Raw genomic sequence first — 144,179 nt, 5'->3', positions numbered from 1 at the left:
ACAAAAGTACTGCTTCCTACTCCGGTCCCAGCACTGCCCCTCCTTAGTTCATCATATGGGCCGGGATCCGAGATGAAGCAACGGCCCAAGCAGCTGCCTGAAACGGGAGGCCGAGAGAGTGTCCCTCCGGGCCTGTACCCCACCCCAGGTGTTGATCCACATAACCTAGGGGGCGTGACCCCACTCTCCTCTCCAACGTTAGTGCCTTGGGCTTTGATTCAAAACTCTGTCCCAGGTTGCGGGGAACTCAGGCCGGTGGCTCAGCTCTTCCACGGCTGCCAGTCTGGGCCGCTATAAGTGACTCAGGGGGCCCAATGACTTGGCCCTCCATCAAGCGGTCTCAGTCCACACCGAGATCCGCCCTCAGCACTGTGAAGACTTTACTTCCAATTCGGTGCACCACCTACTCAGGCACTCCTCACCAGCGCCTCAGGTTGCACTCCGACACGATCACTGCGCATCTGAGAGTCGCCTCTTCTCTGGTGCTCACGACGATCCGGCGCTCTTCACCATTGCTCCGCTTGCACCTCAGGATGCACCTTATGCGATCAAGTCTCCCCTTTTCTCCCGGTGCATATGATGCCCAGGTGCTCTTCACCAACCCCCTGGCTGCACCACGACACGCACTCTGTTCGTCCGAGGCTCACCTCTTCTGGTGCACACGATGTCCAGGCGCTCCTCACCAATGCCCTGGCTGCACCACGCCATGCACCCATCGCGTCCGAGACCCACTTCTTCTGTTGGTGCCTACAAGGCCCAGGCGCTCTTCAACAACACCCGGGCTGCACCACAACACGCAACCAGCATGTCCGAGACCCACTTCTTCTGTTGGCGCACACAATGCCCTGACGCTCTTCACCAGCACCCTGGCACCTGGCAGCACCCTGACAAGCACTCAGCACTTCCGAGTCTCGCTTCTTCCTTTGGTGCACACGAGGCCCAGGTGCTCCTCACCAACACCCGGGCGGCACCACGACACGCACACAGCATGTCCAAGCCTCACCTCATCTCCATGTGCACACCACGACCAGGCCCTCCTGACCAACGCCTTGGCCTGCACTTTGATACGCACCCAGCGTGTCTGAGGCTTAGCTTACTCCTGCGTACCCACGATCACACGGCACAACTTCTGAGGGTCACAAGCTGCAAAAGCACGTGCACACCGTGTTGCTTGGGACTTCTCTGGAACTTTTATGATCCTGTATTTTCCAAACAGGGAGCCAGCTCACCGCAGGCCTTTGGGGGTTACAAGACACAGCACAAAGCACAGTCTTCTTCAAGCAGGGGGACCCAGCGCCTCCAAGCACAGTCCCAACAGCCTCTCCCTTAGTTAGAACAGCAAACTGCAGACCAGCCCCATGTCACAAAGCAAGGATTGGTCTGTCCACAGCCGTCTCTTCAGTTGCTCCTTCTTTAGCATAGGTTCCTCTTGACCACAGAATGGGTCCAAGCCTTTACAGTCTCAATCCATATATGTTTCATTCCCCCTGTCAGGGGTTTCCACTCTCTTAGATATACCCCTTAATGTCTTTGAAGTTCATATGTGCTCAAGGGTCCCTGACCCCTCCCTAAATAAGTTCTGGGTGTCTCCCTCCCATTGTCACCTCTTTTCCTTTGATACTGGGGGTCTGGCTCCTTAATCACTCAGGAGATGGGTCAATTGGTTTATAGCACCAGCCCAGGCCTTTTCACCTCCCAGGCATCTCCCCCCCTACTCTCCAGATGCTGGGCATCCTGGTGCCATCTCAACCTCTTCCTGGGTCAAGACCTCTCCAGTTCCTCTCACCTCTCAGATCCAGACAATGCACATTTCACATACACCCAGAAATGCTTATTTTCTAATGTTTTGAAAATCCATAACTCCGGTTATATGTATGCTGTTTAGTTTGTTTTGGTGACTAAATTTACCTAAAAATATACTCTATTTTTATAAATTGGTGTTGTATTTTTCTCAAGTATTGTCAATTACTTGTGAACCTTTATGGTACTGTAAAATACTTTACACACATGTTGTTCCAGTAACACCTGACTGCTGTTTGCCACACTACCAGGACTAAACTAAGGATTGTTGCTGTGAAGCCAGGGATCATCTTTGAGGCATTGTTATAATATTGCATGATAAGGGCATCCACTCATTCCACATATTATTCTGCTTTCCTATACTTTTTATTCCCTTCTTGTGTTTATCACTCAGAAGCAGTGGTGTAATATTCAGAGACGTTTTAATGCAGGGGCAAAGTGGGCTCTGGCCCAGGGCCCCAGCCTTTGAGGGGGCCCCCTGACAGAGTCAGCATTGTTCTCCAGAGTTTTGCCCTAATGACCTTGAATATTGCTGAAACAGATCATTTTAAATACTGTTTTCCTTTAACTTGTTTTTATCTTCCTGATGTGTGATAGTCTAGTACAGCCATTTTGCAGAGAAATGTCGAGTTTACGTTTCATGCAATATACATAAAAAAAGTTTCTTTTAGATCAAAACAAGGCCTAACATATGAAAATGGGGGGGCATCACAGAGATTATTTGCAGTAATATTGGTGAGCTGCCGCTGTGTTACAATATATTAGCCACCGCAGTCCCTGCAGTGGGTAGGGGGCATCCCCAAGGGGCCCACCCCGTCTGGCACTTTGCATGGGCAGCAAACCCCTAGCCTGAGAGCTCCTTACTGGGTCAGGAGCAGGGGGGTGTCCTGCATGTACTCTGCAGGGGAAAGGCCGTCGAGTTTCATTGTGCCACTGTACCGGAGTATTTCAGTCGCACCATATTTTGATTGGATGAGTTCCGTCCTTCCATTGCTCATGTCAAGAACATTGATTGTAGTGCATGAATAACTATTTTCTCTCCCTCTCTACTTGCAACTCCTCTATTGGTCCATCCACTGACCTCTGTTAATACAGTGAGTAGAGTCCATCTTTTAATTGTTTTGAAACAATTCCAAGATGGCCATCGGAGGACTTCTACCTAATGTGGTCAAGTGCTTTCTCTGCACCAGTCAGGGCCTTAGCTTGGTAACAAGTGGTGTGAACTAGAACAACTTATTAGAAAAGGTTTGGAACACCCTTACATGTTGAGCAACAATAATAAAGTATTGTTTTTAACCTTTTGGATATCGGTTTTTGAAAGCTAACTATTGTATCTCATATGTGTACAGCGAGTGACCATCCAGCGTGCTTCTCAGTAGGCTCATTCTTATGGGTCTGCATGAAAAAACAAAAGACTCTAGGACCATAACTGTTTCTGGTATTTATTGTTTTAACTCCCTAAAACGTTTTCAATTATATACTGTATTTTAGCCCATATTTAATCTGCCATCTGTGCATGTATACATTGAAACTCAGAACGAATTTGTTATCCTCTTTTTAAATGTCTTTTTTTTTTAGAAATGATGAACTGTTTTTGTAAGTTGTCCGTGGGAATAATTTATATTTAATGCTGTTTTATGATCTTACCTGATAATGATTGAATAAAGTTTTACTTACTGACCAGTGAAATTGGCTGCCTATCCGGAAGCGGATAGTGTTCAAGGCCTTGACCTTGGCCGATAAGGCTCTTCATGCTGTGGGAGCAAAGTATCTTCAAAGGAGACTTGCCTTTTATCACCCGGCTCGATCCCTAAGATCTGAATCACTGTTTCTTGCGGTGGTCCCGCGAGTAAAAAGGGCTCGTATTCGAGGCCGTTCCTTTAGGCTGCTAGCGCCACAGTTGAGTAATACTTTGCCTCTGGCATTACGTGGTGCCACTAATCTGCTTACCTTTAGGAAGGGCCTTAAAACTTGGCTTTTTGCCCTTTAGGCTGCCTATCCTGTTTCTTTGTTTCTGTTGATTTGCTTTTATATCATTGTGTTGTGTTACTCTGCTACAGGTTTCTAATAAAAGCGCCGGGACACTCTTTTTGAATAGCCGTGCGCTATAAAAGACAATATATAACATAACATAACATAACAAAAGCACGTGTACGATATATATGGTTGAAAAAACATTTACATAAACTGAATTTTGAAGTCTTTCCTCCGTGACAGCATTAAGACCCTCCCAAGTTGTGGTTAAACGTGTAAAATTGGGAATATATTCAAACGTTTGTTAAAATATAATTTATTAATTATAACAGCTCTGTGATAAAAGCAATTGGAATTATTACAAACGTGTTCTAGAAAAAAATATTTATGAGATATAGTAGAATTTGCTTGCACTATTTGCATTTTGATCTAGAAAGAGACCTATATATTGCTATAAAATGTAATCTTTTAATTTTCTCTCATCTTTTATTGCCCATTTCCTTCTTGAGGTACAGTTTCAATCATCCTCTTGAATCCGTGCAGCTATCCAACAATTCATTGAGTTTCACTCTTTCTTGCATTGTTTTTTAAAATCCATATGTTTTGCCACTTTTTTATGTAGTATAAAAGCAAGAGGTGATACGGATGTGAGCGTACTATGTTTGTATTCTATCTGTTGCTCTCACACTCATCCTCTTCCTAGACTCCCTTTGTTGAAGTGGACCTTTTGTAAAATTTAACATTACTCGGGAAGTCAGAAAAAAACTGAAGACCACAGGTCCAACTGCATAGCAACCTCAGGCACATGACTCATATATGTTCTCATAGCTCAACATTCTAAGCATTGCTGATACAGTGCTGCTATAGGCTTTACTGAGGCTTTTCCGGACTGCCGCAGTCATTGTATCAACTTTTAATGTGACTTTACTATATAAGTAACAATATAGTAGTCACCGCAACTGGCCTTTGCCTGCACCTCAGATTTCGAGGTTTCTTAATTATTGTTCAATTATGTTCATTAAGTGATTCACCAATCACTCTGACCTGCAGCTCACAGCTGTTTAATTCTATTTTCCAGCTCAAGGAGCTCCCGCTCTATTTCAGATGGAAGGTCCGTGTTGACTTGTTCATCAAAGTATTTCTTGATGTCTTCCACTTCCTCTTCCCAGAATTCCCTGGACAGGTGGAACAGCTCTGCCATGTTGACATCTCCCAGCCCTTTTAAGTTGAAGTCCGTGGCAGTGGGCACATAGCCGACGGCTGTGCGATCCGCGCACCCCTCGCCGTTGATCCTTCGGAACATCCACTCCAGAACACGGGAGTTCTCACCATAGCTGGGCCAGAGGAAGTTGCCTTGTGCATCTTTGCGGAACCAGTTGACATGGAAGATCTTGGGTAGTTTGGCGGCGGGGAAGTGCTCCATGCTCAGCCAGTGGGTGAGGTAGCGGCCGAAGTTGTAGCCGTAGAAAGGCCTCATGGCGAAAGGATCGTGCATGATGACTTTGCCTGAAATTGAATGAGTAAAGAATCACATGTAAATGACACAAGTTATTTTTAGGGGAGAGCACAGACTTATACACACTCATTTAAAAAAACTTTTTGTTAGTCAGGGTGAGTTTTTTCTAAAGACAGTTGAGTTTGGAAGTGATGGTGTCTAATTTTAGGTACTTTGTTTGAAGGTTTGTGTTTTGCTGTCAAGGGAGTGGCAGGGAGTCTTAATTGCAAGTACAGAAAAATATGGGGCATATTATGAAGCACATGCGATAATTATCGTAAATCACCTATAGCGCGATTTTCATTATCTCCGTCCATCGCTTGATTTTAGCACCGGGTTAGCGACGTATTATTAACGCCTTTCCCCAGGCGATGTGAAATCCAGCGATAGAGGGTGATAACATGCATTAGCGTGGGAAAAGCAGCGAAAAATGCCCTGCGAAAATGTAAACCTTGATAATAGGCTGGTGTGGACTTAGCCCTGAGATCCACCTCCCATGTTACAGATGACTAAGTCGGATTAATAGCAGGAGTTAAAATCCTTTCGACGAAGGAGCCTTAGCGCGACTTTGATCATCGATTTGCGGGTCTGGGGCATCCTTGTAAATATCGCAATGCAGTATTAGCAATGTTTACCCATGTTGTTCTGTGAGGAACGCCCACTTTGCATGCCATTAGCGATAATAATCGCTGACATGCAAAGTGGAGAAAAGATGGCTGCCAACTGAAGGAAACATGCGTTAGCGTGTCCTTGATAATAGAGCGATATTTAAATTGCCGCTTTTCGGCCGAAAACGGCCGCTAAAGCGGCGAAATTGGGCTTGACAATATGCCCCTATATTTTTCAAAAATGACTTTGTTTTGTTTGAACGCTGGTGTATATTCAACCAGACTGTGACAGAGAAGAACTTGCAAGACATTTAATAGCACAAAATAAAAATTTGACTCACCTTTGTGCTCTGCAGCAGCTGTGGACTCAGATCTCATGGCCGCCCCCACAAACACCCCATGCGCCCAGCTCAGAGCTTCATACACCAGAGGAACACCTGCAGACCAGAGGAAGAACCATGAGTCCCATATTCGATTGGAAAACCATGACAACTTCTACCAATTAGTTATGACTACAAAAAACACATTTTTTTAACCCTTCAACTGGGAATTTATTATGAAAGTTATACAAATCATGCCACAAATGCGGCTTATTGGTACAGGGCAAGGCTATTAAATCACTCTCCATATTCCCCCATTACGCCTACAAAATAGCTTCAGGACACCGTGATCAGTCGATATTCTTTAGGCGAAAAGATGTAGACCGCACTAAGAATCAGCCAAATTTTGGCAGATCCTTAACTCCTTAAGAGCGTCGAACATTCAGCGCCCAGTGCTGATCGTTCAAATAACGGGTGCTGGCCCTTCGGCCAACGGTCGTGCGCAGCACTGGCAAGGTAGTGCTCGTGACGACCGTTGGCCGACGGCAGCACTTAAAGGGTTAATGGCAGGGCCACTGGAATTGATTCTGCACCATTTTCACATAATTATTGATTTGTGTCATTTGCCACATAACTCATCTCCTGCTGTATGATTAGCAGATTGCTATAAAAAAAAGTTGTTTTTAGCTCAAACGGAACAAAAGTTACTAAAAATGCAGCGACACGTGTTGCTGCACTGCAGAAGGTACTTCACCTTTCAGTTGCATAGTGCTGTAGTTTGGTGTTACACTAGTACTAATTAGGTGAAACCTCTGTCCAGACAGTGTTAAAATGTGTAACAATGACAAAACAAAGAATTGCTACCATCACACAATGTGCCATATTATGTTGCATAATTTTCAGTTTCTAGCTCTATAATTTCTTGCAGCATAATTCCAGTGGCCCTACTTATAGGCTTTTTTCAAAATCAACTAAATTGCTTATTATTTCAGGCCCAGATGATGTTATTCCGTATCAATTCCCCAAACGTGCACACATTACCAGAGGTCAAAAGAGGCATTTTGGGGGAGGATCAAAGTCTACATTTTGTTATCCAGATTGGGGTTTATTGGGCGATGTTAAAAATCGCCATGTGACGAAGTCAAAAAGAAATGTGGTTTATTACTGGATACTTGAGATGAATGGTTGTGGGCATAGTAGTCAGACATCTATATTTTAGACTCAACCAGTGGGTCAATATAATAAAAGATCTCTTTCAAGCATCTTAAATAAAACGATGCCAGGATTTTACTTTGTGTGGAAAAAAGGTGAGGTTCAGTGTTAATTGACAGGCGGTACAGGTACAGAATGTTCACCGTCCTGCAAGAGTGATGGGGTGGACCAGTAACAGGGGAAAAAGGGCTTGGGAAAGTCAGACACCAGGAACTAATCATAGTGTAGAGGTAAAGACAGAAAATTATGCAGCACAGCGCTTATCATTCTGTTCCTACAGTCCATGGGATACCCCTGTTTATACTTGTAGGAGACAAGTCCGTTTTAGGCGCTTGTGCTACAGAAGCAATGTCTTTTATAAGCAGTATGTTGGCACCAGTGGTATACTACAAAATGATGGGACCCACTGCAAAATGTGTTGAGGGGCCACTATTATCCCATATCTCACACATATATATATTGCCCGTTGTTTTAACGGGGACCCTAAAGGTTTGCACCCCCGTCCCCTCCTGCGTGGCAGGAGCTGCAGAGACGCGTGTCTTGCACCTGGTTGATTATCTCCATTTTCAACGGTGGAAATGATTCCACCCTTCTATTTTACGATGCCAAGTTTTTGTGGGTAAACGGTTAAATAGTGACTACATACTTGTTACAAATTGTATGCAACTCTGCACAGAAAGAGGCTAGTTTTAACTTCTTCAAAAAATGATTAACAGTAGTTACCTTTAGGTCTGCGGCCTCCAAAAATGATGCCCTCGATGGGCACCCCTTCAGGGGATTCCCATGCCGGATCAATGATGGGACACTGGCTGGCGGGAGTGCAGAACCGGGAGTTGGGATGGGCACAAGGCTCATCTGGAGTGATGAAAAGGCAATGTGACATATGAGAACCAAAGATCAGGTCTACAAGCTAGCCCAAAAAGGGATCAAAAAGAGCTCTACTTTCAGAAGTGTCTGTGCGCTCCTTCTTACCACTGTCAGGTGTCCATTCCTTGTTCTTCCATGATGTCAGAGTCACCCCAGGTTCCAGGATATCGCCAATGCCCTCCCAGTAGATGCCACCATCACTGGTCTCCCCAACATTGGTGAAGATTGTGTTCGTCTCGATGGTCTTCATGGCATTTGGGTTTGTCTTGACTGATGTTCCAGGAGCAACACCAAAAAATCCATTCTCAGGATTAATAGCCCTGAGGTGACCTGCAACATAGTAACGTTATCTGTTAGAAAGAAACGAAAGACTTGCTCTCGCATAGTGCATCATATACAACCTTATTACGAACAACCTGGAATGGTGTGCCTTAGATGCTCCAGTTAATTACAGATTTTTGTGTATCTCTGGGCCCCAAATTATCATGACTTCAATTACTTGATTTGCTAATCCCGAGCCTTGAGACAGTGTTCCACACAGAGAGGACACTGGGGTTGCAGCATAGCCCCCCCTCCTGCCCCTCATCTTTCTTCAGCATGCAGGGGTAGCAAACGCTTCCCTGGCTCTTCCTCCCACTCCTTGCCCTTCTCCCACCTCCACCACCCACACCACAAGCCATAACAGGGTCCCTGCGTCCGTTTGCCGTCTGCTCCAAGCAGGTGGTGAACTGATGCAGACTTATGCCAATAAATTCCCTGGAATGGTAAAATGCACATGGAACCTGTATTATTCCCCATGCATTGGAAAGTAACTAGTAATCCCTATATTTTGCTGCAGAGAGACCAGCTGGAATTGGTGAATCCGTCTCACTATCCTGAACCAAAAGTAGGTCTCAAAGCTCTTGACGTATAACAGTAAAGCAGCCAAAATCCTTAGACATGAGCAAGTTACCTTTTTCATCAAACTTCATCCAGGCAATGTCATCTCCCACACACCCAATTTTCCACCCGGGCAGCGTTGGGTTCATCATGGCCATGTTGGTTTTCCCACATGCACTAGGGAAGGCGGCTGCAAAATACTTCTTCTCCCCCTCTGGATTTGTAATGCCCAATATCTGTGGAAGATAAACAGATGTTTGCTCACTGTGGAGTGCCCCATGTATTGTCACACCAACAAAAAAACACAAATTACTGCTCACTCTGCTCTAATGGAACAGACGCCTGGTTTCTCCTATCTACTTACTAGAAACAAGGTATCACAATTTTTTCCACGTATCCAAAGTGAGACTAAGGATGTTTGAGTCACTTCCAGCTGTTTGGAACCTTTTGGAGATGGTTCAAGAAGATTCCCTCTGTGATAATTGCTGCAGACATATTAGATGCATACATGTGAATGCTAAGTCCTGCAGATGATTTAGGGCATCTGGGGCAGTCAGAGGTTGCTGGGCAGTACCTGTAACGGGATATCCATCACCATTGTGACCGAGTAACCCATCTGCTGAGATCTAAATCAGGCCCTTAGTCTTGACTGATTGCAGAAGACAATAGAGGTTTTGAAATACAGATATTGCATGCCGTAAGTACCCAGAGTCAATTCTCCAAGATCCGCTTATGGATAGCTATTTAATAAAATACATAGTTTTTTTCATTGCATAAAGAAAATTACATAACGTTCTTTATGTACAAGAATAGCATCCGTTAAAGTTTAGATGCAAACCTAATCTTGGGGCCGATTAGGATCACGGACGGACCTGCGTCCGTCAGCGACCCCCGAGGAAGAGGGAACGTCCGTTGGGGTTGCAGCGTTCCCTCCAGTGCAATTAGGATGTGACCGCCACCCTGGCAGTCACATCCTCAATATTTAACATTGCAACGGGTGCTGCTTGGAGCAGCACCCGCCGTAAGGTTAAATATGCATGCTTTCCATTTGCATGCACAAGGCGGCAGGCACCGCGCGGTGCCTGTCGCTTTGCACACGCAAATGCAGGGGGGTACCATAGGTACCCCCCCAGGTGCAACCCCCACCCCCCCGTCACCCTGGGGGCCCGCAACGGGCCCCCAAAGAAAACACCGTATGCTTTTCCACGGCGGAGAAGCCGCCGCGGAAAGGCATTCGTTCTGCCCCATCCTAATATGGCTGGCGGTGTCTGTTAGACACCGCCTCCATATTAGCGCTTTTTCGCCACAGTCGTAAGGCGACCGCGGCGGAAAAGCGGCGGATGGCCTTCCTGACCCCCCAGCCATCCTAATCTGGTGGGGGGTCTTTGAAGGCTCCGCAGCAGTTGATGTTACGCCTTCATTGGTTACTTATTAGGTATGTGAATGGGCAGACCCAATCCCACCTGTTGCTATATTGTACAGCGTGCAGGTTGAATTGTGATTTTTTATGTAATGAATTCACAAATTAATAAATAAGTAAATATAATATCATATTTCTTCTATCATCCTCTGCAGATGGCAATCTTTATATCCTTATGTTTGTCTATCAGATCGCCTGATGCTCCATCAATATGTGCCCTCCAGTGTTCACTTCCTAAAAATGATTGTACTCTGGAATATCGAAACAACATTATCGTGATATACTAAAACTGCGGAAATAATTACAGAGGGACAACATATCGAAAGGTAAGTGAACAGAGGGAAGTACAGATTTAGAATAGTTAATTCCACATCTATGTACCTTGAAAATATATATATTGTCAAGGTATTTAGACGTGGAGTTCAGAATAGAAATTCTATGCTAACTCCACGTCTACGTACCTTGCAAATATTTGTCTATTGTCAAGGTAACCACGAGTGTTTCGGACTTGACGAGTCGCCGGTAGCAGACAAACAACCCGCGCCGCAAGTTGCCGGTTTGGATAGCGCCCACATATGCGAACACATCCCAGTGAGGGTCGCCCAACCAAGGATACGACAAGTATTTTTGGCGCCAGGACTGAGCTTCTTTTATCAACACCTCACAGTGATGTCCGTACAAGAACACTAAAAGTAACGGACGATGCCCTGTATGTGAGCTGTATTCATTACCTCTGGTGTCACCACTTGATTAATTGTGTGGAACGCCAACAACCACTAAATTGGAGTGGGACTGTGGCCAAATACTTTTAACGTCCATCCAGATGTAGGAGGACCGTGATCATCCCATTAAAAAGAAATTTGGGTTCACAGCTTTTTAACCACGGTACGAAGGTTGTGTCATACACGTCCTGAGAAAGACCCGCAGGTCGAGGTTCCCAGTCACCCCTGTACCCCAAGACGGGTCGAAACGTCGACGCTCTTTTCCAAAAAATAGGACCACTGTCTTTTCAAACATTATACATGCCAGTTGAGACTGTATAAATGCTTAAAATGAAACAAGCAATCAGTGGCCTTATTGCATAATTTGCTGAATTTTTGCAGCATTGTTTTTTCAACGTACCAAAACCCTATGTCACTTTTCTGTTGAGGCTTACACCCTTTCTCTCCAAACCACTTTTTTCTTTCTTTTTTCCGGCACCCCTTTAGAAGCACGTTGCTCTTCCTTTTACCGTTTGTTTTTGAATAATGTACAAATGTATATATGGATTTTCTAGCTGTGCTGGAGTAATTTATTAAAACTCCTTTTTTGAATAAATCAGTTTTTTCCAGGTGGTTGCTTTTTGGTTGAACGAATACTTTTGATTAAATCTACAAGAGGAGATTAATTCTAATACTCATCTAGTCATGAGAAATGATCAACTGTGAGCACATGATTCATTGAGCTAACAATCTATCTCGGGTTGGGCCATTGTTTTTGCTAATAATATTGTCAAGGTAAGTAGATGTGGAGTTGGGTATAGAAAATCTACACAAACTTACCTTTTGATATATTGTCCCTTGCTATTCTGTCTATGATATTAGTGTTCAACTATATTCTGTAGTCAATATTCAGGAACCACAACATATTAATTCCGGTTCTTTAACCGCTTGGGCGCGGCCGCAATTCTGCGCCCTTGCGGACGTTTTAAAGAGTGGGCGGGTTCATGACGGCCCCCAGCCGTCATCAGCACACGAGCACCTTGATGCATGACGGCTGGGGGCCGTCATCAGCATGGAAGGGGTTAAGGAGTAATGACATGCATATAGTCCTTCTGGACTTCACAATGCTTCATGGATGTTAAGAAAAAGGAGGAATACGGATTACAACAATTTCAGTCTGTTTATCCGCAGCCATCAGAGAGAGAGAACCAGTTTATTTTGGTATATTTGCTATGATTTGCAGTGCTGCAAATTCTCAGATAGCTGTGCTTCTTTTAATACACTCTCCATAAAGGTATTTCTAAACTACTGACAGATCGAACTTATTAAATATTTGGTGTAGCTGGGGCAGGGGGGGGGGGGCGGTCCACCTTGTGCAGCACTTTTTTGGGGGCGGCTCCTATTACAAACTCTGAAACTAACTTGGCGCAGTAATTGCCCACCTGCTAATGAATGAACACCAGGGTATCTCAAAATATGTGCTTCTTTTAATACACTCTCCATAAAGGTATTTCTAAACTACTGACGGATCAAACTTATTAAATATTTGGTGTAGCTGGGGCGGGGGGGGCGGTCCACCTTGTGCAGCACTTTTTTGGGGGCGGCGGGTGAGGTGAGCAATTTTGGCGAGTGCAAGATAAGTCGTTTTCTTTTTTTACATTTTATTTTCCCTCGCCGTCGACTGTCGACTCCCCCCCCCCCCTCGCGCTTACATGCACCGGCCATCACTGAGCAGCAAACTCAGGGACCGCCCCAGGCGGCAAAAGCTCTAGCTACTCTACTGGTGCAGCCTGTTGCCATAATGGTCTGTAAGCCTACAAAGTAGCATTATGTAGTTGTTCACTAAACGGTAAGTTTCTGTCGTGAGAGAGGTGCAACTGTGTTGGTAGCTGCACACAACTTTACTAGCAATGTAACAACGTGTTGGTCTCACCCTGTTCACTCCAATTAAATGTCTAATAGAATTTCACAAAAGTCCTCCCAGATTAGATTTGCATGTGTGACTGTTTGCACCAAGTTTACAAACTGCACTGCATCATCCTGCAGGTGTTTGACTGCATGACTTTCACCAGGTACAGTAAGCCACACATGTTGTGGGACAACAGAGCAGAGTTTGTGCACCTCAGAAGGAGGAAACAAGCACAATTACAGCTTCAGCTCCCATTACAAACTCTGAAACTAACTTGGCGCAGTAATTGCCCACCTGCTAATGAATGCACACCAGGGTATCTCAAAATATGTGTGAGCAATTATCACACCAAATTTACAGCGACTAAGCGTTAGAGCCGTTGCAGTTCACACGTTCACATTTCTCTGTCAGTTCTAATGTTACTTGATCTCCTGAAGAGAGTTGTACCAAAATATTCTGGGAGACCTAGTGACCTACATTTATATTGTGAATCCCAGAATATTGTTGTGATGGAGTTAACAATAGGAAATCTACTCTTAACTTGACAATATTTTCGTAGACGATATTATGGTCATGATATATCTGTAGGTCTATATTTGAGGAGCGATATGGTGCTATGCAACCTCTCTGAAGCATGTTTATCACCTGTACTGTGCTTATGCCTCTGAGGGATCTAATTGATTCCATGATATCCTCTTTAGGGCTCCTTTCCTCCATTGTGCACACATTTAGTTACATTCTCGTGCCATTCGCATAGAATTTGCGACTTAACCATGAACGACTGCGGATGCTGGCTCTCAACTGCGCTTTACTAAGCATGCACTTTACTACCATTGCAATAATACCATTGCAATAATACTTACATCTTGGAACTGTCACTATGTCTGCAATTGTATTCAACATGTCCACCTGATTTCGAAAGGGATCCCAGACTTCATCCAGGGCCACTGGAATTATGCAGCAGGGGAGGACCAAATTACGCTACAGCGTTGACTAAATTGTGTGGCAGGAAAACCAAATTGTGCCGGCCAGTGCAACACAATTTGTGATAGTATTAATTCATTATTTTGCTGTGTTTTTTGTAACTTTTAATGAATTTGAGCAAGAAACAACATTTGTTTTTGTTAAATTTTGCAGATTATGCTGCAAGTGAGGGATGATTTGGCAAATGCAGTAAATCCATAACTAAGCGGAAAACACCACAACCGCAGAATCACATGATTTCAGTGGCCCTGACTATCACATATTGCCTAAAAGCTAATGATAAAGCAAGACAATTGACATATGTTTTAGTATTTTGTGCCTAGAGTACACTGTATGACTTTCATGTAGATATAACCACATCCTACCAGCATGTGCTCAGCCAGCCATCCCTCCTCCTTGGCAATCCTGCTGGCGATCCTCAGCGCAAAGCACTTTTTCCCCAACAAGGAGTTCCCTCCGTAGCCGCTGCCGAAGGACACGATCTCTCTGCGTTCAGGTATGTGCGCGATGAGCGTCAGATTAGGGTTACAGGGCCAGTTGTTCACCATGGGATCTGCAGACATACAATAAGTGCAACATTAATATGAAATTTGAACCAGATGAAGAGAAAAAGGAAGAGAAACTTCCCTACAACCTGTTGTTAACCTACTTTGCAGCGGTAAGGGGCAGCCAACCCAATGGAGGCATTTCACAAACTCGCCGCCGCCCAGGGCTCGTAAGATGTCGGTGCCCATCCGGGTCATGATCCTCATGCTGGCCACGACGTACGGCGAGTCCGTCAGCTCAATCCCAATCTTGGACAGGGGCGACCCAATGTGACCCATGCTGAAAGGGATGACGTACATGGTGCGACCTACAAAATAACACAGGTTTCATGTTAAGGAAAGTTGCCATAGTGATGGCATTATGTACCACAGGTCACACAGACTAGACTGCCTATCTTCATTGTGAACACTCATCACCTGAAGGGGAGCCTTTTATAAACCGAAAAAATCTGGATGCATTTGAAAAAAAATGCATAAGCAATCACAATTGATCTCATCAATTACATACAGATTTCACTTAAAAGGTAATTGGTCTTGGTAAGAGATGGAAACTGTAAGAGATTTTTATGAATTTATATTTTTGTTGTACGTCATAAACAATGTGCCGAATGCATTTTCACACCCGATTTAACATGTATGCACTGCTATAGTGCTATTGCTTTGGAATTCATTTTCTATGATGTTTATCAGTATTTGTTTCTGATGTATGTTAAATAGGCCACATTATTAGGGGTACCATATTCTCCAAAATAGAAGTCAATCTCTGCCATTCATCCTGTCTTCTCTCCTACCCATCTTCTCTCCTTGCAAACTCTTCAGCACACAGTCAAGCTGAAATATAATGGTTTATTTCTATTGTTACTTGTCTGCTCTTGATTAACTTTTCGCTGTTCCTCCACAATTTGAAACATTCACAAAGTCTTTCCGTTAGTTTACTGTGCTCCATTCATTTACATAATGCCTTATTGTTCATGTATGTAGTTATGTTCTAGCATCTCCAGGCGACATTAGCACAGAGGGAGCTGAATAATGTATTCATGTGCTGGGTTAGTGCTTAGAAGGCAATGTGACTTTTAGTTTTCATGTGCTCTGATTTGCTGATGAAATGATACATTTATTCACACCACAGTGAGTTCATGGTCACTGTAATTTCATATGCGAAAATATTGTATAAAAACACCTTGATTTTGGGGATGATACAGAGCCTTCTTGAATGCTAGAATGGGATGCGCTCTGTTTTATTTCTTATTTGTTCTATTTGGGACTAAGAATAATTTCAGATTTTTGCATATTGTGTATAACTTCGCATTGGAGGGCTTTCATGGCATTGACTGTGTAACGCTTTATTTTGAATTTTGTGATAAAATCCTTTAACTTTTCATTTATCTCTAACTCAATTATTTGACTCAATCATTTATATAATTTTTTGTTTATCATTGTTTATGCTTTGTAAGGTGTCTTAACTAGTGGACACATTTTTCTATGGAACTAGGGACTAACACCATCTCCGATCCAGTTAAATGTGGGAACTCTGATTGAGGAAAGGTTTGGGGTGTCTGAAATGTTGCGCCTCCATTGTGCTGCCACAAATCAAAAGCAATGGTTTGCCACCATTCCTGTTTTCCGTATTTCATAGCAGACCAATTTTTTCTATTTATCAATTAGCAACTTCCAACATAGTGCACTGATGATCCATCTACCCATCTACCTTCCTGTTTAAGAAGAGGGTGTGTCATTGTCCTACAGTTAGCTGTAGAATATGTGTGCCAGCTGTCCGTTGGTTTACATGATTTACTGTCAACATCTTATCCACTCTACAAAACAACAGGCCAAACTCCTATTTATCTCTGTAAACATTGGTCTTTGGCAGATATATTAACCGATCCACTTCATGTAGTCAATGTTTGTCATAACATTAGCTTGGTTGATTTCTACACGAGGCATTATTTATTAGACCATTAACAAAATCTGCTATTTCCCTGTATTGAATAATTTGATTGGCACTTCCAACCAACATAGAGATTCTTATCCTACAATGGTCCCCACATATTTTCAATGTACCTAATAGGTAAATTATTAAACATTGCTATGCATGGTATCAACATATTTTCAACATGTTAAAGAATCTTGTGCATCAATTATTTTTGTTCCCTCATCTTTGTGGGCTTTCTAAATGATGTTGTATTTTAAGCCTTACCTTTCATGCATCCTGGAAACCGGGCCTTAAATGCCTTATCGAAGTCGTCCTCTGACATCCAGCGCCCCAGCTGACTGGTTCCAGTCTTGGAGATGGGCACAGTGTCCCTCTGCTCTTGAGTAACGATGACCGTCTTGCTCTCAATTCGGGCTACATCCCTGGGTCTGTGACTGCCAGAATGGCAGTCTCAGTGCTAAAGCCCGGCCGGAAGCCGGATTGCGATATGTCCAAGATGTTATTGACCTCCAAATAATCGCTCGGTTGTTGATTTATATGGGCTTCCAGTATTTTCCCTAACAGAGGGAGCAATGATAACGGTCTATAGTTATTCAGGACTGTGTGATCTGCCGTTAGTTTTTTTAGAATAGGGCGGACATGGGCTTCCTTCCACGCCATTGGGATAAAGCCGTTGGCAATAGAAGAGATAAAAATCTCCTGAATTGGAGGGGCACAACTCGTTGTTATCAGAGCCATGGTGTTTGGAGGGCATATATCCGTATTGGATCCTGATTTAGATGCTTAAAGATGGCGTATTACGTCTTCCAGTGAAATAGGGTCAAAAAATGATTAAGAAGATTCCTGGATGTTGGCACTGAAGCATCAGGACAGCCAATCAATTCATCGGGGGAAGCGCTCTTGTTGTGAAAATTCTCATATATTAGAGAGATTTTGTTCTGGAAGTAAGATGCTAATGCCTCACAGAGCTCCTGCGTGTCTACGGGTAGTTGTTTACATGCTTGAGGAGAAGCAAAACCCTTAACAATGTCGAACAGTGCCTTAGAAGAATTTCCTGCCTGTTCTATTTGCAGTTGAATGAATTCACATATAGCAACTTTGATATTGTGATGGTAATATGCTAAGGCCGCTTTATAGCTCAGTTTATCCCCCTCCTCTTTAGATTGTCTCCATGGTTTTACAAGAGGATTTTTCGATTTTTAAGGCCCCTGAATACCATGGAGCTGATTTCTGTTGGGGGCCTGGCTTCTTATTACATTCAGGAATAATCATTTCCAGAGTCTGCATCATGGCCAGATTAAAACTGGTCAATAGAGCGTCAGTATCCTGAGGCTTTAGATCATCGGCAGCCTTTTCAAGGGGCGAGAACTTTTCTTTAAATGCCTCCAGGGTAAGCTTCTGCCATGATCTACCTCTTTGTGATTTTAGCAGTATGGGCGACTGTCTATTGAGAGACTTAGTTTCCCAAGAGCGGGTGAAAGAGATCAAATAATGGTCTGTCCATGTCAAGGGGTGCGAGGAGAGGAACTGTAATTGTTCCATGTTTCAGAACTACAGGTTCAAAGTATGACCCGCCGTATGAGTAGGGCCACGTACATGTTGGAACAGTCCCATATCAGATAGGTCAGTGGTCAACTGAGAGACTTCCAGGTCATGTGAGGCTTCTCCATGATAATTGAAGTCACCCAATAGAATAAAGCTACTAGAAGCCAAAACCTGAGTAGCTATGAATTCTGTCAAATAATTGACGAAATTCAATTTTGGACCAGGTGGCCGATATAGAAGGGCACCGTCCCAAGTTTCAGTAGGTGACATGGAGACCCTAAAGATGCCCATTTCCACCTTGTCATTCCTGATCGTGGATATCCATTGAACCTTTAGGTCATCTTTAAAGACTATTGCGATCCCAACTCCTAATTTTCTCTCTCGGTCCAAGTGAATAAACTTATACTCCTCAGGGATCGCTATATTCATCACCGGGGCATTATGGGGAGTTAACCAAGTTTCTGTTAAGAAACATATGTCTGGGGAGTGAGTGGACAACATGTACCAAATTTGAATAGCATGCTTCACTAAAGATCGGACATTACATAAAATATAGCTAGGCCCGTTATGGGGTGTCCCACCGTGTGTATCAATACCTGCCTTCCTGATTCCACACTGGGCCTTGCAGGCATGGCAGCCTACAGGTCCTTCCAGTACAGTTGGTAATGTAGTGGGGCAGATGAGTGTCATATCTTGGTTATTCAAGGCCACCGTGCCAATCTCACGAAGAGTATCACTCGTGTAAGTTAACATACCTGTAAACTGAAGATTTTTGGTTGACTTGGCAGCATTTCCCACCTCCCGGCTCGGCCCGGCATGGACGGGCGCAGATGGGCTTGCCTTAGGCGCGTCCGCTGAACGACCGAGAAGGTGGCGCCATTTTATGCCCAATGTCAGGTGGTGCAAGAAGAGAGAGACTAGCCCGCTAACTACGTTTCCCCTAAGATGGCGCCTACTGTTAGTGCTGGGAAGATTTCCACCGTCTCTCCGCAGCTCCTAATTGGCTGTGGAGCGAAGTATGACAGGGAACAGGTAATACAATGAGCAGTGAAGTTAAAAATAAAACAACTAAGGAAATTAAAATCTCGTGTCTAGATTCCCAGCTTTCCGCCTCAGGAATCGTCTAGTGTGCACGCGATGAGTCTGGCTGTGCTTTTATGCCCAATGTCAGGTGGTGCAGGAAGAGAGAGACTAGCCCGCTAACTATGCTTCCCCTAAGATGGCGCCTACTGTTAGCGCTGGGAAGATTTCCACCGTCTCTCCGCAGCTCCTAATTGGCTGTGGAGCGAAGTATGACAAGTAACAGGTAATACAATGAGCAGTGAAGTTAAAAAAAAACTAAGGAAATTAAAATCTCGTGTCTAGATTCCCGGCTTTCCGCCTCAGGAATCGTCTAGTACCAACAAATAATTTTCCTGGACACGCGAATTTACATAAAAGAAAACCAAATCCAAACCACCTTGCACAGAAAAATAACTGCCACCAATGCAACATTGGAAGCCACCAGCTTTCATCAGCCTTCACGTATCTCCAGCATCCCATATGGAGAGTTCCTTCGCATTCGAAGAATCTGCAGCAAAGACACAGAATTGCAAAAACACAGCACAATTACAAAAACAAGATTTAAGAATCGTAAATACAACCCAGGAAATGTAGAAAAGTGCTGGACAAGAGCAAATGAAAAATCCCGAGAAGAATGTCTCAAGCGTTCAAGTAAAGATGAAAAAGAAAAACTTGAACCAATAAGATTGATTACTGATTACTCACAAAATAGTAAAGAAATAGCTCATATTTTAAGAAAAAATTGGAAAATCTTACATCTGGACGATACAGTGAGCAAAATAGTGGGTAAACACCCAGCGATAACCTATAGAAGGGCGAAAAACCTGAAAGACCACTTGATCCATAGCCACTGCAAGATAATGAAAAAGGAAGACAATTGGCTGAAAATAACAGGTTTCCACAAATGCCACGCATGTAAAATGTGCCAAATTGCAAAAAAAACAAAGGAAATCCAACTGCCAAACAACAAAAGATGGGAGATACGCCAATTGATCACATGTAAAATGCAATACACAATCTACGTGATTGAATGTCCCTGCCCACTGCTGTACGTGGGAAGTACAATATGCAAGCTTAAAAAACGCATAATGGAACACATGAGAGCAACAATTCACAAAGACAGAGTAAATGCTGTTGCGAAACATATGGGGCAGTATCACGATGGAGATTGGAAGCAATTGAAATTCTACGGAATTGAAACAATACCAAGGAATACTCGAGGAAACAGAGAGAAGCTTTTGCAGCAAAAAGAGTCCTGACACATTCTAAACCTGAGAGCTTTAAGTCCGCACGGCCTAAATCAATCAGATGAGTTATATATTCACTTATGAAATAACATCAAAAACGTTTGGAAAACTGGAGAAAAGCAACAAAAGAAAACAGATACAAAAAATTGAAGAAAAGAAAAAAAGAAAAAGATAAATTATCAAAAAATTAGGAAAACACTTGTATATATATACGAAAAAAACACACCCAAAAAAACAAAAAAAAAGAAAACAATTAAATAATTTATGATGGAGAAGAGAGACAAAAAAACACAAGTATGAAATGTTTCATCCTTGCAAATCCCCCTGGAGGGAACGTGATCGAACTCCAACAAGAACAAAAGAGGGAAAAAGAACTACATTGAAAACCCACTGAAGGGTATTCAAAATATCAATTAATTGGAAATTAAAAGATCGGACATAGTGTTAAACAACTGCCTCTCTACAGACATTTAAAAAAATGAAATATTTTAAAAAAACTTGAATGTAAAAAAAAATTATTGTATAAGGATTAGAAGTTTTGTTTTTGTATTTGTTTACTTTGGCAGTGTTTTTTTTTATAAAACTACAGCATCCATAATGCACTCTACCACCTAATATCAGGAAACAGGAAGTGATGTAATGCACATCTTTGAATGCTTTTAAACAATGACAAAAAAATTTATAGAGTTGATCGTGAGCAAGATGCCAGCAGCATCGAAACGCGTAGATCACTCGCTTTTATCCTGAAAAGATCCTGAATAAATAACTTGCTGTGGAAAGCTGAAAGGAGTGCGCCCCATTTCTTTCATAACAGAAGGAGTGTTTTGGAATATATATATATATGTGTGCGTGTGTGTGTGCATATATATATATATATGAGAAGCAGTTGCAGCCCATAAGTGGTGTCGGCGCTCTGTTATTAGCAAGGTGCGTATCTTCTACGACTGGGCTGGTCGTTAAAATATTGCTCAAGGTTCCCCCCAGGGAAATGAAAACGCACTCTCTCGTCGCGTTAAGTGTACAGCGGTTTATTCTTCAACCAAAACCCAACGCGTTTAGCTTCTTGCAAAGCTGGTTCACGGGAACAAGCTTTGCAAGAAGCGAAACGCGTTGGGTTTTGGTTGAAGAATAAACCACTGCACACTTAACGAAACGAGAGAGTGCGTTTTCATTTCCCTGGGGGGAACCTTGATATATATATATATATATATATATATATATATATATATATATATATATATATATATATATATATATATATTTTTTTTTTTTTTTCACACAATGTGGTCTTTATACAGGATCGCTCCACAGCCGATTTTTTGAACAAAGGACGCCGCACACAGCAACTTCTTTTCACTGATTTATTACAGTGCCCAGTCTAACACCAACACGTTTCAGCCTGACGGCCTTGCTCACGGTAAGTGTCACTACATTCTTGCAACTGTTTTATACTCCTTTTTTGATTTCTACTATTCCCATAGACTTCTGGGATATGTAGTCCATATTAACATACAAGAGTACACTTTTTGTTAGACATAGTTCGCAATTCATATTATGGGATATTCTTATTGCAGTGCATTTCATAAAGAACCCAGTGTGTATAAGGTCAGACATTTTGGCATGCATTTCAAAAACACTTTGTATATCGATGTTATTGGAAACATATACCTTTGTCATGTTTACAAAATTTCAAAACATTTTTTATATATACATATGTGTATATGAGAGCCACTCATTACACCTTTGTGTCCCTGTTGGTATCTCGCATTATGGTATAGTACCCATATCAAATTGCCTGTACCTAACATCAGCATGCCAATTGTCTTTTGTCTCTTATGAAGGCAGAAATTTTTTGGGGCCTCCTTATCTCTGCTTGTTACTCCAAATGCACATAGAGCTCCTCGTCGAAGTTCATGCCACCAGGTATTTTAGTTCTTAGTCTTATAATGTACTTTGATTCCAACTGTCGGAGTTTCTTTTTCCGATCTCCCATCCTTTCGTGTTCTTCCACGGAGTCTATTGCAAAATACGACATTTTTCTCCAGTCTCCTCCTTGGCAACTTAACAGGTGTTTCGCTGTGGCATAGGCCAAATCTTTATTTTTGACTGCCCTGATGTGTTCCAGGATCCGTTTTTTCAAGTTACAGATTGTACTTCCTATGTATAGTATTCCACAATTGCACTGGATGGCGTACACCACAAATTGCGTTGAGCATGTGATCTTTTTCCGGATTTCAATCAGTCTTCCCTCTGGATCTCTTATGTTTTTCTTATTTATGCCAATTTTGCATGCTTTGCAAACTTGGCATTTAGTAAAGCCGTTTTGTTGTTTCTCCAGCCAATTTGGATTTTTGCTCTTTTGTTGTTTTCTTTGGTTGAAGTGGCTTTGAACTATGGTGTCTTTTATTGATGGCACTTTCTTGAAAGTGATCTGGGGATTCGTCCCCATTAACTTAGCCATATCTGCGTCTTGTTTGAGGATAGGCCAGAATTTTTGTACTGCCTGACGTATCTTGTGAGACTCCTTACTATATGTTAGTATCAGTCTTGGAATCTGTTGAGTTTTTTCCACAGCATTTTGTTTCCTAACTCTGTTTATTAAAATTTCTGTGCGTGATATTCTCTCAATCTTATTTGTACATTTTTTTAGGACACGTTCTGAGTATCCTCTTCCTCTTAGTCTTTTTGTGCTTTCAATAATTTCCTTTTTCATATTCCTGTCCTCTGAGCAGTTTCGTTTCATCCTCACGAATTCCCCATATGGGATATTTTGTATCACTGATTGGGGATGAAAACTGAAAATATATATATATATATATATATATATATATATATATATATATATATATATATATATATATATATATATATATATATATATATATATATATATATATATATATATATATATATATAAACATATGTATACGAGATGTAGGTTTATGTAAAAATATGCCCACATGGGCAACATTATTAGTTGGAAACTTTTTATACTGTTGGACAATCAACTACTCAAAATCCCACTTGGGCATGATCCGGGTTTAGGTAAATCATATGCCCACAGGGGCAATATTACAACCGGTCAACCCAATATCTTTGGAAAAGGGCGGTAATAAGCACGATTGTAAGGAAATGTTATTATACGACAGTCGTTGTTGGTATTTTTGCATCAAAATGGGGTGCAAGGTTATCTTTCACGGTAGTTTGTATATTATGACGTTGTGATTATTGGGTTTCCAGGCAACAATGATTGAACCAATGACATAGAAGTTTCATCGTAACAACCAATCAAAAAGAAGGATTGTTACAGTGGTATGCTTCTAGATCATTTATAACTATAAGCGATAAATTTGAAACAATATGCACACTAATGACCATTATGAATTATATATGATTGTCCGCGCACTAATGACCATTATGAATTATATATGATTGTCCGCGCATGATAATGTAATTTTGTTTATAATTCACATTTAAATATGGGACTTAAATTGACATCAGGAGAATGTTGCTGCATTATAAGTACGTGTCTTTTCAACCTTCAGAACAATTTTTGGTTGTAATAAGTAATTATATTATTGAAACCAATTATCTGTCCTATTTATGAACATGTTACAAGATGTCTGCCACATTTCCGTGATGGAAACCACGTGCACTAGGGTGTTGGGTTTTAAAAATGGCTGTCAGCACCACGAGCGTGACCAAGCCGTAATGGCGAAACGCGTCGTGGAGATTTGTTCATCTGCCAAATAAATCCTTTAACTGAAACTCTGGGTGTCCTGTTTTCTTCGGAAATTTGAAGATTTGTGGAGCGAATAAGGAAGCCTGCTGGTGGCTACAACAGGACCGCCCGGGACAGCGTTACTCTTTTACCAGCACTGGTGGAGATATATATATATATATATATATATATATATATATATATATATATATATATATATATATATATATATATATATATATATATATATATTTCTAGGTAAACAAATAAAGCGATCACTCGGAGGTTGATTTTAATCCAGGTTACATGTTTCGCTTGCAAAACGAAACGCGTAACCTGGATTAAAATCACATATAGAACGTGATTAATAAAGGTTTATGTGACTCTTACATTAATGTGATAGGATAATTTAACATAAATGTGTCCCATTGTGAGGTTATTGAATTTGAATGTGTAAACTTATGTTTAAGCATTTGTAGGTGTAAAGAGGATTTATTTCAAGCAGGTGTATTTAGAATTATATCTTCATAATAATTTACAATTTATACAGGTATTAAAGAGCTCTATTTATTGTGTGTGTAGTGTAGAAATGTGCATATTCTATAACCCTGTGCACTACTAAAGTTGGCTAGAGTGGGCCTCGAGAAACAGTTTGGTCCATGCTCAAGTTTAGAGTTTAAAATGTAATTTGCATTTAACCTTCCGTGTAGAATGTATGTACTAGTATTTTTTTTCCCACTGTAGGTATGGAGAGAGACAGCCTCATTATTTAGCATAGGATGTTTTTTTTTCTTTAGACTGCAAGGAGAAGTGCAGTAACGAGCAAGGAGGCGAGTTCTCTTGGGGGAGGAGAGGAATGACCAAGGACGAGCGAAGTTGCAACTTATCGATGTGGGAAAGGTGGTCGAAGTATCCAGTTGTACTTGCACTATGGAAATTCAACAGCAAAGATCATGTGGGATTGTCTACTCTGATTGCAACTGATATTGTATAATGAATGAAGTGAGTTGCAGGAGAGTTATCTTAGATTTTCAGAGGGAGCAGACGTATGCTTCTACTTCTGTGGCTTTCTGCTATTTGACCCATGGTTGGAGCATATTCTACTGAAGAGTCCAACAGCTGACACCTTTCTGATTTTACCCTTATCGAATGCTTCTTAGCTTAGGGTTGCACTTTTACAGTATTGTAGGGAGAGGTAGCTTGTTCATGTTTACTTTGGATAATGTTCAGATGTAATGTAAAACTCAATTAGTTTTCCTGATCGTCTGTATCATCATCATAGAGTTATATGTCTGTTTTGCACCATATAGAGTAAATCTCTTTAGGAGATTTGTTTTTATCTTGGTCTTTCTGTTTTTTAAATGATTTTGTTCAGATTGGTCTACATTGATTTGTTTCTAAATGTATAATTAAACCCTATCAAACTCAGATTAAGTTGTTGTGTGGATTATTATGAGGCCACACGGAGGGCACTGAAATGAGATGTTAACAAGTAATGTTTTTCTCCATTTACGACTTGTGCTGCTCAAGCATTCTTACGAAGATATTGTTGAGTTATATCAAATAAAAGCGTTTTTCATCCATCCCAAAATAGTAAGTTTCTCTGTGATCATGTTCCTCTATAAAAACATACAAGTTTGTAGCAATCATGCATTCGGAAGTTATTAGTCAGGAAGCACTTAAGGCAGACGGAGATGTTACACATTACCGTCTAAAATAGGAAAAACTGCGCAATCAGATCGTGAAAAATCAATATTTTTTCATAGTTAAGAAGCTTGTGTTCCTAGAAACATAGGGTTGCCTCATGCTTATCTAAATCAGGATCACTTTCAAAGGTTTGTAAAAAACAAGTGATTTAATAAATAGTAGACCAATGATGAAAAACAATTGAAATTACAGAAAATACGTCTTAGAAAAATAGGATGTAATAAATGTACAATTGTTTTAAAATGTATTGAATTGGAAACAAATCGTTTTGAAATATATAGACACACATACATTTTAAAAATAAATATGGACTGTATATACACTGTACAGGTTTCAACTATATAGCATTTGCTTCTCTTTCTCTCATATAGCATTGCTTAATTATTTACAACAAAGAGGCTAACTTGATACAATGTGCAGAATTTACATCATTATTAAATGGTTTTGAAATCCAGGATTACTAATGAGATTCCAAATTTCTACAACAAGATGTAAACACCAAGGTTCCTTTGCACAGTTCATGTTTCCCTCTCTTACTTTCACAAATATAATGTTCGGAAATCCCTGAGTTGAAGCTCAGCCTTGATGGATTTGACTGAGGTTAGTAAAATCACAAGAAATCTTCAAAGCATCCACTGGCTTCAAATACATAACAACTTTTAACATAGCCATAATGTACAGATAAACGTAAACAGTAATTCCAAGCATACAAGAGACAGTACTAAAGTGGCCAGCTCTACTGTGCCTCTGTGTATTCACTGAGCTGGCTATACGTATGTCCACACTCTTTACATCCCAATCTAGGAGCAATTACTCCTGGGCCTTTATCTGGTTCTCAGTGAGTGAATTCTCAGAAGTGTTGGTGAATTCTGTTCACATAATGGTTCATGAACCCCTCTTTGACCAGAAGCTCACATCTGTTTAATTCTGTTCTCCAGCTCGAGAAGCTCCCGCTCTATTTCATATGGGAGGTCAGCATTGACTTGTTCTTCAAAGTATTTCTTGATGTCTTCCACCTCCTCTTCCCAGAAGTCCCTGGACAAGTGGAAAAGCTCTGCAATGTTGACATCTTTGAGACCTTTTAAGTTGAAGTCTTTGGTTGTAGGCACATAACCGATGGCAGTGCGCTCAGCACACTCCTCGCCGTTGATCCTTCGGAACATCCACTCCAGAACGCGGGAGTTCTCACCATAGCCGGGCCAGAGGAAGTTACTCTGTGTGTCTTTGCGGAACCAGTTGACGTGGAAGATTTTGGGCAGTTTGGCAGCAGGGAAGTGCTCCATGCTCAGCCAGTGGGCGAGGTAGCGGCCGAAGTTGTAACCAAAGAAAGGTCTCATGGCGAAAGGATCGTGCATGATGATTTTACCTGAAAATACAGGGTAATAGGAACATGTCAATCTTATTTTATATTATTTTAGATATTCATAATGGTCGCACATTTGTTTACATTCAGAGAGGTAGGTTTTACAATGAAGTATATCGGAGGTAAGCTTGCATATGGGGAAACCAAGACATTGAGGTCATTGTCAGTGTGACTGTGAGCATAAGAGGCCTGAGGGAGAGTCTGTAACATGTCAGGCTATCAGTCTTAAAGAGAAGCTTTTATAGGGAGGAGAAAATTAATATTTTCAGGCTGAGAAGAGGCAGAAAGAAATGTTCACGTCAGTCGATCATTTGAATGTCGGGGTAGTTTCTGGCGCACAGGTGTCACAGTAGTGCATTTTATAGGGCACACCTGAAGTTTGACTCACCTTTGTGCTCTGCGGCTGCTGTTGACTCAGATCTCATGGCCGCCCCCACAAATACTCCATGCTGCCAGTTCAGTGCTTCATAGACCAAAGGAACTCCTGAAAATCAGAGGAAGGTGTGTTCAGACAAGATTCCTACAATATCTCTATCATGTGCATTTTGTACATAGAACTTAAAGACTTCAACGGCTCAGTGCTATGTCTATACAAGGACATGTCTTTTAATAAAAGATTGTTTCGTCTGGCCCTATCTAGAGCCAACAGGGCTTCAAAAAAGCTTTGGGATGCTGTTATCAGTGAAAAAATGTTGGTAATGGGATACAGTTTATGGATGTGAGAGGTGGTTTAAATGGAAATATAGAGGTGCTGGTAGTCTGTATTCAGAGCACGTATTTGTTCCTGAGAATTGCCGGTATTTTCTCATTAAATGTATTGCGGCAGTGCTGAGGAGTCAAATTAAAGAAGTGCCGGTATGCTGTCCATTTAAAGCACTGGATGTAAGAGAGAGATGTGGTCTTAACATCGTGTAAACCACAGTGGTCTCCAGGTCTCTTGACAATGGGAGATAAATTGATTAGGATTTTAGGCAGAGGGGTTGTTATTCATAATAGGAATACCAGTGCTTATTTAGGGATCTTTACCATTTGTCTCTTTTCAGGTTGCTGATAACAGGCGGTAATTAGTTGCAAACTTAAAGTAACTCATTTAAGTGACCACAGAAGAATGAAAGATTGAGTGAACCCAGGATAGTTCGTACCTTGGACCTTCAGGATACACACAGATTTCTACAATGGACGCGTTGGTCCACTGAGCGAGTTTTGCTACGATTCAGATGGATCAATAATCTCTGATCCTTGAACAAGGGTGTCATAAATGATGTGAAAAATCACTGTTTGAGTTTGAAAGACTGAGACCCAGGTAGGGAAAAGGTTACCCTGAAAAATCCAATGTAAAAATGTGAGGATCTAACTGTGTGTAGGTTAGATGAGAAAATGAGAGGTTAAAAAGAACACAGACACTCAAATACCTAAGGATATGCATACTGTAGAAGAGATTAGCATATTTCAATGGAGATTCACTATTAGAACACAGAGGCATTAGAGACTAGTTGTCACAAGAGTAATGTGAAGTAGATACTGACAGAAAGAGTAGGAAATGCACAAATCTCCCTTTACAGAAAACATGATTAGAGCAAGGTCAGAAAACAGAAAAACATGCTTAGAACAGTTACCAAAGAGTGATCATAGTGGAAGAGCAAAGACACAAAATAGAGCTGAACCCCCATTAATCACAATTCTCCAATAACTAATGGATTATATTATTTGCACTTGTACTAAAATGATTACTTCCAGTTACTTCTCTTTAAAGTGACATTTTTGCTGAGTACAAATATTTAACAGAATCTTTCACTAGTATTATTATTGGTGATTTCGTATCCATGCAAATTAAGTGCAATCCACCAACAGTTATTTTATACAACATGCCCCAAAAGTTTCTTTTTTAGTTATCTGACTAAACAGAGATCAAATAAACAGCTATTGAACTGAAGGTGTGCAGTATGTCTTCTATTCAGAGTGTTTTAGAATATTCACCTTTGGGTCTCCGTCCTCCAAAAATGATGCCCTCGATGGGCACGCCCTCAGGGGATTCCCATGCCGGATCAATGATGGGGCACTGGCTGGCAGGAGTGCAGAAACGAGAATTGGGATGGGCACACGGCTCATCTAGAATGAAAGAAAATATGAGAAGACGTGATCAGACACCAAGTCTACACAATAGAGTTGGAATGTGTTACATGCATACTATAGAGTATTCTCCTCCTTACCACTGTCCTGAGTCCATTCCTTGTTCTTCCATGAGGTCAGAGTCACTCCCGATTCCTCTGTCTTCTCGATGCCCTCCCAGTAGATGCCTCCATCACTGGTCTCCCCAACATTGGTGAAGATTGTGTTCTTCTCGATGGTCTTCATGGCGTTCGGGTTTGTCATTTCTGACGTTCCAGGAGCAACACCAAAAAATCCATTCTCAGGATTAATAGCCCTGAGGTTACCTGCAACAGAGCAAAGCAGTTGATTAGAAAGGAACGGAAGACGTGCGTAGAATGTAGCACACCATTCAAATTACACGTTCATAAAGGTCATCTGTAGCCCTACAATAAGCAGGTTACCTTGTTCATCAAACTTCATCCAGGCAATATCATCTCCCACACACTCAACTTTCCAGCCAGGCAAAGTTGGGTTCATCATGGCCAAGTTGGTTTTCCCACATGCACTTGGGAAGGCGGCTGCAAAATACTTCTTCTCGCCATCTGGGTTTGTGATGCCCAATATCTGAGGAAAAAAAGAGTTGGTTGCTTACTACTTAATATAGCATCAATCATTGTACAAAATGGGGAACGCTGCTTTGATCTATAATTCTGTTCATTGAACAAAACAAAGTTTTTCACATGTCTGCAGGAGAGCAAAATATTTGGTGCAATATATTTGCGTTATTTCTTTTCCAAGAGATAGTTTTAGATGATTCTAACCACTGAGGTGTGTGGTCTAGATTTTTGTGGGCAAGAGGTTTTATGATAAGGTCGATAATTAGTGGATCTGGGATCTTTATCAATTCATTTGCGTGATATTATACAAGAAACGCTGCTGTAGACCTGGTGCCACATCCACCTGTCCTCTATCTATTGGATTCTACTTCAATCATAATCTATTTCCTGCATTTCCATTCATAGGACCTCCGACCTCAATTTTACCACCGCCAACTATCCCTGGTTTCCAGATTTCCCACCCTCCACTCCCTTGTTGGTCTCTTTAGTCTTCTGTATCTAGACTACTACTGCCTGCATGAGTAGTAGAGGAATGCTGTGTCTTTAGCATTTTAAGAGAGTCCACCCTCAGTTACACTCAAGACCATAGGAAGAGAATATGCTACTAAATTTGAACTTCGCATCACACAGCTGTAACAAGTTCAACTCTCACCTAAAAACTGTTAGGTGTAGACCTGGTTCCAGGTCCAACGTTTTGTAAGATTTACTGTGGGCAAATCCATCTATGTCTAGAACAACCATGCATGCATTAAGGTGATCTCCACAATATAGGAAGGCAAACTGACCATGCACCAGATCATCTCTGCGGTGCATCAGGCACTTCTGAACTAACCACAGACCAAAGCCTCATAAACACATCTGAGGCGTTGGAGCACGTCTAGCTGAGACTCTGCGCACCACCAAGCAAGGGTCAGCTGGTGTAATCAGTCTTCATGCAGTTTGAATGCACGTTCATCTCACCCAGTACACAAAGGTGGATGTTCAACTGCGGTGAGTACGCAAACTACTCTGCACATGGTCTCCACTGATAGCCCTACATAGGCCGCATTGTTGTATTCCATTCTGTCGAAGGTCGTTTTTAAATTAATTTACAGTGTTTCATGCATCTTCCTTTTAAGGCGGTATGATCCAAGCTGGTCCTACTGTTTCCTTCTCAAAGTATGTTCAGGTTTTAAATCCACCCATCCTTCAGCTCCCTCCTGGTCCAATATCAATCTGCGTTAGTACTTTATCCATGAGAAGTGTTTACCACTTTTACTGATTTTACACCTGATAAGTATTTCATCAGCTTCAACTATTGGTTCTGATGACCTCTTTCCTTCAGTGTGAAAATATTTAAGTTCTCCCGCTTTTCCTGTAAAGCTTTAAGTATGCACTTATAAGAAGGTTGATGGGAGTTCCCATCTGCCTTATTACACGTGCATTAGGATGCAGTGCACTTGTAATAAGGTGAATAGTATATCCGTCATCTTTGTGATGGAGTAACCATCCACCAAAGTCTAAATAAGGCCCTTAGATGTTGTTGGTGTTTTGAGTCTACAGAATATCCCTTTATCCCTCTCTTACCAGCATGTGCTCAGCCAGCCATCCCTCCTCCTTGGCAATCCTGCTGGCGATCCTCAGTGCGAAGCACTTTTTCCCCAACAGGGAGTTCCCTCCGTAGCCGCTGCCGAAGGACACGATCTCTCTGCGTTCAGGAACGTGCGCGATGAGCGTCATATCCGGGTTACAGGGCCAGTTGTTCACCAAGGGTTCTGTGGACACACAAGAAGATGCCTCACTAATGCGCCTGAACTCACTGGCCACATGTCATCTTAGGGATGGGTGTAAGGAAATGACCACACGAACACGTCACTAACATACTTTTCAGTGGTAGGGGGCAGCCGACCGAGTGGAGGCATTTTACAAACTCGCCGCTGCCCAGGGCTCTCAAGACGTCGGTGCCCATCCGGGTCATGATCCTCATGCTGGCCACGACGTACGGCGAGTCCGTCAGCTCAATCCCAATCTTGGACAGGGGCGACCCAATGGGACCCATGCTGAAAGGGATGACGTACATGGTGCGGCCTGTGGAACAAAACGGGTTCAAAATGAAGGACAAATATGTAAAACGTGTCATTAACAATTTACTCCCAATCAAAGAACTTCACAAATGAAAAATTCGCTAATCAATTTTCCGATTTAAAAGAAAGAAAAGTGATTCTGGTGACTGTCGCCGTTAGCATATCTCCCTGCATGATGCTGTCTTTTAACCCTCACCTTTCATGCATCCTGGAAACCGGGCCTTGAACGCCTTATCGAAGTCCCCCTCGGACATCCAGCGTCCGAGCTGGCTGGTTCCGGTCTTGGAGAGGGGCACGGTGTCCCTCTGCTCCTGAGTAACGATGACCGTCCTGCTCTCGATTCGGGCCACATCCCTGGGGTCGGTGAGGGCCAGCCAGCTGTGGAAAGAGAGGACGGACTGCGTCAGGACTCTTAGACAAATACCACATGGAAAATGTACTATGAAGAATGCCGTGGAGAATTGTGAATGAGTGTGAATCATAGGGTCAGCACACGTGCAGGGAATGTGCTCCACTGTTGACTGATTTGGATAAAGTAATGGAGTATATTTGGAAAAGCTTCAAACCCCCCACCAGATCTTAACATGAGCTCGAGGTTGCAGTAGGGACCCACCAGCGCTCATTGAAGACCAGCACTCATTTTTCATTAACAAACTTTGACCCAGAGCTAAATAAAACACAAAGTGGGGACAGGAGGACGGCAGTTACGGAAAAAACGAAGTCAGGGGCAAAAAGTGAGACAACGAGGCAATGAGTGTTGGGCGGTCGATTAAAAGGGTCATGAAGTGGGATCAAGACTGGGTATATTTGGTTCTGCCCATATCCCCCCCCACCCCCCATCCACCGAGAGCACCGGCGCTGGGGTCTGAACAAAACTTTCAGCCACTGCAGCTGTTCTTTTACAAATTAAGCACTGCCCCGGACCACCTCTTTCACTGCTGCTCCCCACTAGTTTCCTCCTGTATTTCAGAGTGGTGACGTGAAAATGATGTACATATCCGTGAAATAAGTCTTTAAAACTGCTAGGCTTGAAGGATTTGGGCATTATTATTCTAGGGTGATAACTAATATTCGCTTACGTCTCCAGGGCACTTTGAACAGGGATTCCCATAATATTACCTAATGTGTAATAAGGCAGCTACTAGCAGTAAATGAGCAGACTTCCCCATATTTACAAAAATGTCAAAGGTATGTGTGAGTGAGTGGGTTTATCAGTGAGGGAACGAGCCGGTCAGTAGATCTGTATGTAAAAGACATGTTACACTCTATGCTGCTACACATGTGGCACTGGAGGCACGACTACTAAAGAGAAGGCTTAATTAAGAGCGGGTCGTGATCTAAACAAGTGTTTACAGGACACAGAGCCCACCCTTCGCCGGCAGAGGGCGCCCTTCACTCACCAGTTCTCATACTTGGTCAGCCTCTTCACCATGCCGCTCTCCTCCATGAGCGCCAGGATCCTCTCGTTCTCCCCCTCGGACCCGTCACAGATGTGGATGCTCTCGGGCTGGCACACCCTGGCATTGCCCACCACAAAGGCCCTCACGTCTGGGCTAAGTCTGTTCAGGTCCCCCTGGACCATCCTGCTGGGGATCTTCAGCTCGGTCTGCAGCAGGGGCGCCATCTTAGGAGAGACCGAAGAGCGTCAGCATTGCACCAATTACTCATTTAAATCAAGGAAATGAGGGACAGATAGGAAAGACGGGAGATACCCCTTCCCCTCGGCTCCCAACTAGAGTTTTCTCGACTGATACTGTTAACGAGCAACCAACACCTGCCCTGTTTGGTAAATGCCGGCAACACCCTGCCAGGAGGATGGCGACCAAAGATGCTGAGCGCAGTATGTTTCGGGCACCACCACTAGCAGCACTTGCGTGGCACACACACACCACCTGGAGTGTCCTTGGGCAGTTTGTTGAATGTAAAGCATGGTGAAGTGTCCTTTCCATATTAACGGGACCAATCCCACTCATCTACAATCACAAAGAATCCCAAACTGGCCCTTCAGGGCCAGAAACACTTCTTGGTAAAGTTTAATGCGGGATTGAAGCGGAGAGAGAATGCAATAGTGCTTAATTTGAGACGGTGGTTGCAGTGGAGGGCCCCACTGGCACTCATTCTAGGGGTCTGGCAGTTATTTTTCCTAATTAGACTTTAGTCGAGAGCAAAGAGCGGGAAAAGCACAAAGGGGGGAAAGAAAGAAGAGAAAGACAGAAAAACAGTGACAGTTTTCTGCATAATTATGGATTTGACACAGAGCAAAACGCGGGGAAAGCCCGTGGGGGAGTAGAGAAAGACAGAAAAACAGTGACAGTTTACGGCATAACTATGGATTTTGCTGCATTTGCCACATAACCCATCTACTTCATAATCTGCAGATTTTAACAACAACAAAAAATGGTGTTTCTAGCTCATACGGATCAAAAGTTGCCAAAATCGTGGCGACCCGTGTTGACAATCAGTGGAAAGCCCTATGCAAAGATTCACTGGGCACCTTTTAAATGGCCTATTACTCTATTTGGATGTTAAACTGGTACTTTTACGTATATATAATATATATGTGTGTGTGCAGTAATACTATCGCAAAATGTACTGCACTGGGTGGCATAATGTGTCTTTTCTTTATGTATAATTTAGTCAACCTTGCCGCATAATTTGACCCCCCCCCCCCCCCTGTTGTATAATTCCTGGTTATAGCCTAATTTAACCGAAGGGCATAGAGAGAGAAACAAAGCGAAGGGCCGCATAGTTCAAAGGGGGGCGATAGGAAAGAGTTATAATATGAAGGGGAAAGGCAGGGGCCTGCATGAGCTCTGCGTGTAGTGCCTCTATTAGCTCGTTCGGTCCCTGCATGAACGAAGTGTCGTTCCTGCATAAGCCCCAGGTGGTCTCTGCATGAGCTCCGTGTGGTGTGTGCACGAGCGCCGCACACCTCTGCGTGACCGTTGTGGTATCCATGTATGAGCTCCGTGGTGTCCCTGCAGGAGACCCATGCGGTCCCTGCATAAGCTCCGCACAGTCCCTGCCTTAGCTCCGTGTGGTTCCTGCCGGTGCTGGTGAGGCCAGGGCCTGAGTGGATCGAGCGCACGTGCCGCACACACAGAGGTGCAGCTCCTCTGCACTCCCGATTGGACGAGGTATCTTACACATAACCTATATATGCATATACTTACAAATACTACAAATAGCTTATATAAGCACACATTTCAATTACTGACCCTAAATATCTTAAATATCGGTTAAAAATATGAAGGGCGCTTTTTAACATGTTATCCCGGGTTCCATTTTTTAACCCCATACAGTCGCGGAGAGCAGAAACCACAGGCCCCGACAGAGTAATTGTGAGTGAAACAAGGAATGAACAACGTGAAACTCCAAGAAGTCAGGGTGAGGAATCGGATATCCCGCAAGAACAGACGTACAAAGGACAGCGATGGGAAAATAGCGCAATATAAGAGATATTCTCATAATAATGAATGTGCGCTAATTAAGCTCCAGCGTGGCTCAGTCACAAGTAAAGCCACCTGGAACACCTCGGCGCCACTGCATCAGGTGCAGTGACACCGAGGCCCAGTGTCCTCAGGGGCCCATGAGCCCAGGTTATTGCTGTAATCTGCTAGTAATCGGGGGGGGGGGGGGGGGGGATTTTCCTTATTGCATGTAGTCTCAACGTCCCTCGCCGGACGTGTGAACTGGTGACTACTTTCGAGTTATGTACATATGTGCCCGACTGTCAACACATATTGCATTCAGGCCTCTGGATGAAGCATCTGAAAAGGTTTGGAGCTGAAGTGCACACGGGTGGAAAGATGTCTGTGAGCTCTCTCTTTAAGGGGCTTCGAACGAGGCCGATTTGTCCTGTAAATTCAGACGGATGCATCGGTGATGCTGGGAAAGAATGCACGACTACAGTTTCCCGTCGTGAATTTTTTCTGCCGGTGGTGAGACAGCTCAGCTGGCTGAGAGCCAATGCTGTGATATGCCTTTTTCAACAGGACTGACTCTTCCTTTCATCTGCCTGAGGTCGATAACTATCGTACCTATAAGATGTGATGTGAGAAGAGCTCTTGTATAAGAGACGGAAGCCCCCCCCCCCCCACCCCATTTGCCACACGCAGTTGACGACTCTATAAAAACTGATACCAGGCGAGTAGAATTGTTGCCAACAGTATAAAATAAGCCCTAAAATTATACACAGTCCTTCGAGCATCAAAATTCGAGAAAGGAAGAAAGCAAGAAAGAAGACAGTACTCTGCAGGTAACACAAAATCTAAATTAATAATAATGTGACAAAGTTACCATTGTATCCTGCTCAGCGCGAAATACATATCCGTGTGGAAAATACTCAGAACAAATACAAAGACCAAGGTGACTAATAGATTGACAATTAAAGAAAACAAGCACGCATTACATATTTTAAAGCATGATCTAAATTAAGTAATCTATTCTATCCGCTTCATGGTTTTACTTACTTTTTCTTTCTTGTAAAAATCAGCTCCGCTCTCTTTCTCAGTTCGTCGAATTTCCTCCGAGATCTTCGGGGTCTTCCTCGGTTCTTGGGGTCTTCTCTTCCTTTGCTCTTCAAGTCTTGTTGGCTAAAGATGCTCCTGGCCTCTATTAAATAGTCGTTGAGGGCACGTCAACCCCCCTCCCTCAAGTATAGGCCCGCCTCTGACGTCAGAGAGCGACGTCCAGCCACTTGGAACGCGGCCCATAACAAACAACTGTAGACTTAAGTACAAAGGGCCTCAAACTGTCTACGAAAAATAAGGCCCGCGGCGGCTAATCATTGATCAGATTAGTGGTCGTTGAGTTCCAGTGGTGTTTTTGTCCTGTTGACGGACTACCGGAGTGACGCTTTCATACGTTGTGTACTTGACCTTTAACCTACTCGGATTGTGATGCAGGAGATCTGCCTGTTTCTGGATTGCGGGTGAGGTGACAACAACAGCCCTGAATCAGGACGCTGCCAACAGCACGTAATGGCAGCGCGAGCGCGCATGCGCAACGAGGAGGCCCGTCAGGGGTGTGTTTGCTCACTTTGGACACGTTTTCTGGACGCGGCCGAAGTACAGTGTGGGACTGAAAGAAACAGAAAGGTACGCGGCCGAAGTACAGTGTGGGACTGAAAGAAACAGAAAGGTGCAATGTTAGCAGAATTAGGCGGTATATTCAGGCTCGAGGAGTAACTCGAGGGCCCCGTAGCAGCAGCGCACAGCAGACTCCACTAGGCATTTAATATGGAATAGTGTTGTGTACCCCCATTGGCAGGCCTCAACATTTCAACATGTGCAGCTGACATAGCTGCGAAGGTTTCAGATTGCTTATGTGTGACATTTTCATAAATTCAGTGTAATTTTGGATGACATTCGACTATGAGTGACACTTTCTCGCTAAAAATCAAGCAATGAAGATGAGAAAAAAAAATATCGGAAATTACGCCCATTGGAGCAACTAGAAACCCAAAGAAGATCTTTAAACTGCTTCAAAGCAACATAAATGGAAGGGCACTAATGGGAGTCTGTCCAGGCTTTCCACGTGGGACCTGGGACCTCTATTAGTTAATGCACTGAACCACAGAGCCAGAGAATTGAATCCTGGTCGGGGCAGTGGTGAATAGTGACTTGTGTTTGTTTAGTGCTACAAGGTCCCAGTCTTATGAGTGACATCCAACTGCCATATGTGTCACACTTTCTCATGAGTAAAACCAAGCAATGAATTGCACAGAAAGACAAAATATAAACAATTAGATCTTTTTGCGAAATGAGAAGTCTTAAAAGTATCTTAGCAACGGTCCCGCAGTCTCACAGAAAATGCCCGCATTGCACAACAGTAAGTGCTCTGTTGCTGGACTCACCATTGCTACCAGAAGTAAGTCCCCACTGCAGTGTCTGACTGAGGCAGAGAGCTTCTTTGCCCCATGTTTTTGGTAGGGGTGTGCGGAATTTGCGTAGTCGTGCTACACAAAGGTCTGTGAAACAGTAACAAATTTACGAGCACGTAGAGTTCCGCGAACACGCGGAATTGCTTGTTTCGCCCATTCGCAATGCTTTTTTCCTGTTTGTGAACGCTGTTTGCGTGCTCGGTGAAAAATATCTCACGGACCCGCCTTGTGAGCAAGCAAAAAATTCTACGAAGCTGCGGATCACGGAATTTTTACCCAAATTACCCAAATTCCATGAGCGGAACTGAATTTACCACCCAGGTCTAGTTTTTGGTCAGGAGACCAAGAGAGCTTGCTGGCAGTGCTCATGAAGTCTAGAAGTGGTTGCAGCTTGCTGTCGCAGCTTTGGTGCCCCAGCTTTGGTGCCCCACCCCAACCTCGCTCGGCTCACCCTTTGCTCTTCGACCCCTCATCCGCCCGCCCGGCTTCTAGGCTTCCAGCTCTCCTCCACAACAGATCAGGCAAGTGGGGTTGATCCTGGTGCTCTCAAGTTGGGGGCATACCTCTAAAGAGTGAATCGGGGGTAGCACAGAGCGGTACAGAGAGGGCACAGACAGCAGATAGGAACAGCTTTTTACAAAAAAAAACAAAAAAAACTCGCACCATATGCAACCCTCTGCGAAAACCCTGCACAGCACCGCATCATATAAGCAGTGCACAGCGAACAGTAGAAAGCAACAAAGTAACAAAGAGCAAGAAAGAATGAGGAATAACAAAGAACAATAAATAACATACTATAAAGAATAGTAAATAACAAAGAAAAGAGGGGTTAAGGGGGAAAGGAACATTGCCAACCCATCATTATTAAAGATATGTTTATTTAGACTATTGGCCTTTAAACAATTCAACAATTTATGTCCATTACTTTATAAAATATCTTATGAAACATTTTTTAAACGAAAATAACAGATGCATAATAAATGGTCACTTTCATCCAATACGTTATAAGAATCTGCCCATTTAAAATTCACATTCACATAAAATATCTAAAGCTAGTCCCTTAAAATACACAAACCCTCATAAATCCTAAAACTCTATCAACATTGTGCTGAGTGCTGTCATGAATCTCCCAATGGCACATGCTATAACTAAAAAGTGCATGTCAGTTAATAGTTCTGCAGCATTCCCACGGGTCATGGCCCATATTTCAGAAATATTGGGCGTAAACACCGTCTCCGCTGTTGTTTAATTTTTTTGCAGTCCAACAGAATTTGCAACTTATCACATTTTGTGTTAAAACCACAAGTACATTTTCCTCCTGTATGGATTATTTTTGCTTTTACCAAATCACTTGTCATACAGGGGTTGAGTCCAATTCTTACTTTCAACAATTCATTTCTTAGTAGCTGATTTGGTAAGATATCCACATACGGAAAACTCATTTTATTTAGCCATTAGTTTAACATAAAATGTACCCATATTTCCCCGCTTTAATAATGATAGTCACATTTGTAGGACAATTCTTTGCCCGCGTTTCAACTCTCTCTTGCAGATTCTGATTTGTAGGTTCTGTGGACACAACATTACTTTAATTTCTTTACAAGTGACACCCACTTTGATCCTAACACTTTTTGCCCATTTTAGTTCACTTTGCACAATGTTATTCTTGCACCACTGAGAAACTTCTGTACCTCTTCCCCACTCAATTTCCCCCAGAATCTTCTGAATGTTTTTGCAGCCAGTATATTCCAGGATATCATGCAATTTTCAAGTCTTATAAATACTTCAAGCACATCCCCTCCTTGCCATTCTACTTATTTTTGCCACTAATGTATAGCAGTTTGGTTCCAGATTGCAATTGCGGGGGGATTATTGTTACATAAGCTTTTAGGACTGGTCTGTAAGACATTTCTCCGAAGGCCTTGTTGAATTTTTTCAGGCCACTCACCGAGGTCACAGCCCTGGTCTTCAGTGCCTCTAAGTGTATTTTCCATTTCAAGGACATCTCAAACCAGACTCCAAGATACTTATATTTGTTAACTAATTCAAGTTTCTCTGAACCTAGGTGCCAATTAAATGTACTTTTAGCCTTACCAAAGCAAAGTAGTTTTTTCCATATTTACTGTTAGTTTTTTCTGTCTTCAGTAATCCTCGAATTTATCTAGTTTCCTTTGCAGGCCTATTTCTGTTTGGTCTAGAATCACGAGGTTGTCGCATGCAGAAGGCATGCCACATGTTTGCCATTCATTTTGGGACTAAATCCATTTGCAGCAGCTAAAGTCACTGGCAGATCGGCAACAAATAAGGAGAAGAGTAAGGGGGTTAATACACATCCCTGTCTCAACCTGTTATTTATTTTTATTTTATGTGTAAGAGTCCCCACAGTGTCCATGATGACCTGGGCGCAGTTGCTCCTATGTTGTTCCTGGATTAGCCTTAAGAGGTCTTTTGGGATGCCTTGTTTTTTTTCCATTGCCTCCCGTAGGCGATTTCCATCTACCGGATTAAAAGCTGCGTGGAAGGCTATAAAATAGCAAAATAGACCACCCCTCTGCTCAACAGACTTACATGCAATGGACCAGAGAGAAAAACAGTGGCCAATTGACAAGTGTCGTTCTTTAAATCCACTCTGTTCTGGTGGCACTATGCAATTAACATCAGCCCATTCCTTTACCATTCCCAAGATTATTTTTGCAACTATTTTTTGTATACTATTTTTTATATTTTCACTTTCAGATAGGAATATGATACAAGTCTGCATTGTAGGGGACGCGATATATCTCTCTACACATTTTTTACCATCCTTTTGAGAGTAGATGAGGATCTCCGGTCCTGAAGAAATGCTGTTGATCCTTTTGGACAATTGAGGGCATGAAACATGTTGACCACCTCCACCCTACACCTGCAGCAGGTATAATTTTCCATGCCAACCACGACTTTGACAGTGGGTTCTTTTTATTGGTAGCAGAGGAATCCATTGAATAAAATTGGTTTTGGATCCCCCTACCTATTTTTAAATCACACTTTTTGTTTCCCACCTCTAGTCACTACCCCAGACGCCTCCACACCACTCTTTAGCTTCACAGCAGCAATCAGAAAAGACCTCTGGCAAAGAGCCCCCTGTGAGGCCCGTTTGGCATTGCAACGCCAGCCCATAGAGGAGTTGCCCCATGATAAAGCATGACATCCTTTGGGGTGTGTGAGGGCCCTTGCTTCTTATTGGAGCTACTCAACTTTTAGTTTCCATTCTTTATCAGGAACACCTGCTTTCTAACCCTCCTTCCCCTCTCCCCCCTACTTCCGTTTGGGGCAGCAAAAAAGAGTAATAGCATGTACAAATGCAATTTTGCGAGTCTCTGACTCCCAAAATAGTATTTGTAACTCTCGCTATTAGGAAGGGGCGTCCTTTCCTAATAGCGAGTCAACATGCTATGTACTAGTGTTTTGCAACTATATTTGCGGCCACAAAACACTTGCTGTTTACCACCTACTTCAAGCACGTTGGAAAATATTTTTTAAGAGCAGGGTGGGGTCCCAGAGACCACTGCCTGCCCTTGAAAAAAATGAAACTGGAAAGTTTCATTTTTCTTTTTTAAATGCATACCGTTTTCCTTTAAGGAAAACAGGCTGCATTAAAAAAAAAAAACAGTTTTACTAAAAAAGCAGTCCCAGACATGGCGGTCTGCTGAGCCCAGCCGGCCACCAACCCTGGGAGGCCCTGTCATTCCCAATGGGCTCGCAAATTGCGAGAAGCTCATTAATATTCATGAGCCTCGCAATTTGCGACCCCATTGGGAATCGCAAACAGTGTAAAACACATTGTTGTATATGCAAAATAGTGCATCGCAAATTGCGAGGCCCAAATGACTCGCAATTTGTGATGCGCTATTTTGCAGGTCGTACATTTGGTCCAAAATGATTTGCATTGCTAATGCTTGTTTTAATGTATAACATGAATGCAAAAGTGAACCCTCACAAATTTTGTAAGCAGAGTTTGCTTTTGGTTTTATGTATAAAACAAGCAGTTTTTGTAAAATTACTAAATGACTTTGTAAAATAGTAAAACATAGCTGACAAGTGGCTTACTGTCAGCAGAACACCTTACGCCAATTCGGGCTTTGCAACGACAGCACTCTGCATGCCTGGTTTTTGTGTCCAAAAAAACAGTATTAAAAAGAAAACTAAAAGTCCCACAATGCAGGTGACTGCATCTTTGCAAAGGATGTGCCATTGCTCAGAATTATGTGCAGCTGCAGCACTTTTTCTTTAATAACGTTTGATCTAATGAAGCTAAAAAAAATATGTTATTTATTGGGGAAATCTTCAAATTATTGAGCATCTGGGGCATTATCTGTCATGTAAAGAATACATCCTTACGCAGAAAACCCAGCAGCCACAGATAACCATAATAACTGTGGGCATGATTAAATCTCAGTGCCAATTGTCATACTTCTGAAATGCAATATAACATGTTTTACATGACTTTCTCGTTTTTTGCTTGTGGGCAATCAAGGGTTAAACAGCCCAGCGGGTGAGAGGGCAGAGACAGTCTTTAAAATGCAGATGCTGGCATGTCACTGCTAAATGTCTAACATTAACAATTCTGGGATAAACAAATGTATGTGTTAAAAAGATATCTGCCAGAACAATGCGAACAGCAGCAGCAGCTAAAGTGCCTAAAGAGACAGGGAACTGGAAAAACAGTGCTGGTAGCCCCTTCCTGTGGCCACCCCTGGCCTAGAAGTTGGTGTTATTTGGGTGCCTGAAATGGGCCCTGCCTTTAACAAGTGCAGCAGACGCTGTAGGTGCTGAGTCTTGATGCCCGCCAGAGTGTACCCCCATGGTAATAAGGGGCAAGGGGATATTTATGGTAGTTATTTCCTATTAGAGCTCAGGATATGTTATGCTGACTATATTTATAGCACTTTATGGTGCCTGGAGGGCTCTTCTGAGCTCTGATGGGTGAGGGCTGGGCATGTGATAGATGAAAAGGAAAAGTGGGATATGAGACAGTGAGACAGTAAATGAGTGGACACAATAGGTGGAACAGGGATGTATGCTGGTACAACGCGTACCGTTACAACGCGTACTTTTATGACGCAGGTTTAACAACGCAAGTCGTTACAACAACTTGCGTTGGGGGGCGCTGGATAGTGAATAGTTTAATTTACTATTCCAACTCCAGTCCCCGTGGATAGTAGGGAAGGTGTTGGATAGTAAATTAAACTATCCTAGAGCGCCCTCCAGCGAAAGTTGTTGTATTGACTTTCGTTGTAAATCCTGCGTTGTAACGGTACTGCGTTGTAACGGTTCCGTTGTAAAGGATGTTTCCAGTGGAACAGGGATGGGCCTTTGTGAATGGAGTGGTCTACCCCCAGAGGTATTATCTCAGCAGATAGATAATAGTGCATAGGAGCAGCCTGCTTTACACATCTGACTGGCAGGTGAAAGTCGAATGCATAGCCCTGAGACGGTGATCAGACAACCTGCATTTGCCCGCATAGTAGCAGTTTTTCAAGTACTATCCTGTCGTCCTGACATTTTCTGCTAAAACAAAGACATGTACCTTTTTTTTTTTAGAGGATGCCTGGGGTGAACATGCATGTTAATCACAGTGTTGTGCAGGCTCAGCTCTCAACCAGCCTTCTCACCACTCCAGGGTCACAACTTAACTTAAATACTTAAATATATACAAGTGTGTGTCTGTCTCTCTAATCTGAAATTCATCTGAAAGATTGGTTCTTCTTCAGACCTATTGCCTTTAAAAAATAAGATGCATGCTCTGTGTCGGACTCTGCCCCAACTCTTCTGGACTAGGACCTGCACTATTAACCTCGCAGATGGGCAGCCCCATACGTGAATAAGTGTGTCCCACCACTAAAACCCTTTTGCTGCCCTTTGGGCCCAAGTGTGAAGGACTCTGGCCTAGTTTGTACGTATTTTCACTGTTGGTGGCCCAAAATGTAACTGACTCTAGCCTAGTGCTGTTAGCCCTTAAGATGCGCTGTCCTGGTGTATATCCAACCCTGTCCCAGCCGACCAACCTTGCAGTGACAATCATCTGGTATGTGACTGACTCTGACCCAGCCAGACGTGCGGCTGCACCAGCTCCAGATTTATCCTGATGGTGTTCCGCCAGCTAGAAGCTACCTCTTTCAACACCTCTTAGCAACATATCAGAGGCACTATCCTCACATCTGACTAACTCTATCCCATCCCTGCCAACCTGCACGGAACAGACATGATAGGTGACTGGCGCGACTCCCTCATTCTATCCAGTTCTTTTTTCGCGATTCTACTCGCCAGGTATGTCGGGGCAGATTTACAATGAAAGGGACTGAGAAGCGTATTTACAAGCCCCTTGTGCTGCCGGTGCATCACTTTTAATGGGGAAAAGTGACGTACTGGTGGCGCAAGGGGCTTGTAAATACGCCCCTCAGTGCGGAACATAAACCATTTGGCTGCACCACACTGGGTCACTTTCAAGGCACAGGGATGCAACATATTTACAACAATATGTCGCATCTCTGTGCTTCCCCCTGTGCTGGCGCACAAACTGCAGCCATGCGCCGGCGCAGGCGCCCTTGCACCATGGTCCAAGGATGCCTGCGTCGTGGGGAGATTGTTTTTGTGCCCCTTCCTGCACAAAAACAATCACTACAGGCATTTTCTTCTTTCAATGCGTACTGTAGAATGTAGCTACATTGAAAGAGGGAAAAACGAGGAGAAATGAAAACATTTCTCCTCGTTGCGCCTCCCTTCGCCTCCCCTGGGGAGCCGTAACATTCACACGCATTTACAGATGTACGATTCCTTGTAAATCTGGAAATGTGTCTCGGTCCAAGGGTGCTGGGTGGAAACACCCACAGCAACACCCATGGAACGCCCCTTTCACACAAAGTGCTGCGCGTAAAGGGGCCATATTTACAAGGACAGGAAAAGCCATGCAGGGTGGCTTTTCCTGTCCCTGTAAACATGGAGCAGTAAGATATGCCACCAGTACGTCACAAAAAGTGAGGTACTGGTGGCGCAGGGGGCTTGTAAATCTGCCAGGTAATTTTAAAATACAAATATAACCTCTTTGGTGTTTGGCTAAATGAGATCATGCCCGCTTCCACAACGCCCGCGAGCACGCTAGAATTGCTTTCACAAGTGAAAAGGAACATCACGCTGTGACAAACGAGTTTAGTCCTATTATTTCGCAGATCTGATTGCCCTTAATTTTGAACCCCATCTTTCATGGTTGATAAGGGGGGACCCAGGGAGAGCCAGGCGCGAGCCGGTCTCTTCCTGGGTAGGTTCGCGCGAGAATCAGGAAATCAGGTGGGGACTGATTAGTGAACAGATATAAGGGAGTCAGGCTGGCGGTTGGGAACTGCGTAGCGGGAGGCTAGTAGGGAGGTTTGTTTTGCGGCGCTCGTGGTTTACCTTGTGTCCTGGGTCATGGAGGAAGCGGCGGAGGTCCGGAGGGCTGTGCAAATCCTTTGTGAGGCGGGGCGTGAAGACCTGCTACGGCCGGGTGTCCCGGCGGAGGCGTGGGTCGGCATGGCCCGCCCCCCTCGCAAGGCGTCTGAGGGCGTCTCCAGGGCGGTGGAGGCCTGTTTATCGCAGGGCCTGGAGGAGGAGGAAGACGGAGAGGCGGCTATGCCGGCAGACGGGCCTGGGCTGGTTTTGCCCGCCGTCGATGTGGACCCCCCGCCAGATGCCCCGGGTGCCCTCCAGCAGGTATGTGCTTTACCATTTTTTATTGCTGGCACACGTGGGGCGCCCGGGGGGAGGAGGGGTCGTTCGGTGGGCCGGCAGGCTCCGAGCCCCAGCGGGCTGGTACGGGGGAAGTCGGGGAAGCCTCAGGCGGGCCCAAAACCCAAGCGTGGGCGGAGCCTGGATGTGCCTGGGCGTGTGCAACTCCCCCCCCCTGCAGCGGTGCCCCCTGCCCCCTCCTCCGTGGTTCCTCGATTGCCGGACGGGGCCTCGCCTTACCTGTGGTTAAACGGGCAATGTTTCCTGCTCTCCCCCGCTGTGCCGGGGCCTGGTACGGCTACTCACCTCTCTTTTGGCCCCCCACCCCAGGGTGGGGCTGATGTCCGGCCCCTGTCGGACGCGTTGCCGGTCTGCCCTCCCTCGGAAGTCCCGCCCCCTGCTACTGTTATTCTTCCTGCGGGTGCTGCACCCAGTGGGCTGCCACCCCCGTCTGCCCAGTCTACGGACGCTGGTGTGCCTGGCCTGGGGACTGCCACCTCCACTCCCTTGGCTCCGGGTGGGAGGGGTTTGTTGCATGGGGGGGCGCCCACGGGCACTGGTTCTTCCCTGTTCCCGGTCCCCAGGGGTCGGCCGGGTGGCCGTTTGGGGGGCCCTGAGCCTGGGACGGTGGGTGGCCATGGTTTGGCGTCGGCGACTCGTTCCTCGGGGGGTGATGGCGTTTTCGTTTTCGGGGAGCCTGTTCTGGGGTCCTCTTCCTTGTCTGGCTCGAGCGGCCGCAGTTTTCATGCGGCACCTTCGGCTGGGCGGCTGTCGGCTGTTTCTACGGGCCCGGGAACTGTCCACACGGCTGTTTCCAGTGGTGGGCTTACCGGGGGGCTATCTGGAGCGGATAGCTCTTCTACAGCTTTCAATGTACACAGTTTTCAGCCTATTGATTGGCAGTTTTATGATGGGGGTATCGGTGATGGGGCTATGCCCAGTGGCAGTGACCAAGTTTTATTTTCTGATGAAGCTTTCTGTGGGAATTTTCGTGAGGAGGATTTGGAGGAAGGGGAATTGAGAGACACAAATGTTGGGCTTTTGGCAGCACGGGCCCAGGGGGGTGGGTTGGGGCAACCCACTGTTTCTCGTGTTTTGCAGGAGTCTCGAGCGGACCATGCAGGTGTACGAGGGGCAGTGAGGTCTGGACCTTCGCAGAAGGATCGTGGGGCTGTCACACTGCAGTCGGAGCAGTTGCCCAGAGGTAAGGATGGGTGGTGGTCTGTGTGGCAACCTAGGGAGAGTCTCCCTGTGAAGAGTACAAGATCTATTGGTACGGGAGATGGGGTTGTGGTTGAGCGAGTCGCTCTGGCACCGAGGCTTGAGCGGCCTGTACTTTCGAATGTTTCTACGGGGGATGGGGTTGTGGTTGAGCGAGTCGCTCTGGCACCGAGGCTTGAGCGGCCGGTATTTTCGAATGTTTCTACGGGGCAAGTTGCCAAAGAGGTTTCTACTGCAGGGAATGGTGGAATGGTTGCCCCACAGGTGGCGGAGGATAGTATCCTACCGAAAAAGTTGCCTTATTCTGGGGTGGGGATGCCTTTGGGGTCTCATTTGTCCGAAAAAACGAAGAATCTGATATGGTCTGGGGCATTTGTGGATGTTTTTCGACTTCTCCATAGAGATGTTCAGGCAAAAGAGGGGTCGAAGGAGGAGGAACTAGAACTGGCTCGGAGGCCTCGTGTTCCGAAGTCTATAGAGAATTGGACTTCGGCCTTTCTGATTTATGCCAGTGTTTATTGTCAACGTCATCCTGAGAAGGCAATTGATATGTTTAAATATGCAGATATCGTCCGCAAGGCTCACAGTTATTTTGGTGGCTTTGCATGGTTGTCCTATGATGACGAATTCAGGGCCCGCATGAGCGCTTTCCCCGAGCGTTCGTGGGGTGAGGTTGATTCCGAATTATGGTTACAGTGGATGGCATCGGCAAATCCGCCTGCTACGACCCACACGGCTAGCGGTCAGCCGGTGCATTATCGGCCCTTTTCAGCTCGCCCCGCTCAGTCTGGGGCGGGGGTTTTGGGCAGAGGTCAAGCAGCCGCCACTGGCACTTGCTGGCACTTTAACCGGGGTTCCTGTAACAGGCCAGCCTGTAGGTACAAGCATGAGTGTTCCCAGTGTGGAGGAAAGCACCCCCTCACCCACTGTTTTCCTGGACAACGATTGGGCGATCAGGGACGAGGTTCCGGGGGTAGGGGACAGCAACAACAGTCTGTTTACAAGGGCTCCTACTCCTATTAGGCAGAAGGTTCTCGATCTCTGGCTGTTAGATTATCCAGATTTTGAAGCCGCTAAGATTTTGTCTTGGGGTTTCAAACTTGGTTTTCGGATTGGGTATCAGGGACCCAGGGTGGGCAGGTGGTCGGACAATTTGAAGTCTGTGAAGGAGAGTCCCCATGTTGTGCGGAAAAAGCTGGATGCCGAGCTTGCGGCTGGTAGGATTGCTGGTCCTTTTGTATCTTGTCCTCTGCCTGACTTGATTGTTTCACCCCTGGGCGTGGTGCACAAGAAGGCGGCAGGGGAGTTTCGTCTTATACATCACTTGTCCTGGCCCGAGGGTACATCCATTAATGACTTCATCGATCCGGCCGACTCAAGTGTTACTTATGCCTCGGTGGACGATGCCTTACGGCTCGTGTGCATGGCAGGTGTTGGGGCATTGCTGGCGAAGAGCGACATTCAGTCGGCTTTCCGGCTCTTGCCCATCCATCCTTGGGATTTCAGTCTGTTGGGAATGCAGTTTGAGGGTTGTTTCTATGTGGATCGAGTGTTGCCCATGGGCTGTTCAGTGTCCTGCTCCCTTTTTGAAACTTTCAGTACCTTCCTGCAGTGGAGATTCACTTTTGTTACTGGCCATATCCTGGTCTGTCATTACCTTGATGATTTTCTTTTCATTGGGGAAGGTCGCTCCGGGCAGTGTCAGTCGGCTTTGAACAGCTTTCAGGCCCTGGCGGAGGAATTGGGTGTTCCTTTAGCGCCAGACAAGACTGAGGGCCCTTGTACGTCCCTGACTTTCTTGGGGATTGAAATTGACACGCTGTCTATGATGGCGAGATTGCCTGCAGCTAAAGTGACTGAAATGTCTGACTTCATACAACTGGTTTTGAGGGAGAGGAAAGTCGTTTTGAAAACTGTCCAGAAGCTGTTGGGGTACCTCAATTTTGCTTGCCGGGTTGTTCGGGCGGGCAGGACGTTCTGCAGACGTCTGGGTCTGTCCATGTCCGGTGCGAGCCTCCCCCATCATCGGGTACGCATTACCACCGCTGTCCGTGCTGATATGCAAGTCTGGCTTAGTTTTCTGCAGGAGTTCAATGGCGTGTCCTTGTTTTTTGCGGATGAGGACATGGTGTGGCAAGTACAGTTGTTCACTGATGCTTCAGGGGCTCATGGCTTCGGAATTTTTTGGGACGGTCGGTGGTGCGCGGCCGGCTGGCCGGCGCTCTGGCAGGACCAAGGTCGTAGCATAGCATTTCTGGAGCTCTTCCCACTGCTGGTTGCTTTGTATCTGTGGGGGGATGAGTTTCGGAATCGATCAGTTTTGTTTCGTGTGGACAATTTGGCAGTTGTACATCTTGTCAATCACCAGAAGGCTCGTGATTTGCGGGTGTTGCGGCTCCTGCGCGCATTCATGCTGCGGTGTCTGCAATTAAATATTGTCTTTAAAGCACGGCATGTTCCTGGTACTTCTAACTGCATCGCTGACTCTTTGTCTCGATTTCAGTGGGCCGAGTTCCGCAAGTTAGCTCCTGGGGCGGACCTGGAACCAACAGCGATCCCACAGTACGTATGGGACCTGGGGGATTGAGGGTTCACCAATTAGTCGAAAATTCGGTGGCTGCCTCCACGAGGCGGGGGTATGTGAAGGCTTGGAGTGAGTTTCTGCAGTTCGGTAAGGATTTGGTGGGACCGGCTGGGGCTGGTTGGTCTGATGAACATGGCATCTTACAGTTTGTGTTGCATTTGGCAGACAAAGGTCTATCGCCCACTACCATTTCGGGCAAGTTGGCTGGGATTTCTTTTTATGGGCTACTTTGGTGGGGGAGGGATCCGGTTGGGGGGGTGTTGGTTCGAAAAATGTTGAAAGGTTTGGCTAGGCTTCGGGCTGGTGGTCCGCAGCTCCGGCAGCCAGTGACTTTTGAGTTGCTTCAGTTGTTGTTACCAGAGTTGGAGTTGTGTTGTCATGATGCCTTTGAGTGTGCCAAATTTCGTTTGTGTTTCATTTGGTTGTTCTTTGGGGCATTTCGGGCATCGGAATTGTTGGGGTTACGGGGTAGGGTAGGCATGACTAGCAGTGAGGTAGTGTTGGAGAGTGACAGGGTGCGGCTGTGGCTGCGGGCATCCAAAACCGACCAGTTGGGGAGGGGTAAGTGGGTGTTCCTTGGCAGGAGTGGTGTTTCTGCATGTTGCCCGGTTGGGGAATGGGAAGTGTTTGTGTCCTCTCCGCATTTTCTTCAGGGGTCTATATTTTGTCATGTGGATGGTAGTCCCATAGTGGCATCCCAATTGTTGGCTGTCTTGCGCAAAGTTTTGTTGCGCTTGGGGAAGGATCCGGTTCAGTTTGGTACCCATTCATTCAGAATTGGTGCGGCGACGGAGGCCGCTCGTTTGGGGTGGGACTGGTCCCAGATCCGACGCATTGGTCGTTGGCGTTCCAAGTGCTGTGAGAAATATGTGAGGAAATAGTGCATTTTTGGATTGTCTAACATTTCTTTCTCTCCTAGGTCCTTGGCCGTCGGTCACCGGAGGCAAACGGAGGGTGTGGATACTGGGGCACTCTTTTATTAAACGTGCAGCTTTAGCCGCTGCCACTCAGCTCTGTGGGAGATCGCTTGGTCTAAACAGCACGACACACGAAGTCTCCTGGCATGGAACAGGGGGCATGCGCTGGGGTGGGCTTTTTCCCGCCTTGGCTGCTTTGGTTTCCCAGTGTTTGGGGGGCCCTCCGGATCTCCTGGTGCTCCATCTGGGCGAGAATGACTTGGTTTCTCTCTCTGGGTTGACTTTGTTGAAACTCATGAAGCAAGATCTGGAAATTATAAAAACAACATGGGTGAGCACCATGCTGATATGGACTGAGTTTGTGCCTCGTCTGCAATGGCGTGGAGCGAGGAACCATTCCGCACTTGAAAAGGCCAGGAAAAAAGTGAACAGGACAATGCGACCTTTTTGTCATAATTTGGGTATCTACTGTTTGAATCATTATCATTTACAGGTCTCTGAACATCATTTATTTTGTGAGGACGGTGTGCATCTCTCGGCTTTGGGTATTTCTTTTTACCTTTTAGAACTCAGGGATTTGATTAGTAAGGTTCTTCAGGTACAATTATGGTGTGCTCCTTCCTGTCCTTTTGGTGGGGCAGGAAAACACTAAAGGTTTTCCTGGGTGGCGGGTTTTTGGTAGTGGGGGTGGGCAGCCTGGAGCGGGTTGGCCATCCTGAAGGGTAGCGTGGGTAGGTTAGGGGTAGTAGGTAGGAGTTCGTTCTGGGTTTTGGGATTCAGGTTTTGTAAGATCATTGTAGAGTTGGATTTTGTAAATAAATAAATAATGAAATGTGTTTCGTGAAAATTATGATGCACCTGTCCTAAAATAAAGTGGCCTTTTTTGCTCCTAAAAGAGAGATGTGGACAATGATTTCTTGCGCGAGGGGGGACCCAGGGAGAGCCAGGCGCGAGCCGGTCTCTTCCTGGGTAGGTTCGCGCGAGAATCAGGAAATCAGGTGGGGACTGATTAGTGAACAGATATAAGGGAGTCAGGCTGGCGGTTGGGAACTGCGTAGCGGGAGGCTAGTAGGGAGGTTTGTTTTGCCCCACCCACCCTCCCTCTTTTTCTTTTACATTTGGGTGGGGGGTATTTTTTCTTCTGCGGTACTCTAGGTGCTGCTCCTTTTCTTAGCCTGCCACGGTTAGGATGGGTGCCTTTGTTCTACTTATAGGCGGGTTTTTGGTAGTGGGGGTGGGCAGCCTGGAGCGGGTTGGCCATCCTGAAGGGTAGCGTGGGTAGGTTAGGGGTAGTAGGTAGGAGTTCGTTCTGGGTTTTGGGATTCAGGTTTTGTAAGATCATTGTAGAGTTGGATTTTGTAAATAAATAAATAATGAAATGTGTTTCGTGAAAATTATGATGCACCTGTCCTAAAATAAAGTGGCCTTTTTTGCTCCTAAAAGAGAGATGTGGACAATGATTTCTTGCGCGAAGCCTCCCTCTTTAAAAATAATAATGTTTCAACCCCCGTCGTAAACACGTTTTTTGTATCCTGGGGGTGTTCCTCGGGCCAAAAGGCGCCTCTCTCATCTCCAGACCAACAGCACCTGGACTGGCGCGCGGAGGCGCCTCACAGCTCTGACGTTGACAGAGCGGCCGTTATTTCAAATGGAAGGCTGATAACAGCAGGCTGTTTACCTCAGCCTGGGACAGGAACCGTCCTGTATTTTCCGGCGCAGCCTCTTTGTGCTCCATGGACACAACTTAATCCTCTTTGGAGCTGTGTGAGCTGAAAACACGCTCAGAGCCACAAGCAGTCGCCAGTGGCCAATGCCACGTAGGCAACTACACCATTAACCCCCCTGGAGGCAGGATTACATGTGGCCTCAAAATCACTTAATTGAAGTGAATTAGGGAGGGTTTTAATGTTAGAGGAATGGCCACCCCCACCGCGACCTTTGCTGGATAAAGGCGCCATAATTGGAATTAAGTAGCCCTCCAACGTCCATGGAGCCTGGTGCCTCTGCACCTGCTGCACTAATGTCAGCCACAACACTACATAATTATCGACGTCATGCCAATTGCAGCCAGGCATAAAACGAGTAAGACAGCTTTGGACTAGAAAATAAACCTATGCCGTAGCACACCATAATGTAACGCAATACAACACGAAATAATGCAACAAAGCATAACGCCGTCGGTGCGTCACTTTTGTCCACGCTGAAAAAAGTGACGTACCGTACCAGTGTCGCAGAGGCTTGTACATAAGCCCCAGCATGTCTAGGGCCCCGGGACTGTTGCAATCGGAGCCGGGGTTAAAAATCATTTGCTGATTGCAAATGTTGAGAAGCAATCATAACACCGCTCCCCATCCGGACTTCCGAAATGGGCAGAAAATGGAGGAATGGAATGCAGCCATCTATAGCAGCCGCAGGCGGCTGAGCGTGTGGTTGCATGCCACCCATCACCTATCAGTGTTTTAATGGTGCTCCTTCAAGTGACGTCAATGTGGCATCAACATACATGCCAACCCTCCCGATTCAGGCGTGAGACTACCGATTTGATGGCTAGTCTCCCGCCTCCCGATTCTTGTATTGAAAAACCCGATTCCATGCGAATTGCAGAATGATCGGCTTGAGATAATTTAGAGCTTAATTGAGTTCGGAAATGACCTCTGCTCTCTGCCCTTTCTCCCCCGCCTCCTGTAGTTGCCAATACATTATACCCTGAGCCCGTCCTAAAGTTATTGGCTTAATGTGAGCTTAGGCAGGCATAGGGGCGAGGACTCCGGAAAGGAATTTTTTGCCTGGCTGCTTCCAGCGTAAAAGTATTCCTCGTGTGCTCCAGCAGGCACTAGGGTTTGGTTTCCTGTGACTCGAAGTAGGCTCTGCCAGAAACCAGCTCCTGAAATATTGTCACACCCCCTTTGCCTGCCATAGCGCTTTTCTGTGCTCCTGACACACGTTAAGGTAAGAAAAAAAGAAAAACCAAGTGAGACCTATCAGTAGCCCCTGGGAGAAAAAATGCGTTTCAACCAAGGTTTCTAACTCTGTTTATTTGAACTTTGTAAAACTATGAAAATTAAAATGTTGATGCCAATCTCTGCCTCTGACATTAAAGCTTAACTCTTTGTCCTCAATTTTTTTGGGGGGGATTAACTTTTTTGGTGGGTCCATTTCACATAGTGCTTACAAAAACAGAGATTAGAACTCTGTTTTTGTTAGCGCCAACAATGAAATGCTGGTTCTCCCTATACTCCAGATGTGGTGTTAGGGGCAGAGTTGCATACTTTGAAACTGGGGAACCAGTTTCAAGTCCCAGCAGTGGTTCAAAATCCTGTGATTATGGGCTAATCACTTAATCTACCCATGCCTATAAACAATGAATGGTGACATTGTGTAATATAGCTGGCGCTTATGTAAGACACTTCAGTACTTTTGGGTCGGTTAATACTACATGAAAAATTAACAAAAAGGTAAAACCAAAGCCTTAGCATAAGTAAAGACAAATAGATACATATTTAGAGGCTGATTTGTAAATTGTGGCTTCCCTGTTTAAATTGTGTGATTTTAGACAAATACTTTATTTCACCAAAACTCATTTTTCTTAAAGAGCGCTTATTAAAGCATTTTCAAATATGTGAGTTCAGAATATCAGTTAATCTGGGCAGTTTACAGGTTTTACATGACACATGACTTGCTTTAGTTCACTAATGGTTTGTGCCTCAAAACTATCACTTGTAAGTATTTCTTAGTACAGTGCTGTAATGTGACGGTTTCATGTTAAAGCTTCTACATGTTAGAGAAATTCACTTTCTTGAATTTTGAAGATATTTTGTCATATTTTACGCGATGTTTGTTGTATGATGTACATAGCAAACATTCTCACTGCCCAGCTCATGCACGTGCCCTAAAAGCCAAGCCACACTCCTGGCTCAGCTCTCCCTGTTAATTTGCTGGTTCTCCTCTCTAAGAAAGCATTATCCTTTAATATCAGAGGCAGGTACCCATCTACTGGCTGGCTGAATTGCACAGTGAGCAACTGGAAAATCGGGGATCATTGCTTTGTCCTTAATTCTTGGAGGGGGATATTATAGTCTGTGACATATATCAACATGTTATTTTTGGCAGTTTTACACAGCACAAACCAAAAATAGGAGTTTGGGACCGATTTTGTTGCACTAGCACTATCTATTGTGCGGCTGCTAAAAAATAAAATCCTGATTGCCTGTTGCACAATCTCCCCTTTCAAGAATTAAGGACAAAGAACTAACCTTTGATGTTAAAGATTGTACCCATCTGGTAGCTGGATTGCACAGCATGAACCTGGAAAAGTTGAGGATTAATCCCAACTTCTCTGCTCGACCAAAATGTCTTCCTGTATAGCTTCAGTGATTCATCGGTATTTTCATAACTTCCACCTTCTGCTTAGCAGCATCCAGTAATGTGATTCTGTAGCCATTCCATATGCACCCTTCTTCGTCGGGTATCTGTGTGGGACTATGAACATTCACTAATTTTGATGACAGAAGACACAGAGCCAGATGTGTATTACACCTACCCTTTATTATAAATATGAAGAAAGTGGTATAAGAATCACAACTCGAGTTGACACACAGTCAAGAAGACTTAGAATTGCTGGGGACCCAAGAAACCACCCAAGGTAAGTAGATAGGGATCCCACGGAGAGCATGTGCAGTGTGCGAACACAACCGCGGTCTCCGTACAATTCAATGTGTATATCAGTGCACGGTGCAAACCGTGCTTTAATGTGCTCTCAATAGGTTTGTGCTAATTGGGTGTCATTGAGTGGTTGTGTGCATGTATATTGTAATGCTGTGCATGACTTGGCATATTCTGAGCAGTGACCCATGTCATATGACGTGTCATTTTGGAGATGCATGTAAAAATTGTATGTCAGTGATTTTGTTATTCCCAGGTTTCACAACATGTGAGAATTTTTGAAATGCGCTATATTTTATTGTTTGTAATTTCATCTGTGTATTTATTTCATTTATTTATGGTAGTTTAGGTGTATGTAATTTAGGGTAATGGTTTTTCTTCGATGTCTAGGTGAATTAGATTTTTTTTCAAATTTACTTTATTAATGTTTGCCTTTCTCCTATTAGTGTTATATCCTGTCTGCATTGGTTTTCAGAGTGATTTTCTTGCAGTGCATGTGAGTGGCTTACTCCACGGCTTGGCTGGAGAAGATTTGAGCCTGTCTGGGCAGTTGTACTGCTTGAATAACTGTGGGTGTAACTTATGAGCACTGGGTCTGCCTTACACTTTTGTAATAGTGGTTATACGTATTCATGCCCTCCTTATTCCCCCTTACTTTTTTTGTACTTTTCTCTTCTTTTCTCCCACTTTTTAGTAGGTATTGTTTATTTTTCTGACACCCCCCCGCCCTGGCTACTCCCACACATACTACAAAGTAGTAGGTCTACGTGTACCTGAGTTCTGCTTGTAGTGGTAGGAGCCCTCCGAGAAATGCAGCAGATTGAGGTGAAAATCTACAGTGTGGATTTTGGCAAATAGCACTTAGTTTTTAGAGACGTAGTACTACAATAGTATTATTCTGAAACTCGGATATTGCCTATTGTTTATAGTTTCAACATTTGTAGTCTCTATGGCCCAAAGGTAAATGTATCAGTGACCGTCAGAGGCAATTGGAACAATTGGAGGACAGTCACACAAAGCAAATGTGCGCCTTCATCCAAAGCAGTTCTGAATTACCTCTGGGTCGCGTTCCCACTCTAAAAACTAACACTCTTTGAAGTGCAGAGTGACTCTGCACTTTAAAGAATGTTAGTGTTTATAGAGTGAGAACGCAGACAGGTGCAGAAAATGTTTCTCACTCTGAAGCTACAGGCCCTGCCACGCGTGACGCACCTCTGAGAAGCATGCACACTGGATGCCAGCACTGGGCCTAGCTTCAGAAACCTGACAATAGAAATGTTTCTGACGCTAGCCCATTCTGGCACGCAGAGTGTATAGTGGTCAGAGGTGCGTGGCACTGGCAGGGCCTAGCTTCAGAAACAATTCTATCTACATGTTGTTTTTTGACATCCCTTTAATAATGTACACTGCACTTTCACAATTGCTTTATCAACCTTCTTGCTTCTCAAATTTGCTTGAAAATGCACCATTTACCAACTCTTATTTCAAAATTTTCTCAGGGGTGAACCCCCGAACCCTCCTTAAGGTATTCAGGCTCGCAAGCTGTGCTTGCTCGCTGCAGTGCACTCCCACAGATGTTTACAGCCCACAACTTTCAAATACCACCAGCCACAACTGCCTCCAATCTATTTTATGTTACGCCTGACCCGTTTCGTGTTACGCGTTATTCAGGTCTTTCCGCCTGCGAATATTTCTCCCTCTTATCGAAGTTGAAATGTTGGCATGTATGCAAAGTGGCATAGTCCGCCAGTGAATATTTGTGAGCCATTGGAAACTAAGAGGGACCCCCTCCCTCACCACATTCTGCAGGGGGCGCCTATCAATTTGCGTCACCCCACTGGAGCGAGTGTACTAGATAAAAAAATAAAATAATAAAACAACTGGCAATTAGGGGGAACGGAGGACGTGTCAGTCGGGGTTCTTTCCAAGACCCAAGAAACTCTCTGAAGCTGTTAAGTTTTCCGATCGAGAGTTGATGTTGGCGAAACGACACCTCGCAGCGCAGTGGGACAGCAGCAGCAGCTCTTCCCCCTCAGCCACACCGGGAGGTGAGCTCGTGAGGGGGACTGGGGAATATGCAATGCTTCTCACTGATGTGACTGGAAGAGGTGAGCAGACTTCGAGGACCACAGAGTGGGATATGTTCCTGTCACGACTATTCAGCACCACATTACGATTACGTCACCACGAAGGAAAGTGCTCGAGCGCTGGCGGGGTGGGATTGGACGGGGGTGGGGGTGCGGCGCGTGGTGTTTGCCGTGGTTTTGGGTTGTGGCTGCCTGTGCAGAGGAAGGGATCACCTTCAGGAAGGGGAGAGGCTGCGACAACGGGGCCTGTAACCTGATGTGATTATTATATTAGGTATCCCTTTTCCTCTCTTTTTGTAGGAATGATAAGGTGCACTGTGATTAATATCAACAGCAGAGACACGCTTCTCTATGGCCGGTCGGATGCTCGCCCTTTTGAAAGGCACTCTAACCCTATTTTAGTTTACCATTTGTTATTTACGCTGGACATGTGAGTACACGTACTATGTTGAAAGATAGAGGGGTCCATTGATGGCCACTGGTTGTAGTGCTTGTAAACATGGTGCCCGAAAAATGCCAATAAAACAATAAAAACAGGTTTTAAAAAAATGTTTCGGTTAGTAAATCCAGCAGCAGACGCAAGGTTTTGAAATCTGCCATCACTTTCTTAAAATGTCGGGAAAAATAACTTCACAGGATTGTTTTAAAAAATTGAAACGGATGGAACAAATCACATCATGCTTTTAATCTAACATCACACAAAACTGCTTTAAATAAGAAAATAAACACTTTAAATAAGAAAATAAACACAGTTTCAGTTTCTTAGGCGTTCCAGATCGGTGTGTGCACCTTTAACCTGTCACGTGCAGTGCTGGTGCACGGATATAATTATGCAGTCTGGGATCGGTGATACGTGCCGGGATGGTGAGCGGTGGGAGAGGCGGGCAGCTGTTCGTGGTCCTGAAGTCAGAACGGGGGATTTGCAGTTTAGACTGGGATAGTCTCAAAGCACGTGGATTTAAACAGTTGTGTAATCCTTGATTCCAAGAAGGTGTCCGACGCACTGACAGCTTTTATCTTCTCAATTGAAGACCTACAGCATCTAATAATCACTTATTATGCCTGTACAGACTGCTATATGCAGGGCCAATGGAATTATGTGACAAGGGAGGACCAAGTTATGTGGCAGAGTTGATTCAATTATGCTGCAAGAAAAGGAAAATTAAGCAGCGAAAAGGGGCACATTTTCTGACAATATTACTGCATTATTTTGTCTTTTTTTTGTGCACTGTAACACTGCCTGTGCAAGGATTCAATCTCATTAATAACAGTTTTAACACTCAAATACAGAAATAGGCAATTGAAAGGTGACTAATCAACTCCTGCAAACAGGCTTCCTCTTCACAGAAACACGTGTTGTGAACATTTTTAGTCAATTTTGATCCATATGAGCTAGAAACCATTTGTTTTTTAGTAAAATGTGTAAATCATGCAGCAAATGTTGGAATATGTGGCAAATCCATACTTATGCAGAAAACACCACGGTTGCAGAATCACAAAGTAAGACAACAGGGCCTTTTACAGATAACCCTCTCACTTTTTGCCCCATTTGGACTACTAGGACCATTTTTTTTAGACAGCAAGGTACGAAAAGACAAAGTTGGCAAGGAGAAATGCAGTAACATGCAAGGAGGCGAGTTCACATGGGAGAGGAGAGGAATGACCAAGGACGAGCGAAGTTGCAACTTATCGATGTGGGAAAGGTGGTGAAAGTATCCAGTTGTACTTGAGCTATGGAAATTCAACAGCAAAGATTATGTGGGATTGTCTACTCTGATTGCAACTGATATTTAATAATGAAGGAAGTGAGTTGCATGAGAGTTATTTTAGATTTTCACAGGGAGCAGACGTATGCTTCTACATCATCAGATGAAATTTAATACTCAATTATTTTTCCTGATCGTCTGTATCATCGTCATAGAGTTATACGTCTGCCTTGCATTACATAGAGTAATCTCTTTAGGAGATTTGGTGTTATCTTGGTCTCTCTGTTTTTTAAATGATTATGTTCAGATTGGTCTACATTGATTTGTTTCTAAATGTATGATTAAACCCTACCAAACTCAGATTAAGTTGTTGTGTGGATTATTATGAGGCCACACGGAGGGCACTGAAATGAGATGTTAACAAGTAATGGTTTTCTCCATTTACCTCTTGTGCTGCTCAAGCATTATTACGAAGATATTGTTGTTATATCAAATAAAAGCGTTTTTCATCCATCCCAAAATAGTACGTTTCTCTGTGATCATGTTCCTCTATAAAAACATACAAGTTTGTAGCAATCATGCATTTGGAAGTAATTAGTCAGGAAGCACCTAAGGCAGATGGAGATGTTACACATTACCGTCTAAAATAGGAAAAACTGAACAATCAGATCGTGAGAAATCAATATTTTTTCATAATTTAAGAAGATCGTGTTCCTAGAAACAGAGGGCTGCCTCATGTTTATCTAAATCAGGACCACTTTCAAAGGTTTATAAAAAATAAGTGATTTAATAAATAGTAGAACAATGATGAAAAACAATTGAAATTACAGAAACTACGGCTTAGAAAAATAAGATGCAATAAATGTACAACAATTGTTTAAAAATGTATTGAATTGGAAACAAATCGTTTTTAAATATATAGACACACATACATTTTAAAAATAAATAAATATGTATATACCCTGTACAGGTTTCAACTATATAGCATTTGCTTCTCTTTCTCTCATATATCATTGCTTAATTATTTACAACAAAGAGGCTAACTTGATACCATGTGCAGAATATACATCATTATTAAATGGTTTTGAAATCCAGGATTCCTAATGAGATTCCAAATGTCTACAACAAGATGGAAACACCAAGGTTCCTTTTCACAGTTCATGTTTCCCTCTCTTACATTCAGAAATATAATGTTCGGAAATCCCTGAGTTGAAGCTCAGCCTTGATGGATTTAACTGAGGTCAGTAAAATCACAAGAAATCTTCAAAGCATCCACTGGCTTCAAATACATACCAACTTTTAACATATCCATAATGTACAGATAAACGTAAACAATAATTCCAAGCATACAAGAGACAGTACTTAAGTGGCCAGCTCTACTGTGCCTCTGTGTATTCACTGAGCTGGCCATACGTATGTCCACACTCTTTACATCCCAATCTAGGAGCAGTTACTCCTGGGCCTTTATCTGGTTCTCAGTGAGTGAATTCCCAGAAGTGTTGGTGAATTCTGTTCACATAATGGTTCATGAACCCCTCTTTGACAAGCAGCTCACATCTGTTTAATTCTGTTCTCCAGCTCGAGAAGCTCCCGCTCTATTTCATATGGGAGGTCAGCATTGACTTGTTCTTCAAAATATTTCTTGATGTCTTCCACCTCCTCTTCCCAGAAGTCCCTGGACAAGTGGAAAAGCTCTGCCATGTTGACATCTTTGAGACCTTTTAAGTTGAAGTCTGTGGTTGTAGGCACATAACCGATGGCAGTGCGCTCCGCACACTCCTCGCCGTTGATCCTCCGGAACATCCACTCCAGAACGCGGGAGTTCTCACCATAGCCGGGCCAGAGGAAATTGCCCTGTGCGTCTTTGCGGAACCAGTTGACGTGGAAGATTTTGGGCAGTTTGGCAGCAGGGAAGTGCTCCATGCTCAGCCAGTGGGCGAGGTAGCGGCCGAAGTTGTAACCAAAGAAAGGTCTCATGGCGAAAGGATCGTGCATGATGATTTTACCTGAAAATACAGGGTAATAGGAACATGTCAATCTTATTTTATATTATTTTAGATATTCATAATGGTCGCACATTTGTTTACATTCAGAGAGGTAGGTTTTACAAGGAAGTATATCAGAGGTAAGCTTGCATATGGGGAAACCAAGACATTGAGGTCATTGTCAGTGTGACTGTGAGCATAAGAGGCCTGAGGGAGAGTCGGTAACATGTCAGGCTATCAGTCTTAAAGAGAAGCTTTTATAGGGAGGAGAAAATCAATATTTTCAGGCTGAGAAGAGGCAGAAAGAAATGTTCACGTCAGTCAATCATTTGTATGTCGGGGTAGTTTCTGGCGCACAGGTGTCACAGTAGTGCATTTTATAGGACACACCTGAAGTTTGACTCACCTTTGTGCTCTGCGGCTGCTGTTGACTCAGATCTCATGGCCGCCCCCACAAACACTCCATGCTGCCAGTTCAGTGCTTCATAGACCAAAGGAACACCTGCAAATCAGAGGAAGGTGTGTTCAGACAAGATTCCTACAATATCTCTATCATGTGCATTTTGTACCTAGAACTTAAAGACTTCAACGGCTCAGTGCTATGTCTATACAAGGACATGTCTTTTAATAAAATATTGTTTCGTCGGGCCCTATCTAGAGCCAACAGGGCTTCAAAAAAGCTTTGGGATGTTATTATCAGTGAAAAATATTTGGTAATGGGATATAGTTTATGGATGTGAGAGGTGGTTTAAATGGAAATATAGAGGTGATGGTAGTCTGTATTCAGAGCACGTATTTGTTCCTGAGAATTGCCGGTACTTTCTCAATAAATGTATTGCGGCAGTGCTGAGGAGTCAAATTAAAGAAGTGCAGGTATGCTGTCCATTTAAAGCACTGGATGTAAGAGAGATAGAGAGAGATGTGGTCTTAACACCGTGCAAACCACAGGGGTCTCCAGGTCTCTTGACAATGGAAGATAAATTGATTAGGATTTTAGGCAGAGGGGTTGTTATTCATAATAGGAATACCAGTGCCTATTTAGAGATCTCTACCATTTGTCTCTTTTCAGGTTGCTGATAACAGGCGGTAATTAGTTGCAAACTTAAAGTAACTCATTTAAGTGACCGCAGAAGAATGAAAGATTGAGTGAACCAGGGATAGTTCGTAGCTAGGACCTTCAGGCTACACACAGATTTCTACAATGGACGCGTTGGTCCACTGGGCGAGTTTTGCTACGATTCAGATGGATCAATAATCTCTGATCCTTGAACAAGGGTGTCATAAATGATGTGAAAAATCACTGTTTGAGTTTGAAAGGCTGAGACCCAGGTAGGGAAGAAGTTACCCTAAAAAATCCAATGTAAAAATGTGAGGATCTAACTGTGTGTAGGTTAGATGAGAAAATGAGAGGTTAAAAAGAACACAGACACTCAAATACCTAAGGGTATGAACACTGTAGAAGAGATTAGCATATTTCAATGGAGATTCACTATTAGAACACAGAGAACTTAGAGACGAGTTCTCACAAGAGTAATGTGAAGTAGATACTGACAGAAAGAGTAGTAAATGCACAAATCTCCCTTTACTGTAAACATGATAAGAGCAAGGTCAGAAAAACAGGCTTAGAACAGTTACTAAAGAGTGATCATAGTGGAAGAGCAAAGACACAAAATAGAGCTGAACCCCCTTTAATCACAATTCTCCAATAATCAATGGATTATATTATTTGCACTTGTAATAAAATGATTGCTTCCAGATAGTTCTCCTTAAAGTGACAGTTTTGCTGAGTACAAATATTTAACAGAATATTTCACTAGTATTATTATTGGTGATTTAGTATCCATGCAAATTAATTGCAATCCACCAAAAGTTAATTTATACAACATGCCCCAAAACAGTTTCTTTTTTAATTATCTGACTAAACAGTGATTAAATAAACAGCTATTGAACTGAAGGTGTGCAGTATGTCTTCTATTCAGAGTGTTTTAGAATTTTCACCTTTGGGTCTCCGTCCTCCAAAAATGATGCCCTCGATGGGCACGCCCTCAGGGGATTCCCATGCCGGATCAATGATGGGGCACTGGCTGGCAGGAGTGCAGAAACGAGAATTGGGATGGGCACACGGCTCATCTAGAGTGAAAGAAAATATGAGAAGACGTCTGAGCATCAGACACCAAGTCTACACAATAGAGTTGGAATGTGTTACATGCATACTATAGAGCATTCTCCTCCTTACCACTGTCCAGAGTCCATTCCTTGTTCTTCCATGAGGTCAGAGTCACTCCTGATTCCTCTGTCTTCTCGATGCCCTCCCAGTAGATGCCTCCATCACTGGTCTCCCCAACATTGGTGAAGATTGTGTTCTTCTCGATGGTCTTCATGGCGTTCGGGTTTGTCATTTCTGACGTTCCAGGAGCAACACCAAAAAATCCATTCTCGGGATTAATAGCCCTGAGGTTACCTGCAACAGAGCAAAGCAGTTGATTAGAAAGGAACGGAAGACTTGCGTAGAATGTAGCACACCATTCAAATTACACGTTCATAAAGGTCATCTGTAGCCCTACAATAAGCAGGTTACCTTGTTCATCAAACTTCATCCAGGCAATATCATCTCCCACACACTCAACTTTCCAGCCAGGCAAAGTTGGGTTCATCATGGCCAAGTTGGTTTTCCCACATGCACTAGGGAAGGCGGCTGCAAAATACTTCTTCTCACCATCTGGGTTTGTGATGCCCAATATCTGAGGAAAAAAAGAGTTGGTTGCTTACTACTTAATATAGCATCAATCATTGTACAAAATGGGGCAGGCTGCTTTGATCTATAATTCTATTCATTGAACAAACCAAAATTTTCCACATGTCTGCAGGAGAACAACATTTTTGGTCCAATATATTTGCGTTATTTCTTTTCCAAGAGATAGTTTTAGATGATTCTAACCACTGAGGTGTGTGGTCTAGATTTTTGTGGGCAAGTGGTTTTATGATAAGGTCGATAATTAGTGTATCTGGGCTCTTTTTCAGTTGATTTGCGTAATATTATACAAGAAGCGCTGCTGTAGACATGGTGCCTCATCCACCTGTCCTCTATCTATTTGATTCTACTTCAATCATATTCTATTTCCTGCATTTCCATTCCTAGGACCTTCGACCTCAATTTTACCACCGCCAAATATCCCTGGTTTCCAGATTTCCCACCTCCACTCCCTTGTTGGTCTCTTAAGTCTTCTGTATCTAGACTCCTACAGCCTGCATGAGTAGTAGAGGAATGCTGTGTCTTTAGCATTTTAAGAGAGTCCACCATCAGTTACACTCAAGACCATAGGAAGAGAATATGCTACTAAATTTGCACTTCGCATTACACAGCTGTAACAAGTTCAACTCTCACCTAAAAACTTTTAGGTGTAGACCTGGTTTCAGGTACAAAGTTTTGTAAGATTTACTGTGGGCAAATCCATCTATGTCTAGAACAACCATGCATGCATTAAGGTGATCTCCACAACATAGGAATGCAAACTGACCATACACCAGATCATCTCTGCAGTGCATCAGGCACTTCTGAACTAACCCCAGACCAAAGCCTCATAAACACATCTGAGGCGTTGGAGCACGTCTAGCAGAGTGAATGTACGTTCATCTCACCCAGTACACAAAGTTGGATGTTCAACTGCAAAGTGTAAGCAAACTACTCTGCACATGGTCTCCACTGATACCCCTACATAGGCCGCATTGTTGTATTTCATTCTGTCAAAGGTCGTTTTTAAATTAATTTACAGTGTTTCCTGCATCTTCTTTTTAAGACGGTATGATCCAAGCTGGTCCTACTGTTTCCTTCTCAAAGGATGTTCAGGTTTTAAATCCACCCATCCTTCAGCTCCCTCCTGGTCCAATATCAATCGGCGTTAGTACTTTATCCATGAGAAATGTTGACCACTTTTATTGATTTTACACCTGATAAGAATCTCATCAGCTTCATCTATTGGTTCTGATGACCTCTTTCCTCCAGTGGGAAAATATTTAAGTTCTCCCGCTTTTCTTTGTAAAGCTTTAAGTATGCACTTATAGTAAGGTTGATGGGAGTTCCCATCTGCCTTATTACATGTGCATTAGGATGTAGTGCTCTTGTAATAAGGTATAGTATATCCGTCATCTTTGTAATGGAGTAACCATCCACCCAAGTCTACATAAGGCCCTTAGATGTTGTTGGAGTCTACAGAATATTCCTTTATCCCTCTCTTACCAGCATGTGTTCTGCCAGCCATCCCTCCTCCTTGGCAATCCTGCTGGCGATCCTCAGTGCAAAGCACTTTTTCCCCAACAAGGAGTTCCCTCCGTAGCCGCTGCCGAAGGACACGATCTCTCTGCGTTCAGGAACGTGCGCGATGAGCGTCATATCCGGGTTACAGGGCCAGTTGTTCACCAAGGGTTCTGTGGACACACAACAAGATGCATCACTAATGCGCATGGACTCACTGGCCACATGTCAGCTTAGGGATGGGTGTAAGGAAATGACCACACAAACACGTCACTAACATACTTTTCAGTGGTAGGGGGCAGCCGACCGAGTGGAGGCATTTCACAAACTCGCCGCTGCCCAGGGCTCTCAAGACGTCGGTGCCCATCCGGGTCATGATCCTCATGCTGGCCACGACGTACGGCGAGTCCGTCAGCTCAATCCCAATCTTGGACAGGGGCGACCCAATGGGACCCATGCTGAAAGGGATGACGTACATGGTGCGACCTGTGGAACAAAACGGGTTCAAAATGAAGGACAAATATGTAAAACGTGTCATTAACAATTTACTCCCAATCAAATAACTTCACAAATGAAAAATTCGCTAAGCAATTTTGCGATTTAAAAGAAAGAAAAGTGATTCTGGTGACTGTCACTGCTAGCATATCTCCCTGCATGATGCTGTCTTTTAACCCTCACCTTTCATGCATCCTGGAAACCGGGCCTTAAACGCCTTATCGAAGTCCCCCTCGGACATCCAGCGGCCGAGCTGGCTGGTTCCGGTCTTGGAGAGGGGCACGGTGTCCCTCTGCTCCTGAGTAACGATGACCGTCCTGCTCTCGATTCGGGCCACATCCCTGGGGTCGGTGAGAGCCAGCCAGCTGTGGAAAGAGAGGACGGACTGCGTCAGGACTCTTAGACAAATACCACATAGAAAGCGTACCATGAAGAATGCCGTGGAGAATTGTGAATGAGTGTGTATCACAGGGCCAGCGCACGTGCAGGGAATGTGTTCCACTGGTGACTGATTTGGATAAAGTAATGGAGTATATTTGTAAAAGCTTCAACTCCCCCACCAGATCTTAACATGAGCTCGAGGTTGTAGTAGGGACCCACCAGCGCTCATTGAAGACCAGCACTCATTGTACATAAACAAACTTTGACCCAGAGCTAAACAAAACACAAAACGAGGACAGACAGGAGGACGGTAGTTACGGAAAAACGAAGTCAGGGGCAAAAAGTGAGACAAAGAGGCAATGAGTGTTGGGCGGTCGATTAAAAGGGTCATGAAGTGGGATCAAGAGTGGGTATATTTGGTTCTCGCTCCCCCCCACCTCCGAGTGCACCGGCGCTGGGGTCTGAACAAAACCTTCGGCCACAGCAGCTATTCTTTTACAAATTAAGCACTGCCCGAGCCACCGCTGTCACTGCTGCTCCACACTAGTTTCCTCCTGTATTTCAGAGTGGTGACGTAAAAATGATGTGTACATATCCGTGAAATAAGTCTTTAAAACTGCTAGGCTTAAAGGATTTGTGCATTCTTATTCTAGGGTGATAACTAATATTCGCGTAAGTCTCCAAGGCACTTTGAACAGATCTTCCCATAATATTACCTAATGTGTAATAAGGCAGCTACTAACAGTAAATGGGCAGACATCCCCCAATTTACAAAAATGTCAAAGGTATGTGTGAATGAGTGGGTTTATCTGAGAGGGAACGAGCCAGTCAGTCGGTCCGTATGTAAAAGACATGTTACACTCTATGCTGCTACGTATGTGGCACTGGAGGCAAGACTACTAAAGAGAAGGCTTAATTAAGAGCGGGTCGTGATCTAAACAAGTGTTTACAGGACACAGAGCCCACCCCTCGCCGGCAGAGGGCGCCCTTCACTCACCAGTTCTCATACTTGGTCAGCCTCTTGACCATGCCGCTCTCCTCCATGAGCGCCAGGATCCTCTCGTTCTCCCCCTCGGACCCGTCACAGATGTGGATGCTCTCGGGCTGGCACACCTTGGCATTGCCCACCACAAAGGCCCTCACGTCTGGGCTCAGGCTGTTCAGGTCCCCCTGGACCATCCTGCTGGGGATCTTCAGCTCGGTCTGCAGCAGGGGCGCCATCTTAGGAGAGACGGAAGAGCGTCAGCATTGCACCAATCATTCATTTAAATCAAGGAAATGAGGGACAGATAGGAAAGACGGGAGATAACCCTTCACCTCGGCTCCCAAATAGAGTTTTCTCGACTGGCACCGTTAACGACCAACCAACACCTGCCCTGTTTGGTAAATGCCGGCAACACCCTGCCAGGAGGATGGCGACCAAAGATGCTGAGCTCAGTATGTTTCGGGCACTACCACTAGCAACACTTGCGTGGCACACACACCACCTGGAGTGTCCTTGGGCAGTTTGTTGAATGTAAAGCATGGTGAAGTGTCCTTTCCATATTAACGGCACCAATCCCACCCATCTACAACCTCAAAGAATCACAAACTGGACCTTCAGGGCCAGCAACACTTCTTGGTAAAGTTTAATGCGGGATTGAAGCGGAGAGAGAATGCAATAGTGCTTAATTTGAGACGGTGGTTGCAGGAGAGGGGCCCACTGGCACCCATTCTATTATTTATCCTAATGAACTTTAGTACAGAGCAAAGAGCGGGAAAAGCACAAAGGAAGAAAGACAGAAAAACAGTGACAGTTTTCCGCATAATTATGGATTTGCTGCATTTGCCACATCTGCTTCATAATCTGCATATTTAAACAACAGAAATGGTGTTTCTAGCTCATACGGATCAAAAGTTGCCAAAATCGTGGAGACCCATGTTGCCACGCAGTGGAAGGCCCTATGCAAAGATTCACTGGTCACCCTTAAATGGCCTCTACTCTATTTGGATGTTAAACTGGTACTTTTACGTATATATAATATATATGTGTGTGTGCAGTAACACTATCGCAAAATGTGCTGCACAGGGTCGCATAATGTTTCTTTTCTTTATGTATAATTTAGTCAACCTTGCCGCATAATTTGACCCCCCCCCCCCCCCCCCTGTTGTATAATTCCTGGTTATAGCCTATTTTAACAAAAGGGCATAGAGTGAGAAACAAAGCGAAAGGCCGCATAGTTCAGGGGGCGATAGGAAAAAGTGATAATATGAAGGGGGAAAGGCAGGGGCCTGCATGAGCTCTGTGTGTAGTGCATCTATTAGCTCGTTCGGTCCCTGCATGAATGAAGGGTCGTTCCTGCATAAGCCCCGGGTGGTCCCTGCATGAGCTCCGTGTGGTCTCTGCATGAGTTCCGTGTGGTGTGTGCACGAGCGCCGCACATCTCTGCGCGAGCTCTTTACATCCATGTATCAGCTCCGTGGTGTCCCTGCATGAGACCCATGCGGTCCCTGCCTTAGCTACGTGTGTTTCCTGCCGGTGCCGGTGAGACCAGGACCTGAGTGGATCGGGCGCACGTGCCGCACCCACAGAGGCGCAGCTCTTCTGCACTCCCGATTGGACGAGGTATCTTACATACAATTATATATCCACATACGTGCCAATACTACACAAATTTCAATTGCTGACCCTAAATATCTTAAATATCGGTTAAAAGTATGGAGGGCGCTTTTTAACATTTTACCCCGGGCTCCATTTTTTTACCCCATAGAGTCGCGGAGGGCAGAAACGACAGGCCCCGGCCGAGTGATTGTGAAAGTGAAACAAGGAATGAACAGCGTGAAACTCCAAGAAGTCAGGGTGAGGAATCGGATATTCCGCAAGAACAGACGTGCACAGCACAGCGATGGGTAATTAGCGGAATATAAGAGATATTCTCATAATAATTAATGTGCGCTAGTTAAGCTCCAGCATGGCTCAGTTACACGAAAGCCACCTGAAACTTAATTGTCATCACAAATTTTGCATTCAGGCCTCTGGATGAAGCATCTGAAAAAGTTTGGAGCTGAAGTGCACACGGGTGGAAAGACATCTGCGAGCTCTTTCTTTAAGGTGCTTCTAACGGGGCCGATTTGTCCTGTAAATTCAGACGGGTGCATTGGTGATGCTGGGAAAGAATGCACGACTACAGCTTCCCGTTGTGAATTTTTTCTGCTGATGGTGAGACAGCTCAGCTGGCCGAGAGCCAATGCTGCGATATGCCTTTTTCCTAACAGGACTGACTCTTCCTTTCATCTGCCTGAGGTCGATAACTATCGTACCTATAAGATGTGATGTGAGAAGAGCTCTTGTATAAGAGACGGAAGCCCCTCTCGACCCCCCCCCCCCCCCCCCCCCCCGCAGTTGACGACTCTATAAAAACTGATACCAGGCGAGTAGAATTGTTGTCAACAGTATAAATTAAACCCTAAATTTATACACAGTCCTTCGTGCATCAACATTCGAGAAAGAAAGAAAGAAAGAAAGAAAGAAAGAAAGAAAGAAAGAAAGAAAGAAAGAAAGAAAGAAAGAAAGAAAGAAAGAAAGAAAGAAAGAAAGACAGAAAGACAGAAAGAAAGAAAGAAAGAAAGACAGAAAGAAAGAAAGAAAGAAAGAAAGAAAGAAAGAAAGAAAGAAAGAAAGACAGAAAGACAGAAAGACAGAAAGAAAGAAAGAAAGAAAGAAAGAAAGAAAGACAGAAAGACAGAAAGAAAGACAGAAAGAAAGAAAGAAAGAAAGAAAGAAAGACAGAAAGACAGAAAGAAAGAAAGAAAGAAAGACAGAAAGAAAGAAAGAAAGAAAGAAAGAAAGACAGAAAGACAGAAAGAAAGAAAGAAAGAAAGAAAGAAAGAAAGACAGAAAGACAGAAAGAAAGAAAGACAGAAAGAAAGACAGAAAGAAAGAAAGAAAGAAAGAAAGAAAGAAAGAAAGAAAGAAAGAAAGAAAGAAAGAAAGAAAGAAAAGAAAGAAAGAAAAGAAAGAAAGAAAGAAAGAAAGAAAAGAAAGAAAGAAAAGAAAGAAAGAAAGAAAGAAAGAAAGAAAGAAAGAAAGAAGACAGTACTCTGCAGGTAACATAAAATATAAATTAATTATAATGTGACAAAGTTACCATTGTATCCTGCTCAGCGCGAAATACATATTCGTGTGGAAAATACTCAGAACAAATACAAAGCCCAAGGTGACTAATAGATTGACAATTAAAGAAACCATGCACGCATTACATATTTTAAAGCATGATCTAAATTAAGTAATCTTTCCGCTTCATGGTTTTACTTACTTTTTCTTCGAGTTCTTGTAAAAATCAGCTCCGCTCTCTTTCTCAGTTCGTCGAATTTCCTCCGAGATCTTCGGGGTCTTCCTCGGTTCTTGGGGTCTTCTCTTCCTTTGCTCTTCAAGTCTTGTTGGCTGAAGATGCTCCTGGCCTCTATTAAATAGTCGTTGAGGGCACGTCAACCCCCCTCCCTCAAGTATAGGCCCGCCTCTGACGTCAGAGAGCGAGGTCCAGCCACTTGGAACGCGGCCCATGACAAACAACTGTAGACTTAAGTACAAAGGGCCTCAAACTGTCTACGAAAAATAAGGCCCCCGGCGGCTAATCATTGATCAGATTAGTGGTCGTTGAGTTCCAGTGGTGTTTTTGTCCTGTTGACGGACTACCGGAGTGACGTTTTCATACGTTGTGTACTTGACCTTTAACCTACTGGGATTGTGATGCAGGAGATCTGCCTGTTTCTGGATTGCCGATGAGGTGACAACAACAGCCCTGAATCAGGACGCTGCCAACAGCACGTAATGGCAGCGCGAGTGCGCATGCGCAACGAGGAGGCCCGTCAGGGGTGTGTTTGCTCACTTTGGACACGTTTTCTGGACGCGGCCGAAGTACAGTGTGGGACTGAAAGAAACAGAAAGGTGCAATGTTAGCAGAATTAGGCGGTATTTTCAGGCTCGAGGAGTAACTCGAGGGCCCTGTAGCAGCAGCGCACAGCAGGCTCCACTAGGCATTTAATATGGAATAGTGTTGTGTACCCCCACTGCCAGGCCTCAACATTTCAACATGTGCAGCTGACATAGCTGCCAAGGTTTCAGATTGCTTATGTGTGACATTTTCATAAATTCAGTGTAATTATGAGTGACATTCGACTATGAGTGACACTTTCTCGCTAGCAAAAATCAAGCAAGGAAGATGAGAAAAAAAATATCAGAAATTACGCCCATTGGAGCAACTAGAAACCCAAAGAAGATCTTTAAACTGCTTCAAAGCAACATAAATGGAAGGGCACTAATGGGAGTCTGTCCAGGCTTTCCACCTGGGACCTCTATTAGTTAATGCACTGAACCACAGAGCCAGAGAATTGAATCCTGGTCGGTGCAGTGGTGAATAGTGACTTGTGTTTGTTTAGTGTTACAAGGTCCCAGTCTTATGAGTGACATCCAACTGCCATATGTGTCACACTTTCTCATGAGTAAAACCAAGCAATGAATTGCACAGAAAGACATAAAATATAAACAATTAGATATTTTTGCGAAATGAGAAGTCTTAAAAGTATCTTAGCATGGGTCCCGCAGTCTCACAGAAAATGCCTGCATTGCACAACAGTAAGTGCTCTGTTGCTGGACTCACCATTGCTACCAGAAGTAAGTCCCCACTGCAGTGTCTGACTGAGGCAGAGAGCTTCTTTGCCCCATGTGTTTGGTAGGGGTGGGCGGAATTTGGGTAGTCGCGCTATACAAAGGTTTGTGAAACGGTAAAAAATTTGCGAGCACGTAGAGTTCCGCGAACACGCGGAATTGCTTGTTCCGCCCATTCACAATGCTTTTTTCCTGTTTGTGAACGCTGTTTGCGTGCTCGGCGGAAAATATCTCACGGACCCGCCTTTTAAAAGCGTGAGCAAGCAAAAAATTCTACGAAGATGCGGATCACGGAATTTTTACCTAAATTACCCAAATTCCGCAAATTCCATGAGCGGAACGGAATTTACCACCCAGGCCTAGTTTTTGGTCAGGAGACCAAGAGAGCTTGCTGGCAGTGCTCATGAAGTCTAGAAGTGGTTGCAACTTGCCGTCGTAGCTTTAATGCCCCAGCTTTGGTGCCCCACCCCAATCTAGCTCAGCTCATTCTTTGCTCTTCGACCCCCCATCCGCCCGCCCAGCTTCTAGGCTTCCAGCTCTCCTCCACAACAGATCAGGCAAGTGGGGTTGATCCTGGTGCTCTCAAGTTGGGGGCATACCTCGAAAGAATGAATTGGGGGTAGCACAGAGCGTCGCACCATATGCAGCCCTCTCCGAAAACCCTGCACAGCAACACATCATACAAGCAGTGCACAGCGAATAGTAAAAAGCAACAAAGTAACAAAGAGCAAGAAATAACGAGGAATAACAAGGAACAATAAATGACATACTACAAAGAATAGTAAATAACAAAGAAAAGAGGGGATAAGGGGGAAAGGAACATTGCCAACCCATCATTATTAAGATATGTTTATTTAGACTATTGGCCTTTAAACAATTTAACAATTTATATCCATTACTTTATAAAATATCTTATGAAACATTTTTTAAACAAAAATAACAGATGCATAATAAATGGTCACTTTCATCTAATACGTTATAAGAATCTACCCATTTAAAATTTACATTCACATAAAATATCTAAAGCTAGTCCCTTAAAATACACAAACTCTCATAAATACTAAAACTCTATCAACATTGTGCTGAGTGCTGTCATGAATCTCCCAATGATTCAGAAAAGGGCGCGGTGATGAACAGAGTGTCTGAATTAAGCAGACCACTCTTACCCAGTCCAAAGATCAGGGCTTGATCCATCACCGTTTTTTAGCTCAATGCACCATCCCAGCTCAGAACCTGGCTACATGCAAATTAGTCTGTTCCCGTCCCAGTGCATGATGGGAACAGGGCAAACCAAACTACCAAGCCAATTCTTATACTGGGAAGGAAACAAGCTTCCGGGGACCGGTTTCTAGCATTTCAGCCGTCGTCGGCCCGGCTTGCTTGACTCCTGATGGTGCAATGAGCAAGGGACTCACATCTGAGTATACCCTTCCACGCCTATGGTGGACAAAATGATTCAGAAAAGGTGGTGGTGATTAACAGAGTGTCTGAATTAAGCAGACCACTCTTACCCAGTCCAAAGATCAGGGTTTGATCCATCACCGTTTTTTAGCTCACTGCACCATCCCAGCTCAGAACCTGGCTACATGCAAATTAGTCTGTTCCTGTCCCAGTGCATGATGGGAACAGGGCAAACCAAACTACCAAGCCAATTCTTATACGGGGAAGGAAACAAGCTTCCGGGGACCGGTTTCTAGCATTTCAGCCGTCGTCGGCCCGGCTTGCTTGACTCCTGATGGTGCAATGAGCAAGGGACTCACATCTGAGTATACCCTTCCACGCCTATGGTGGACAAAATGATTCAGAAAAGGGGGTGGTGATGAACAGAGTGTCTGAATTAAGCAGACCACTCTTACCCAGTCCAAAGATCAGGGCTTGATCCATCACCGTTTTTTAGCTCACTGCACCATCCCAGCTCAGAACCTGGCAACATGCAAATTAGTCTGTTCCTGTCCCAGTGCATGATGGGAACAGGGCAAACCAAATTACTAAGCAAATTCTGATACTAGGAAGGAAACAAGCTTCTGGGGACAGGTTTCTGGCATTTCAGCCGTCGTCGGCCCGGCTTGCTTGAATCCTGATGGTGCAATGAGCAAGGGACTCACATCTGAGTATACCCTTCCACGCTTATGGTGGACAAAATGATTCAGAAAAGGGGGTGGTGATGAACAGAGTGTCTGAATTAAGCAGACCACTCTTACCCAGTTCAAAGATCAGGGCTTGATCCATCACCGTTTTTTAGCTCACTGCAGCATCCCAGCTCAGAACCTGGCTACATGCAAATTAGTCTGTTCCTGTCCCAGTGCATGATGGGAACAGGGCAAACCAAACTACCAAGCCAATTCTTATACTGGGAAGGAAACAAGCTTCCGGGGACCGGTTTCTGGCATTTCAGCCGCCGTCGGCCCGGCTTGCTTGAATCCTGATGGTGCAATGAGCAAGGGACTCACATCTGAGTATACCCTTCCACGCTTATGGTGGACAAAATGATTCAGAAAAGGGGGTGGTGATGAACAGAGTGTCTGAATTAAGCAGACCACTCTTACCCAGTCCAAAGATCAGGGCTTGATCCATCACCATTTTTTAGCTCACTGCACCATCCCAGCTCAGAGCCTGGCTACATGCAAATGAGTCTGTTCCTGTCCCAGTGCATGATGGGAACAGGGCAAACCAAACTACCAAGCCAATTCTTATACTGGGAAGGAAACAAGCTTCCGGGGATGGGTCAAGCCCTGATCTTTGGACTGGGTAAGAGTGGTCTGCTTAATTCAGACACTCTGTTCATCACCACCCCCTTTTCTGAATCGTTTTTGGCCACTATAGGTGTGGCAGGGTATACTCAGACATGAGTCCCTTGGTCACTGCACCATCAGGATTCAAGCAAGCCGGGCCGACGACGGCTGAAATGCCAGAAACCGGTCCCCGGAAGCTTGTCTCCTTTCTGGTGAAGAATTGGCTTGGTAGTTTGGTCTGCCCTGTTCCCATGATGCACTGGGCCAGGGACATACTAATTTGCATATAGCCAGGTTCTGAGCTGGGATGGTGCAGTGAGCTAAATAACGGTGATGGATCAAGCCCTGATCTTTGGACTGGGTAAGAGTGGTCTGCTTAATTCAGACACTCTGTTCATCACCACCCCCTTTTCTGAATCGTTTTTGGCCACTATAGGTGTGGCAGGGTATACTCAGACATGAGTCCCTTGCTCACTGCACCATCAGGATTCAAGCAAGCCAGGCCAACGACGGCTGAAATGCCAGAAACCGGTCCCCGGAAGCTTGTCTCCTTTCTGGTGAAGAATTGGTTTGGTAGTTTGGTCTGCCCTGTTCCCATGATGCACTGGGCCAGGGACAGACTAATTTGCATATAGCCAGGTTCTGAGCTGGGATGGTGCAGTGAGCTAAATAACGGTGATGGATCAAGCCCTGATCTTTGGACTGGGTAAGAGTGGTCTGCTTAATTCAGGCACTCTGTTCATCACCACCCCCTTTTCTGAATCGTTTTTGGCCACTATAGGTGTGGCAGGGTATACTCAGACATGAGTCCCTTGCTCACTGCACCATCAGGATTCAAGCAAGCCGGGCCGACGACGGCTGAAATGCCAGAAACCGGTCCCCGGAAGCTTGTCTTCTTTCTGGTGAAGAATTGGCTTGGTAGTTTGGTCTGGCCTGTTCCCATGATGCACTGGGCCAGGGACAGACTAATTTGCATATAGCCAGGTTCTGATCTGGGATTGTGCAGTGAGCTAAATAATGGTGATGGATCAAGCCCTGATCTTTGGACTGGGTAAGAGTGGTCTGCTTAATTCAGACACTCTGTTCATCACCCCCCCTTTTCTGAATCATGAATCTCCCAATGGCACATGCTATACCTAAAAAGTGTATGTCAGTTAATAGTTCTGCAGCGTTCCCACGGGTCATGATCCCATATTTCAGAAATATTGGGCGTAAACACCATCTCCGCTGTTGTTTAATTTTTAAGTAGTCCAACAGAATTTGCAACTTATCACATTTTGTGTTCAAACCTCAAGTACATTTTCCTCCTGTATGGATTATTTTTGCTTTTACCAAATCACTTGTCATACAGGGGTTGAGTCCAATTCTTACTTTCAACAATTCATTTCTTAGTAGCTGATTTGGTAAGATATCCACATACAGAAAACTCATTTTATTTAGCCATTAGTTTAACATAAAATGTACCAATTTTTCCACGATTTAATAATGATAGTCACATTTGTAGGACAATTCTTTGCCCGCGTTTCAACTCTCTCTTGCAGATTCTGATTTGTAGGTTCTGTGGACACAACATTACTTTAATTTCTTTACAAGTGACACCCACTTTGATCCTAACACTTTTTGCCCATTTTAGTTCACTTTGCACAATGTCATTCTTGCACCACTGAGAAACTTCTGTACCTCTTCCCCACTCAATTTCCCCCAGAATCTTCTGAATGTTTTTGCAGCCAGTATATTCCAGGATATCATGCCATTTTCAAGTCTTATAAATACTTCAAACACATCCCCTCCTTGGCATCCCACTTATTTTTGCCACTAATGTATAGCAGTTTGGCTCCATATTGCAATTGCGGGGGGGGATTATTGTTACATAAGCTTTTAGGACTGGTCTGTAAGACATTTCTCCGAAGGCCTTGTTGAATTTTTTCAGGCCACTCACCGAGGTCATAGCCCTGGTCTTCAGTGCCTCTAAGTGTATTTTCCATTTCAAGGACATCTCAAACCAGATTGCAAGATACTTATATTTGTTATCTAATTCAAGTTTCTCTGAACCTAGGTGCCAATTAAATTTACTTTTAGCCTTACCAAAGCAAAGTAGTTGTATCCATATTTACTGTTAGTTTTTTCTGTCTTCAGTAATCCTCGAATTTATCTAGTTTCCTTTGCAGGCCTATTTCTGTTTGGTCGAGAATCCCGAGGTTGTCTGCACACAGAAGGCATGCCACATGTTTGCCATTCATTTTGGGACTAAATCCATTTGCAGCAGCTAAAGTCACTGGCAGATCGGCAACAAATAAGGAGAAGAGTAAGGGGGTTAATACACATCCCTGTCTCAACCTGTTATTTATTTGTATTTTATGAGTCCCCACAGTGTCCATGATGACCTGGGCGCAGTTGCTCCGTTGTAGCTGCTGGATTAGCCTTAAGAGGTCTTTTGGGATGCCTTGTTTTTTTTCCATTGCCTCCCGTAGGCGATTTCTATCTACCAGATCAAAAGCTGCGTGGAAGGCTATAAAATATCAAAATAGACCACCCCTCTACTCAACAGACTTACATGCAATGGACCAGAGAGAAAAACAGTGGTCAATTGACAAGTGTCGTTCTTTAAATCCCCCCTGTTCTGGTGGCGCTATGCAATTAACATCAGCCGATTCCTCTACCATTCCCAAGATTATTTTTGCAACTATTTTTTGTAGGCTATTTTTTATATTTTCACTTTCAGATAGGACTATGATACGAGTCTGCATTGTAGGGGACGCAATATAGCTCTCTACACATTTTTTACCATCCTTTTGAGAGTAGATGAGATGAAGAAATGCTGTTGATCCTTTTGGATGAAACATGTTGACCACCTCCACCCTACACACAACACTTTGAGCTGCAGCAGGTATAATTTTCCATGCCAACCACGGCTTTGACAGTCAGTTGTTTTTCGGTCGAGGACCGGAAATGCTGGCTTGCCAGCATTTCCGGGAGGAGATCGTATGCTGTGTAGTAGACAGTTTAGTCCCGCCTCTCAGCTCCGTTCGCTTTCATTGGCTGGCTTCCTAAATAGAGGCCAGCCATTGGAAGAGAAGTGAGTCATTCCAAACAAGCCCCGTCTTTTTCGGATTCGGGGGCGTCATTTTTGCTGTTCTTTAGCTCGTGACGTTGTCCGTCACTCAGGACAGCAAAACACGCCCCCGAATTCGAAAAATTCCGGAAGCTTGAGGCTGCCATTTCTGCCCGACCGCCAGACAAGACAGACCCTCCGTTGTCCCGATGCTGCATCCTGCCTCGGTTTCCTTCCTTCCGCCTTTCCTCTCTCAGCCTCCTCCTCTCCCTGCGCTCTTTCCTCCGCCGGACCCACATCCCTTCCTCCGCTTATGCCCACCCAGACCAGTCCCGCAGCTCTGCGCCTCTCCAGGCACGAGAGACCCTTTAGCACAGCCCGTGACCCGTGTTGGTCAAGGCGCTACTTGTGCAGGGGCTCCGTGAACCGGCTCTTCAGCCGTGTCTTTTTCCTGCCCCCCGCTGGAAGTGGAGTCCGGGGAGCAAACACTGTTCAGTGACAGTCCGGTCACTTGCAAGCAGCTGTCTAACTGGGGTTCCGAAAACACATTCCAGGTAAGGGGACTGGGGCTGTGATTTGAGACATCGCGCCCAAAGGAAAGATCCGCTAGTATGAGACACCAGACTGCCTTGTGAGGAAGCGCCCCCCCCCCCTTTCCTCTGCCCGCAGCTCTCCTTAGTCACGCCTCTCGCCCCCTTCCCTCTGCCCGCAGCCCTCCTCCGTCCCGCTCTCGTTTAGGACTTATTATTTCTGCTTCACAATGTCATTGTTGCTGATTCGCAACTTGCTTTGCCATCCCCTCGCTCTTCTCCTGTGTCGTTCCTCGCCTTTTATTGCCCCGTCGCCCACGTCGTCGCTCAGCAGTTGTTGTTCGTTCCCTGTCCTCCTCCCACATAGTTGCTTGCTTGTTTTAATTGCCCCGTCCCTACTGTAGCAAAGCTTGACCTTTCGGGCTGGATTAACTGAGCATGATTTTATTTAAGGCAGTCAGTGAAAGTTTCAAACAAGAACAACCAGATGCACTTTTCATTTTTTTCCACTAAATCGCTTTACTGCTGCCCTTAGTTATCGACATTAGCTTACTATTCAAGTCAGTATAAGGTGCTGTTTAGGATTCTCTGCATTTTTAAAAGAGCTGTGTGGAAAGTAAAAACGATATCTCTCTTTGGCACATCTCAAACATAACACGAAGATCAATCCCATTCCTGTATAAAGCCTGCTAGCTGGTAACACACATGCACTGCCTCCATGCACTTAAAGAAACCAACAACATTGCTACCTCATTCAGTTCACAAGTACCTTAAGAAGAAGAGATAGAAGGGCCATATTCAACTGAAGGATAAAACGTCTAAGATTAGTTGTGCAGATGGCAACAGCACATATGGAAACTTCATATACATGTTTTGCCCCCATACAGCATAGTGTGAGGTTCCCACCACAACCAGTTACATTTACAGGCAGAAAACGGACTAAAGCAGGGCCACTTCATCCAATGACATCCTAAATGATGAGACGTTCAGAGGGAGCGTTGCGAAGGCTTGAACAACAGTTCAAACAAGGGGTTCATTTCCAGCTTTTCAAGCCCCTGGCTACAAAGGGTTATAACGATTTTATTTCTGGGCAAAATTGAAGGTTAGGTCCACATAATCGAGCGTAATTTCTAGGATAAAGAAGAACCTGGATTATGTTTTCACTCAATTTTACAACTCTCATTTTTTTTTCATGTATGCATGTTTTTACTTCTTTGGTTGTTAGGTAGGGATTTGTCATGCTCAAACGTTTTGCGAGCACAAAAATCTACTAAACCTTCGAGTTTTGCAGCAATGGTATGACTGAAAAGCCAGAAGCTGGCAGCAGTGACTGGGGATTGGAAAACACTAAAACTGTGGTAAAGCCAATAGGTCTCAACTAGGCGAGAGTTATTGACTTTGTCAAAGTTTTGTTTAGCCATGTTGTACAGCGGTGCACCTGCTGTGCACCATGACTGAAGGTAAAGGAAAAGAAAGTGCTGTGGTGCAACCAGCGCTAACTGCCTCATACTAATTGTTTTACTGATGTAAGAAGGCTCTCACCCCTTCTCTAAGCGAAGCTAGATTTTTTTTTTAATTCATGTACTATTGACTGTAAAATTATGCAAAGTATTACCTAATGCCTACATAACTTTACAATTCTGGGTTCAAAACATTAAACGCCTCTTAGATTACAGATTAATACTTCAGTAGGCATATAATGAAATGAGCTATTAGTCACTTTGTAATTTGCTTGTGAATAGTTTTCAAAATGTGCTGGCGGGTCACCTTCGCATTCGACTTTTATACAGCTGCACCAAACAACCTAGAAGACAAGCATATATGGACTGGAATTATTTGGAAAATACAATTGATTGTCAGAGGTAACCATCTATTTCAGAGAAAATACTTCTTGTAAAACATAATAAATCGATGTTTGCTTCATTTTATAATGCTCTTCTGGTCTTTACAAGTTGTGTAAATAATTGGTGTTCGTATCACCAAATATGATGGTACCAATTTAGTAAACTGGGAAGGAGTTGGCCCTTTGGAAATTGAACTCCTGATTTACAGATCACAGAATATAACAGCGATGAGCATTTAATTCAGAGACCAACGAAATAATATGTAAACTACATCATAGCATATTCCTGTGTAAACAGCAGAGTAGTACAAAATGATTGAGCCACAATCTTCGAAATTTAGTGAGGGGCCACCAAAATTTCATTTAGCGTGGTTGCTTCACCTGTACACAAGACTTGAGCCAAGTATGGGGCCTCTGATTGGTGGGCACTGCTTGTGTTATTGTAGGCACTGTTTGTGTTATGCTCATGTTTGTAAGGTTAAGTAGGTCCAGTTCGAAGTATTTTAATTTTTTAAGAAGCATTACCTGAAACTTGAGGACATGTTAACTCCTCATGGACATTAATTCTACAAATAGTGTAATCTTTTCAGCGAGATTATTTTAGTTTCTCACAAATACTGCATCATTTAAATGCTGTATGGGCCAAAATCATAGAATCGATGATTGCAGCATAGCCTTCAAGGTTTGTTTCCAACCCCAAACTGAACGTCGAACAATTTTAGTAGCATCTTGATCTGGCATGGCATTTTCAGCTCTACATAGCACTCAATCCTATGCAAATTTAAGTCATTGATTTACATGGTAAGAGATCCAGTGTAAACCCTAGGGATCTGGCATCAGTGGTAGTTTTTATCCTTTAAGCTCCTTAGTCACAAGTCAGTCTCGGGACTAGGGCTACTGTTAGGGCTGTTTGGTAAAGTTCAAAGTTTGGATACAGGTTTGTTATAAGAATACACACTTTGAAATGCCATGTCCCTTTACATACTAGATACAGGCATAATTTATATATTTGGTCACAATAATATACACGTTCCTCTATACACAAAATGAAACCGTGATTGTAACAGTCCTGCACCCTGTAGAACTTCCAAAGCGGATTGCCGCATTTAAACCACAGAAAAACTACTTTTCTATCAACACCAGTTTTAGAGGATAATATTTATTTCCTATGGTCGCTGCACCCCGGCTCAGCCAGCACTGTATTATGGCTCTACACAGGGACCTCTAGTAACATACTGCGATTCTGCACCCTATTCACATCGCGCAGGAGCCTGGCTCTGTATATGCGAAAGCTGGGAATGATCAGCAGCTGAGCACACAAGTGGCTATTGTGTCTCTTATTAGCTATCGAGGCTTAGGTTTGATTAAGCGTTGTTACAAGTGCTTATTCGAAAACACAGGGTGTCTCTTTCACACGATTTAAAGCCAGCAATTAAGCCACGATATAACGTGCCGTATGTTAAAGTCGTTTTAAAGCGTTACAAATGTGCAAGCACTATGCATACAACTAGGCTACGGGTGCATCAGTTAACAACAACATAACATCGCATGCTTTAAAAGTAGCAAACTAAAGTGCACTTAACCTACGCCCAATGTTACGTATTTAGAAATGATTATGCGGGATACTACTACTACAAAGCACTGCAATAGTCTGCGATATTTTGCCTAATAGAACTGACTGCTACACTGCACATTTGTCAACGCAGCGCTAGAGCACGGCTCTACAGGGACCTCTAGTCACAGACTGCGACACTGCACCCCGGTTCAGCCAGCGCTAGAGAACGGCTCTAGAGGGACTTCTAGTAACAGACTGCGATTGTGTGGTTGTGTGTGTGGCTCTGTGTGGATAGCTTTTTTTTTTGTAGGTGGTTCTATGTGTGGGTGGCTGTTTGTGTGAGGCTGGATCTGTGTGTGTGGGTGGCTCTATGTGAATGACTGTGTGGGTGGCTCTGTATGTGTGTGTGTGTGAGGCTCTGTGTGGGTGTAAATGCAATAGGTCATGCATATGCGAGCGATTAAGCTATTGACGTTGTAAATAACAATGCCATTTATTTAACGATTAAGCTATTGGCAATGTAAATGACAATGCTATTTATTTATGATTTAAAAAAAAAAATGTCATGAGCAATGCCAATAGCTCTACCTTTAATAATGCCGAGACCATTGCATTGTAAATGCTTGTTATTGGTAGCAGAGGAATCCATTGAATAAAATTGGTTTCGAATCCCCCTACCTATTTTTAAATCACACTTTTTGTTTCCCACCTCTAGTCACTACCCCAGACACCCCCACACCACTCTTTAGCTTCACAGCAGCAATCAGAAAAGACCTCTGGCAAAGAGCCCCCTGTGAGGCCCGTTTGGCATTGCAACGCCAGCCCATAGAGGAGTTGCCCCATGATAAAGCATGATATCCTTTGGGGTGTGTGAGGGCCCTTGCTTCTTATTGGAGCTACTCCACTTTTAGTTTCCATTCTTTATCAGGAACACCTGCCTTCTAACCCTCCTTTCCCTCTCCCCCTGCTTCCGTTTGCGGCCGCAAAAAAGAGTAATAGCATGTACAAATGCAATTTTGTGAGTCACTGACTCACAAAATAGCATTTGTAACTCTCGCTATTAGGAAGGGGTGTCCTTTCCTAATAGCGAGTCAACATGCTATGTACTAGTGTTTTGCGACCATATTTGCGGCCACAAAACACTCTCTGTTTACCACCTACTTCAAGTATGTTGGAAAATATTTTTTAAGAGTAGGGTGGGGTCCCAGAGACCACTGCCTGACCTTAAAAAAAATTAAACTGGAAAGTTTCATTTTTCTTTTTTTAAATGCATACCGTTTTCCTTTAAGGAAAACAGGCTGCATTAAAAAAAAACTGTTTTATTATCCATTCATTCAAAAAGCTTTATTCAATATTCATAGTTAAAATCATAAAAGCATACATTTAAAAGAGTGCCTAACACATAAGTTGCAAATTATACAAATTTTTACATTCACCAGAGTTAAAAATCTAAAATCCAACCGGTTCACATGAAGATTCATAGCATTGAATTTCTGAACTTAATTACTAGTTTTAAAAAATTGGATACAGCATGTGCAACAATGTCATTTTCTAGCTGTTGCAGCCTAACGAATGCGGTTCTGCAAGTATGGTGGCCCCACACCCTCAGAATTGGTTTCAAGAAGGCCCCCCTGGGTATAGTATAACATTTTCAAAAAAGTATACAATGAATATTTGATTGGGCAGAGGTATCATCGCATGGACAAAGAAGCTTCTCCCTTGACCAGTTATTACAGACTGGAAGGGTAATTAAGCGAAAAAAGGTGCCAAACCTAAAGCGGGTCAATAACATTCTGGAGTAACAATTTAAGTTGCTTAAAAGATACAATTGAGGCCCTTTGTTGACAGTAATTTGCTGGTAGTCCATGACTGAGTTTTTAGTTTTTTCCAAGCCCCATCTCCTGTTGTCCAAGAAGTCCAGTGCCATTTTTTTCAAAGACTTTCTCGCAACCACCTCCATACTGGATGGTCTCGTAAAATACTCTGGGTGGCCAATCTCAGTCATCAGGGTTTCAACGTAGGCTAGCCATTGAATATTGCTAACTCCATCAAGGGTAAGACAATCAGAGATTAAATCGCGGTTTAAAGATGTCTCAGGGGTAACCCATACCTTGTGCCATAATAGTATGGGCGCGATTTTTATAGCGTCTAGGATGTATGATAAGCCCAATTCAATATGTGCAAGGTAGGTTGCCGATGATTTGGGGACCCCCAGCAAGTATCTAAGGTACTGATTCTCGGTTAGTTGGATTGATGTTGCATTTTCAATTCCCCAAATTCCTGATCCATATATGGCCGTGGAAATACGTTTGGCCTTACAGATTAGAGTCAGTTCCTTCACAGGTCTACCCCCTAATTTGGCCGCAAAGGTGTTAAGGGCTCCTACTGCCCGGGAGAAGGCTAGGTTTCTTGCCCTCACTGGAGTTTGCCAATTGCCTCTCCTGTCGAAGTTTATTCCGAGATAGGAGAATTGATCCGTTGTCTCAATCCTCCTACCCTCGAGAAATATGGGACAGGATGCCTTCTTAGAGCCAGGCCCACAGGCCATGGTGTAGGTTTTAGTGATGTTAACTTTTAGCCCCCTGAATTTCATAAAGTTGGCAAATTTCAGGACGGCCCTCAGCAGCATCTGGAGCTAAAGTGCACACGGGTGGAAAGACATCTGCGAGCTCTTTCTTTAAGGTGCTTCTAACGAGGCCGATTTGACCTGTAAATTCAGACTGATGCATCAGTGATGCTGGGAAAGAATGCACGACTACAGTTTCCCGTTGTGAATTTTTTCTGCTGATGGTGAGACAGCTCAGCTGGCTCAGAGCCAATGCTGTGATATGCCTTTTTCCTAACAGGACTGACTCTTCCTTTCATCTGCCTGAGGTCGATAACTATCGTACCTATAAGATGTGATGTGAGAAGAGCTCTTGTATAAGAGACGGAAGCCCCCCGCCCCCCCCCCCCCATTTGCCACACGCAGTTGACGACTCTATAAAAACTTATACCAGGCAAGTAGAATTGTTGCCAACAGTATAAAATAAGCCCTAAAATTAGACACAGTCCTTCTGCATTTGACCGCATAGTAGCAGTTTTTCAAGTACTATCCTTGCGTCCTGACATTTTCTGCTAAAACAAAGACAAGTCCCTTTTTTTAGAGGATGGGGTGAATATGCATGTTAATCACAGTGTTGTGCAGGCTCAACTTTCAACCAGTCTTCTCACCACTCCAGGGTCACAACTTAACTTAAATACTTAAATATATACACGTGTGTATCTGTCTCTAATCTGAAATTCATCTGAAAGATTGGTTCTTCTTCAGACCTATTGCCTTTAAAAAATAAGATGCCCGCTCTGTGTCGGACTCTGCCCCAACTCTTCTGGACTAGGACCTGCACTATTAACCTCGCAGATGGGCAGCCCCATACGTGAATAAGCGTGTCCCACCACTAAAACCCTTTTGTTGCCGTATGGGCCCAAGTGTGAAGGGCTCTGGCCTAGTTTGTACGTATTTTCACTGTTGGTGGCCCAAAATGTCACTGACTCTAGCCTAGTGTTGTCAGCCCTTAAGATGCGCTGTCCTGGTGTATATCCAACCCTGTCCCAGCCGACCAACCTTGCAGTGACAATCATCTGGTATGTGACTGACTCTGACCCAGCCAGACGTGCGGCTACACCAGCTCCAGATTTATCCTGATGGTGTTCCGACAGCTCGAAGCTACCTCTTTCAACACCTCTTAGCAACATATCAGAGGCACTATCCTCACATCTGACTGACGCTATCCCATCCCTGCCAACCTGCAAGGAACGGACATGATAGGTGACTGGCTCGACTCCCTCATTCTATCCAGTTCTTTTTTTGCGATTCCTATCGCCAGGTATGTCGGGGCAGATTTACAATGAAAGGGACTGAGAAGCTTATTTACAAGCCCCTTGCACTGCCGGTGCATCACTTTTGATGGGGAAAAGTGACGTACTGGTGGCGCAAGGGGCTTGTAAATAAGCCCCTCAGTGCGGAACATAAACCATTTGGCTGCACCACACTGGGTCACTTTCAAGGCACAGGGATGCAACATATTTACAACAATATGTTGCATCTCTGTGCTTCCCCCTGTGCTGGCGCACAAACTGCAGACATGCGCCGGCGCAGGCGCCCTTGCACCATGGTCCAAGGATGCCTGCGTCGTGGGGAGATTGTTTTTGTGCCCCTTCCTGCACAAAAACAATCACTACAGGCATTTTCTTCTTTCGATGCGTACTGTAGAATGCAGCACACATTGAAAGAGGAAAAAAACGAGGAGAAATGAAAACATTTCTCCTCGTTGCGCCTCCCTTCGCCTCCCCTGGGGAGCCGTAACATTCACACGCATTTCCAGGTGTACGATTCCTTGTAAATCTGAAATGTGTCTCGTTCCATGGGTGTTGGGTGGGGACACCCACAGCAACACCCATGGAACGCCCCTTTCACACAAAGTGCTGCGCGTAAAGGGGCCATATTTACAAGGACAGGAAAAGCCATGCAGGGTGGCTTTTCCCGTCCTTGTAAATATGGAGCTGTAAGATATGCCACCAGTACGTCACAAAAAGTGAGGCACTGGTGGCGCAGGGGGCTTGTAAATCTGCTAGGTAATTTTAAAATACAAATATAACCTCTTTGGTGTTTGGCTAAATGAGAGATCATGTCCGCTTCCACAACGCCCGCGAGCACGCTAGAATTGCTTTCACAAGTGAAAAGGAACATCACGCTGTGACAAACGAGTTTAGGCCTATCATTTCGTAGATCTGATTGCCCTTAATTTTGAACCCCATTTTTCATAGTTGATAAAGCCTCCCTCTTTAAAAATAATAATGTTTCAACCCCCGTCGTAAACACGTTTTTAGGTTTTGCCTGGCGAAAGTATGGGGCTTGGAATCTGCCCCCGTCTTCCATTGGCTATCTCCATAAATGGAGGCTAGCCATTGGAAGACACGTTTGTCCGTCAATGCAGGACCAGATTTGGGGGTGTTCCCGAGAATTTTTGGCTTTTGGCTACGTCACGCTACAGCAGCCAAAAGCCAATTCTCAGGAACGCCCCTGAATCTGGTCCGGCATTGCCGGCACCTGCCTTCGGCTACTAGATCCCTTGTTTTAATGGGAGTTGTGCTTGTCTTTTTTTAAAGACCTGGCAACTAGACAGCTACAACGAAAATCAGCCATTTCGAAAGGGGCACGTGCTAACACTTACTTCAGTCTTTGCATATTCGTCATACGACTACGCCTCCCTTTCCCGGGTTTTATAATCTTTGAACGCCCCTCGTGCCTGGCGTCGGCCATCTTGAAACGGGAAGAATCTCCATGAAACGTACTATATTGAACGTCTTCGGGCGGATTTCTCTTGTCTTCAACAACAAAAAGGTAAAGTCAGAGTTAAGCAGGCCCTGCTGCCTATTCTTTTTCGGCGTTAAGCAGTTTTAAGGACAATTGTTTGGCCTTCTCTTTGCAGTGTTGAGGTTTTTCGAAGATGGCTATAGCAACGCCTTGTATTACAGGACATGAGTTCACGACATGTCCTCTTTCTGTTTCGTGATTTTTTTCTAATTTCCTTCCTTCGTCCACAAGAAAAAAAACTTCAATCTCCAGAGTGCTTAGCAGTGCGCGCAGAGCGCGCGACTGGTGCCCGAAGCTCCCATTGAGCGAGCGACGGAGAAAGGCTGGAAGAGGCCCACGGAAGGGAGAGGTGGATACAAGTGTCTGAGTGAGGAGGGAGGGCGGGCGATGAGAGGGAACTGACGATACGGTGAATACGGGAGTGCAAAGTTAGGGAAGAGTGGAAGAGAGTGAGTACAAGAAATTGGGCTGGTGGAGGGAAGTGAAAAGGAGGAGTCTGGGCTGGTAAGGAGTTAGGCTGAGGAAAGGTGATTGTAGAGAATGGATAATGAAGCAGGAGGCGGATGATCACTTTCACTCGACGCAGACTCTTAGTGATCGTGAGCGTACACTGAAATTCAGTCTCTATACGCTATAACTGACTCTCGAGAAGGGTATCTTGGGACTCTGATCAGGAGTGGGTGAGCAGGAGACTGAGTGGAGGCAGCCACTTTAGGACGCTAGGTCCTGGGAAGAGGAGCAGGTGTCTGAAAGGGATAGAGAGAGGCATTGGTGAAATCAGAAGGAAAGTATTAGCCTGCAGGACGGGACTTCTGGAAGGTGTACTTTGGGACGGGAGTCCGAGAGGGAGAGTAGGGTCTTCTACAATTCGAACTATGGATTCATAATCGGCTGGAACAGGTGAGCTTATTACCTCTGGAAATGCTTATAATGGGAAGGGGGAACAATACTGTATGGTCCTCTGATGAGAAACAACGCCGGTATCTTCACTGGGATTGGGAGACCCGCTGGTATTTTTTCTGTGGTGTTTGGAGGTGGAGCAACCCCTAGGGCTATCCGCTGAAAGATGTAAGAAAAGGGTGGGAGAACCTCTAGAGGATTTTGGGATTCTCGGGTTAGTGACATCTGGTTGCTCTTCCCTGATAGTAGTTTTGATAGAGCCACTTCTGGATTTCTAATGTTGCGGGATCCCTTAATGACCTCAATCCTCAATTTCTATAGATCTCGGAGGTGCTTTGACCCTGGATGGGAGAATGGAGCTGGAGCCACATTGGTGGAAAGGACAGTTGGCCTCAGACATCCACCAGGCTTTGCGAATAAAGGTTAGTATCAGAGACTTACTTTGCACAGGTGTAAGAGCCAATGGCAGTGTCTCAGGGTGAAGGGGGACCCAGCAATATTCATAGGGGATAGGGAGTTGTCAGGTTGCTGCAACATGGTATGCGATAGGTCTTAAAACTGTTGTATACTTGCATAATACATAATTTCAACTCTGACTACCTTGCCTGCATACAAAACCCTTGGTATAAGTGGTGCCCTCCATTTGTTTCGTACAAGACCCATGTCATGCCCCTAATAAGCTTTATGCATCCCGGGATGCGAGTAGTGTTTCCCAAATGAAGCTAGCCAGTAACCCTGAGTGGCCAAACGAGAAATTAGCATGGTAAGTTGCCACATTTTCCCCAAAGCAATAGTTGAAGAATAAATAGTTTCCATAAGTGTGTCAGAATGGATAAATTACCACTTAGAATCGAGTGACTTCGTCTGCTTTAGTAAGACTGACACTGACAGTTCCATAAAATAACACACACTTTTAAAAAAACATTATTTTGAGCATAACCGTTTTAGAGCCCAGTGCTGGTAGGTGGATATTTAATATTAAACAAAATAATTTTCACTTTATTGTATCAAAATACTATTGCACAAAAGTAAGGGTTTCAAGAAACACATTTTTGCACTCCCATGAATTCCAAAGAACTTACTTGTCCAGAACCTCGAGATACAACAAAGTGTGCTGAAGTTGGGAATGCCAAATCACCATGCGCAGAGGGTGGCTAGAAATCCTTCAGAAAGATTAGACAATGCTGAGTTGAGGATTGTGATATCTGTGGTCAACTGAACTCCTGACTGTTCTGCCTGCCTGTACAGACGTATTGCTAGCCTGTAATAACTTGCGGCTTCTTCCAAGCTAGTGTATTTGAGAAAAAGTTGTGCAGTTTGTTAGGTTGGGGACGCATTCGTTTGCAAGTTCTTATTGTTTGTGAGCACTGTTCCCTGTCATTGTGCAAATCTACATTTTTCCTGAATGAAAGATGGGAATGGCTTCTTTTTGGAATTATTCTCTGTATGTTTGTGAAAGTTTATATTGACATTCATAAGCGTGCTGTTTTGAGAAGTAGCAGAGTGGGAACGATTCAATATCATTTACCAAAGAGTTGCTCTAGAGGGCAGAAGGATATGAGGTTCTTTGTTATTGGCAAGAGATGCTCTTTGAAGAGTTAACTTTACAGCGCAGCTTTGCTTGCTGATACCTGTGTTGGGCTAAATAATCCTATTGTATCTTAATGACCATTTCCTCTTGATGACATTTTTTTTCCTGTATTAGTCCTGTTTCATGTCACGACTAGCACTAGATTCTTTTTTTTTTTCCTTAAATTTTGTTAGTCTTTTTTATGAATAACGCATAGTTGGGTACATGAATAAAAAATATTATTCGTACATATTAACTGTAATGTATTTACATTTTTAAGTGGATCAAAAGTTGATTTCAAAACATCGTTTAGTTTAACACATCTACACCTTGACATCAGTTATGTTTGTATTTATGTTTTAGAACTTCTGTGGTGTGAACCAAGCTAACAAGTGATTGAATGGTGTAAATAGCCCAGTACACATAAAACCCTCTTTAGTTTGATGGCCCGTGTGTGGGGGGGCTCGCAGTGTGTGGGGGGGGCTCTGTGTGGGTGTGTGTTGGGGGGGCTCTCTGTAGGTGTTTGAGGGTGTCATTTGCGAAAGATAAAGCTAGTGGCATTGCAAATGACAATGCCATTTATTTATGTTAAAAAAAACATATATAAAAATAATGTCAAGAGCATTGCCAATAGCTTAAACTTTAACAAAGGCAAAAACATTGCATTGTAAATGCTTGTTTTGTATCCTGGGTGTGTTCCTCGGGCTAAAAGGCACTTCTCTCATCTCCAGACCAACAGCACCTGGACTGGCGCGCGGAGGCGCCTCACAGCTCTGACGTTGACAGAGCAGCCGTTATTTCAAATGGAAGGCTGATAACAGCTGGCAGTTTACCTCAGCCTGTGACAGGAACCGTCCTGTATTTTCAGGCGCAGCCTCTTTGTGCCCCATGGACACAACTTAATCCTCTTTGGAGCTGTGTGAGCTGAAAACACGCTCAGAGCCACAAGCAGTCGCCAGTGGCCGATGCCACGTAGGCAACCACACCATTAACCCCCTGGAGGCAGGATTACCTGTGGCCTCAAAATCACTTAATTGAATTGAATTAGGGAGGGTTTTAATGTTAGAGGAATGGCCACCCCACCGCGACCCTTGCTGGATAAAGGCGCCCTAATTGGAATTAAGTAGCCCTCCATCGTCCATGGAGCCTGGTGCCTCTGCACCTGATGCACTAATGTCAGCCACAACACTACATAATTATCGACGTCATGCCAATTGCAGCCACGCATAAAACAAGTAAGACAGCTGTGGACTAGAAAATAAACCTATGCCGTAGCACACCATAATGTAACACAAGACAACACGAAATAATGCAACAAAGCATAACGGGGCTTATTTACAAGGCCCTTGAGCCGCTGAAACAAGTGACGTACCGTGCCGGTGTCGCAGAGGCTTGTACATAAGCCCCAGCATGTCTAGGGCCCCGGGACTGTTGCAATCGGAGCCGGGGTTAAAAATCATTTGCTGATTGCAAATGTTGAGAATCAATCATAACCCCGCTCCCCATCCGGACTTCCGAAATGGGCAGAAAATGGAGGAATGGAATGCAGCCATCTATAGCAGCTGCAGGCGGCTGAGCGCGTGATTGCATGCCACCCATCACCTATCAGTGCTTTAATGGTGCTCCTTCAAGTGACGTATTTTAGTCAATGTGGCATCCAAGTGGCATAGTCCGCCCGTGAATATTTGTGAGCCATTGGAATCTAAGAAGGACCCCCTTCCTCACCACATTCTGCAGGGGGCGCCTATCAATTTGCGTCACCCCACTGGAGCGAGTGTACTAGATAAAAAAATAAAATAAAAAAACAACTGGCAATTAGGGGGAACGGAGGACGTGTCAGTCGGGGTTCATTCCAAGACCCAAGAAACTCTCTGAAGCTGTTACGTTTTCCGATCAAGAGTTGATGTTGGCGAAACGACACCTCGCAGCGCAGTGGGACAGCAGCAGCAGCTCTACCCCCTTAGCCACACCTGGAGGTGAGCTCGTGAGGGGGACTGGGGAATATGCAACGCTTCTCACTGATGTGACTGTAAGAGGTGAGCAGACCTCGAGCACCACAGAGTGGGATATGTTCCTGTCACGACTATTCAGCACTCTATTACGATTACGTCACCCCGAAGGAAAGTGCTCGAGCGCTGGCAGGGTGGGATTGGACGGGGGTGGGGGTGCGGCGCGTGGTGTTTGCCGTGGTTTTGGGTTGTGGCTGCCTGTGCAGAGGAAGGGATCACCTTCAGGAAGGGGAGAGGCTGCGACAACGGGGCCTGATAACCTGATGTGATTATTATATTAGGTATCCCCTTTCCCCTCTTTTTGTAGGAATGATAAGGTGCACTGTGATTAATATCAACAGCAGAGACACGCTTCTCTATGGCCGGTCGGATGCTCGCCCTTTTGAAAGGCACTCTAACCCTATTTTAGTTTAGCATTTATTATTTACGCTGGACATGTGAGTACACGTACTATGTTTAAAGATAGAGGGGCCCATTGAGGGCCACTGGATGTAGTGCCTGTATACATGGTGTTTGAAAAATGCCAATAAAACAATAAAAACAGGTTTTAAAAAAATGTTTCGGTTAGTAAATCCAGCAGCAGACGCAAGGTTTTGAAATCTGCCATCACTTTCTTAAAATGTCGGGAAAAATAACTTCACAGGATTGTTTTAAAAAATTGAAACGGATGGAACAGATCACATCCTGGTTTTAATCTAACATCACACAAAACTGCTTTAAATAAGAAAATAAACACTTTCAATAAGAAAATAAACACAGATTTAGTTTCTTAGACGTTCCAGATCGGTGTGTACACCTTTAACCTGTCGCGTGCAGTGCTGGTGCACGGACATAATTATGCAGTCTGGGATCGGTGATACGTGCCGAGATGGTGAGCGGGGGGAGAGGCGGGCAGCTGTTCGTGGTCCTGAAGTCAGAACGGGGGATTTGCAGTTTAGACTGGGATAGTCTCAAAGCATGTGGATTTAAACAGTTGTGTAATCCTTGATTCCAAGAAGGTGGCCGACCCACTGACAGCTTTTATCTTCTCAATTGAAGACCTACAGTATCTAATAATCACGTATTACGCCTGTTCAGACTGCTATATGCAGGGCCAATGGAATTATGTGACAAGGGAGGACCACGTTATGTGGCAGAGTTGATTCAATTATGCTGCAAGAAAAGGAAAATTAAGCAGCGAAAAGGGGCACATTTCTGACAATAGAACTGCATTATTTTGTCTTTTTTGTGCACTGTTACACTGCCTGTGCAAGGATTCAATCTTATTAATAACAGTTTAACACTCAAATACAGAAATAGGCAATTGAAAGGTGACTAATCAGCTCTTGCAAAACGGACTTCCTCTTCACAGAAACACGTGTCCCCACATTTTTAGTCAATTTTGATCCATATGAGGTAGAAACCATTTGTTTTTAGTAAAATGTGTAAATCATGCAGCAAATGTTGGATTATGTGGCAAATCCATACTTATGCAGAAAACACCACGGTTGCAGAATCACAAAATACCAGTGGTCCTGGCTATAGACATTTGTCAGAAATATATTGTATCGAACATATATTTACAGTAGGCTCTGGATCTGCCCCTTGCTCATGATTCAATGTTTTTTGTCTAACTCAATTCCTCTCTCCAGAGTCAATGGATTTCTGTAAGAAAAAGGGCTTTTTACAGATAGCCCTCTCACTTTTTGCCCCATTTGGACCACTAGGTGCTGGTTTTTGAAGGTGACAGTGCACTGAAGCCTGCCAACCAGGCTCCAGTGCCAGTGCTCTCTCCCTAAAAGTAACACGTGTAATTGACATGCCCAATTGACAGAGACCAAACCCCCTGGCAAGTCCCTGGTGAGTGGTAATGTGGTACTCAGGGCGTGGGTGGTAAAGGTATACTCAGAGAATGCAGCACTGTTTATGTCACCCGAGTGCCCCGGGACACAGATAACAGCTGGCCCGCCATTTCAATCTGCAGGAACATTGTTCACTGCTCCATTTTGACTTTGTCCTCACCATGCGTGACAGGGTCACAGCACTGCTCTTAAGTACATGCCAGTTACCCCTAGAGAAGGTCTCTTGTGTTCAGTAGGCAGGGTGCAGTATATTAAGAATGTGGACATTTAGCTCCCATATGCCTAACTCCCCTAAATCTAGGATTTAAGGGACACCCCTGACACCAGAAGAGGAGATCTCACAGATCTACTTCACTGAAGGAAAAATAAGAGAACCATGTCACTGACAACAGGACTCTGCCCAATAGCACAAAGCAAAAGAGGAATATATTTTCCCGGAGGTGACAGACTTGGAATTGAGTGAACAGTCCCTTTCCTTAGCTAAAACTCGACACTCCTGATGCGAGAAACCCCTGTGGAAGCCAGATGCACCCTCAGACTCCCCTGGATTGGTGGGACCAGTCCCTTGCACAGTGCAGATAAGACAATGCTCTGTATCAAAAGACTCACTGGCCATCTGTCCCTCTAATGGATGGCCCAAAAGTAAATGGTGAAGTGCATTCTGGGAGTTCTACTCTGGCTTTCACAGAAGTTTCAAGCTGCTACCACACTCCCCTGGACCGGAAGACGTAGACGTTTGGTTTCATTACTTTTACCACTACAAAAGCTTGTTGACTACTGTTGGAAGTGGGGGTCCTAATCGCTTACCGCCGCCACCAAATAATGGAGGCGGGAGACCCCGACCTCTCACTTCAACATTAGACTAAGTAAGGACACCATCTGAGATAGCCCTGCTCACCACCTTGTAGCTTGGCACGAGCAGCCAGGCTAATCTCCAAGGCACGAGTGTTCAATATGTGCAACCACTCTCACAGTAACCCCATGATGTCCCCACAAATAGACTCCACACAAGTTTTGATAACATTAGTATAATCTTAATATAAGCAATTATACGAATAGACCAGACAATACAAAATCAACATAAAAGATTGGGTAGTATTCTTTCCGGTGGGTTGGTAGATTCTAATCTAAACCACCACTCCTAAACAACCGTTAAGCTCACTTCCAACCGTTTCCAAAAGGTTAGGCTAGTCGTATTGCTAGAATCACACATGTTGCAACAGGAAACAAATACTGCAATGCGTAACGATATTCTCTTATACTGTGCAACAGAGAAACAATGCCATACATAGACCCACAGTCATGTACTTTGAAATTGAAGAAATAATGCAATGCCTATCACCACCAGCCGGCCCAGTACTAGGAGGAAACAAAGCAATGGGTCACACTACAATCCTGTACAGTGAAAAGAAGGAATAATACACTGCGCCACGTTAAACTCAGATACTGTGCTCTGAAGAAATAATGCAATGCGCCACATTACAATTAGGTAATATGCAGGGGAAAAATAAGGCAGTTCGTAGCGCACCAAGTATATAGTTAGTCAGGCCCAAATGAGGACAGGCATCATACGACAGTTTGATAGTTCGTTAGCAGCAATAATGCAAAGTGAAATACAACAGTTTTACGTGCTCCATTACCAGTGCCCCCTTCATGGATCAAATGATGACACAAAAGTACTGCTTCCTACTCCGGCCCCAGCACTGCCCCTCCTTGGTTCATCATGGGCCGGGATCCGAGACGAATCAGCGGCCCAAGCAGCTGACTGAAACGGGAGGCCGAGAGAGTGTCCCTCCGGGCCTGCACGTCACCCCAGGTGTTGATCCACATAACCTAGGGGGCGTGACCCCACTCTCCTCTCCAACGTTAGTGCCTTGGGCTTTGATTCAGAACTCTGTCACAGGTTGCGGGGGACTCAGGCCGGCGGCTCAGCTCTTCCACGGCTTCCAGTCCGGGCCACTATAAGTGACTTAGTGGGCCCAATGACTTGGCCCTCCTTCAAGCGGTCTCAGTCCACACCGAGATCCGCCCTCACCACTGCGAAGACTTTACTTCCAATTCGGTGCACCACGTACTCAGGCACTCCTGACCTGCGCCTCAGGTTGCACTTCGACACGTACACTGCGCATCTGAGAGTCGCCTCTTCTCTGGTGCTCACGATGATCCAGCGCTCTTCACCATTGCTCCGCTTACACCTCAGGATGCACCTTGTGCGTTCGAGTCTCCCCTTTTCTCCCAGTGCATACGATGTCCAGGCGCTCTTCACCAGCCCCCTGGCTGCACCACGACACGCACTCTGTTCGTCCGAGGCTCACCTCTTCTGGTGCACACGATGTCCAGGCGCTCCTCACCAATGCCCTGGCTGCACCACGACATGCACCCAGCGTGTCCGATACTCACTTCTTCTGTTGGTGACTACAAGGCCCAGGCGCTCTTAACCAACACCCGGGCTGCACCACAACACGCACCCAGAATGTCCGAGAACGACTTCTTCTGTTGGTGCACACAATGCCCTGACGCTCTTCACCAGCACCCTGGCTGCACCCCGACAAGCACCCAGCACGTCCGAGTCTCGCTTCTTATGTTTCTTATGTTTCTTATATAGCGCCAGAATCGACCCCCGAAGGGGTATCTCCACGCTTGCCTTGGGAACCCGTCCTGGCTTTTTCCCTGTGAGATAGCCCCTACAGGGCATCCCCAAGGTGAAAGCCAGGCATCCCGCCGCGGGGGGCCGTTGTGGAGATTAAGCAAGCTTAATGCCCAGAGTTGCAGAGTGTGAACCCATGATTAGGTCAGGCACCGAAGCGAGAATTATCGAGTCCATGGACATTTGAGCTCAAGACCCTGCCGTGTCGGGAATTGAACCCTGGTCCCGGGTCTGACCTCTGCTTCAGGGTCTGCCTGCTCTAACCAGTGAGCCACACTTCTCCACTTTGGTGCACACGAGGCCCAGGTGCTCCTCACCAACACCTGGGCTGCACCACGACACGCACACTGCATGTCCGAGCCTCACCTCATATCCCCGTGCACACCACAACCAGGCCCTCCTGACCAACGCCTGGGCCTGCACTTCGATACGCACCCAGCGTGTCTGAGGCTTAGCTTACTCCTGCGTACCCACCATCACACGGCACAGCTTCTGAGGGTCACAATCTGCAAAAGCACGTGCACACCGCGTTGCTTGGGACTTCTCCAGAACTTTTATGATCCTGTATTTTCCAAAGAGGTAGCCAGCTCACCGCAGGCCTTTGAGGGTTACAAGACACAGCACAAAGCACAGTCTTCTTCAAGCAGGGGGACCCAGCGCTTCCAGCACAGTCCCAACAGCCTCTCCCTTAGTTAGAACAGCAAACTGCAGACCAGCCCCATGTCACAAAGCAAGGTTGGTCTGTCCACAGCAGTCTCTTCAGTTGCTCCTTCTTTAGAATAGGTTCATCTTGACCACAGAAAGGGTCCAAGCCTTTACAGTCTCAATCCATATATGTTTCATTCCCCCTGTCAGGGGTTTCCACTCTCTTAGATATACCCCTTAATGTCTTTGAAGTTCATATGTGCTCAAGGGTCCCTGACCCCTCCCTAAATCAGTTCTGGGTGTCTCCCTCCCATTGTCACCTTTCTTCCTTTGATACTGGGGGTCTGGATCCTTAATCACTCAGCAGGAGATGGGTCAATTGGTTTATAGCACCAGCCCGGGCATTTTCACCTCCCAGGCATCTCCCCCCTCCTACTCTCCAGATGCTGGGCATCCTGGTGCCATCTCAACCTCTTCCTGGGTCAAGACCTCTCCAGCTCCTCTCACCTCTCAGATCCAGACAGACAATCCACATTTCAGAGACACACAGAAATGCTCAGAGCACAAAACTCAGCCACTTTCTAAAAGAGTGGTTTATGAACACACAGTGACAATACCACCTCCACAGAAAGATGTGTTATAACACTGTGAGTTCATACAATCTAAACTTCACCTCTCCATTATAAACTGACAGGAAACTAGGCTAACAAGCACAACACCCAGCCTCCTCCATTCTGTCCAATGGGCAGGATGGCCTTTCAGCAGTGAAGAACAAATGGAGAGTTTTTCACTGTCAGGACGTAGCACACACCTCAGCATATGTTCTGCCTTTTACCTACACTGCACCCTGCCCAGGGGTTAACCTCATCCGTGCGGTGCCGATTTATCCCCGGTGCTGGGCCCTAATGTAAATGGGTGTGGTCATGATGGAACAGTTCCGTCATGAGCACAGCGCGACCGATGCTCATGACGGAACCGTTCCGTCATGAGCATCGAAGGGGTTAACTGGGATCTACCACAGGTGTGCCCAACATGTATGTAAAAGGGAATATCAGGCCTGACAAGTGGCTGCAATTGTCAGGACTGCATGCTAACTTAGCATTCTGCGAGCAGATCCTACACTGAAGGCCTGAGTTCCCTTCTCTGCATGCTGTTGCACTACTAGCCCTTGCACACACACCAGGCACATCACTAGGGACTTTTACTAGTAAGGCAAACATACCAATCATTGCCAACCAATCACCATTACATTTTACATAGGGGACACTTGTACTTCGACACTGATCAGCAGTGGCAAAGTACCCAAAACATCTAAAAGCAAAGAAGGCAGAGGGAAAAAGTCAGGTGTAATCACTCCAAGATATGCTAGGTCTAACAACTACCTACTAGTAGGGAAACTGACCTCTTAACTCGACGCTACATGAAGAGAGCACTTCACAACATCTGCGACCAACGCAAGCAATGACCAGGTTCTTGTGTATTTGCATCCCCTTTCTGGTGGCGTCGTCCCCATTGTAAAAGCATCTTGAGCGTGACTCCTGTTTAAAGACCACTGACAGCCGGGACAACCACTACATCCAGACGCCATGGGCCAGGTAAAATTGAACTGAGTGTTGGGCCCAGGTCATAGGAACCCAAGGACTTCTACCCTGCAAAGTTAAAACACAACTCAAGCCCTAAGTGACTGATTGTCACTAGCAGATTTTCCCATTGACCGCAATGTTAAACATCTGCACTATATAATGCATTTATTTTCTAATGTTTTGAAAATCCATAACTCCGGTTATATGTATGCTGTTTAGTTTGTTTTGGTGACTAAATTTACCTAAAAATATACTCTATTTTTATAAATTGATGTTTTATTTTTCTCAATTATTGTCAATTACTTATGAATCTTTATGGTACTGTAAAATACTTAACACATGTTCTTCCAGTAACACCTGACTGCTATTTGCCACACTACCAAGACTATGATATGATATGATAGAAAGGATTTATGTAGCGCTCGTACACTAACGGTTTCTTGGCGCTAGGGTAAGGAGGCGTAAACAGAGGAGAGGGGGTGCGAGTTATTGGTCATAGACCTGGGAAAACAGCCAAGTTTTAAGAGATTTCCTGAACATGGGGTAAGACTCCGTTTGGCGTAACGTCGATGGTAGGGAATTCCAGAACTGGGGAGCGATGGATGCAAATCTCAGCCCCCGAGTTTCTTGTGCTTGAAGGCAAGGGGAGTAAACAGATTCGCGTTGGCAGAGCGGAGGGTCCGGCGGGGGATGTATCTTTGGATTCTATTTGCGATGAAGATTGGTCCATGGGAGGAAAGAGCTCTGTGGGTTAAGCAGCTGATCTTAAATAGGCAGCGTTGCGCCACAGGAGCGAGTGGAGGCCCTTAAACTAAACTAAGGATTGTTGCTGTGAAGGCAAGGATCATCTTTGAGGCATTGTTATAATATTGCATGATAAGGGCACTCACCCATGCCACATATTATTCTGCTTTCCTATCCTTTCCATTCACTTCTTGTGTTTATCACTAAGAAGCAGTGGTGTAATATTAGCCAACGCTGTCCCTGCAGTGGGTAGGGGGCATCCCCAAGGGGCCCGCCCCGTCTGGCACTTTGCATGGGCAGCAAGGCCCTAGCCTGGGAGCACCGGACTGGGCCAGGAGCATGGGGGGGGAGGGGGGTGTCCTGCATGTACTCTGCAAGGGGAAGGCCCTCGAGTTTCATTGTGCCACTGTACCGGAGTATTTCAGTCTCACCATATTTTGATTGGAATCGTTCCGTCCTTCCATTGCTCATGTCAGGAACATGCATTGTAGTGCATGAACAACTATTTTCTCTCCCTCTCTACTTGCAACTCCTCTATTGGTCCATCCACTGACCTCTGTTAATACAGTGAGGAGAGTCCATCTTTTAATTGTTTTGAAACAATTCCAAGATGGCCACCGGATGAGTTCTACCTAATGTGGTCAAGTGCTTTCTCTGCACCAGTCAGGGCCATAGCTTGGTAACAAGTGATGTGAACTAGAACAACTTATTTGAAAAGGTTTGGAACACCCTTACATGTTGAGCAACAATAATAAAGTATTGTTTTTAACCTTTTGGATATCGGTTTTTGAAAGCTAACTATTGTATCTCATATGTGTACAGCGAGTGACCATCCAGCGTGCTTCTCAGTAGGCTCATTCTTATGGGTCTGCATGAAAAAACGAAAGACTCTGGGACCATAACTGTTTCTGGTATTTATTGTTTTAACTCCCTAAAACTTTTTCAATTATATACTGTATTTTAGCCCATATTTAATCTGCCATCTGTGCATGTATACATTGAAACTCAGAACGAATTTGTTATCCTCTTTTTAAATGTCTTTTTTTGTTTTTTAGAAATGATGAACTGTTTTTGTACGTTGTCCGTGGGAATAATTTATAATTCACTGCTGTTTTATGATCTTACCTGATAATGATTGAATACAGTTTTACTTACTGACCAGTGAAAAGCACGTGTACGGAATATGGTTGAAAATACATTTACATAAACTGAATTTTGAAGTCTTTCCTCCGTGACAGCATTAAGACCCTCCCAAGTTGTGGTAAAACGTGTAAAATTGGGAATATATTCAAACGTTTGTTAAAATATAATTTATTAATTATAACAGCTCAGTGATAAAAGCAATTGGAATTATTACAAACGTGTTCTAGAAAAAAATATTTATGAGATATAGTAGAATTTGCTTGGACTATTTACATATTGATCTAGACAGAGACCTATATATTGCTATAAAATGTCATCTTTTAATTTTCTCTCATCTTTTATTGCCCATTTCCTTCTTAAGGTACAGTTTCAATCCTCCTCTTGAAACCATGCAGCTATCCAACAATTCATTGAGTTTCACTCTTTCATGCATTGTTTTTTAAAATCCATAGGTTTTGCCACTTTTTTATGTAGTATAAAAGCAAGAGGTGATAAGGATGTGAGCTTACTATGTTTGCATTCTATCTGTTGCTTTCACACTGATCCTCTTCCCAGACTCCCTCTGTTGAAGTGGACCTTTTGTAAAATTTAACTTTACTCGGGAAGTCAGAAAAAAACTGAAGACCACAGGTCCAACTGCATAGCAACCTCTGGCACATGACTCATATACGTTTTCATAGCTAAACATTCTAAGCATTGCTGATACAGTGCTGCTATAGGCTTTACTGAGGCTTTTCCGGACTGCCGCAGTCATTGTATCAACATTTAATGTGACTTTACTATATACGTAACAATATAGTAGTCACCGCAACTGGCCTTTGCCTGCACCTCAGATTTCGAGGTTTCTTACTTATTGTTCAATTATGTTCATTAAGTGATTCACCAATCACTCTGAGCTGCAGCTCACAGCTGTTTAATTCTATTTTCCAGCTCGAGGAGCTCCCGCTCTATTTCATATGGAAGGTCCGTGTTGACTTGTTCATCAAAGTATTTCTTGATGTCTTCCACTTCCTCTTCCCAGAATTCCCTGGACAGGTGGAACAGCTCTGCCATGTTTACATCTCCCAGCCCTTTTAAGTTGAAGTCCGTGGCAGTGGGTACATAGCCGACGGCGGTGCGATCCGCGCACCCCTCGCCGTTGATCCTTCGAAACATCCACTCCAGAACACGGGAGTTCTCACCATAGCCGGGCCAGAGGAAGTTGCCTTGTGCATCTTTGCGGAACCAGTTGACATGGAAGATCTTGGGTAGTTTGGCGGCGGGGAAGTGCTCCATGCTCAGCCAGTGGGCGAGGTAGCGGCCGAAGTTGTAGCTGAAGAAAGGCCTCATGGCGAAAGGATCGTGCATGATGACTTTGCCTGAAATTGAACGAGTGAAGAATCACATCTAAATGACACAAGTTATTTTTAGGGGAGAGCACAGACTTATACACACTCATTTAAAAAAACTTTTTGTTAGTCAGGGTGAGTTTTTTTTAAAGACAGTTGAGTTTGGAAGTGATGGTGTCCAATTTTAGGTACTTTGTTTGAAGGTTTGTGTTTTTGTGTCAAGGGAGTGGCAGGGAGTCTTAATTGCTAGTACAAAAAAAATATGGGGCATATTATCAAGCATATGCGATAATTATCGTAAATCACCTATAGCGCGATTTTCATTATCGCCATCCATCGCTGGATTTTAGCACCGGGTTAGCGACTTATTATTAACCCCTTTCCCCAGGCGATGTGAAATCCAGCGATAGAGGGTGATAACATGCATTAGCGTGGGAAAAGCAGCGAAAAATGCCCCGCGAAAATGTAAACCTTGATAATAGGCTGGTGTGGACTTAGCCCTGAGATCCACCTCCCATGTTACAGATGACTAAGTCGGATTATTAGCAGGAGTTAAAATCCTTTCGACGAAGGGGCCTTACCGCGTCTTCGATCATCGATTTGCGGGTCTGGGGCATCCTTCTAAATATCGCAATGCAGTATAGCGATGTTTACCCATGTTGTTCTGTGAGGAACGCCCACTTTGCATGCCATTAGCGATAATAATCGCTGACATGCAAAGTGAAGAAAAGATGGCTGCAAACTGAAGGAAACATGTGTTAGCGTGTCCTTGATAATAGAGCGTTATTTAAATTGCGCTTTTCGGCCGAAAACGGCTGCTAAAGCGGCGTAATGGGGCTTGATAATATGCCCCTATAATTTTTCAAAAATGACTTTGTTTTGTTTGAACGCTGGTGTACATTCAACCAGACTGTGACAGAGAAGACCTTGCACGACATTTAATAGCACAAAATTAAAATTTGACTCACCTTTGTGCTCTGCAGCAGCTGTGGACTCAGATCTCATGGCCTCCCCCACAAACACCCCATGCGCCCAGCTCAGAGCTTCATACACCAGAGGAACACCTGCAGACCAGAGGAAGAACCATAAGTCCCATATTCGATCGGAAAACCATGACAACTTCTACCAATAAGTTATGGCTACAAAAAACAAGTTTTTTTTAACCCTTCAACTGGGAATTTATTGTGAAAGTTATACAAATCATGCCACAAATGTGCTTATTGGTACAGGGTGAGGCTATTAAATCACTCTCCATATTCCCCCATTACGCCTACAAAATAGCTTCAGGACACCATGATCAGTCGATATTCTTTAGGCCAAGAGATGTAGACCGCACTAAGAATCAGACATATTTTGGCAGATCCTTAATGGCAGGGTGTAGTGTTGGCTTTCTAGTTGTTTCACATATGTCATCATTTGGAATGTTATCACAGATTGGAATGTTATGTTCTGATGCTAGTGTCAGTTAGGAGCTGAGGATTGAGCTGACTGGTGACAGCTCCTGGTGGGGATTTACTAGGGGATTTACTAGGGATTTACCTCAGGATTATTCTTACTATCTTATCTTATATATGAACTTCCACCTCTTGTCATCTTGATTAATAAATACCTCTTTCTACAAGAACCTACGTGACCTGATCTTCATTTAACATCACTACACAGGGCCACTGGAATTGATTCTGCAGCATTTTTCACATAATTATTGATTTGTGTCATTTGCCACATCTCATCTCCTGCTGTATAATTAGCAGATTGTTATAAAAAAAAGTTGTTTTTAGCTCAAACGGAACAAAAGTTACTAAAAATGCAGCGACACGTGTTGCTGCATTGCAGAAGGTACTTCGGGCCCGATGTCGGTGGCAAATTCCGGTCGGAAACGGCCGAAATCGGCCGTTTCCGACCGGTATTTGGCACTTTGAGATGTAGGGGGCCAGTATTTACTGATTCGGTATTTTTATCCAATCGGTAAATTTACAGAATCTGTAAAATACCGAATCGGTATTTTTACCGATTCGGTATCTTCCAGATGTAGGTGGGACTCTTCTGAGTCCCACAGGCCTTTCAGATTCGGTATTTTAACACCCAATCCAATTGGGTGTTAAAATACCGAATCCAGGTGTGCATGCACATGTGTGCATGCACACCTATGCCATGTGACAGACAGACATGCCCTTAGGGCATGTCTGTGTGCCACATGGCACACAAGCCAGTATTGGGGGTGCTAGAGGGTGTCAAAGTGACACCCCCTGCACCCTTGCTGGAATCGGTATTTACCGATTCGGTAAATACCGAATCGGTAATGCCCATTGATTCCTATGGGCTTCAATGCCCATAGGAATCAATGGGCATTACCGATTCGGTATTTACCGAATCGGTAAATACCGATTCCTTCCGATTCGGTAATTTTTAAAATAAAACTACCTACATCTGCCCTTCTCTTTTTTACCACTTCTTAAATACCGATTCGGTATGAATCGGTATTTATGAAGTGGTAAAAAGATTTACCTACATCGGGCCCTTCATCTTTCAGTTGCTAAGGGCCAGATGTAGGTAATTCATATTTACCGACTCTTAAATACCGAATTTTACCGATTCGGTATTTAAGAGTCGGTAAATATGAAGGGGGGAGATGTAGGTATTACAGATTCTGTAAATACCGAATCGTTAAGATTCGGTATTTACCGAATCTGTAAATACCGAATCGGTATTGCCCATTGATTCCTATGGGCCTTAAAAACCATAGGAATCAATGGGCAATACCGATTCTGTAATTACAGAATCGGTAAATACCGAATTTTGCAAGGGTGCAGAGGGTGTCACTTTGACACCCTCTGGCACCCCAAAAATAGGCATGTGCGCCATGTGGCACACAGACATGCCCTAAGGGCATGTCTGTCTGTCACATGGCTAGGTGTGCATGCACACATGTGCATGCACACCTGAATTCGGTATTTTAACACCCAATTGGATTGGGTGGTAAAATACCGAATTTGTAGGGCCTTTGGGACTCAGAAGAGTCCCACCTACATCTGGGAATTACCGAATCGGTAAAAATACCGATTCGTTATTTTACAGATTCTGTAAATTTACCGATTCGGTAAATTTACAGAATCTGTAAAATCTGGCCCCCTACATCTCAAGATGCCAAATACCGGTCAGAAACGGCCGAATTCGGCCGTTTCCGACCGGTATTTGCCACCTACATCGGGCCCAAAGTGCTGTAGTTTGGTGTTACGCTAGTACTAATTAGGTAAAACCTCTGTCCAGACAGTGTTAAAATGTGTTACAATGACAAAATAATAAACTGCTACCATCACACAATGTGCCATATTATGTTGCATAATTTTCAGTTTCTTTCTCTATAATGTGTTCCTTTCTTGCAGCATAATTCCAGTGGCCCTACTTATAGGCTTTTTTCAAAATCAACTAAATTGCTTATTATTTCAGGCACAGATGATGTTATTCCGTATCAATTCCCCAAATGTGCACACATTACCAGAGGTCAAAAGAGGCATTTTGGGGGAGGATCAAGGTTTACATTTTGTTATCCAGATTGGGGTTTATTGGGCGATGTTAAAAATCGCCATGTGACGAAGTCAAAAAGAAATGTAGTTTATTACTGGATACTTCAGATGAATGGTTGTGGGCATAGTACTCAGACATCTATATTTTAGACTCAACCAGTGGGTCAATATAATAAAAGATCACTTTTAAGCATCCTAAATAAAACGATGCCAGGATTTTACTTTGTGTGGAAAAAAAGTGAGGTTCAGTGTTAATTGACAGGCGGTACAGGTACAGAATCATCACCCTCCTGCAAGAGTGATGGGGTGGACCAGTAACAGGGGAAAGAGGACTTGGAAAAGTCAGACACCAGGAAGTAATCATAGTGTAGAGGTAAAGACAGAAAATGATGCTGCACAGCACTTATCATTCTGCTCCTACAGTCCATGGGATAACCCTGTTTGTACTTGTAGGAGACAAGTCCATTTTAGGCACTTGTGCTACAGAAAGCGATGTCTTTTATAAGCAGTATGTTGGCACCAGTGGTATACTTCAAAATGATAGGACCCACTGCAAAATGTGTTTAGGGGCCTCTAGGTATCCCATATCTCACATATATATATATATATTGGCCTTGGTTTTAACGGAGCCCTAAAGGTTTGCCCCCCGTCCCCTCCTGCGTGACAGGAGCTGCAGAGACGCGTGTCTTGCACCTGGTTGGTTCTCTCCATTTTCAACGGTGGAAATGTTTCCACCCTTCTATTTTACGATGCCAAGTTGTTGTGGGTATACGGTTAAATAGTCACTACATACTTGTTACGAATTGTATGCAACTCTGCACAGAAAGAGGCTAGTTTTAACTTCTTCAAAAAATGATTAACAGTGGTTACCTTTAGGTCTGCGGCCTCCAAAAATGATGCCCTCGATTGGCACACCCTCAGGGGATTCCCATGCCGGATCAATGATGGGACACTGGCTGGTGGGAGTGCAGAACCAGGAGTTGGGATGGGCAAAAGGCTCATCTGGAGTGATGAAAAGGCAATGTGACATATGAGAACCAAAGATCAGGTCAACAATCTAGCCCAAAAATGGATCAAAAAGAGCTCTACTTTCAGAAGTGTCTGTGCATTCCTTCTTACCACTGTCAGGTGTCCATTCCTTGTTCTTCCATGATGTCAGAGTCACCCCAGGTTCCAGGATATCTCCAATGCCCTCCCAGTAGATACCACCATCACTGGTCTCCCCAACATTGGTGAAGATTGTGTTCTTCTCGATGGGCTTCATGGCATTTGGGTTTGCCTTGACTGATGTTCCAGGAGCAACACCAAAAAATCCATTCTCTGGGTTAATAGCCCTGAGGTGACCTGCAACATAGCAACGTTATCTGTTAGAAAGAAACTAAAGACTTGCCCTCACATAGTGCATCATATACAACCTCATTACGAACAACCTGGAATGGTGTGCCTTAGATGCTCCGGTTAATTACAGATTTTTGGGTATCTCTGGGTCCCAAATTATCATGACTTCAATTACTTGATTTGCTAATCCCGAGCTTTGAGACAGTGTCCCACACAGAGAGGACACTGGGGTTGCAGCATAGCCCCTCCCCCTGCCTCTCATCTTCCTTCAGCATGCAGGGATACAGGGGTAGCAAACGCTTCCCGGGCTCTTCCTCCCACTCCTGGCCCTTCTCCCACCTCCACCACCCACACCACAAGCCATACCAGGATCCCTGCATCCGTTTGCCGTCTGCTCCAAGCAGGTGGTGAACTGATGCAGACTTATGCCAATAAATTCCCTGGAATGGTAAAATGCACATGGAACCAGTATTATTCCCCATGCATTGGAAAGTAACTAGTAATCCCTATATTTTGCTGCAGAGAGACCAGCTGGAATTGGTGAATCCGTCTCACTATCCTGAACCAAAAGCAGGTCTTAAAGCTCATGACGTATAACAGTAAAGCAGCCAAAATCCTTAGACATGAGCAAGTTACCTTTTTCATCAAACTTCATCCAGGCAATGTCATCTCCCACACACTCAATTTTCCACCCGGGCAGCGTTGGGGTCATCATGGCCATGTTGGTTTTCCCACATGCATTAGGGAAGGCGGCTGCAAAATATTTCTTCTCACCTTCTGGATTTGTGATTCCCAATATCTGTGGAAGATAAACAGATGTTTGCTCACTGTGGAGTGTCCCATGTATTGTCACACCAACCAAAAAACACAAATTACTGCTCACTCTGCTCTAATGGAACAGACGCCTGTTTTCTCCTATCTGCTTATTAGAAACAAGGTAACGCAATATTTTCCACGTATCCAACGTGAGACTAAGGATGTTTGAGTCACTTCCAGCTGTTTGGAACCTTTTGGAGAAGGTTCAAGAAGATTCTCTCTGTGATAATTGCTGCAGACATATTAGATGCATACATGTGAATGCTAAGTCCTGCAGATGATTTAGGGCATCTGGGGCAGTCAGAGGTTGCTGGGCAGTACCTGTAAAGGGATATCCGTCACCATTGTGACCGAGTAACCCATATGCTGAGATCTAAATCTGCAGTCAATCAAGACTACAGGGTCATTAGGATCGCGGACGGACTTGAGTCCGTCCACGACCCCTGAGGAGGTGGGAACGTCCGCAGGGGCTGCGGCGTTCCCTCCGAGTAGATTAGGATGTGACCGTCAGGGTGGCGGTCAACCTACTTTTGTCAGCACTTACCGTACAAATGAACTCGAGACAGAGGTGGCATTTTTCAAAGTTATGAGGATACTACGTCTGAAATACTTTTTCACCATCCTAAATTCTATTGAATCATCTGATAACACCGCAGAACAGTTTAAACCCAAGAGTAACTTCATGGCTCCAGTCTCCCATAAAAGCCTCGATTCATTTGAAACCCTGGTCAAGGCAGATATGACCAAAATTCAATATAAAAGCAAGTTGAAAAACTTGACACGAGCAGAACACAGTGCGCTACGTGCCCTGGCCAACAACAAAGAAATTGTCATCCAAAAGGCTGACAAAGGAGGAGGCCTTGTAATTATGGACACTGATTTTTATATCCAAAAAGGCAATGAACATGTGCAAGATGATAAAGTCTACTTTAAACTTCCACAAGATCCAACAAATGAAATAGCACATAACCTGGATCAAATTCTTGATAAAGCTGAGGAACTAGGCTCGATCAACCACACAACTAAGAGATATCTACGACAAATATACCCAAGAAGACCCAAAATCTACTTTTTGCCAAAAGTACACAAACAATTGCAGAATCCTCCTATCAGGCCTATTGTGTCCAGTTGCTCGTCAATCTTCGAAAACCTAGGCATTTTCAAAGACACACATATGCAAGCATTCATGCAAAACTGGTCTACATATCTGGAGGATACATCACATTTTTTGAGAAGTCTAACGTCGGTAAACCTGGAGTAAGGTGCGAATTTGACACTTTGCACGATCGACGTAGTGTCGTTATATACATCAATTCCCCACAAATTGGGACTTGAAGCCATGGAATGGGCCCTATTGATGACAGATAAACCCTTGGAGACAAAATATCTGATTATGCAATTGTTGGAATTTTGTTTAAGCAACAGCTATTTCATATGGCAAAATGAATATTACACCCAACTCAGCGGAACTGCCATGGGTTTTCCAGGGGCATGTATATACGCAAACATATTTATGGCAAAGTGTGAACTGGAATACATATTGAAAGACAGTACTTGGCAAGAAGGCATCATATATTACAAACGGTATATTGATGATATCTTTTTAATATGGAGGAAACCAGTTACAGATTTGAGGAAAAATATCGACAGCTTAAACCTTGTAAATCCTAGAATACAGTTCACCAGCCAGTTCAGTACCACGTCAATACCATTCCTAGATGTTTCAGTTGGAAAAAATGGCAGCACAATATACACAGAACTATACAAAAAAACCTACTGATAAAAACACTGCATTACAATATGGAAGTTTCCATCCAATCAATCTGATAGACAACCTTCCGATATCTCAATTTATGAGAATCAAGAGAATATCATCTGATGAAACACAATGCAAGAGAAGCTTAGAACATCAGAAGCAATGCTATCTTGACCGAGGATATCCTGAAAAACTTCTGGTAGTGCAAATGGAAAAAATCAAGACGATACCGCAAGCGGAACTGCTGCAAAAAAAAGTTAAGACTCGAAACAAAAGAATGGTTTTTGTATCCAAGTACTCCACCGCATCAAGAGATATAAAAAGAACCATAATTAAAAGGTGGGAAATCTTACAAGAGGAAAGTGATTTTGGTGAACTATACAAACAAAAAACAATATTTGCTTACAAAAGAGCGCGGAACTTGTAAGAACTTCTTAGTAAACCAGAAGACATGGAACACCACACAGTAACCTACAAAGGAACCACGAGGTGCTTTAACTGCTAGAACTGCAATAATGTGATCACAGGCAACACGTTATCCCATCCTCGAACAGGAGAAAAGATTTACCTGAGACACTCTGCAAATTGTAACGCAGAACACATAGTTTACTCAATAAAGTGCCCCTGTGGGCTACTATACATTGGCAAGACTGATCGGAAATTAAAAACACGCCTATCTGAACACAAGAGTCGAATCCGCAATAAAAATCTTACATCGCCTCTTGCAAAACATTGGATCGAAATGGGACACACAATAGCCCAGATACGCTTTCAGATTATTGAACAGGTTCCACAACGTCTAGGACTAGACAATGCCAAAATCCTTCTCCGAAGGGAAACCTTTTGGATTCGCAAACTACAGACACTGGCCCCTAATGGGTTAAATGATAAACTGGAAATGGTCTGTTTCCTTTAATAGTTTCAGAAAACGATTACACTTAGCCTGATCCTTGAGGGTTTCCTCAACACAGTGATACTATCCAATAGGACACATACACATAGTTATGTAAATGCCAAAGTAATACATAGCGAATGTAATATTGTAAATAAGCAGATGTTGACATAATTCATTGTAAGATAGCATATTTGAAGATTCTGATTTATGAATTCGTGGATCATAGTAATGTATTTTTTACAATTTTACGTTTAAGTACCGGATAACCAACATGTACTGCTCTCTTTTCTTCTTTGCTTTTTCTTTGCTTTTGCTTTTTCTTTTTCTTCGCCTTATGCTAGTTTAAACTAGTTAGAATATACCGTATGTCCAATAATAAGAATGTTAGAGATGGCAAATTAAGCTTCACTACATATAAACGTGCACTCAGTTGCGCGTTACACTCCCCGTTTAGTAATGGCCGCCAACTACTCACTTAGGCAGTCCCTCCTCTAATCTTGAGCCCATTGAACACACATAGAAAAAGGACTTCACCCACGGGTTGGAAATCGACACAAACTACCGAGCAGGAACGCCGTTATACAGCTGGTCTACCATTCACCTGGTGAGTCGGCTTTCAGACGTCTTTAAACGTTCAGGTCATCGACTAAGTAGATCGCGTACTTAATGCGGTATACTTTTGTTTCCTTTAGCACGAAAGGAATTTCAACACGAGCGAGACCCTTCGTATTAACCTCGAGGCTCGCAGGTAAACACATTTTCACTACAATATTTGGGCGATATCGCAACACATTAAGTTGTTTGCAATATAATTTACACATCTTCAGTTTATTTATTCCTCAGACCCCACATAACAGTGGTTATATACGCAAGACCTGCAGGTGAGCCTTTTGTTTAAACTCCAAAGGATACCATATAGAAAGGCGATATAGGTCACTTTTTTGACATACTGTTCATTATTTTTCAACAGACTCACTTTATATCAGGATACAGGTAATTTGCTAGAATACCCTATTAGAAAATTTTATACATACATGAACCCTACTTTTAAGACCTTTCTTTTTACTGGTTTCTTCAGATTTACTCCACATCACGATACATTTCACACGGTATAACTATACCGAATAATCGGCAATTCCGGTAAGGGATTCATACATTTCTATTGATCACGGAATTAAAACCTCCTAAAGCATCTTGAGTAATAGAGTTTCCTTTTCTTTTCTTCTTTTCTCTTATAGACCCCTGATGAAGGGGTGCATACCCCGAAATGCATTGGGTTGTACAGATAACCGTGTTGTATATTGTTTGTTGTGAGAAATGTATATAATACACGTGCAGTGATTCTTAATCATTGTTTATGATTTGTTTAAATTGATGATGTACTCTATTGGCTAAATTCATGATGAATTAATGATAAAAGATGTTTTGAACAAACGTTTTCATTTGAGAGATTATATCTAACTGTTGTGCGCGCTAGAGTCCTGGTTATCTAGGGATACCAGGCCACATCCATACAATTAAAAAAAAGAAAAAAATAGTAAATTATATTGGTTTTGTGTCCAGCACCTTCCCTGAGTTTGTACTTGGTGGAGTCGGAATAGTAAATTATATAAGTTGATTGTCCTGCACTTTCCCTCAGTTTGGACTTGGTGGAGTGGGAATAGTAAATTATATGGTTTTGGTATCCAGCACCTTCTCTGAGTTTGTACCTGGTGGAGTGGGAATATTAAATTATATTATTTTTGTGTCCAGCACCTTCCCTGACTTTATACTTGGTGGAGTGGGAAAAGTAAATTATATGGGTTTAATATCCAGCACCTTCTCTGAGTTAGTACTTGGTGGAGTGGGAATAGTAAATGATATTGATTTAGTGTCCAGCACCTTCTCTGAGTTTATACATGGTGGAGTTAGAATAGTAAATTATATGGGTTTTGTGTCCAGGACCTTCCTTGAGTTTATACTTGGTGTAGTGGAAAGAGAAATGTATTTGGGTTGATTGTTCAGCATTATAGTAGAATATATAGTTGATGGCATGGGAATAATAAATTATAATATATGAATGTTTAGTATTTTGTGAGAGTATATATAATGATATTAACTATGTTTAACTCATGTTGTATAGAAACATTATTATAACAATATTAATTATTGTAATTGTTAGTAATTAAAAATAAATGAATCAGAGTCACATCATGTTTTAAATATTTTATTATTTTTAAAAAGTAGGTAATAAAATAAGAAATCAGAAAATAATGTTATCTGCATTTTTAAATGTTATCTGTACATTTTTATTGTCATGAAATAAATTAAAAATATTTCCATTTTCATCACAGTTGTACATTTGTCTCAAAAATTATTATTGCTAACATAATTTATTACAATAATTTTTAAGTAAAGTAATATTTATTAAGTGTAAATTTTTTTGTTTATTTCACAGTTTTTTTTGTTAAAGTTTTTTTTTGTTAAAGAATTTCACAGTTTTTAATGTAAGAATAAAGATTTATTTGACAAGTCATATACAACAAATATTTTTATAATTTTTTAACACTGTGGTAGTATTTTTAAACATTTTTTGTAGTACACATATTTATAAACAATAATACAAAAAGGTCGGTTTTGTTAACATTAATATAATATTTACATTTGTGTTTTTGGTAATACATTTTTATTATTAATATATAAAATATTAATAACAATAATTTTTACAGATACATTGCTAATGTTTTTATGTAAAATATTGGTTTACACAATTAGTAAATAATAGTAATATTAATACCAGTATTGTATATTCATACAGTCATGTAAGTAATTTTTAATAAGGTAAATGTTTGTTTAGTTAATGTACAGTCATTGAAAATAACATATAATACTTTGGAATAATTTTTATAACAATGTTACATTTTTGTTTAATTAAAAAAATTCAATAGTTACATATTGTATATTGTAACATGTGTAAAATAATTTCAGAATGTTTTTTAATGTTAATATAAATGGGACTATTTGTTTGTTTGGTACTATTTTGGGTCATTTCAACTTGGAAGAGCTCACGGTTGGAGGCTGCTTCGCGTGTGGAAGGGTAAGTTTAATTTTAAGTACTTTATTTAAGATATATGTTTAGTTTGAGTGTTTGTGGAGTGTGTGTATGTTTTCTATTGTTTGGTAGTTGTAGGATGTGTATGTTTTAGGCGGTAGTTACGGTTATCATTTTGATTCCGGTTTACTAGTTTTGGGTTAGTATGTTGATGAGGTAGGAATAGGGTTAGAAATGTAACTAAGGGCCCCATTAGGATGACGGGCGGACATTGTCCGCCCGCCACCCTATCGGAGAATGGGACCGCCCGCCATAAGGGCGGGTGTCCCATGGGGGCAATTAGGATGTGCCCGCCTCAGTGGGGGGCACATCCTGTAGTTTTAGCATTGTGGCGGGCAGTGCACTCTGCACCGCCCGCCACAATGCTAAAAATGCATATGAAAAAAATTGCCTATGCAAAGCGGCAGGCACCGCGCAGTGCCTGCCGCTTTGCATATGAAATGTGGGGGGTACCATATGTTCCTTCCCCTGTCCTCCTCCTCCCCACCTCTTACACCAGGGAGGCCCGCAGGGGGCCTCTGCAGCAAACACCGCCTGCCTTTCCGTAGCGGCATTGCCACCGCGGAAAGGCACCTACAGCTGTGCATCGTAATATGGCTGGCGGTGTCCATTGGACACCGCCACCATATTATTCCCTTTCCGCTGCGGTCGCAAGACGACCGGGGCGGAAAACAGGTGGGCGGTGTTTTTTACCGCCGCCATCCCCTACGCCATCCTATATATGGCATGGGGCATTTGTGCTTGCGGGCGGATTGCCTCCGCCAGGTCGGCGGTGGCCACCGCCAGCTTGGCGTAGGCAATTCGCCCGACATCGTAATAGACCCCTTAATGTTTTGTATTATGTTTAATAATGTTTTAAATTGTATGTTGGGGTGCTTTGTGTGCGGGTGGGTATGTTTTTTTAATATATTTTACAGGTACTTCATGTGGATGTCGTTTTTGGGAGAAGATTGTGTATTTTTTTCGTAAGAAGGGTCTCTATTATTTTTTAATATATTAGAGACACACTTTCTAACATGTTCGGTTTTTCCAGGAGCGTTTTTTATCATTTACACTATTTTCGGGTTTTTAATGGATTATCCTTGGATCTATTATGGAGAAGAATCGTTACGGATGTTTTTTTAATTTCATTTATATTACATTTCCATGGAGCGTTTTTTCTGTTTTTGTGAAAAATTTTCTGTTTTTTAAGCGTTTTCGAGTGGATTGTGTTGGAGAAGAACTATTTTGGATTTCGTGTTATTTTTGGATGATCTCGTTTGGATTGTTTGGGTGGATTACTTCTAAGGAATCATGTGTTTTGTTACAAAGGTTTCTCTTCAGCAACAAAGTGAGTAAGTATTTAAAAAAAATTTTTGGGTGGGATTGTCATGAAATATTTTATGTAATTTTATAGTATTTGTTAGAAATTGTAAGGAAATTATTTTGATATTTTTAAAGAAATATATTAAATATATTTGAATAATTTTGTTACAGTGTCTAACATGTGTTTAATATGTATATTTTATGGTTACTATTTGAATAGTGTAGGTATGTGAGTTATGTTTAAAGAATTGTTTTAGCTATGGTAGATAGGTATGGTAGGTCTCTGGTAGTTGGGTATAGGGTTACTTGGCTTTGTAAGGTGTTGTACATTTTTTTCATTTCTTTAGTTAGTTTAGGGCCTATTTGTGTTATAGATTGCTCCATTCGGAGTTCTTGGTAGCTTTGCTCCTTTTGTAATGCTTAAAGGAGTTTATGTAGGGTTAGGGAACCTCTGCCTGTACCTGCTTGGAAAGCATTGTGCCATCCTTCGACAGCATTGTTGCTTTTAGCTTGTTTATTTAGTGTACTTAGGTAGACGTTCCACCCGGGGATTTGGAATTTTGGTTGCCTTCTGTGTCCAGATCTGTGTAGTCTCCCTACCCATGTATCTTCTAAATAATCTAAGAGAGGGCTTAGCTCTGTTTTATTTTTTTTATATTAGGGGCTGTCTATTAATAGGTTGTAATGTTCCGCTACGTCTGTAACTGGAACGTAGGCCAGTGCAATTAATTTTTTACCTGGTAGGCAAAAGTACTGTCAGTACAGTAATGGGTGCTTAGGGCAGATTTTTGTATATGTTTCCATATACATTTGCTAAAGTGGTAGTAGCAACCTTCGATTGCTGTGTGAGGGTAGGTCTTTAGAATTGTATTCATCATTGCTTGGAAGTAATCATTTGTTAGGTCTTTTATTTTATTTAGTACCTCAGTATAGGTTGTTTGCTGTTAGTTGTGTAGTAGGGCATATATGAAGGGGATATTGCAGTTTTGATAGTGTCCATGGATGGTGTATAATTGGTAGAATGGTTTTGGGCACACTGAGAATGTGCCGTCCATCATCCATGTTTCGCATTGGTGTAATTTCACCATATTGTCTGCTGTAGCAAACATTATAATTCTTTTTTCTTTAGATGCATTGTCATATATGATGAAAGGTTCGGTATTATGGCTTATTGTTAGTTCAGGGAGAATTTGAACTTGCTCAAATGTTTTTGGGGCAGGTGTTGTAGCTGTATTTGTTCTTTTTTGCCTAGCTATTGTCCTTTTTAGAGAATCTATACAAGGGAGTTGGCTTGCTGCATGTTGGGGGAGAGTTCTTAGATGGTCTTTAAGAATAGTTGTAGATGGGCGGTCTGTGTTAGTGCTTGCTTCTTTTAGTGAGTCAAGCATTTGTCTAATTTCTATTTCTGTCATGTTGGGAGGGTGGTTATGTTCTGTTGTGTTAGTTACAGTTGTTTCCTGAGTTATAGCACGACCATAAAATGTATTACTGTAATATTTGCTGCCTTTCCAAAACACTTTCAATTGATAATGTTTTTCTTGGGTATATGTATAGCCCATATAACAAAGAAGCATTTTGCCTTTCTGTGAAGTTACAAATGTAGCTTCTTCTGTCATTGTTCTAGGTTTCTTTCTACAGTAAATAAATGTTACATAGAGAAATTTAGATTTGTTTTACGTTAATCATCACATTTATCACATTATCACAGTATATTTACCTGTTTTTCAGTTGTTTGTAGGGCTGTGCTCTGTTTTTTGATGCTTTTCTTCTCTGTTTCTTTTGTTGATGACTCTTGGTAAAAGTAAAATCATTTATTGTATAAGTTTTGTTTTCAATTATTGGATTCCTTTTTATTTGGACGTTTTCTTTCTAAGTTTTGTTTTATAAGTTGTCTCTGTTATTTCAGTTTGTATACTTACTTTGTTTTTAGAGTTGATAGGTTTGTAAATGTTGGGCTTTTTTCTTTAATTGTGGTACATCTGCAATAAATGGTAAAAATGAAAGAAAATGATTAGTTTATTGTTTAATTTATTGTTGGTAGCTTGTAGTGCTAAGCCTAGTAGTTAATGTCAGGTACTTACTTTTGTTTTCTTTATCCTTTGTTTGATGGTAGCAGCTTTCTGTTCTGGTGAAAATTTGGCAGAGTTTCCCCTTCTTCACGTTTTGTAGCACCAAGTTGTATCTAATTGTGTGTTTTCTCTTTCTTTATATAGTGTTTCAATTATGTGTTGGTTGATTTGATTGTTCTATTTAATTGTTTGTTGTTTTTTATTGGTTGTTTGAGATATTTTGAAATTTTTTGGTAGTTATCTGATTCGTTTTGTAGATGCTAGGTAATGGTTTTATATTGTGGTGCATTTATTTTTCATTCTTTTTATTTAATATTGTTTTGTAATGTGAGCTGTATAATGTTTTATATGATTATATTATGTGAACTTATTGTATTATAAAAATGTTTTATATGTTTTAAATGTTGCTGTTTATTTATTGTTTGATTGTAGAATGTTATATTTTATATAAGTATGCTGAATTATGTTACAATTTGCTGAGTTTTTTTCCTGATATAATCGTATATTTATTATGTATAGTGAAGTCGATAATTTTATTTAGCGATATTTTAGTGGTCTATATTTTTGTTTCCAATATTTTTGATGATGTCTTTATGTGTGTTGAAAGTCGATATATTTTGTTTGCAATATTTTTTAGGGTTGATAATGTTGTTTTCAATGTTTTTTAGTTGCGATATTGTGGAGTCGATATTTGTGTCGTTTCTTATTTAGGTATTGGTAGTCGATATTTTTGTAGTCGATATAATTATGTCGATTATTTTTGACTCGATATTCGGTCCGTCGATATTGTTTCAGTGATCCCCATGCAACCTCTCTGAAGCATGTTTATCACCTGTACTGTGCTTATGCCTCTGAGGGATCTAATTGATTCCATGATATCCTCTTTAGGGCTCCTTTCCTCCATTGTGAACACATTTAGTTACATTCTCCTGCCATTCGCATAGAATTTGCAACTTAACTGTGAACGACTGCGGATGCTGGCTCTCAACTGCGCTTTACTAAGCATGTACTTTACTTCCATTGCAATAATAATTACATCTTGGAACTGTCACTATGTCTGCAATTGTATTCAACATGTCCACCTAATTTCGAAAGGGATCCCAGACTTCATCCCGGGCCACTGGAATTATGCAGCAGGGGAGGACCAAATTACGTTACAGCGTTGACTAAATTGTGCGGTAGGAAAACCAAATTGTGCCGGCCAGTGCAACATAATTTGTGATAGTATTAATTCATTATTTTGCTCTGTTTTTTGTAACTTTTAATGCATTTGAGCAAGAAACAACATTTGTTTTTGTTAAATTTTGCAGATTATGCAGCAAGTGAGGGATGATTTGGCAAATGCAGTAAATCCATAACTAAGCGGAAAACACCACAGCCGCAGAATCATATGATTTCAGTGGCCCTGACTATCACATATTGCCTAAAAGCTGATGATAAAGCAGTTTAATTGTCATATGTTTTAGTGTTTGGTGCCTACAGTACACTGTATGACTTTCATGTAGATATAACCACATCCTACCAGCATGTGTTCAGCTAGCCATCCCTCCTCCTTGGCAATCCTGCTGGTGATCCTCAGTGCAAAGCACTTTTTCCCCAACAAGGAGTTCCCTCCGTAGCCGCTGCCGAAGGACACGATCTCTCTGCATTCAGGTATGTGCGCGATAAGTGTCAGGTCAGGGTTACAGGGCCAGTTGTTAACCAAGGGATCTGCAGACATACAATAAGTGCAACATTAATATGAAATTTGATCCAGATGAAGAGAAAAAGGAAGGGAAACTTCCCTACAACCTGTTGTTAACCTACTTTTTAGTGGTAAGGGGCAGCCAACCGAATGGAGGCATTTCACAAACTCGCCGCCGCCCAGGGCTCGTAAGATATCGGTGCCCATCCGGGTCATGATCCTCATGCTGGCCACGACGTACGGCAAGTCCGTCAACTCAATCCCAATCTTGGACAGGGGCGACCCAATGGGACCCATGCTGAAAGGGATGATGTACATGGTGCGACCTACAAAACAACACAGGTTTCATGTTAAGGAAAGTTGCCATAGAGATGGCATTATGTACCACAATTCACACAGACTAGACTGCCTATCTTCATTGTGAAAACTCATGACCTGAAGGGGAGCCTTTTATAAACCGAAAAAATCTGGATGCATTAAATAAAACGCTTAAGCAATCACAATTGATTTTATCAATTACATACAGATTTCACCTAACAGGTAACCAATTGGTCTTGATAAGAGATGGAAACTGTAAGTGAATTTTATGAATTTATATTTTTGTTGTGCGTCATAAACAATGTGCCGAATGCATTTTCACACCCGGTTTAACATGTATACACTGCTATAGTGCTATTGCTTTTGGAATTCATTTTCTATGATGTTTATCAGTGTTTTTTTTCTGATGTATGTTAAATAGGCCACATTATTAGTGCAAACACCCTATTCTCCAAAATAGAAGTCAATCTCTGCCATTCATCCTGTCTTCTCCCCTACCCATCTTCTCTCCTTGGAAACTCTTTAGCACACAGTCAAGCTGAAATATAATGGTTTATTTCTATTGTTACTTGTCTGCTCTTGATTAACTTTTCGCTGTTCCTCCACAATTTGAAACATTCACAAAGTCTTTCCGTTAGTTTACTGTGCTCCATTCATTGACATAATGCCTTATTGTTCATGTATGTAGTTATGTTCTAGCATCTCCGGGCGAAATTAGCATAGAGGGAGCTGAATAATGTATTCATATGGTGGGTTAGTGCTTAGAAGGCAATGTGATTTTTATTTTTCATGTGCTCTGATTTGCTGAGTCACTGTAATTTCATATGCGAAAATATTGTATAAAAACACCTTGATTTTGGGGATGATACAGAGCCTTCTTGAATGCTAGAATGGGATGCTGTCTGTTTTATTTCTTATTTGTTCTATTTGGGACTAAGAATAATTTCAGATTTTTGCATATTGTGTATAACTTCGCATTGGAGGGCTTTCATGGCATTTACTGTGTAACGCTTTATTTTGAATTTTGTGATAAAATCCTTTAACTTTTCATTTATCTCTAACTCAATTATTTGACTCAATCATTTATTTAATTTTTTGTTTATCATTGTTTATGCTTTGTAAGGTGTCTTAACTAGTGGACACATTTTTCCATGGAACTGGGGACTAACACCATCTCCGATCCAGTTAAATGTGGGAACTCTGATTGAGGAAAGGTTTGGGGTGTCTGAAATGTTGCGCCTCCATTGTGCTGCCACAAATCAAAAGCAATGGTTTGCCACCATTCCTGTTTTCCGTATTTCATATCAGACCAATTTTTTTCTATTTATCAATTAGCAACTTCCAACTTAGTGCACTGATGATCCATCTACCCATCGACCTTCCTGTTTAAGAAGAGGGTGTGTCATTGTCCTACAGTTAGCTGTAGTATATGTGTGCCAGCTGTCTGTTGAACCTTTAGGTCATCTTTAAAGACTATTGCGATCCCAACTCCTAATTTTCTCTCTCGGTCCAAGTGAATAAACTTATACTCCTCAGGGATCGCTATATTGATCACCGGGGCATTATGGGGAGTTAACCAAGCTTCTGTTAAGAAACATATGTCTGGGGAGTGAGTGGACAACATGTACCAAATTTGAATAGCATGCTTCACTAAAGATCGGACATTACATAAAATATAGCTAGGCCCGTTATGGGGTGTCCCACCGTGTGTATCAATACCTGCCTTCCTGATTCCACACTGGGCCTTGCAGGCATGGCAGCCTACAGGTCCTTCCAGTACAGTTGGTAATGTAGTGGGGCAGATGAGTGTCATATCTTGGTTATTCAAGGCCACCGTGCCAATCTCACGCAGAGTATCACTCGTGTAAGTTAACATACCTGTAAACTGAAGATTTTTGGTTGACTTGGCAGCATTTCCCACCTCCCGGCTCGGCCCGGCATGGATGGGCGCAGATGGGCTTGCCTTAGGCGCGTCCGCTGAACGACCGGGAAGGTGGCGCCATTTTATGCCCAATGTCAGGTGGTGCAGGAAGAGAGAGACTAGCCCGCTAACTACGCTTCCCCTAAGATGGCGCCTACTGTTAGTGCTGGGAAGATTTCCACCGTCTCTCCGCAGCTCCTAATTGGCTGTGGAGCGAAGTATGACCGGGAACAGGTAATACAATGAGCAGTGAAGTTAAAAATAAAACAACTAAGGAAATTAAAATCTTGTGTCTAGATTCCCAGCTTTCCGCCTCAGGAATCATCTAGTGTGCAGGCGATGAGCCTGGCTGTGCTTTTAGGCCCAATGTCAGGTGGTGCAGGAAGAGAGACTAGCCCGCTAACTATGCTTCCCCTAAGATGGCGCCTACTGTTAGCGCTGGGAAGATTTCCGCCGTCTCTCCGCAGCTCCTAATCGGCTGTGGAGCAAAGTATGACAAGGAACAGGTAATACAATGAGCAGTGAAGTTAAAAATAAAAACAACTAAGGAAATTAAAATCTCGTGTCTAGATTCCCAGCTTTCCGCCTCAGGAATCGTCTAGTGTGCACGCGATGAGTCTGGCTGTGCTTTTATGCCCAATATCAGGTGGTGCAGGAAGAGAGAGACTAGCCCGCTAACTACGCTTCCCCTAAGATGGCGCCTACTGTTAGTGCTGGGAAGATTTCCACCGTCTCTCCGCAGTTCCTAATTGGCTGTGGAGCGAAGTATGACCGGGAACAGGTAATACAATGAGCAGTGAAGTTAAAAATAAAACAACTAAGGAAATTAAAATCTTGTGTCTAGATTCCCAGCTTTCCGCCTCAGGAATCATCTAGTGTGCAGGCGATGAGCCTGGCTGTGCTTTTAGGCCCAATGTCAGGTGGTGCAGGAAGAGAGACTAGCCCGCTAACTATGCTTCCCCTAAGATGGCGCCTACTGTTAGCGCTGGGAAGATTTCCGCCGTCTCTCCGCAGCTCCTAATCGGCTGTGGAGCAAAGTATGACAAGGAACAGGTAATACAATGAGCAGTGAAGTTAAAAATAAAACAACTAAGGAAATTAAAATCTCGTGTCTAGATTCCCAGCTTTCCGCCTCAGGAATCGTCTAGTGTGCACGCGATGAGTCTGGCTGTGCTTTTATGCCCAATATCAGGTGGTGCAGGAAGAGAGAGACTAGCCCGCTAACTACGCTTCCCCTAAGATGGCGCCTACTGTTAGCGCTGGGAAGATTTCCACCGTCTCTCCGCAGCTCCTAATTGGCTGTGGAGCGAAGTATGACAAGTAACAGGTAATACAATGAGCAGTGAAGTTTTAAAAAAAACTAAGGAAATTAAAATCTCGTGTCTAGATTCCCGGCTTTTCGCCTCAGGAATCGTCTAGTAACCAACAAATAATTTTCCTGGACACGCAAATTTACATAAAAGAAAACCAAATCCAAACCACCTTGCACAGAAAAATAACTGCCAACAATGCAACATTGGAAGCCACCAGCTTTCAACAGCCTTCACGTATCTCCAGCATCCCATATGGAGAGTTCCTTCGCATTCGAAGAATCTGCAGCAAAGACACAGAATGGCAAAAACACAGCACCATTACAAAAACAAGATTTAAGAATCGTAAATACAACTCAGGAAATGTAGAAAAGTGCTGGACAAGAGCAAATGAAAAACCCCGAGAAGAATGTCTCAAGCGTTCAAGTAAAGATGAAAAAGAAAAACTTGAACCAATAAGATTGATTACTGATTACTCACAAAATAGTAAAGAAATAGCTCATATTTTAAGAAAAAATTGGAAAATCTTACATCTGGACGATACAGTGAGCAAAATAGTGGGTAAACACCCAACGATAACCTATAGAAGGGCGAAAAACCTGAAAGACCACTTGATCCATAGCCACTGCAAGATAATGAAAAAGGAAGACAATTGGCTGAAAATAACAGGTTTCCACAAATGCCACGCATGTAAAATGTGCCAAATTGCAAAAAAAAACAAAGGAAATACAACTGCCAAACAACAAAAGATGGGAGATACGCCAATTGATCACATGTAAAATGCAATACACAATCTACGTGATTGAATGTCCGTGCCCACTGCTGTACGTGGGAAGTACAATATGCAAGCTTAAAAAAAGCATAATGGAACACATGAGAGCAACAATTCACAAAGACAGAGTAAATGCTGTTGCAAAACATATGGGGCAGTATCACGATGGAGATTGGAAGCAATTGAAATTCTACAGAATTGAAACAATACCAAGGAATACTCGAGGAAACAGAGAGAAGCTTTTGCGGCAAAAAGAGTCCTGACATATTCTAAACCTGAGAGCTTCAAGTCCGCACGGCCTAAATCAATCAGAGGAGTTATATATTCACTTATGAAATAACATCAAAAATGTTTGGAAAACTGGAGAAAAGCAACAAAAGAAAACAGATACAAAAAATTGAAGAAAAGAAAAAAAGAAAAAGATAAATTATCAAAAAATTAGGAAAACACTTGTATATATATATACGAAAAAAACACACCCAAAAAAACAAAAAAAAGAAAACAATTAAATAATTTATGATGGAGAAGAGAGACAAAAAAACACATGTATGAAATGTTTCATCCTTACAAATCCCCCTACAGGGAACGTAATCGAACTCCAACAAGAACAAAAGAGGGAAAAAGAACTACATTGAAAACCCACTGGAGGGTATTCAAAATATCAATTAATTGGAAATTAAAAGATGGGACATAGTGTTAAACAACTGCCTCTCTACAGACATTTAAAAAAATAAAATATTTTAAAAAAACTTGAATGTAAAAAAAAATTATTGTATAAGGATTAGAAGTTTTGTTTTTGTATTTGTATATGTTTACTTTGGCAGTGTTTTTTTTATAAAACTACAGCATCCATAATGCACTCTACCACCTAATATCAGGAAACAGGAAGTGATGTAATGCACATCTTTGAATGCTTTTAAACAATGACAAAAAAAATTATAGAGTTGATCGTGAGCAAGATGCCAGCAGCATTGAAACGCGTAGATCACTCGCTTTTATCCTGAAAAGATCCTGAATAAATAACTTGCTGTGGAAAGCTGAAAGGAGTGCGCCCCATTTCTTTCATAACAGAAGGAGTGTTTTGGCATATATATATATATATATATGTGTGTGTGTGTGCATATATATATATATATGAGAAGCAGTTGCAGCCCATAAGTGGTGTTGGCGCTCTGTTATTAGCGTGGTGCGTATCTTCTACGACTGGGCTAGTCGTTAAAATATTGCTCAAGGTTCCCCCCAGGGAAATGAAAACGCACTCTCTCGTCTCGTTAAGTGTACAGCGGTTTATTCTTCAACCAAAACCCAACGCGTTTAGCTTCTTGCAAAGCTGGTTCACGGGAACAAGCTTTGCAAGAAGCGAAACGCGTTGGGTTTTGGTTGAAGAATAAACCGCTGTACACTTAACGAGACGAGAGAGTGCGTTTTCATTTCCCTGGGGGGAACCTTGAGAGAGATATATATATATATATATATATATATATATATATATATATATATACGAGATGTAGGTTTATGTAAAAATATGCCCACATGGGCAAAATTATTAGTTGGAAACTTTTTATACTGTTGGACGATCAACTACTCAAAATCCCACTTGGGCATGATCCGGGTTTAGGTAAATCATATGCCCACACGGGCAATATTACAACCGGTCAACCCAATATCTTTGGAAAAGGGCGGTAATAAGCACGATTGTAAGGAAATGTTATTATACGACAGTCGTTGTTGGTATTTTTGCATCAAAATGGGGTGCAAGGTTATCTTTCACGGTAGTTTGTATATTATGACGTTGTGATTATTGGGTTTCCAGGCAACAATGATTGAACCAATGACATAGAAGTTTGATCGTAACAACCAATCAAAAAGAAGGATTGTTACAGTGGTATGCTTCTAGATCATTTATAACTATAAGCGATAAATTTGAAACAATATGCACACTAATGACCATTATGAAATATATATGATTGTCCGCGCATGATAATGTAATTTTGTTTATAATTCACATTTAAATATGGGACTTAAATTGACATCAGGAGAATGTTGCTGCATTATAAGTACGTGTCTATTCAACCTTCAGAACAATTTTTGGTTGTAATAAGTAATTATATTATTGAAACCAATGATCTGTCCTATTTATGAACAAGATGTCTGCCACATTTCCGTGATGGAAACCACGTGCACTAGGGTGTTGGGTTTTAAAAATGGCTGTCAGCACCACGAGACGAGCGTGACCAAGCCGTAATGGCGAAACGCGTCGTGGAGATTTGTTCATCTGCCAAATAAATCCTTTAACTGAAGCTCTGGGTGTCCTGTTTTCTTCGGAAATTTGAAGATTTGTGGAGCGAATAAGGAAGCCTGCTGGTGGCTACAACAGGACCGCCCGGGACAGCGTGACTCTTTTACCAGCACTGGTGGAGATATATATATATATATATATATATATATATATATATATATATATATATATATATATATATATTCTAGGTAAACAAATAAAGCGATCACTCGGAGGTCTGCTAACACCAGAGGTTGATTTTAATCCAGGTTACATGTTTCGCTTGCACAACGAAACGCGTAACCTGGATTAAAATCACATATAGAACGTGATTAATAAAGGTTTATGTGACACTTACATTAATGTGATAGGATAATTTAACATAAATGTGTCCCATTGTGAGGTTATTGAATTTTAATGTGTAAACTTATGTTTAAGCATTTGTAGGTGTAAAGAGGATTTATTTCAAGCAGGTGTATTCAGAATTATATCTTCATAATAATTTACAATTTATACAGGTATTAAAGAGCTCTATTTATTGTGTGTGTAGTGTAGAAATGTGCATATTCTATAACCGTGTGCACTACTAAAGTCGGCTAGAGTGGGACTCGAGAAACAGTTTGGTCCATGCTCAAGTTTAGAGTTTAAAATGTAATTTATATTTAACCTTCCGTGTAGAATGTATGTACTAGTATTTTTTTTCCCACTGTAGGTATGGAGAGAGACAGCCTCATTATTTAGCATAGGATGTTTTTTTTTCTTTAGACTGCAAGGAGAAGTGCAGTAACGAGCAAGGAGGCGAGTTCTCTTGGGGGAGGAGAGGAATGACCAAGGACGAGCAAAGTTGCAACTTATCGATGTGGGAAAGGTGGTCGAAGTATCCAGTTGTACTTGCACTATGGAAATCCAACAGCAAAGATCATGTGGGATTGTCTACTCTGATTGCAACTGATATTGTATAATGAAGGAAGTGAGTTGCAGGAGAGTTATCTTAGATTTTCACAGGGAGCAGACGTATGCTTCTACTTCTGTGGCTTTCTGCTATTTGACCCATGGTTGGAGCATATGCCACTGAAGAGTCCGACAGCTGACACCTTTCTGATGTTACCCTTATCTAATGCTTCTTAGCTTAGGGTTGCACTTTTACAGTATTGTAGGGAGAGGTAGCTTGTTCATGTTTACTTTGGATAATGTTCAGATGTAATGTAAAACTCAATTCGTTTTCCTGATCGTCTGTATCATCATCATAGAGTTATATGTCTGTTTTGCACAATATAGAGTAAATCTCTTTAGGAGATTTGGTTTTATCTTGGTCTTTCTGTTTTTTAAATGATTTTGTTCAGATTGGTCTACATTGATTTGTTTCTAAATGTATATTTAAACCCTACCAAACTCAAAATAAGTTGTTGTGTGGATTATTATGAGGCCACACGGAGGGCACTGAAATGAGATGTTAACAAGTAATGGTTTTCTCCATTTACGACTTGTGCTGCTAAAGCATTCTTACGAAGATATTGTTGAGTTATAGCAAATAAAAGCGTTTTTCATCCATCCCAAAATAGTAAGTTTCTCTATGATCATGTTCCTCTATAAAAACATACAAGTTTGTAGCAATCATGCATTCGGAAGTTATTAGTCAGGAGTCAGGAAGCACCTAAGGCAGACGGAGATGTTACACATTACCGTCTAAAATAGGAAAAACTGCGCAATCAGATCGTGAGAAATCAATATTTTTTCATAGTTTAAGAAGATCGTGTTCCTAGAAACAGAGGGTTGCCTCATGCTTATCTAAATCAGGACCACTTTCAAAGGTTTGTAAAAAAAGTGATTTAATAAATAGTAGACCAATGATGAAAAACAATTGAAATTACAGAAAATACGTCTTAGAAAAATAGGATGTAATAAATGTACAATTGTTTTAAAATGTATTGAATTGGAAACAAATCGTTTTGAAATATATAGACACACATACATTTTAAAAATAAATATGGACTGTATATACACTGTACAGGTTTCAACTATATAGCATTTGCTTCTCTTTCTCTCATATAGCATTGCTTAATTATTTACAACAAAGAGGCTAACTTGATACAATGTGCAGAATTTACATCATTATTAAATGGTTTTGAAATCCAGGATTACTAATGAGATTCCAAATTTCTACAACAAGATGTAAACACCAAGGTTCCTTTGCACAGTTCATGTTTCCCTCTCTTACTTTCACAAATATAATGTTCGGAAATCCCTGAGTTGAAGCTCAGCCTTGATGGATTTAACTGAGGTTAGTAAAATCACAAGAAATCTTCAAAGCATCCACTGGCTTCAAATACATAACAACTTTTAACATAGCCATAATGTACAGATAAACATAAACAGTAATTCCAAGCATACAAGAGACAGTACTAAAGTGGCCAGCTCTACTGTGCCTCTGTGTATTCACTGAGCTGGCTATACGTATGTCCACACTCTTTACATCCCAATCTAGGAGCAATTACTCCTGGGCCTTTATCTGGTTCTCAGTGAGTGAATTCTCAGAAGTGTTGGTGAATTCTGTTCACATAATGGTTCATGAACCCCTCTTTGACAAGCAGCTCACATCTGTTTAATTCTGTTCTCCAGCTCGAGAAGCTCCCGCTCTATTTCATATGGGAGGTCAGCATTGACTTGTTCTTCAAAGTATTTCTTGATGTCTTCCACCTCCTCTTCCCAGAAGTCCCTGGACAAGTGGAAAAGCTCTGCCATGTTGACATCTTTGAGACCTTTTAAGTTGAAGTCTGTGGTTGTAGGCACATAACCGATGGCAGTGCGCTCAGCACACTCCTCGCCATTGATCCTTCGGAACATCCACTCCAGAACGCGGGAGTTCTCACCATAGCCGGGCCAGAGGAAATTGCCCTGTGCGTCTTTGCGGAACCAGTTGACGTGGAAGATTTTGGGCAGTTTGGCAGCAGGGAAGTGCTCCATGCTCAGCCAGTGGGCCAGGTAGCGGCCGAAGTTGTAACCAAAGAAAGGTCTCATGGCGAAAGGATCGTGCATGATGATTTTACCTGAAAATACAGGGTAATAGGAACACGTCAATCTTATTTTATATTATTTTAGATATTCATAATGGTCGCACATTTGTTTACATTCAGAGAGGTAGGTTTTACAAGGAAGTATATCGGAGGTAAGCTTGCATATGGGGAAACCAAGACATTGAGGTCATTGTCAGTGTGACTGTGAGCATAAGAGGCCTGAGGGAGAGTCTGTAACATGTCAGGCTATCAGTCTTAAAAAGAAGCTTTTATAGGGAGGAGAAAATTAATATTTTCAGGCTGAGAAGAGGCAGAAAGAAATGTTCACGTCAGTCAATCATTTGTATGTCGGGGTAGTTTCTGGCGCACAGGTGTCACAGTAGTGCATTTTATAGGGCACACCTGAAGTTTGACTCACCTTTGTGCTCTGCGGCTGCTGTTGACTCAGATCTCATGGCCGCCCCCACAAATACTCCATGCTGCCAGTTCAGTGCTTCATAGACCAAAGGAACACCTGCAAATCAGAGGACGGTGTGTTCAGACAAGATTCCTACAATATCTCTATCATGTGCATTTTGTACATAGAACTTAAAGACTTCAACGGCTCAGTGCTATGTCTATACAAGGGCATGTCTTTTAATAAAAGATTGTTTCGTCGGGCCCTATCTAGAGCCAACGGGGCTTCAAAAAAGCTTTGGGATGCTGTTATCAGTGAAAAAATGTTGGTAATGGGATACAGTTTATGGATGTGAGAGGTGGTTCAAATGGAAATATTGAGGTGCTGGTAGTCTGTATTCAGAGCACGTATTTGTTCCTGAGAATTGCCGGTACTTTCTCATTAAATGTATTGCGGCAGTGCTGAGGAGTCAAATTAAAGAAGTGCCGGTATGCTGTCCATTTAAAGCACTGGATGTAAGAGAGATAGAGAGAGATGTGGTCTTAACATCTTGCAAACCACAGTGGTCTCCAGGTCTCTTGACAATGGGAGATAAATTGATTAGGATTTAAGGCAGAGGGGTTGTTATTCATAATAGGTATACCAGTGCTTATTTAGGGATCTCTATCATTTGTCTCTTTACAGGTTGCTGATAACAGGTGGTAATTAGTTGCAAACTTAAAGTAACTCACTTAAGTGACCACAGAAGAATGAAAGATTGAGTGAACCCAGGATAGTTCGTACCTAGGACCTTCAGGCTACACACAGATTTCTACAATGGACGCATTGGTCCACTGAGCGAGTTTTGCTACGATTCAGATGGATCAATAATCTCTGATCCTTGAACAAGGGTGTCATAAATGATGTGAAAAATCACTCTTTGAGTTTGAAAGACTGAGACCCAGGTAGGGAAAAAGTTACCCTAAAAAATCCAATGTAAAAATGTGAGGATCTAACTGTGTGTAGGTTAGATGAGAAAATGAGAGGTTAAAAAGAACACAGACACTCAAATACCTAAGGGTATGAACACTGTAGAAGAGATTAGCATATTTCAATGGAGATTCACTATTAGAACACAGAGGCATTAGAGACTATTTGTCACAAGAGTAATGTGAAGTAGATACTGACAGAAAGAGCAGTAAATGCACAGATCTCCCTTTACAGAAAACATGATTAGAACAAGGTCAGAAAACAGAAAAACAGGCTTAGAACAGTTACCAAAGAGTGATCATAGTGGAAGAGCAAAGACACAAAATAGAGCTGAACCCCCATTAATCAAAATTCTCCAATAACCAATGGATTATATTATTTGCACTTGTACTAAAATGATTGCTTCCAGATACTTCTCCTTAAAGTGACAGTTTTGCTGAGTACAAATATTTAACAGAATCTTCCACTTGTATTATTATTGGTGATTTAGTATCCATGCAAATTAAGTGCAGTCCACCAAAAGTTATTTTATACAACATGCCCCAAAACAGTTTATTTTTTAATTATCTGACTAAACAGTGATTAAATAAACAGCTATTGAACTGAAGGTGTGCAGTATGCCTTCTATTCAGAGTGTTTTAGAATTTTCACCTTTGGGTCTCCGTCCTCCAAAAATGATGCCCTCGATGGGCACGCCCTCAGGGGATTCCCATGCCGGATCAATGATGGGGCACTGGCTGGCAGGAGTGCAGAAACGAGAATTGGGATGGGCACAAGGCTCATCTAGAATGAAAGAAAATATGAGAAGACGTCTGAGCATCAGACACCAAGTCTACGCAATAGAGTGGGAATGTGTTACATGTATACTATAGAGCATTCTCCTCCTTACCACTGTCCTGAGTCCATTCCTTGTTCTTCCATGAGGTCAGAGTCACTCCTGATTCCTCTGTCTTCTCGATGCCCTCCCAGTAGATGCCTCCATCACTGGTCTCCCCAACATTGGTGAAGATTGTGTTCTTCTCAATGGTCTTCATGGCGTTCGGGTTTGTCATTTCTGACGTTCCAGGAGCAACACCAAAAAATCCATTCTCAGGATTAATAGCCCTGAGGTTACCTGCAACAGAGCAAAGCAGTTGATTAGAAAGGAACGGAAGACTTGCGTAGAATGTAGCACACCATTCAAATTACACGTTCATAAATGTCATCTGTGGCCCTACAATAAGCAGGTTACCTTGTTCATCAAACTTCATCCAGGCAATATCATCTCCCACACACTCAACTTTCCAGCCAGGTAAAGTTGGGTTCATCATGGCCAAGTTGGTTTTCCCACATGCACTAGGGAAGGCGGCTGCAAAATACTTCTTCTCACCATCTGGGTTTGTGATGCCCAATATCTGAGGGGAAAAAAGAGTTGGTTGCTTACTACTTAATATAGCATCAATCATTGAACAAAATGGGGAACGCTGCTTTTATCTATAATTCTGTTCATTGAACAAACCAAAGTTTTCCACATGTCTTCATCAGAACAACATTTTTGGACCAATATATTTGCATTATTTCTTTTCCAAGAGACAGTTTTAGATGATTCTAACCACTGAGGTGTGTGGTCTAGATTTTTGTGGGCAAGTGGTTTTATGCTAAGGTCGATAATTAGTGTATCTGGGCTCTTTTTCAATGGATTTGCGTAATATTATACAAGAAGCGCTGCTGTAGACCTGGTGCCACATCCACCTGTCCTATATCTATTTGATTCTACTTCAATCATATTCCATTCCCTGCATTTTCATTCCTAGGTCCTCCGACCTCAATTTTACCACCGCCAACTATCCCTGGTTTCCAGATTTCCCACCCTCCACTCCCTTGTTGGTCTCTTTAGTCTTCTGTATCTAGACTTCTACTGCCTGCATGAGTAGTAGAGGAATGCTGTGTCTTTAGCATTTTAAGAGAGTCCACCATCAGTTACACTCAAGACCATAGGACGAGAATATGCTACTAAATGTGCACTTCGCATCACACAACTGTAACAAGTTAAACTCTCACCTAAAAACTTTTAGGTGTAGACCTGGTTCCAGGTCCAAAGTTTAGTAAGATTTACTGTGGGCAAATCCATCTATGTCTAGAACAACCATGCATGCATTAAAGTGATCTCCACAATACAACATGGCACACTGAACATGTACATGAGCATGTCTACAATGCATCAGGCACTTCTGAACTAACCCCAGATCAAAGCCTCATAAACACATCTGAGGCGTTGGAGCACGTCTAGCAAAGACTCCGCGCACCACCAAGCAAGGCTCAGCTGGTGTAATCAGTCTTTCTGCAATTTTAATGTACGTTCATCTCACCCAGTTCACAAAGTCGGATGTTCAACTGCAATGAGTAAGCAAACTAAACTGTCCATGTTCTCCCTTCTTACACGTTCATATTTGTCATTGCTGTATTACATTCTATCGAAGGTTGTTTTAAATTAATTTACAGTGTTTCATGCATCTTCTTTTTAAGATGGTATAATTCAAGCAGGTACTACTGTTCCCTTCTCAAAGTATGTTCAGATTTTAAATCCACCCATCCTTCAGCTCCCTCCTGGTCCAATATCAATGTTTATTAGTACTTTATCACTGAAAAATGTTTACCACTTTTACTGATTTTACACCATATAACTATTGCATCAGCTTCATCTAATTGTTTTCTGATGCACTCTTCCCTCCAGTGTGAAAATATTTAAGTTCTCCAGTTTTTCTTTGTAAAGCTTCAAGTATAAAGATGATAGATGTGGCATAACAGCTAGGGGGGGGGGGGTCAACCTCAAATTTGAGGAACCAGGTTTAAGTCTCGGCAAGGACGTGCAATATCTTGTGATTCTGTGCAAATCACCTAATCTCCCTGTGCCTAACAAAAATTAATTAATGTGTCCTCATGTAATGCAACTGGTGCTCTTGTAAAGCGCTCAGATACCCGATACCTTTAGGTCAAGTTTGCGCTATATAAAGCTCTGGAAAAAGACCAAAAATAAAGAGATCATAACATTGTCTGCAGCACTCTTGATTGCCTCAATTTAGCCTTTACTTCTGGTATTATTACATATGTTTTCTGATGTACTACTTACTATCTGCTTACCTATACTGGCGACTGTGCTATACATTTTACTTGGTGGCATTTGTATTATGTCCAGTTTTATTTTGATAACTTCTCATGGAGATGAAAGAGCAGCCACTGACTTAAGCCTAATTTAGATGTTGGTGAATGCACTTGTAATAAGGTTGACGGGAGTTCCCATCTGCCTTATTACACGTGCATTAGGATGTAGTGCTCTTGTAATAAGGTTGACGGGAGTTCCCATCTGCCTTATTACATGTGCATTAGGATGTAGTGCACTTGTAATAAGGTATAGTATATCCGTCATCTTTGTAATGGAGTAACCATCCACCCAAGTCTAAATAAGGCCCTTAGATGTTGTTGGTGTTTTGAGTCTACAGAATATTCCTTTATCCATCTCTTACCAGCATGTGCTCAGCCAGCCATCCCTCCTCCTTGGCAATCCTGCTGGCGATCCTCAGCGCAAAGCACTTTTTCCCCAACAAGGAGTTCCCTCCGTAGCCGCTGCCGAAGGACACGATCTCTCTGCGTTCAGGAACGTGCGCGATGAGCGTCATATCCGGGTTACAGGGCCAGTTGTTCACCAAGGGTTCTGTGGACACACAACAAGATGCATCACTAATGCGCATGGACTCACTGGCCACATGTCAGCTTAGGGATGGGTGTAAGGAAATGACCACACGAACACGTCACTGACATACTTTTCAGTGGTAGGGGGCAGCCGACCGAGTGGAGGCATTTCACAAACTCGCCGCTGCCCAGGGCTCTCAAGACGTCGGTGCCCATCCGGGTCATGATCCTCATGCTGGCCACGACGTACGGCGAGTCCGTCAGCTCAATCCCAATCTTGGACAGGGGCGACCCAATGGGACCCATGCTGAAAGGGACGACGTACATTGTGCGACCTGTGGGACAAAACGGGTTCAAAATGAATGACAAGTATGCAAAACGTGTCATTAACAATTTACTCCCAATCAAAGAACTTCACAAATGAAAAATTCGCTAAACAATTTTGCGATTTAAAAGATAGAAAAGTGATTCTGGTGATTGTCACTGTTAGCATATCTCCCTGCATGATGCTGTCTTTTAACCCTCACCTTTCATGCATCCTGGAAACCGGGCCTTGAACGCCTTATCAAAGTCCCCCTCGGACATCCAGCGGCCGAGCTGGCTGGTTCCGGTCTTGGAGAGGGGCACGGTGTCCCTCTGCTCTTGAGTAACGATGACCGTCCTGCTCTCGATTCGGGCCACATCCCTGGGGTCGGTGAGAGCCAGCCAGCTGTGGAAAGAGAGGACGGACTGCGTCAGGACTCTTAGACAAATACCACATGGAAAATGTACTATGAAGAATGCCGTGGAGAATTGTGAGTGTGTGTATCATAGGGCCAGCACACGTGCAGGGAATGTGCTCCACTGTTGACTGATTTGGATAAAGTAATGGAGTATATTTGTAAGAGCTTTATGTCCCCCACCATGAGCTCGAGGTGGCAGTAGGGACCCTCCAGCGCTCATTGAAGACCAGCACTAATTTTTCATAAACAAACTTTGACCCAGAGCTAAATAAAACACAAAACGAGGAAAGGAGGACGGTAGTTACGGAAAAAAGGAAGTCAGGCGCAAAAAGTGAGATAAAGAGGCAATGAGTGTTGGGCGGTCGATTAAAAGGGTCATGAAGTGGGATCAAGACTGGGTTGTAATTGGTTCCCGCTCCCCCCACCCCCACCCCCGAGAGCACTGGCGCAGGGGTCTGAACAAAACTTTCGGCCACAGCAGCTATTCTTTTACAAATTAAGCACTGCCCCGAACCACCGCTGTCACTGCTGCTCCACACTAGTTTCCTCCTGTATTTCAGAGTGGTGACGTGAAAATGGTGTACATATCGGTGAAATAAGTCTTTAAAACTGCTAGGCTTAAAGGATTTGTGCATTATTATTCTAGGGTGATAACTAACTAATATTCGCGTAAGTCTCCAGGGCACTTTGTACAGGGGTTCCCGTAATATTACCTGATGTGTAATAAGGCAGCTACTAACAGTAAAAGAGCAGACTACCCCCAATTTACAAAAATGTCAAAGGTATGTGTGAGTGGGTTTATCAGTGAGGGAACGAGCCAGTCAGTCGATCTGTATGTAAAAGACGTTACACTCTATGCTGCTACGTATGTGGCACCGGAGGCAAGACTACTAAAGAGAAGGCTTAATTAAGAGCGGGTCGTGATCTAAACAAGTCTTTACAGGACACAGAGCCCACCCTTCCCTTCCCCGGCAGAGGGCGCCCTTCACTCACCAGTTCTCATACTTGGTCAGTCTCTTCACCATGCCGCTCTCCTCCATGAGCGCCAGGATCCTCTCGTTCTCCCCCTCGGACCCGTCACAGATGTGGATGCTCTCGGGCTGGCACACCTTGGCATTGCCCACCACAAAGGCCCTCACGTCTGGGCTCAGGCTGTTCAGGTCCCCCTGGACCATCCTGCTGGGGATCTTCAGCTCGGTCTGCAGCAGGGGCGCCATCTTAGGAGAGACCGAAGAGCGTCAGCATTGCACCAATTATTCATTTAAATCAAGGAAATGAGGGACAGAGAGGAAAGACGGGAGATAACCCTTCCCCTCGGCTCCCAACTAGAGTTTTCTCGACTGACATCGTTAACGAGCAACCAACACCTGCCCTGTTTGCTAAATGCCGGCAACACCCTGGCAGGAGGATGGCGACCAAAGATGCTGAGCTCAGTATGTTTCGGCCACCACCACTAGCAACACTTGCGTGGCACACACACGCCACCTGGAGTGTCCTTGGGCAGTTTGTTGAATGTAAAGCATGGTGAAGTGTCCTTTTCATATTACCAGCACCAACCCACCCATCTACAATCACAAAGAATCACAAACTGGCCCTTCAGGGCCAGAAACACTTCTTGGTAAAGTTTAATGCGGGATTGAAGCGGAGAGAGAGAGTGCTTAATTTGAGACGGTGGTTGCAGGAGAGGGGCCCACTGGCACTCATTCTAGGGGTCTGGCAATTATTTATCCTAATTGAACTTTAGTACAGAGCAAAGAGCGGGAAAAGCACAAAGGAAGAAAGACAGAAAACAGTGACAGCCTTCAGCATAATTATGGATTTGCTGCATTTGCCACATAACGCATCTGCTTCATAATCTGCATAGTTTAACAACAACAAATGGCGTTTCTAGCTCATACGGATCAAAAGTTGCCAAAATCGTGGCGACCCATGTTGCCACGCAGTGGAAAGCCCTATGCAAAGATTCACTGCTCACCCTTAAATGGCCTATTACTCTATTTGGGTGTTGAACTGGTACTTTTACGTATATATAATATATATGTGTGTGTGTGCAGTAATACTATCGCAAAATGTACTGCACAGGGTCGCATAATGTGTCTTTTCTTTATGTATAATTCAGTCAACGTTCCCGCATAATTTGACCCCCACCCCCCCTGTTGTATAATTCCTGGTTATAGCCTATTTTAACAAAAGGGCATAGAGAGAGAAACAAAGCGAAAGGCCGCATAGTTCAAAGGGGGCGATGGGAAAGAGTTATAATATGAAGAGGGAAAGGCAGGGGCCTGCATGAGCTCTGTGTGTAGTGCCTCTATTAGCTCGTTCGGTCCCTGCATGAACGAAGTGTCGTTCCTGCATAAGCCCCGGGTGGTCCCTGCATGAGCTCCGTGTGGTGCGTGCACGAGCGCCGCACATCTCTGCGTGACCGTTGTGGTATCATGTATGAACTCCGTGGTGTCCCTGCGTGAGACCCACGCGGTCCCTGCATGAGCTCCGCACAGTCCCTGCATAAGCTCTGTGCCAGCACTGCCCCTGCCTTAGCTCTGTGCGGTTCCTGTCGGTGCCGGGGAGGCCAGGACCTGAGTGGATCGAGCGTACGTGCCTCACACAGAGGTGCCTCTTCTGCACTTCCGATTGGACGAAGTATTTTACACATAACTCATGTATCCATATAGGTACGAATACTGCATATCTTATAAGCACACATTTCAAATGCTGACCCTAAATATCTTAAATATCGGTTAAAAGTATGGAGGGCGCTTTTTAACATTTTACCCCGGGTTCCATTTTTTTACCCATACAGTGCGGAGCAGAAACCACAGGCCCCGGCCGAGTAATTGTGAGTGAAACAAGGAATGAACAGCGTGAAACTCCAAGAAGTCAGGGTGAGGAATCGGATATCCCGCAAGAACAGATGTAGACAGCACAGCGAAGGGAAAATAGCGGAATATAAGAGATATTTTCATCATAATTAATGTGCGCTATTTAAGCTCCAGCATGGCTCAGTTACAAGTAAAGCCACCTGGAACACCTCGGTGCCACTGCATCAGGTGCAGTGACACCGAGGCCCAGTGTCCTCAGGGGCCCATGAACCCAGGTTATTGCTGTCATTTACTAGTAATCCGGGGGGGGGGGGGGGGCGGGGGGTTCCTTGCATGCAGAAGACCCCCGGCGCCCTTACTACACCATTGATCGTGAAATGGCGCGTGTGCTCAAGATCACACGGAATGTGTAGTCCCCTGAGCACACTTAATTGTCATCACAAATATTGCATGTAGTCTCAACGTCCCTCACCGGACGTGTGGACTGGTGACTACTTTTGCGTTATCTACATATGTGCCCGACTGTCAACACACATTGCATTCAGGCGTCTGGATGAAGCATCTGAAAAAGTTTGGAGCTGAAGTGCGCACGGGTGGAAAGATGTCTGCGAGCACTGTCTTTAAGGTGCTTCTAACGAGGCCGATTTGTCCTGTAAATTCAGACGGTGCATCGGTGATGCTGGGACAGAATGCACGACTATAGTTTCCCGTTGTGAATTTTTGCTGCTGATGGTGAGACAGCTCAGCTGCCTGAGAGCCAATGATGCGATATGCCTTTAGTTTTTCCTAACAGGACTGACTCTTCCTTTCATCTGCCTGAGGTCGATAACTATCGTACCTATAAGATGTGATGTGAGAAAAGCTCTTGTATAAGAGACGGAAGCCCCCCCCCCCCCACGTCCCCCCCCCCCTCATTTGCCACACGCAGTTGACGACTCTATAAAAACTGATACCAGGCGAGTAGAATTGTTGCCAAACAGTATAAAATAAGCCCTAAAATTATACACAGTCCTTCGTGCATCAAAATTCGAGAAAGGAAGAAAAAAAGAAAGAAAGAAAATATAAATTAATTATAATGTGACAAATTTGCCATTGTATCCTGCTCAGCGCGAAATACATAATCGTGTGGAAAATACTCAGAACAAATACAAAGACCAAGGTGTCTAATAGATTGACAATTAAAGAAAACAAGCACGCATTACATATTTTGAAGCATCATCTAAATTAAGTAATCTTTCCGCTTCATGGTTTTACTTACTTTTTCTTCGAGTTCTTGTAAAAATTAGCTCCGCTCTCTTTCTCAGTTCGTCGAATTTCCTCGAGATCTTCGTGGTCTTCCTCGGTTCTTGGGGTCTTCTCTTCCTTTGCTCTTCAAGTCTTGTTGGCTAAAGATGCTCCTGGCCTCTATTAAATAGTCGTTGAGGGCACGTCAACCCCCCTCCCTCCAGCATAGGCCCGCCTCTGACGTCAGAGAGCGACGTCCAGCCACTTGGAACGCGGCCCATAACAAACAACTGTAGACTTAGGTACAAAGGGCCTCAAACTGTCTACGAAAAATAAGGCCCGCGGCGGCCAATCATTGATCAGATTATTGGTCGTTGAGTTCCAGTGGTGTTTTTGTCCTGTTGACGGACTACCGGAGTGACGCTTTCATACGTTGTGTACTTGACCTTTAACCTACTGGGATTGTGATGCAGGAGATCTGCCTGTTTCTGGATTGCGGATGAGGTGACAACAACATCCCTGAATCAGGACGCTGCCAACAGCACGTAATGGCAGCGCGAGCGCGCATGCGCAACGAGGAGGCCCGTCAGGGGTGTGTTTGCTGACTTTGGACACGTTTTCTGGACGCGGCCGAAGTACAGTGTGGGACTGAAAGAAACAGAAAGGTGCAATGTTAGCAGAATGAGGCGGTATATTCAGGCTCGAGGAGTAACCCGAGGGCCCTGTAGCAGCGGCGCACAGCAGGCTCCACTGGGCATTAAATATGGAATAGTGTTGTGTACCCCCATTGGCGGGCCTCAACATTTCAACATGTGCAGCTGACATAGCTGCCAAGGTTTCAGATTGCTTACGTGTGACATTTTCATAAATTCAGTGTAATTATGGGTGACATTCGACTATGAGTGACACTTTCTCGCTAGAAAACATCAAGCAATGAAGATGAGAAAAATAATATCAGAAATTACGCCCATTGGAGCAACTAGAAACTCAAAGAAGATCTTTAAACTGCTTCAAAGCAACATAAATGGAAGGGTACTAATGGGAGTCTGTCCAGGCTTTCCACGTGGGACCTCTATTAGTTAATGCACTGAACCACAGAGCCAGAGAATTGAATCCTGGTCGGTGCAGTGGTGAATAGTGACTTGTGTTTGTTTAGTGCTACAAGGTCCCAGTCTTATGAGTGACATCCAACTGCCATATGTGTGACACTTTCTCATGAGTAAAACCAAGCAATGAATTGCACAGAAAGACATAAAATATAAACAACTAGATCTTTTTGCCAAATGAGAAGTCTTAAAAGTATCTTAGCAACGGTCCCACAGTCTCACAGAAAATGCCCGCATTGCACAACAGTAAGTGCTCTGTTGCTGGACTCACCATTGCTACCAGAAGTAAGTCCCCACTGCAGTGTCTGACTGAGGCAGAGAGCTTCTTTGCCCCATGTTTTTGGTAGGGGTGGGCGGAATTCGCGTAGTTGCGCTACACAAAGGTCCGTGAAACGGTAAAAAACTTTACGAGCATGTAGAGTTCAGCGAACACGCGGAATTGCTTGTTCCGCCCATTCGCAATGCTTTTTTCCTGTTTGTTAACGCTGTTTGCGTGCTCGGGGGGAAATATCTCATGGACCAGCCTTTTGAAAGCATGAGCAAGCAAAAAATTCTACAAAGCTGCGGATCACAGAATTTTTACCCAAATTACCCAAATTCCGCAAATTCCATGAGCCGAACGGAATTTACCACCCAGGTCTAGTTTTTGGTCAGGAGACCAAGAGAGCTTGCTGGCAGTGCTCATGAAGTCTAGAAGTGGTTGCAGCTTGCTGTCGCAGCTTTGGTGCCCCAGGTTTGGTGCCCCACCCCAACCTCGCTCGGCTCACCCTTTGCTCTTCGACCCCTCATCCGCCCGCCCAGCTTCTAGGCTTCCAGCTCTCCTCCACAACAGATCAGGCAAGTGGGGTTGATCCTGGTGCTCTCAAGTTGGAGGCATACCTCTAAAGAGTAAATTGGGGGTAGCACAGAGCGGTACAGAGAGGACACACACAGCAGAGAGGAACAGCTTTTTACAAAAAAAAAAGAAAAACTCGCACCATATGCAACCCTCTGCGAAAACCCTGCACAGCACCGCATCATATAAGCAGTGCACAGCGAACAGTAAAAAGCAACAAAGTAACAAAGAGCAAGAAAGAACGACGAATAACAAGGAACAATAAATAACATACTATAAAGAATAGTAATTAACAAAGAAAAGAGGGGATAATGGGGAAAGGAACATTGCCAACCCATCATTATTAAAGATATGTTTATTTAGACTATTGGCCTTTAATCAATTCAACAATATATGTCCATTACTTTATAAAATATCTTATGAAACTTTTTTTAAACGAAAATAACAGATGCATAATAAATGGTCACTTTCATCTAATACGTTATAAGAATCTGCCCATTTAAAATGTACACTCACATAAAATATCTAAAGCTAGTCCCTTAAAATACACAAACCCTCATAAATACTAAAACTCTATCAACATTGTGCTGAGTGCTGTCATGAATCTCCCAATGGCACATGCTATAACTAAAAAGTGCATGTCAGTTAATATTTCTGCAGCATTCCCACGGGTCATGATCCCATATTTCAGAAATATTGGGCGTAAACACCGTCTCCGCTGTTGTTTAATTTCTAAGCAGTCCAACAGAATTTGCAACTTATCACATTTTGTGTTCAAACTACAAGTACATTTTCCTCCTGTATGGATTATTTTTGCTTTTACCAATTCACTTGTCATACAGGGGTTGAGTCCAAGTCTTACTTTCAACAATTAATTTCTTAGTAGCTGATTTGGTAAGATATCCACATACGGAAAACTCATTTTATTTAGCCATTAGTTTAACATAAAATGTTCCAATTTTTCCCTGCTTTAATAATGATAGTCACATTTGTAGGACAATTCTTTGCCCCGTGTTTCAACTCTCTCTTGCAGATTCCGATTTGTAGGTTCTGTGGACACAACATTACTTTAATTTCTTTACAGGTGACACCCAATTTGATCCTAACACTTTTTGCCCATTTTAGTTCACTTTGCACTATTTTATTCTTGCACCCCTGAGAAACTTCTGTACCTCCTCCCCACTCAATTTCCCCCAGAATCTTATTAATGTTTTTGCAGCCAGTATATTCCAGGATATCATGCCATTTTCAAGTCTTATAAATACTTCAAGCACATCCCCTCCTTGGATTCCCACTTATTTTTGCATTTTTGCCACTAATGTATAGCAGTTTGGCTCCATATTGCAATTGCAGGGGATTATTGTTACATAAGCTTTTAGGACTGGTCTGTAAGACATTTCTCCGAAGGCATTGTTGAATTTTTTCAGGCAACTCACCGAGGTCATAGCCCTGGTCTTCAGTGCCTCTAAGTGTATGTTCCATTTTAAGGAAATCTCAAACCAGACTCCAAGATAGTTATATTTGTTAACTAATTCAAGTTTCTCTGAACCTAGGTGCCAATTAAATTTACTTTTAGCCTTACCAAAGCAAAGTAGTTTTATCCATATTTACTGTTAGTTTTTTCTGTCTACAGTAATCCTCAAATTTATCTAGTTTCCTTTGCAGGCCTATTTCTGTTTGGTCTAGAATCACGAGGTTGTCTGCATACAGAAGGCATGCCACATGTTTGCCATTCATTTTGGGACTAAATCCATTTGTAGCAGCTAAAGTCACTGGCAGATCGGCAACAAATAAGGAGAAGAGTAAGGGGGGTTAATACACATCCCTGTCTCAACCTGTTATTTATTTGTATTTTATGTGCAAGAGTCTCCACAGTGTCCTTGATGACCTGGGCACAGTTGCTCCTATGTAGCTCCTGGATTAGCCTTAGGAGGTCTTTTGCGATGCCTTGTTTTTTTTCCATTGCCTCCCGTAGGCGATTTCCATCTACCGGATCAAAAGCTGCGTGGAAGGCTATAAAATAGCAAAATAGACCGCCCCTCTGCTCAACAGACTTACATGCAATGGACCAGAGAGAAAAACAGTGGCCAATTGACAAGTGTCGTTCTTTAAATCCACTCTGTTCTGGTGGCACTATGCAATTAACATCAGCCCATTCCTTTACCATTCCCAAGATTATTTTTGCAACTATTTTTTGTAGACTATTTTTTATATTTTCACTTTCAGATAGGACTATGATACGAGTCTGCATTGTAGGGGACGCAATATATCTCTCTACACATTTGTTACCATCCTTTTGAGAGTAGATGAGGATCTCCAGGCCTGAAGAAATGCTGTTGATCCTTTTGGACAGTTGAGGGCATGAAACATGTTGACCACCTCACCCCTACACACAACACTTTGAGCTGCAGCAGGTATAATTTTCCATGCCAACCACGACTTTCACAGTCGGTTGTTTTTATTTGTAGCAGAGGAATCCATTGAATAAAATTGGTTTTGGATCCCCCTACCTATTTTTAAATCACACTTTTTGTTTCCCACCTCTAGTCACTACCCCAGACGCCCCCACACCACTCTTTAGCTTCACAGCAGCAATCAGAAAAGACCTCTGGCAAATAGCCCCCAGTGATGCCCGTTTGGCATTGCAGCGCCAGCCCATAGAGGAGTTGCCCCATGATAAAGCATGACATCCTTTGGGGTGTTGGAGGGCCCTTGCTTCTTATTGGAGCTACTCCACTTTTAGTTTCCATTCTTTATCAGGAACACCTGCCTTCTAACCCTCCTTCCCCTCTCCCCCTGCTTCCGTTTGCGGCCGCAAAAAAGAGCAATAGCATGTACAAATGCAATTTTGCGAGTCACTGACTCACAAAATAGCATTTGTAACTCTGTCTATCAGGAAGGGGCGTCCTTTCCTAATAGCGAGTCAACATGCTATATACTAGTGTTTTGCAACTATATTTGCGGCCACAAAACACTCGCTGTTTACCACCTACTTCAAGTATGTTTTAAAATATTTTTTAAGAACAGGGTGGAGTCCCAGGACCACTGCCTTCCCTTAAAAAAAATGAAACTGGAAAGTTAAATTTTTCTTTGTTAAATGCATACCGTTTTCCTTTAAGGAAAACAGGCTGCATAAAAAAAAAACTGTTTTATTAAAAAAGCAGTCCCAGACAAGGTTGTCTGCTGAGCCCAGCAGGTCACCAACCCTGGGAGGCCCTGTCATTCCCAATGGGCTCGCAAATTGCGAGAGGCTCATTAATATTCATGAGCCTCGCAATTTGCGACCCCATTGGGAATCGCAAACAGTGTAAAACACACTCTTGTATATGCAAAATAGTGCATCGCAAATTGCGAGGCCCAAATAACTCGCAATTTGCGATGCGCTATTTTGCAGGTCGTACATCTGGCCCAAAATGATTTGCATTGCTAATGCTTGTTTTAATGTATACCATGAATGCAAAATTGAACCCTCACACATTTTGTAAGCTGAGTTTATGTATAAAACAAGCATTTTTTGTAAAATTACTAAATGACTTTGTACAATAGTAAAACATAGCTGACAAGTGGCTTACTGTCAGCAGAACACCTTACGCCAATTCGGGCTTTGCAACCGACAGCCCTCTGCATGCCTGGTTTTTGTGTCCAAAACACCAGTATTGAAAAGAAAACCAAAAGTCCCACAACGCAGGTGACTGCATCTTTGCAAAGGACGTGCCACTGCTCAGAATTATGTGCAGCACTTTTTCCTAAATAACGTTTGATCTACTGAAGCTAAAAACAAGATTGTATTTTTGGGGGAAATCTTCAAATTATGCAGCAGCTGGGGCATTATCTGTCATGTAAAGAATACATCCTTACTCAGAAAACCCAGCAGCCATAGATAACCATAATGTCTGTGTGCATGATTAAATCTCAGTGCCAATTGTCATACTTCTGAAATGCAATATAACATGTTTTACATGACTTTCTCGTTTTTTGCTTGTGGGCAATCCAGGGTTAAACAGCCCAGCGGGTGAGTGGGCAGAGATAGTCTTTAAAATGCAGATGCTGGCATGTCACTGCTAAATGTCTAACATTAACAATTCTGGGATAAACAAATGCGTGTGTTAAAAAGATATCTGCCAGAACAATGTGAACAACAGCAGCAGCAGCTAAAGTGCCTAAAGAGACAGGCAACAGGAAAAACAGAGTGCTGGTAGCCCCTTCCTGTGGCCACCCCTGGCCTAGAAGTTGGTGTTATTTGGGTGCCTGAAATGGGCCCTGCCTTTAACAAGTGCAGCAGACGCTGTAGGTGCTGAGTCTTGATGCCACACAGAGTGTACCCCTATGGTAATAGGGGGCAAGGGGATATTTATGGTAGTTATTTGCTATTAGAGTTCAGGATATGTTATGCTGACTATATTGATAGCACTTTATGGTGCCTGGAGGGCTCTTCTGAGCTCTGATAGGTGAGGGCTGGGCATGTGATAGATGAAAAGGAAAAGTGGGATATGAGACGGTGAGACAGTAAATGAGTGGACACAATAGGTGGAACAGGGATGTATGCCGGTACAACGCGTACCGTTACAACGCATACCTTTACGACGCAGGTTTAACAACGCAAGTCGTTACAACGACTTGCGTTGGGGGGTGCTAGATAGTGAATAGTTTAATTTACTATTCCAACTCCAGTCCCCGTGGATAGTAGGGAAGGTGTTGGATAGTAAATTAAACTATCCCCTATCCTAGAGCGCCCTCCAGCAGAAGTCGTTGTAACGACTTTCGTTGTAAATCCTGCGTTGTAACAGTACCGCGTTGTAACGGTTCCGTTGTAAAGGATGTTTCCCGTGGAACAGGGAAGGGCCTTTGTGGATGGAGTGGTCCACGCCCTCCCCTACCCCCAGAGGTATTATCTCAGCAGATAGATAATTAGTGCATAGGAGCAGCCTGCTTTACACGTCTGACTGGCAGGTGAAAGTCGAATGCATAGCCCTGAGACGGTGATCAGACAACCTGCATTTGCCCGCATAGTAGCAGTTTTTCAAATACTATCCTGGCGTCCTGACATTTTCTGCTAAAACAAAGACATGCCCCTTTTTTTTAGAGGATGAGGTGAACATGTAAATGTAAATTGATACTTGTATAGCGCACTACTCACCCGCAAGGGTCTCAAGCCACTTGTACGAATACTGCTGTGGAACCCGTCCTGGCTTTCCCTGTGAGGCGTCCACTCCTGGGCACCCCCAGGGTGAAGGCCAGGCATCCT

The 144,179-nt window shown here is 43.3% G+C and overlaps 5 protein-coding genes and 1 long non-coding RNA gene across 6 annotated transcripts; 1 reads left to right on the top strand and 5 right to left on the bottom strand.

Annotated features, from left to right (window-relative positions):
• Window positions 1-4,747: 4,747 nt before the first annotated feature.
• On the bottom strand, window positions 4,748-17,060 carry LOC147706059 (phosphoenolpyruvate carboxykinase, cytosolic [GTP]-like). The gene is made up of 8 exons (XM_086932506.1): window positions 16,912-17,060; window positions 14,819-15,022; window positions 14,535-14,722; window positions 9,229-9,391; window positions 8,382-8,606; window positions 8,133-8,264; window positions 6,219-6,314; window positions 4,748-5,280 (listed from the first exon to the last, which is right to left on the bottom strand). Exons 1-8 carry the CDS (start codon window positions 16,967-16,969, stop codon window positions 4,826-4,828), a joined length of 1,521 nt encoding a protein of 506 aa, XP_086788632.1. The 5' UTR covers window positions 16,970-17,060; the 3' UTR covers window positions 4,748-4,825.
• A 9,732-nt stretch (window positions 17,061-26,792) lies between these two features.
• LOC147706058 (phosphoenolpyruvate carboxykinase, cytosolic [GTP]-like) lies at window positions 26,793-36,674 on the bottom strand. The gene is made up of 10 exons (XM_086932505.1): window positions 36,536-36,674; window positions 33,464-33,687; window positions 32,260-32,441; window positions 31,864-32,067; window positions 31,567-31,754; window positions 29,845-30,007; window positions 29,503-29,727; window positions 29,270-29,401; window positions 27,681-27,776; window positions 26,793-27,295 (listed from the first exon to the last, which is right to left on the bottom strand). Exons 2-10 carry the CDS (start codon window positions 33,685-33,687, stop codon window positions 26,841-26,843), a joined length of 1,869 nt encoding a protein of 622 aa, XP_086788631.1. The 5' UTR covers window positions 36,536-36,674; the 3' UTR covers window positions 26,793-26,840.
• Window positions 31,371-131,902, top strand: LOC147706055 (uncharacterized). The gene is made up of 3 exons (XR_015297614.1): window positions 31,371-31,449; window positions 64,916-64,978; window positions 131,822-131,902. It is a non-coding gene; the product is annotated as an uncharacterized LOC147706055 (long non-coding RNA).
• LOC147706057 (phosphoenolpyruvate carboxykinase, cytosolic [GTP]-like) lies at window positions 59,637-70,404 on the bottom strand. Its single transcript, XM_086932503.1, has 10 exons — window positions 70,273-70,404; window positions 66,975-67,198; window positions 65,780-65,961; window positions 65,384-65,587; window positions 65,087-65,274; window positions 63,428-63,590; window positions 63,086-63,310; window positions 62,848-62,979; window positions 61,256-61,351; window positions 59,637-60,870 (listed from the first exon to the last, which is right to left on the bottom strand). The coding sequence occupies exons 2-10, from the start codon at window positions 67,196-67,198 to the stop codon at window positions 60,416-60,418; spliced, it is 1,869 nt and encodes a 622-aa protein (XP_086788629.1). The 5' UTR covers window positions 70,273-70,404; the 3' UTR covers window positions 59,637-60,415.
• LOC147706056 (phosphoenolpyruvate carboxykinase, cytosolic [GTP]-like) lies at window positions 99,927-119,774 on the bottom strand. The gene is made up of 8 exons (XM_086928414.1): window positions 119,618-119,774; window positions 117,703-117,906; window positions 117,419-117,606; window positions 106,601-106,763; window positions 105,746-105,970; window positions 105,497-105,628; window positions 102,071-102,166; window positions 99,927-101,132 (listed from the first exon to the last, which is right to left on the bottom strand). The coding sequence occupies exons 1-8, from the start codon at window positions 119,772-119,774 to the stop codon at window positions 100,678-100,680; spliced, it is 1,620 nt and encodes a 539-aa protein (XP_086784540.1). The 3' UTR covers window positions 99,927-100,677.
• Window positions 125,995-137,154, bottom strand: LOC147706054 (phosphoenolpyruvate carboxykinase, cytosolic [GTP]-like). The gene is made up of 10 exons (XM_086932504.1): window positions 137,028-137,154; window positions 133,944-134,167; window positions 132,756-132,937; window positions 132,360-132,563; window positions 132,063-132,250; window positions 129,791-129,953; window positions 129,449-129,673; window positions 129,211-129,342; window positions 127,612-127,707; window positions 125,995-127,226 (listed from the first exon to the last, which is right to left on the bottom strand). The coding sequence occupies exons 2-10, from the start codon at window positions 134,165-134,167 to the stop codon at window positions 126,772-126,774; spliced, it is 1,869 nt and encodes a 622-aa protein (XP_086788630.1). The 5' UTR covers window positions 137,028-137,154; the 3' UTR covers window positions 125,995-126,771.
• Window positions 137,155-144,179: the final 7,025 nt, after the last annotated feature.

This window comes from Lissotriton vulgaris, chromosome 7 (genome assembly GCF_964263255.1).
Source record: "Lissotriton vulgaris chromosome 7, aLisVul1.2, whole genome shotgun sequence".
Lineage (NCBI taxonomy): Eukaryota > Metazoa > Chordata > Amphibia > Caudata > Salamandridae > Lissotriton > Lissotriton vulgaris.
This window is presented reverse-complemented; position numbering and strand designations above follow the sequence as displayed.

Bases quoted from the DNA above. Each gene is read 5' to 3' on its own strand.
- LOC147706059 (XM_086932506.1), bottom strand. From the start codon at position 16,969: ATGTCAGAGGACGACTTCGATAAGGCATTTAAGGCCCGGTTTCCAGGA. The intron at 8,265-8,381 runs GTAAGAAGGAGC...TCATCACTCCAG, and splicing joins GGAATGGACACCTGACAGTG to ATGAGCCTTGTGCCCATCCC. The intron at 6,315-8,132 runs GTAACTACTGTT...TCTGGTCTGCAG, and splicing joins TGGAGGCCGCAGACCTAAAG to GTGTTCCTCTGGTGTATGAA.
- LOC147706058 (XM_086932505.1), bottom strand. From the start codon at position 33,687: ATGGCGCCCCTGCTGCAGACCGAGCTGAAGATCCCCAGCAGGATGGTC. The intron at 32,442-33,463 runs GTGAGTGAAGGG...CTCTTTCCACAG, and splicing joins CTGACCAAGTATGAGAACTG to CTGGCTGGCCCTCACCGACC. The intron at 32,068-32,259 runs GTGAGGGTTAAA...TTTGTTCCACAG, and splicing joins GTTTCCAGGATGCATGAAAG to GCCGCACCATGTACGTCATC.
- LOC147706057 (XM_086932503.1), bottom strand. From the start codon at position 67,198: ATGGCGCCCCTGCTGCAGACCGAGCTGAAGATCCCCAGCAGGATGGTC. The intron at 63,311-63,427 runs GTAACCTGCTTA...GCTCTGTTGCAG, and splicing joins GATGAAGTTTGATGAACAAG to GTAACCTCAGGGCTATTAAT. The intron at 61,352-62,847 runs GTGAAAATTCTA...TCTGATTTGCAG, and splicing joins TGGAGGACGGAGACCCAAAG to GTGTTCCTTTGGTCTATGAA.
- LOC147706056 (XM_086928414.1), bottom strand. From the start codon at position 119,774: ATGTTAACTTACACGAGTGATACTCTGCGTGAGATTGGCACGGTGGCC. The intron at 117,907-119,617 runs GTATTGATACAC...GTTGTTTTGTAG, and splicing joins GTGTGGAATCAGGAAGGCAG to GTCGCACCATGTACATCATC. The intron at 101,133-102,070 runs GTGAGTCAAATT...GTTCAATTTCAG, and splicing joins AGCTGCTGCAGAGCACAAAG to GCAAAGTCATCATGCACGAT.
- LOC147706054 (XM_086932504.1), bottom strand. From the start codon at position 134,167: ATGGCGCCCCTGCTGCAGACCGAGCTGAAGATCCCCAGCAGGATGGTC. The intron at 132,938-133,943 runs GTGAGTGAAGGG...CTCTTTCCACAG, and splicing joins CTGACCAAGTATGAGAACTG to CTGGCTGGCTCTCACCGACC. The intron at 129,674-129,790 runs GTAACCTGCTTA...GCTCTGTTGCAG, and splicing joins GATGAAGTTTGATGAACAAG to GTAACCTCAGGGCTATTAAT.